Below are 121,896 nucleotides of genomic sequence, written 5' to 3' on the forward strand. Positions count from 1 at the left end.
AACTCCATGTTCCTGTAGATTGGAGGATGAATCCTTTTCATCCAGCCTATTGGCATCAGGCTGATGGGTTATCCCTGGCACCCATCATGTCCTGTGGGTGAGGTATACGAATATATATTTGAGATATATAAGTATATATAGGAGAATCTATTGAGTCTGCTTCCTGCTCGTCTTACTCCCTGGAAGAGTGGTGGTGCTGCCCCCTCTTACTTGCTAGCGTGGGAGCCACTCAACGTTATTTTTGCCCGGTACTGAGGTACCTGTAGGCAATGTTAAGATTCTTCGGGTATTCCATCCTCCATCGCATGTGTCGGATGGTCAAGGTCGTAGCCTTTGAGGTTCCTACATTAGGCCTTGGGCTGAGAGGAGTCAGTCCATCTAGTTATGCATCAAGGGTTAGGAGCTATTCCCTTTATTAAGAGTACAGTTGGTTATCTAAAACCACTTATATTTGAAGTACAAGGTGCGCTTTTGCCTTCACCTCTCATCTAATATTTTCTACGGTCTGGGGCTCCCATCCATGAGGTCAGTCGAGCCTCCGGCTCCAGACCTCCCCTTCTTGCACCAAATCTTATGACAAGCTAGTTTGGATCTGCCCTCTACTCATTCTATCGTCCGTGAGTGTGCCAGATGCTTTACACCAGGGCGTTTTCTCTCAGTGTGGCGGCGTGGGTATTCGTTCCCCAAAGTATCGAGTATCGATGCAGCGGGAGTTCCCTTTACGAAAGGGAACGTCTCGGGTTACGTATGTAACCCTCGTTCCCTGAGTAGGGAACGAGACGCTGCATCCCTCGGCCACACTTTTCGCGCCCCTGAGAACGACTTGCTTTGACCAATTAGAAGCTAACATTTCCTGGTTCCTGTGACCCTTTTGTAGCTTCCGGATCACCGTCACATGCGACGTCACGGGTGACGTTGCACCAATCAAGATTGGAATAGTTCCATAGTTGACTTCAGACGCTTCATGCCGAAGGCATTCCCCAAAGTATCGAGTATCGATGCAGCGTCTCGTTCCCTACTCAGGGAACGAGGGTTACATACGTAACCCGAGACGTTTTTTAGTTTAAGAGCAAAAGAGGTTTAAATGACAGGATGCGCTGTCGGGACGGTTGAAACAGTGTTTCAACCGTCCCGCCCGCGCGTCCTGCCCGTTAAACCTGGTCATAGCCTATACTGTTCATAGATTCATATACTGTTTCTAGACTTGTGTTTCTTTTAATGTAAATTAATTTTCAATTACGCAACACATGCTATCTCTGTAATAATCATCAATTGTCCAATCTTCAATATTCAATAAATTTCATTTATCGTCGTCTGGTTGACCTCGTTTTCTTCATAATAACAGGCTATTCAACTAGCAAACACTCAATATGACTCAAGGAAGAAATGTAAGAAAATTAATTGTAAACTGATTTGTCTGTCTTCGTCAAAATAGCCTGTTAGAAAGATTACAAAATGCGCATAGGCTTATTGCTTATTGTTTATTGGGCGACAGAACAAAAATGGTTAATATGAACCTTGAAAATGAAAATAAATGACAAAATATGTTTCTAACAATATGTACATAAGTTACTTGTCAGGTGTTGTTCACAAAAAAAAGCATTAGATGAATAGTTGCCATTTAAACTGTCATGTTTCATCCGTCCCACCCCTGTGTTTCAACCGTCCCGCACAGGCGGGACGATTGAAACAAAGCACAACTCCCGTTCAAAGTCATATTTTACTTAAATCATTCTATATTTGTACCGAATAACACATGATACTAAAAGAACACATATGTGAGTTGTTAATCACAAAAAAATAAAAAAATCTATCTGTAACCTTATTTTAGAAAACGACATTTATCTGAAAAGTGTTTCAACTGTCCCGGCTCTCCCCTACTGTTAAATGGATTAAAAATGCATTATAGTATATTTGTATTGTACCAAAAACATCAACAATAGTATGTCTTTTTCATTGGGCAAAATGCTTTGCGTCCCAAGCTCCCATTTGCTGCCCTCTCCAATAATTCAGATTGAAGTTTTAGGTAGGGTTAAATGCTTCCCCTTAGAAGCTTCGTCTAGTATGATCTGTGCAGGGGCGGATCTAGAAAAATATTTATGGGATGGCGAGAGGGGGGCAGGAATTTTTGAGGGGTGGCAACATATGGCAGACGTATATATACTGAATTTAATCACAGTTAAATTGGCCATAACTTTTAATTCGTTGCTGCCAATAGGGATGGGTATCGTTAAGGTTTTAATGGTATTACTACTCTTACGATACTCCTTATCGATCCGGTACTTTAACGGTATTCTTATCGGTTCTTTTTGTTATATTAAAAAAAGGGAAAAAAAATATTTAGAACACAATTAATATTGCTTTATATTTTGAAATGTAAAATAAATAACTATAGCAAAAGAAAAAGCAATGCTTTAACTAAACAAATAAAACATGTATGTTATGCAGAAGGGTGCAGGCTTTTGTGTTTTATATTCAGAAGACATAGGACACCAAAAACAAAGTACAAACACATGGTCAAACAAAAGAAGTATACAATTAAACAAATATACAAATTATATACCCAGTGCTTTAATTTCAGTAATGTCTACTGACATTACTGTTCAGGAGTAACATGGGCTAAAAAGACATCTAATAAAGTCAGATGTAAAATAACACTTCATAGTTTATCATAGATAGATTAAAGCTTATATCATTCAAGAGCTGCGACTGATTTTCTCTTTGCCTTTTGTTGTTTGATTCACATTAATGGAGCAATCGTCAGCAGGTTTATTAGACTGCTACCTCTTTAAGTCCAAATGCAGATCTAATCATTATTACGCATCATATTTTCTCCCAACTATTAACGCCCATTTAAGACATAAACTGTATTTAAGTGAATAAACTGTTTAAGTGAATCTCCAAGACAGCCATTTTGACATATTTGATCGTTTAGATGCGCACACGAAGCCCAAAATATACGTTGCTTGTCTCGTTGCGGTGTGTTTCGGAGCGTGCGCCGCATTTGGAACAGCGTCTATTGCGCCAATTTTGGTACTTTTAATAGCCTTTTATTATCAAACGCGTCCCGCAGTTTAGCAACATTATAGACTACATTTTACAACAATCACCGATCGTGCAGATTCTGACGTTATGTTTGGGTTTTAGGGAGAAATGACAGCGCACCGCTGTGAAGGGAAGGAAGTTGCGCTAGACAGAATGCAGCTTTAGTTTTTAATGGTTATACCTCAAATATCTTCTTTTTATAATCATTGGAAGCCAAAATCTAAATCTAAAATAAAAGTAGTTTAATATCAAAGATCTAAAGTGTAACCGTTTGAATGTTTAGTTCTGTCCTCATCATCACTCATTAAGCAGGGCTGTTGTGTTGTGCGCGCTGTGGCTCCGCATGAAATATCTCTCTCTCTCTCTCTCACATACACACTCTCTCTCTTTAGCAAAAATGCATCACAGACAAATGGTTGAATATTATTATATGGCTGGCGAGATTAAATTCGCAAGATAATTTCTTAATAGCAATAATAAATAGCTTGTGTATAGGCCTACTTTCTTAATTTCTCCAGAAGCGACAGCAGAACCGATAACGTCCGAACTGTATCGATCCAGCGGTCTTTCATAATTCAGCACCAGGGACCGTTTAATACCGGGTTTCGGTACCCATCCCTAGCTGCCAACTGGGGTGGCAGCAGGGGTGGCAAGGCTTTCTTTTAAGGTGGCATTTGCCACCCTATGCCACCCCGGTAGATCCGCCCCTGGATCTGTGTATAGTAGGGATGACCGTAGAGGTAGATCACTTGAAATGCGTTGCCTCTTATTTGTTGCCCACTTAGGCGCAGTGCTGGAGGTCACTGGAGAGTTCCTTTTTTATATTTAGGATAGAACCGGATAAATGGGAACGAACATAGTGTCCCATTCTTATTCCACCCTCTCCAACAACTTAATGGGGTTTTAAATAGGGATTAATCTCCCCTCTGATTCCCTTAGTGTATAGAGGCTTTCGGGGCAGGTTGAAAAAAAAATCGATATGCCCCATTTCTCTCGTTTGTCTCCCTCCCTTTATCAATCTATTCATGAGGGACATTGTTCCCCTTTGGGTTATGGTATTCTGGAGTTTGTAGCCTGCCCTTCTTACTAACTACTGAACTACTCCCAATGACCCTCTCAGGCCAGAATATGTTCTTCTTGGGACACTGGCTTTAGGGAAGAAAGCCACTGTTCAAGTCACATAGGATGTGCTTGGGTGTTGACACTTTTTGATTCTGGCAAGTTCTGCAGTCACTCAATGTGATGCTTTCTCGGTTTGTGCACATTTACCTACCTAGTGGGTGTGCATAATCTCAGCATGGCGTAGTGGGAATTGTGATCCCCACAGCATCAATACCAAGTTGCATCGAAAGGGAACGTCTTAGGTTGCGTATGCAACCAGGTTCCCAGAGAAGGGGAGCGACTTCAGACCATACTTTAGAGCATGCCTGCAGGGCAAATCTCCTTCAGACAAAATAGTTGATAATGTGTAACTTAGGCACCCTTTTATGTGCAAGGGCGCTCCAAGTGTGACATCATAGGCCCTGGTTGCAGCAGAGAAGAAACAGGATCTACATGCAGCAGTCTTTATTAATCACAAACTCAAACTAACAGAAATACTCTTTGGAATTCTAATACACAGAACAGTACAACCAAGCTTACAACAACATCGACAGACAACTAGACAGAATTAAACTCAGGCTTAAATACACAGGTAAACAAGCGTTATTAATGAGCCTGATTAACAAGACACACCTGAACTCAACTAACACAATCAGTAACCATAGAAACAAACAGGGAGAGAACAAGGAGAACTGGAGTAATTAACAGTTTAGAAGACTAACTAGGAAACAAACAGAGATTTGACAAAGAAAACTCAAACAGGGGTCCGTTCTTCGTACGTTGCTTAAAACATCCGAGATCAAATGAGACATCCAAGATGATATCATCGGCCTAATCCTGATCTGTCTAATTAGGTTCTTCGAACACACCTGCCGGTTATGATTAGTATAGCTGGATTGAGTTATCTGAGATAATTGCGCCTTCATGCGCTGGTTTAAAATGGGATATGTATCGATAGTAGAAACATTGTTTAGCAATGCTGCTATTGGCTGCTCACCATGGCCAAAGAGCGCGCTCAGTTTTTCTCTGCAGCAGAGCAAGAGTTATTGCTTGAAGGTTATGCTGAATTTGAAAGCTTAATTAAAACACCAGGGAACACCTCAAAGTGTGCGAAAGCCAGGAGCTGGCAAAAATTAAATTAAATGGCAAATTAAATGCGTAAGTGCTCACCATGTTATGGTTCTATCACTTATTACAGTATATATTCTTATATTTTAATAATTTCATAATTGCTTAATGTCAGAGCCACCTCAAGACCCACTAGAACATGGGAACAAGTAAAAGTGAAGTACAAGAGTATTCTTCAAAATGGTAATCTTTTCTACTTCTACTGTTCTTAGTCTCTTTTACAAAAAAAACACGGTTAAATTATGTGTTTGTCTGTTTATAACAGCAGCCAAGAAAAAGGCTGAGCAGAAAAAAACAGGTGGTGGTCCTGCACCCCCACATTATACCCCAGCAGAAGAGCTGGCCCTTGGGTTAAATGTGAACTGACCCATTGTGGAGGGCATCCCTGGGGGCAGCTCTTCCTTCGACCAAAAGCCAGGGACCAGTAGCAGCAACTCCTTCATTACTGGTAAATGAGTTTTAAATTCTCTTGCTACACTGTAAAATAATGTGTTGCTGCATTAAATTAAGTAGGCCTATAATCCAAATGGCTGGTATAGTAATTTCAACTGTTAAATATTGAGTAGTGATCAATTGCTTTGACTTGTGAAGGTGAAAACTGCTGAACTTAATGTAAAAATATTTTGCCATGAGTTATTGATCACATTGGTTTCCTACTGTAGTTCATTGTAATGCCATTGTGTTTTCCTCTTTTGTGCAGTTTTACATGATACACCAACACTTTTACCTGTTCCCAAGAAAGTGGTGGCTGAAATATGTGCAGTAAGTGGACTTTTTCTAACTTTACATCAAAAGGGAATAAAGTGCAACACTTTGTAATACCCATTTGTTTCCATTGCACATGACAGTGAAGAAAACCTCTCAGATTACTGTCCTTTGGAGGAAGTACTTATAAGTGCATAAATAACTTTAATTAACTTATAGCTATGTACATTCATATTTCTGACTGCAATATGAGTTGCAGGAGGAAAGGCCTACTGCATAGAGTGATACAGTGGTGGGCAGTGTAGTACTTTTTATCCAAAAATTGCACAGGGTGATATCCGTACCCTATATAAACTACAACAGACAATTTTGTATTTTAACCTGAAAAAACTAAAATTAAGGGGAGAAATAGAACTTGACACCTTAAAGAAGAGAAAACTGGCTCTAGAGATTGAGTTGCTTCAGAAGGAACTTCAGAGTAAGTGCAAATACGTTATTTCACACAGAGTACTATTGCTGACCTTGCATAACTATCTCTTATTGCAGGCAAAAGATAACAATCACTGGCTTTTCTTGACAAAATAAAACTCAAGGAACTAAGCATATTGTCTTGTCTTTTATTATTAATTTAATGGTCACCTGTCACCAAGCCGGATCCTGTCGTAAGAACCTGTATAATGGAAAAATGCAGTTTTGTTATGCTCAGAATAAATTTATGTAATACAGTGAGCTTGATATTAAATCTTTTCCCTTACCACGTTCAAATAATGTGCATAAATGTGACTCTCTGAAAATTCTGGAGTCATGCACAGATCCAGGCCATTTTGCTTCCACATTTGTAATATAGGACATGGAGTCACAAACCAGCTAAGATATTTTTAGTCAGTCAACTGTTTTTTTTTTTTTTTTTTGGGTGATAGATTACTAATCTGGAATATTAAGAATCTTAATCGTAATTTACCTGCACATTTACACTGTGAAATCCCTTTTGGTTCACAAAATCCCCTTCATTGGTGCCTGGTGGGACCTTGATAGGTATGTGTGTGCAGTCTACGGCACCAATGATCTTCATTAACAATTATAATGTACCTGCAATGGCAAAAAAAAAATCTGCTTCACAACCTGGGGTTAAGTGGCTTGGAAATACCACACAACTCCCTAAAAACCGCTTGAATGCCAGGTAAACTTTGCGGATGGCACGACAGACAGCACTTTTCCCCAAGTTTTCCACATCTCCAATAGAGTAAAGGAAAGAGCCACTCGCAAAGAATCTCAATGCAATGCAAACAGTTTGTGCCGTTGTTAAAGCCCGACTCCGAGTCGAACATTAACATGTGGTTCCAACAAATTAATAATGTATATGACACCCTCACGAGAAAAACGATTTCTCTCAATAAGTAGAATACCGCGCTACGCTAAAGGATCCTGTCTATCTCGCAATACGTGATTAATTCGAAAAGCTCTGCGAATTATTCTTGCACCTTCAGCAACAGGTGTCGTAACAGCAACAAACTGTCGTGAAAACAGACAAGACATCGCTGCGAAAGACTTCCCGTATCACCTCCGCTTATAAAGCCGCAATCTAATCCTGTTAACATGAAATAAGCCTGCTCGCGAGCAGGTTTAAGCTTACGGACCTGTTGCTATGACAGCAAGTCCAGAATGAGCATCGAAGAACCAAACAATCCAAGATCATGCCAAATCGCCAACAATCAAATCCAGCTAAGTGAGTTAGCGACGTACGAAGAACGGACCCCAGGACCGAACAGAAAAACAGGTTAAAAACAAACTCTAAACATGAACAAATAAACTCAAATCCTGACAGGACTACAGTCTGCCAATATATATATATTTTACACGTGCTCAGTAGGGGTTGCACACATGCTAATTAATGCTCTACCATGATGCTTTAAGCTTGATGTTGACTAGTCATTGATCATGTTAATCATGTTGATCAGCGACTAAGAACAGCGCCACATAAAAAACAACAACAAACAGCCACGTGTGCACAACTCAAGCACATTCGGCGGCAAGCGGATCAAAACAGATGCAATACCGCCCAACCACACCAGCTTTAGCATGAGAGAAAACAAAACAAAATAATAAAATTAAAAACTTCAAAACAGCAGTGACGTCCTAATAGCGTTTATGCAAGAAGTGATCACCCCCAACAGCACCATAGAGACAGAACGTCCACAAATAAATCAGTTAAAGGTCCTAAAACCCAACTCACATGTTACTTTATATTATTATATATTACTATTAAAAAGAATATGCATTCCAGAGAATGGTCACTGAGACACATGGGTCATGCTGTTGCTCACAGCACAGTTTGCAGCAGCTTATACACAAATATGTGAATGGTACAAAACTAGAATTTACTAATGCATGTGCACTGACAGCAACATTAGCCATGTGGCATAACAGCAGCAGGGATTGAGTGCTGATATGCTGTCACTCCTGAGAATCATTCAGTGACCACAAATAGGGAGGGAACTTATCTACCCTGTGTAAGGGTGGATTTCCTGCAGGGGTTCAGACTGCCGAATGACTAAAGAAACGTTATTAGCAAGATAGTAGAAAACTGTACATTTCTTGTCTCTTACCACCCACTGCTACTTATACAAACGATGGAAATAAGCACAGTTACAATAGCTTAATATGTGGGAGAGCGTTGCTATAGAGAGTGACAATATTTTATTGCAATAGGTTGCAATTCAAAGTCAATATCAAATCAAAACTAGTTAGCACATCCTTTGTAATTGAAAAGGTTTAATGACAAAATATGGTTATGGTTACACCCCCAAAGTACACACATCTTGGCCTACAGGCCTTGATCACTATCAGCACCTCAGTGCCTTTAGGGACTCCAAATGGTCATTGGGGAAAGAGGAGGTGGAAAACAGTAAAACAAATGTCTTTGTTCATTTCAAATATCTTGGCTTATTTTCAATCCAACAAATTCCCCTCTTGGCACCGTTGGCCACACACATGGAGTCCAAAGGTGACACCGTCCATAAAGACATGCTGTCTGTCATCTTCAGACTTTTCGCCCAGGCTTGTTGCAATAGCAGTTGGTCAGTCTTCAGTCTTTGTTCTCCTTTCAGCCCTGCATGTTTTGCACCGATCATAGATATTTACATTTATGCATTTGGCAGACGCTTTTATCCAAAGCGACTTACATTGCATTTCAAGGTACACATTTTACATCCTTATCAGTTCTTGCTTTCCCAGGGAATCAAACCCATGACCTTGGCGTTGCAAGCGCCAACGCTCTACTATTTGAGCTACAGGAAAGCAAGATATGCAAATCATCTATCGAATACTTCACACCTCCACAAGAACAGGCACTGAATCTGGGAGCAAATGAGTGGGACAGTGAGACAGCAATCTGGGAGCTGTCTCTATCTGAGATAGGACACTGGATACTGTATGAACTTAGGTAGCAGGGCTCCTGTGATTTAAAAGAGCATAACAACAAACAGAAAAAGCATACATGTGGCATTTGTCATTGGTCAGAGGATTGATATGATCAGATAAAAAATTGTCTCTGGCAAAAAGCCCTTAAATTGATGTAAAAATATGGTCAAGGGAGAATAAAAGAAGATCTTACAAGCTCTTACACTGTTTCTGGATACATTTAAGTAAATTGCATTACAACAAAACAACAAACGCTGGTTTAAAACTCATGAAGAGTATCAGCAAAATATTCCATGTAACCAAACACAGAGATTCAATTGAATTAATGTCCAATCGACAAAATACAAATAAGCAGAAACCAAATAAGTTTCAGAAATGTTTCAAATGCATTAATGATAACACATTTTAGGACTTAGGTAAAAGTGATAAATACTGACATACATTTTAAAATTTAACTTGGTGAGACAAATGATAACTTAAGTGATTAAGTAAATCCAAAGAAAAACAAAACAAACAACTACTGGATGAAATTTACAGTTATAATTCAGTCTAGATGTAAAGACTTAATATTGTATGCATTCATTTTGTGAGGCAGAATCAGATAGATGCAGATTTGACTTTGTGTGAAGATCAAATGATGTGGCTGCATTTAGCTATGGCTATGTGTAAATGCTTTCATGCCCTAACCAAAGGTGAGGAGGTTTTACAATTTTGATGCAAATTTGGTCCTGTTTTTGTAACAGGGAGCCAGCATGAGAATGTGAGTACGAGGTGTGATCTGGCTCAAAATCTTTCCACACCAATGTTTCAGTTAAGGAGCATGATAAAAGTGCAAGTACAGCTTTACTAAATCCTGTTGTGAGGAAAGCATTTTCATGGTTAATGCAATTGTGAATCACATTGTAGCCACATGGCAATTCTATGCTCCTGTACATGGTTTTACTGCAGCTATATGGAAAATAGCAGAGTTTTAAAGAATAAACTTAATTAGCCTATGTGCACATGTAGCAGCCCAAACAACTATAAAGTGTGTTCTATGAGCCCAACATATAACACACAATTACAAATTTGAAATTTCAAACAGGATCATTGCAATTTTGATAATAAACTTGTTGCTATTGGGCTAGTAACCCACTAGCAAGTGAAGTTAATAGCTGAAGGCCTTGCATGAACAAAGCAGTTAACTCACTAAGAGTTTTACCTGTATGTGCAGATCGCTGATTTTTGCTCTTAGAAAGTGGTTTGCTGGGTATTTTTCTGAAAATAAGGAGGAGGTCTACCCCTACTTAGTGACCAGCATTTCCCCTCTTTAAGGGTTGATTGCTACGTTCTCCTGGAGTTTGAGGATTTTCTCGACTCTCTAATGCTTGTACACTGTGCGTTCTGGCACATGACTCTTTGCTATTACGGTGTTGCAGCACCTTAAGAACTGAAATAGACACACTTTCTTGGACAGTTGAACATGCATTTTCTGAACTAAACGTTTCAGATTCATTAGAGCAAGTCACCTCCTATAAGAAGTGAACATGCTTTTTAGTCCCATCGCTGTTAAGCATTTTGGGTGACATGGACTTTTTAGCATTCAGCTTAGCCTTGAGATCTGCAATGGTCTCTTTGTGATTTTTACACTTTTCAGTCAGGGTTAACTGCTCAGCTAGTAATTTATCTAGCTGTGTTTGAAGATCTTGAATCTTTGCCTCAGACTTTTGTGCCGCTGGATTTTTAGATTGCACTTCTTTACATTTAGCATCTATACTTGAAGATAGACACATAGTTAACTCACGTAGCCGTGTACAACTTATGAAGTTTAAAGCCTCAATCATTTCACCATGGTTTGATTTCTTTTGATGTTTGCCAATTATGTCCCACCATTGGAGCATTTTCTCTTCTGGACATTTAATTCCAATGTACTCTTTCTTGAGTTTACACAAGGTAGGCTCAACTTTTTTTGCTCCATAAAGCAAACAATACGTCACTGTTATCAGAATTTTTCCCTTCCATCCCTGAGGAGATCTGAATATTCACAGATTGTACAGTAATGAAACTATTGAAGCTATTTATAACCTTTTAAATTCTGTTTCATTCAATTCATGCAAATGGAGACTATCATTTCCTATCATACCATTAAACGATGAAAACAGACTTACTCATTTCTTGGTCAGAAGGTCAGCTTTAATCCATTCACAAAATCAACTGGGAAAAAATTCCAGTGTTTGATCAGGGTTGGAGCTAAACTGTGCAGGACAGTGGCCCTCCAGGACCGAGTTTGAGAAACCCTGCTTTAGGGACTCCAAATGGTCATTGGCAAAAGAGGGGGTGGAAAACAGTAAAGCAAATGTTTTTGTTCATTTAAAATATCTTGGATTATTTTCAATCCTACACCTGCCACACTTGGTTACTCATTAGTCACACCTGTGTCTCAGTTAGTTCCCTGTGTATATATATATCCTGTTTCGTTCTGTTATTTTTTCAGTTATTATCGTTGATTTGCTGTTTGATGTAGATATTTCTCCCGCATGATTTCTTAATTAAAGACGTTGTGCGTCTTGCTTACGACAATAGATCCCAGCAAGCAATTTTGCATTTAAAAGACGTCTAATAGCCGTCCAAACACAGCCCAGATGTCTAGGCTAAAACAAGGCAAAATTTTGGCTGTCAGTGAAAATTTTATGGACGTCTAAACCATAGCCCAAGAATAGTCATCAATTAGATAACAAAGAAATGAAATGAGTGAAGAAATGAACCCAAACACCTTGTAATCACTGTTTACTTTGCTTACATGATGGAATATACATTGCGCCAGATATTTTGGCAAAAACAACACGTAAACAAATTCAAGGTTATTTTGGCTAGAAGTGGGTTACTCATATAGCCGGACTATATTGGGTTTATAGTTATGAAATGGCGGCTATTGCTTGCTGGGATGTGACAACATTTTGGTTTTATGCAGTATGCAAAAAAAAAAAACCTTTCTTGGTATCACTTACACTTTCTTCAATGAATACAGTATACTGTTGTTTATTATTTATAGACTGCAGAAAATGTACTATCTATTGTTAAAATATAACCACTACATCTTCACTGAGTACTGATTGAAGTTTAATGATGCCAGTCTATTGCACGCAGAATTGAACACCAAAATAAACATTTGATTAAACATTCAGGGACACGCACTCTGTGTAATTAAACTGTATTAGGTTAATTACCTCTCCCTCGACAGTCTAATTAAGTAGACCGAGCTTGACATCCCTTCAGGTGTGGGTTACAAAATGAGGTGTTCTCAATTACAATTATGGCAAGTACAGAGGTGAGTCGTAAAGACTATAATCCTCTGAAAATGACCTAGGGGGGGACATTTTCCAGAACCTTCCTCCAGTCGCAGGACGTCCTCATAGAGACACTCACTGCAAGCAATTTCTAATAACGTCCCCTTTTCAACACAGTTGTCTATCATCTGATGGCTGATCTGAAGGTTATTTCACAATGAGCACTAAACTAACTGTCTTTGTATGTTTTTTTGTCAGTGGTGTTTAATTTGAGGTTCTAGTGCACGTTGGATTTTTTTTTCGCCTCAACCCTACTTATAGAAGTGGAAGAAGTATAAAGCACTAGAAACTGAGACTTCTGACACCCATTGCAACTGGAGGATAAGATCAAACAGGCCAGAAACAGGTATCATTACATGTGCTGTAAAACGGCCATTGATACGTGTCTGTAACCATGAGCAGCCTGCTTGCGCACTTAATCAATATTAATGAGGTAAACATTCAGCTGATTCATTTTAAATTTATTAATGAGATAAGTATTCTGGTGATTTATTTTAAATTGCTTTACTCATTCTTGAAATTCACTAGGCTACAAGGTATCATCAAAGTTTAATGATGCTTGTTTCAAACAAAGTTATCTGAAAAGACTTGATTGTTAAAGGTGAAGTGTGCATTTTTTTTCTACATTAAAATACTTTCTCCTGTTCTGCACTGTGCAAAGACAAACATTATACAGCTCAAAAGTTTAGGGTTAAGAAGATTTTTTTTCTTGAACTGTTTTCAGTTAGTTACCTTGGTTAATCATTGTTTGATTATCGTTTGCACCTGATGTTTATTTGGTTAATTAGTTCTGTGTATTTAACCTCTGTGTTCCTTTCAGTTAAATAAGCCTTCAAAACGCTGCGATTCAGCACTCATCTTTATTGCAATCAGCTTGCTTATTCGAATTAGTAAAACTGGCATTACTTTCACGTTTTTTGTTTAATAAAAAATGTAAAAAATATTACTTTTATACAAACGCAACTGGTGGCCTTTTGTTATGGATTGTAGTGTAAATGACCTCAAATTATGTTTTTAATAATAATATTAACACAAATATTTTAGTATTTAAATATTATTAGTACTGTAATATTGTTGCAGTGTTGCTAGGCTGCTAGTTTTATATGTTGTAATGGACTACTTTGATAGGCTTTAAGGAATATACAGATACAATTATAAATTTAATTCTCATGTAAACGTATTTATTTATTTATTTAGTCACTAGCTGTGTATTAAGCAGGATAATGTACAATCATCCAGTCATTATTACAAAATAAATCCCTTCAGTGTGATACAAGACGGGGTCATTTTCCCTGAACATTATCCTTTACATATCCTTTTATTTGAAGCAATTAAAGCCCTTAGGTATGACGCAATGCTAATTTTGAGCTAGAAACCAGAAACTGACTGCACTATACCACTTTAGAATGAACTGTCAGACCTACACAAACCATTTTCACTCCTCATCACCATCAGATTCAGTCACAATGAGTTTATCAGTAAACAATTGTATCAAACTTGAGGTCTTTACAAAATTAGATAAGATTAGATGCACTTATTCTCTCACCCATTTGTAGCTTAAAAAGCTCTTGTCAACCACAGTAATGGCACAAACAAGACTCTCTGCCTGACCTTTTCCCAGATACCATGGGGCACAGCCATGGCTGTCTGTACAAATGAAGACTGTCAGCAAAGTGCCACAGAGGGATGGCAGAATGTCAGGAAGTTCTCTATAATTGCGATATGACACCGATCTACTGGCAAACCGTAAATAACGACCCCCTCGAAACCAGGCTGCTGACGTTTTGTTGCCCAGTCAAGACTGACCTAAGCAGATACAGTAGGTGAGTTCAAAAGAAACTGGACCCTGATTCGTTTACAGTCAAGTGGAAGTTAAGATTTTTATGGTCTGAGGTTTTGATGAGTACAGAGAAATTTCTGAAGCATAGCAGAGACTGAATACATGAATACATAAACTTGGATTCATCCAAGCATTCAAACAAGCGCAAACTATTACATAATACATAGCACAGGGACCCAAGGGAAACAGGTTATAAATCTATATAGTTTCTAAATATAAATCTATATAGTTATAAATCTAAAACTATAACTGTGCTTTCAGAGTAACATGTGATCATGACCTGCAAGTAAATACCAAATAATCATCTAAAAAATTATAGAATCAACATAAACTTCTCTTTTTCTCCTTCTCTCATGAACTTTTCAATAGACACTTGAGATGTTAAAGTCATCATGAAACGGAAGTAGGCTAGTGATAGTCTTTTCTATTGTGATTTATTGTCACAATTGTCAATTTTGATTTCATGGTGACTTTAAGCACGGTGTACTGTATTCTACCTGGAACACCATTCATAAAAATATAGTCTTTTATTTATTAATTAGATTTTACTCTTTTAATATCAAGATTTTAAAAAGTGTTTTTTGATACAAAGTCTTAGAAAATATGAAAAAGCTCTGTGTCTTTTGTTTAATGTTTTAGCTCATAAAAATGACCTCTAAAATGTCCGACTCATTCTGCACTTCACATCCAGATATTACAAGTCCAGAAATTAACTATATAATTAAAATTCACGTTTGGGCTGCAGTTAATTTCCTTTCTCTTTTATATTTAGCCTTCAGCCTTTTTCATGTACAGTTTCAGAAATAATCCCATTATTACACAACCTTAATTCTCTAATTAACTCTAATTAGGGGAGTCTAATTTCTTTATAATATAAAGAAATATGCTGATTTAAAAAAAATAGCGCTTTCTGTTTATAGAATAATTAAAGTCATTAATTGATGTGCAACTGAGAAGGTAACAGTTCAACACAAGAGGGAGAATACAGTGGATCATGGTGAACGTGATTTCACCAAGTACCACATGTTCCTTGATCAACATCTTTGTTGATCCTGGAACAACTTTCCAATCAACCAATCAGATTTCAGGGACAATTTTACAGTTAATGTCAAGTTTAGGCTTAGAACCAGGGTGAGGTGCTTCAACATCAGAGTTATTCACCTATCATTTCCCTCTAGGGAAAAGTTATGGGTCGGGTTAGCTTTAGGGGAAGGTATAGAGTAAGGACTATGGACAGGAGTGTTATTCCAGGACAAACATAATATATTGATCCAGGAATGTCTTACTTGGCAAAATCACAGTGACCGTGGATCATATATTTCAGGAGTGAGTGATGTTAGTATTCAAAGAAAGTTTGTGTGGGCACATCCATGTGAGAGTCTATCTCTGTGTGGGCCTCTCTTTGTGTGTGTGTGTGTGTGTGTGTGTGTGTGTGTGTGTGTGTGTGTGTGTGTGTGTGTGTGTGTGTGTGTGTGTGTGATTGTTAAGGACTCTTGAGAAAGAGAGGAAGATAGAGAGTGATAGCGCTACATGTGGCCTTGTTACTACAAACGTGAAACGTTTGAGAATATGCTAGTTGAGCGCACCTGTCTCATTCAGCGTTTGACAAATCACCTCTATAAGTTTGTTGCTATAGTAATTATAATGTGAAGCAGGCCCATATTGCCCATCGATTTGAGTTGCTATCAACGTCTGTTACATAACATCTGTGCAGATACACATAAGCAGGGTCCAAAATTAACACCCGCCAAGTGCCAGTAAAGTAAATAAAAGTTACTTCCCAATTGACCAGTAGAATTTTTTTTATTTAATTTATTAACGTTTTATTAAACATAGCATGTGGTTTAAATCACACTTTATAAAAGTTTCAGTCCTAGTTTTTGTTTTCGCAGTGCATAGTCCTCAGACATAACCTTTGAAAATCCACCATAAAAATATGAATTATTATGTTTAACACTAATCAGCTAAAGAAATGGTGAAATAAACATAAACCATTAAAAATATAGGTAACACTTTACAATAAGGTTTCATTTGTTAACATTAGTTAATGTGTTAACTAACATTAGCTAACTATGATCAATACAATTGTTACAGTATTTCTTAATCTTTGTAAACGCTAGTTAATAAAAATACAGCTGTTCATTGTTTATGTTGGTTCACAGTGCATTAACTAATGTTACCTGTGGCAAGCAGAGCGGGGCCGAGAGCCGTGAGAGAATGGCGCAAGGCCGGTGGCGTGACTGATGATGAGCGCCCCCTGAGCGCTACACCGGTCTTGTATCTCTCACAGAGGAGCTTCGGAAGCATAAATGGAGGAGCAGCTACAGTCAAGGACGAGAGAGGACCAGGCATGGACATTTACGTTATGGTTTGGGTTACATGTGTGTGGCTGTCATCCGTGAGAGGCGACTTGTAGGCTAGCTCTGTTGAGTCCACTATCTAATGGGACAGTCTATGCTTCATAGCTGGCAGCACGTTAGAGCGGCCTCTGAAGCACACAAATAGCTGCCCCAATTGCCTGAATTGGCTGGAGCGCTCAATGTACACCTTAAGGGCCCGGACCAGGCACAGTGGGTGTGGTGCAGTGGAGGGGAGAGCAGGGTTTGTTTGGGTTTAAGCACCACCTTACTGTCGTTAGGTCCAAACTCAAGGCAGGAAGAGTCCACTGAGAGAGCCTGCAGATCACCAATCCACTTGAACAATGCCAGAACCAAGCAGGACAGAGGTCTTTAGCGAAAGAGGTCGAAGGTCAGCTGTCGAGACGGGCTCAAATGGGGGGCCTATGAGTGTCCTTAGAACAATGGACAGGTCCCAGGAAGGGACTGTGTTGGGGCGAGGCGGGTTAACCCTCCTGGCCCCTCTTGAGAAATCTGACCATCAGGTCGTGTTTCCCCATTGGCCAGCTATAGGGGCGTGGTGAGCCGCGATAGCTGCCGTGGATACTTTGAGTGGATACAATGGAGTACGTCCGTCGTCCAATAGCTCCCGGAGAAAAGAGAGAATGGTGTCGATCTTGCAGGCCATGGGGTCTATAAGCCGGATAGCCCACTTTTGACTATAGAGGCGCCTGGTAGAAGGTGCCCTCACCTCAGAGATCGTGTTCATAACCCACGAGGAAGGCTTAAAGGCTCCGTTCAAGAGGCCATAGGTGGAGGCTCCACAGCTTGGGTTGGGGATGCCTGATCGACCCTTTCATTTGGGAAAGGAGGTCCCTTCTCAGAGGGATCGGCCACGGCTGGTTCTGCCAGAGTAGTGCCACGAGTAAGACTGAGCATTTTTCCTCCCTGATTAAGCTGATGACCTGAGGGAGCAGTGCTGCCGGCAGGAAGGCATAGAGGCACAAAGGAGGCCAACTGTGAATATGGTAGAGAATATGGTATTCTCTTCTGATGCGAAGAGATCCACTTCTGCCTGTCCGAAAATACTCCAAATCATGCGGACCGTCAGGGGGTGGAGTCTCCATTCCCCTGGAGGTGGTCTGTTCCGGGACAGAATATCTGCTCCCTTGCACATGCAGAGCTAAAATCGAGCAAAGATTGTCCTGAGCCCAAAGGAGGAGGCAGCGTACCAGTCTGTTCAGAAAACAGGACCTGAGACTTCAGACTACAGGTCCTTCAGATCCACCGATGTAAACCAATCCCCTGGGAATATCTGCGAGAGGATTTGCTTCAAGGTGAGCATCCTGAACGGCTGTCTTATTAGAGCGCGGTTCAGAGATCTCAAATCAAGGATGGGCCTGAGGCCACCATCCTTTTTGGGGACCAGGAAATCGCGTCTGTAAAAGCCTGACTCGCTGTGGGTTACGGGAACCTTTTCCATCACACCTTTTTCTAGCAGAACCTGTATTTCGGCACGGGGGACCTAAGAGTTGGTGTCTGAGACCGAAGAGCGAGTAACCCCATTTTATTGTCTCACATAGGTGTTGTGGACCCGCCTATAGGCGCACATTACTAACGCGCTCTTAATAACCCAAAGAAATATTGCAGTCTATTTCTGTTGCCTCAAAATAGCAATGTGCCAACAATGCGCCAGAACACACCTCGTTTTCAGACCAGCACGCCCATGGGCGCACAAATGGGTGCAAATGCATTTGCTATTTAAACAACGTAGCGCAGGACGTGAAAATGATAACTGCGTCGGACTGAAACAAGCAAAAAACACTTGCATCGCGCTTGGCGATTGTGTCGAGTGTAAGATAGGGCCCAATGTCCTTCACCACAGTGGCTTCAGAGCCTAAAAATATCCCAGAAAACAAATGGATGGGAGCCATTGTTTTTTTTCCCTGTTGACATCAACCATCTCCTCGTCATCCTGGCCTGACCATGGCTGCTAGTCCAATGGCTGCTTCATTAATGCGTTTCTTCGCCTTGCGCTTCAGAAATCCATTAATCATTAGGATTGAAAAATACATCACTCCAGGTCTCTCACTTAATTTGTAATGTCGTCTGACAGAAGGCTGTTCGGTTGACACCAGAAAACTGTGACAGAATTTCCTACCTCAGCCATTCTGTGTACTAGTTTCCAATAGGGTGTCAATTGTTCTTATTTTTATCATCACTTGTGTGACATCACTAAGAATAAAATGAGGGTTTACACAGGTTCCATTGTGTGTACATCATTGACCCTATATTAGCCCACTTCTTTTATGGACACACACACAATTCAATCCAGAGCTGCTTCTATTTTTAGCAAGGGGTCCTGCATCGATTGAGAGCTTATTATTATAATTTAACTGAGAGGTCCCTCCCACCTCTTCTTCCTGCAGACGTTCACTTAAATTATAGCCGTCCGTCTCATCCCCCCCACCCCTTTCCCTCCCTTCTCAGCCCTTTGAAAACTTAATGCCATGCACATAAACAGAGTAAATAAACAGAGCAGCTCACTAGCATCAATTGTCTTGCAAACTCACAAGCTAGCAGCACTGAAATGCTTCAACCACGTTTATATGGAACCATTAGCCTTTCTGTGTATATGTTATGCTGTTTATTTTGTTTCATAGAAACGGAGCATCCGGCACTGTGTATATTTGGAGGGGTCAGAGGGCCTTTACAACAAATGGGAAGGAACAACTGGGTACCGGTGTGGGCAACTACCTGTTAGATGGTTAAGCTGAAAGTATTTCTTAAATCCCACCATAAACACTTCCACTATAAACACCCACGAACACACAAGCATGCACATACCAACATTGTCATGCACACATGACACATGCATGGGCTGCATATGCTCGCATATTTTCTTTCATTAGCACATTCACTTTTAAAGGTCCTCATGTTTGCTTTATGTACAAAATCAATCAGATATATTGATAGCATCATGCAATTCTAGCTCTGAGGCATAACCCTTTTGCTGTGCCAAAATGTTACTTGTGCATGATGCTAGGATTGCCGTTTCTATGGTAACTGCCTACACACACATGCCCACATGATACTGAGAATTAAACATGCATTACATTCCCAAAATGTTTTGTAGTCTTGGTAACATGGAGTGCTTTGACACAATGTTGGCATAAAGTTTAAAATTAAAAATGCAGAAGCTCAGTATCATTTAATCATCATTCACATGGGGCCCAGAGTGCTTCTAGACAGCAGAAATTCAGCCTTATTTACACTGGTAATACCGATGTCAACATTCACCATATAGTATACACTGAACTGCATGACTTTCAGATGGACTAATATCTTAAACAATTATAATTGTGGGTTGCACTTTATTTTACAGTATGTGCACTTATGTGTATAGTGTACTTACCTAAGAAAGTACTGGGTGATATAAAGGAACTACATGGGTTAAGATTAGGTTTAGAAGTATGGGTTAGTACCAAGTTATTCCCAGTTATTGTAATTACTATAATAAGTACGGTCATACTTTAGTTTTATTTTCAACAGTTACGGCTTGTTAGAAATAGTTTTCTGCCCACTTTGAATCAGACACAGAGATAAAGTAGAGCGTATAATTTATTTGAATGAATGAATTATACCATTTATTTGAATTAATTATGGAAAGAGAGAGATAAGAGATGCGTGTGTGAATTACCTGCGTCTGTTCAGCGTCTCTATCTATTATCAACGAAGCTGTAAGTTTAATATCTTCAAAACCAGCGACATTACCCCCGCGTTGCTGAGAAAAATAATGTAGCGATTCAGTAGCGAAGCTATTTCTTTTTTTATAAAAGTCATGGGGCAGCATTGATATGTTTCTGTGCTCCTGAATGTTTGTGTGTGCGCAGCGTGATCTCTGCTTTCTGTGTGCGAGTGACGTATGTGTGCGCGAGCTTCAATGAAAACAGTGCATTAGTATAGAACGGTGATTAAACTAACTTGGAACTTTATTGCACACCTTCCAGCCAATCAGAATCAAGTATCAAGTCAGAAAGACCATGGTATAATTAGAACAGGATTTGATTTAAATACAAATTTAAAGTTATGAAACTTAACTTTGTTCTTAGCCAAATCGATTTGCATTGGAAAAAGTAATTAATTAATAAAAACCAAAGACTGTCCATTTTTGATATACGTTAAACAAATTATATCTCTTGTTTAACTATCATCATAAAAGCCAGCGACAAATTCCCGAAGGACTGTCCGGAAAAAAGCTGTTCTCGGCGGGTACATGTTGTCTAAACAAATTGTCAAATCGGTGATATGTTTATATATAAATCACATATTTGAGGTCTAAACAACTACATTCTCGCCTAAACAAAACTCACGAAAAAGTATGTGGGTTTGCTTGACCTCTGAAAGACCTCTCAGCCAAACAGATTCGAGGACCAGAAATAACTGTTATAAAAAATATAATAAAAATAAAAAATGATTTTGACTTTAAGCAATGTATTAAACAATTCCAAATTGTGTATATTTATATATGTGTGTGTGTTAAAATGTATGAGAAGTTTTGAAATTAATACATTGCTTAAAGCCAAAATAATAATAATAATAATTATTAATATTATTATTGATGAGAAATGCAAACAGAAACCCATGAAGTTTATCATGAAAAATGTTAAATCATTAAATAATTATAATGCCATTTACATACTTGTATATACAGTACTGTGTGTATATATAATCATGTTTAATAAGGAAGCCAATAGGAATTTTTGGATTGATGAGAAATACAAACTATAAACAGGAACCTGTGTGAACTGGTCCTAGCTGGACAGGCATATAGCAGCAAGATGTTTATTTGTTAGGGTGCACTGATATAGGCGGACAACTAGCATATTTCTATTGAACAGCAGTGGCAGTTGATTACGACTCCTTAGTAAATTGTGTCTAGTCCTTTGTCACTATTTCATCTCTTTTTTCCAATTGTCCTTCACCCTCACATTGTGGCTCATAGCAGACTACGCACAGGAGTCAGAAAAATCAATGGAAATGTATTGATCACCCATCATTTGAGGCTAGAACATCAATCACACACACCGTGCTGTTTGGTTTCACAAAAATGCCGTGGTCAGAGGAAAATTTCAAGTGACAGAAAACATTTGGGTGAACGGCATTTCTCTAAAATACTGAAACACAACACAGTGTGTGAATCAGATTTGTTCATTGTTATTAGTCGTACTAGTCATCTGAAAATTAACGTAGATGTAAATGTCACCCTTTATTCCTTTTCAAGTATCATTCATGGATCAATGCCACTGAGCCACAGTAATGTATTGAAATCAAACTACAGCCCCTTTGATAAGCATAGGATATATTTATAGCACGCACCATTTGTTCCTCAACCACTGTGTCTCCTGTAGTCCTGTGACATCTCGTGCGTATAGATGGACGGTCTCCAAACTATTGTTTCTTTTCATCTTTTTCACTTGGCCCTGTTTGAAAGACAAAGCAGACAGTTTTAGAGGCTTAATTACTGTTATGGAGGGAACTTTAACAGCACAGACCCAGGCATGCAAGTCATTCAACACCAACTGAAACTCAATACAGCTGCTTCATAACTAATAATTGCTGTGACTACATATCCTCACGTAGTGTTATACATTTTAAATCACACTTCATACCGTACACATGGCTCCCCAAGCCAATGTAATAAAAACAAGGACCCGCTGCTGTCACAGCATGGAAGAGTGCTAAGGAATTTTACGGTTTCTTATACCCTGTAAAATATTTGCTAGTAATGCAGTACGCATACAGCTTAGTGCCAAGTCACATAAACTGTATCATGTATTGACTGCTGCCAGTCATAAAAAAAAGTCAATATATACAGGATCTTGTTGACACTGGCTCCAGTACAGCTGACACTGTTGGTGTCCACTCAAGCCTTTTTTACGACACTGAGGTTTCAAGTCACACCTTTACTTGGTTATTATTAGTATAGATTTATTCATTATGATCTGTCTTAATCTGTCCTGGGTACAGCAATTTATGTTTGCCTACATACTGTAAACTTAAGACTATTTACTGTAGCATTCTTTATTATGCTGAGGCCGCAAGGGTTTTATGTTTTATTATAAAAAAATTGTGAATTTTAATGGGGAAAGAATACAGTAAAATACAGCACAACAATACAAATGGTTAAATGGTTAACTGTAAGTCACGTCATACAGCACAAAAAAATTAGATATTTAAAACATGCAGATTTACTGTAAAATATTTTTGAAATAAAAGTATGGATTGCCTTATGTACAGAGAAAGATATTCTATGTAAACAGAATAGTATATACTGTGTGTGTGTGTGTGTGTGTGTGTATATATGTAAATATATAAGGTGGTTAATATAGGCTATATTTATTGTCTATAGCTACTCATAAACGTACGGAACATAAACTTGATAGAGAGAGAGTTCCTGCTGAAGTTGATCTGCTGCTGCCCTTGCTGATGTACAGACCAATCCAATTAGGTTTCACCTCTAGGCTGTGATGCAGTTCGTGCTTCAGACGATCCATTCCGTTCACACACACAGACACACACGCGCGCTCAGTGTCACTCTGCAGCTTCACACACAGTGCGCGCGCCCTCAGCTTTTACGCGTCCGACATCTGCAGACATCCCGACTTACCGTATCATGCCATCGATGGAGGTAGCACTCTTAGCGAGACAAGGGGAGCTCTTTCAGTGACAGAAATGTCCCGGTGTACTGTGAGATCTGAACAAAATGTGGAACACATGTCCGGTCCTAACTGAAGCCTCCGTTGAGAGCTGGGAATCTTAAAGGAAACCCGCAGACGTATTTTCTCTCGTTTGCGCACACAGCGGTTTGTATATGCAAACGGTGGTTCACTTCAGGAAGGTAAGAAATATAGTTGCATTGGCAGAAACATTGTAATGGCAAGTCGTGATGCCTGGACGTTACTTGTTTGAGTGGAAGAGCTGAGATGAAGTGAAAGGAGATTTGCTTTTCAGCACAGGTTCATTCTTTTTAAATAGCAAGGCTGCAAAGTTAAAGGCATCGCATGGCAAAGCATAGAACGGTTTTATTAGACACTGATGTCTCTCTTAATGTGACAAACAGTGGAACAGATGGACACACAAGTTGTAAACGTAGATATGTTGCTTATATACCTATATTACTTTATTGCCTTGGTATATTAACTTTTAAAATAAAATCTGAAATGGTAAGATTACTGGAGTGAAAGAGTCTGAGTTTGCAGTTTTTGTCTTGTGTGTATGTATGATTTGTAACCTTGTAAACTAAAATATTTATAAATGATTTCGTTTCATTAGAGTCAAAAATCATTTTTAATATGACAGAATAAACTTCACTAACATTACACAACACCAAATATTGCTTTTTTTAAAAAATTTTTGGTCCTATAAATATCAGTGAATGCAATTAAATTATTTCAGTTTGTGCAAAAAGTAAAATAAAGAGGTTCAGAAGCAGCTGAATATTAGTAGTGTACAATAAAACAATGGTTTTTGATTTTATGTTTAAGAAAGAATAAACAGAACTGCATGTTCCGCTCACATATCAGCTTACATTAGACTCCTTGAAATGATAGAAGGCCAATGATTAAATATTGAATGTGGCAACATGATAATGCTTGTGTTAAGTACTAATTCTCCTTAGTTTAAACAAGATGTGCCACGATTCTCTCAGCTTAGGCTTTGGTGAAATACACCAGAGCTTACGTTTCTTCTTTACATACAGGGCACGCTTGGCTGGTGATATGTAAATGGGATCTAATGCTTCCAAATGTACTTTGCAAAACATATACAGTACAATCTAACATATTCCTAATGGATCTCAGAGGAAGGGCATTTCCTAAACAATTATGAGCTGGAATATTGTGCACTGCATGGAAAAATGTAATTTCACACAACGTGCAAGGTGGAAACAACAGGTGTCTGTGCATGATCAGAACATTTACTTCAGATATTCCAGCATCCTTTCTCTTGTGTCTGTCTTCGCAGCCATGGAGGGACTCGTCTAAGGAGGACCCAACATAATTGTCTTTTTCCAGTTGTCTTCTGGTTGATTTTCATCCTTCCACCTCTTCCTGGCGAGAGTCGCCTGTCTCCACACGCACAATGGCAGAGAAGACTGGACTGGAGGTTCCGAAACCTGGAGGCAGATCCGCGACTTCGCTTCCACCTGAGCCTATCGAGATCATCCGGACCAAGGCCCGCTCCAGGAGGGTCCGCATCAACGTTGGGGGTCTCAACCACGAGGTCTTATGGAGGACCTTGGACCGGCTTCCCAGAACCAGATTAGGCAAGCTCAGAGACTGTAACACCCATGAGTCACTAATGGAGGTCTGCGACGACTACTGCCTGAATGAGAACGAATTCTTCTTCGACAGACACCCCGGCGCGTTCACGTCCATCTTGAACTTTTACAGAACTGGAAAGCTGCACATGATGGAGGAAATGTGCGCTCTGTCTTTCGGGCAAGAGCTCGATTACTGGGGCATCGATGAGATCTACCTGGAGTCGTGCTGCCAGGCTCGCTACCATCAGAAGAAAGAGCAGATGAACGAGGAGCTGAGGAGAGAGGCAGAGACTCTGAGAGAAAGGGAGGGAGAGGGGGAATTTGATAACACCTGCTGCTCAGACAAGAGGAAGAAACTTTGGGACCTTTTGGAGAAGCCGGGTTCCTCAGTTGCTGCTAAGGTAAGGTGTTGCGGTACACCTTGCGGTACAGTTTGGGCCTCCTGGGGCGTTTGACAGCTCCCAAATAACCATTTTAAGGCAAAAACACAAGCCCGTCTTTCACTATTAATGATGAAGTGCAGGTCAACTTCAGTGTGTGCTCTGTTTTGTCAGTACATTTGGTTGATTCAGAGTAGCTCTGTTCCAGAAACGAGTGAAGTACAGGTTCCTCGCATGTAAGACAGTATTCTAATCAATGAAACCTCATAAATGACTACTTTGGAGCAATCTACATTGGCTGTGCACAGGGAATTCAACTAAAGAGTTTGATGTTAGCATGTTGCTAAGCTAACAGCACAATACTTTAATAGGCATAAATGCTGCCTTCTGTTTTGTTCTGTTCCAAAACTTAGTGGCTACTTCCGATTTCCGATAAGTGAGGGATTTGGAACACTCTTCATGAGCAGCTCTGTACGGGAGACAGTAGCTGCGTCTCATTTCGAAGGCTGCGTCCTTCGGAGGTCGCATTTGTCATTTGCATATGTCATCTCTTTTCAGAAAATTAACCATTATAAAGTTGAGCGTTATTCCTTGTGAAGTACTTAATTGTAATTTCTTGATGACTTTGTAATGTAATGGTTATTTTACTGAAACGAGGCAGCCTCATTTCGAAACAAAACACAGCTTATTTTGAAGTTAGATTGTTGACGTTAGCATGTTGCTAAGCTAAAGCACAATGAAGGTGCAGTCACATTTACTGCTGTTCAGCGAATTTCCACGGGCAAAATCCAGTCATGCAATAGGAATCAACACGATTTGGAATTTTTGAGTGAGGGCGAAAGGTTTTTCATGCAGATTTTGCAATGGGTTCAAGTTGGTCGTGTAAATTCACTGCATTGACCAACAAAAAGCTGTTTGGTTTGACAGTGACTTCTGTGTGAACTGTGCTTCATGCATCACTACACTATTTACAATGGACAATGGACAGCACCTTAATAAGCATAAAACATAATTCACACAAATATTGTGTAACCTCTGGGAAGTCTTTGATTGTAAAAAAGAGTTTAGCTAAATCTGTGCACCAACAGTGTTTTAAAATGGTCTCATTAAGTTTTGGAACAGAGCATTTGTGTCTGGATATTACACTGCTTCCATGGTAACAGACTTTTTAATTGATTATATTAATGCCTACTGGAAAAAAATGCTGTGCAAACATATTTGGCAAACTGAGTGTAATGCTAGCTTCAATAGGAAGGATAGAACATATTTTTTTGGCCAGAATACAAAGTGTAACAAGTAAAGCATGATTAGAGTGGATGCAAAAATGTGCTTTTTTTTTATGCTGCAAAGGTTTTTGTCAGTTGGCACCGGTTGGCAGTTAGCTGTTGAATGCAATGTGTGCAAGAGCAGCTCTGCTTGTTGTGTCAGAATGACCATATATCTCGCATTAAAACTTATAAATATATCCTGCATAATTTTAGATGATATTTAGTGCTTGCTGAATTGTTTAAAATGTGATGTTATTGTTTGAATAAATCATGAAGGCCATTTCCATTTCCAAATGGTTCATCTTGCACAATGCTACATCTATCCGATTACATCCATTTGATCTTTCATTGTACTTGCTCACAATGCAGAGAGAACGAATGGTTTTATGTCCTGTGTAGCTTCTAATGTGTGCCTGTATCTATGGGCGTACAGTGTGCTCTAAGTCATCCATTGGCTGGGGGGAACGCTGATGAAATTCAATCACTGATCATTTACGAGGAGTATCCAGCAAAGAGCTCAGCGCAGAGAAGGATCGTATTTCACGTCTGAGATAGCTTATCATAAAAACATCCCCTTAAAGTATGATAAAAGTACACCGCCATGTGAGACATAATGAAAAAACACAGTTGTTAACATAACCGCTTCGGACGTCCTGCAGTGCGTGTTGTTTTTACCACAAATGCAGTGTCATCCGTTTTGTTGGACATTTCCTCCACCTATATGGGAATAATGGCTGATTCAATTTCAGCCTGCCTCCACCCACTTAATTTATGATACAGGCTCATGATGGAAAGAGCAGGAAGATTGTGGTAATATAGAAGAGGCATTGGCTGTTTCCTGCACTGGGTGTGGATTATAAGAGCTCTGACACTCACTGTGGTCTGGGAAAACTGTGGTACTGCCTTGATTTTACCTCACAGGCAAGTGAGGGAGAGTCATTTGTGTTTGTCAGTGCTCTGTTAAGGCTTTCTAAACAGCATGCAAAGGCACAAAGAGAGGAAATTACATGCTTGACGTGAATAGAGTGCGCATGTGTGTTCTCAAATGTACGAACAACAGCTTGCTCATAGATCTTTGCCTTAGAGCTTCATGCAGTTTGAATGAGGGAAGCCTCTTTATATTCACAGGAAATCCCTCATATTTGTGCATGATGAAGAGAAACCAATTTAAAGCTGGAGTGTGTCAAAACATGGACAAATTGTATTTCATTTGTTTTTCTTTCTTTCTTTTCAATGTAGTTTAGTTTTATTATATTTTAGTTTTATACCATGTATCAAAAACTAAACTCAAATTAACTATTATTTTTTTCCCAGTTATGCTCTGTTATTATTTTTTATGTATAGTTTTAAGTTTTATTTCAGTTACTTATACATTTTTAAAGACAGACCTGCTGTGAGCTACGAGGTTGTTAATCGATAGTATATGCTTTTGTAGAAGAAGCATCTGCTCCCACATTATTGAAAAAAAAAGAATATTATTTTTTTTGCAAAGAAATCTGCAGCAATCAGAGAATTACAACAAACAAATCATGCCAAAAGCATTACAAATGACATGATAGAGCAGTCTCAAGAGTCAAACTTTATTTTAATTTAAAAATAAATGTACTAACTTGTATTTGAAACACATTAAGTTTATGCTAAGTGTACTACAAATACATTTATGTACTTAATATAAATACCCTGCATTTGTACTTTTGCTATACTAAACTGATATACTTAAAGTCTGCTAAATTGGAACAACTCATTTTGTACTAAATGTACTTTAGGTTTCCGGAAATAGTGCTGAGGTATAATTAAAGATATACTTAAATATAATTTGCTAAAGTGGAACTATTGCAAGTATACTTTAGATTCACTTTAAATATCTTGCATTTAAAGACTGATATTATACAGAGATCACACTATCCTTCCTAATAGTAATTTTAAAACACATATTAACACAATATTAAGACATGTGCATTGTGCAAAAAAAAATAAGTACTCCAAATAAAGTTAAATTCTAATATTTACTATAAAAGTCTCAAGTGATATGTCATGTTAATGGATTTGTATGAAATAAATGTATTTTAAATACATTTTGGTATAGGTTTTTTTTTTTCTTCACAAGGGCTTATTGTGCACTGCATACTGTTTCTATATACATAAACAACATCTTTAGATCAATAGTTTTATATTTGTTCCTTCATTTTTAATTCAGTTGGGGATTGTAGTTCTTCCCCTCATTAAAGCTGATGCACACGTCATGTTCCTTTGTCTTTTTGTCTGATTTTCAAAATTTGTAATGTGATTAACCTCGTAGCTGGTTGCTTTGATTAATGGTTTATGTTAAAACTCTTTAATGAAGACTTTCTGAAATCCCTGTGTGAAAAATGAATGGAAAAAAAATTGGCCGCTGAAAAAGTGGATGCGCACTGTTGCACTGTCAGGTTTCCAGAACATTTCCCTGCCTACCAATGGTTAGACAAACAGACAGTCCCACCTCCAAACTCTCTGAACTAATGTTGGTCACGCCCCTTGTCTGCAGTCGGTTGGACAGATAGCCCCTCCCAAGACTCGGGAAAACTCATTTTTATTTAAGGTAGCTCTCTTATTTTGGGATTGTTTTGTCGGACCAAATTACTTTTCCAAATTACAGTTCAACAAAGTTTGTTGGAAATATATAGTATTTATAAAGTATCCCTAATATAACCAATATCAAGTGAAATGGCTTCTGGAATGAGAAATAAAAATAGGGCGGGACTTGATTTCATCCTCAGGAATTGATTGGATCGTAGGAATTTGGGCGTGGCCAACTAAATGACCTCAGATCTGAATGCCAGTTTGCTACATTTTGTGGAGGATATAGTCAAACCCTCTGCTGAGACATTCGTCATGAAGAGAACAGATGTCGTTTGGAGGGGGAGGGGATGTTAGCGTTTTTTGATTAAAGATTACAAGGGCATGTGAATTAAAAATGTGCATGGATAAATCATTTATAATAAAATGCAAGATTCTGTAAAAAAATAAAAAGATTTGTAAATTTTGATTTCATAGTGACTTTAAGCTACAGAACATTTACAGAGAGAGAGAGAGAGAGAGAGAGAGAAAGAACAGAAAAAAATTATAAAAATGCTCTATTAGGAAATGATCTGTTCTTTCCCTGGTCAGTAAAGCACCATTACATGCACGAATCCCCCTCCCACCACTGCGACACTGCTCGCACACATGCAGAGATCTTATTACATCTCCTCAGAGGAATCTCCACTAATGTATCCAAACATTACAACACCGAGCAATCATTTACCACACTTCCTTTGCAGTGAACAGGTTAAAAATAGAAAGAAGATGATTGACACGTTGTTTAGGGGGTCCGATCAAAGGTAGAGTTGCATGAGTCCAGTACAGCATGTTTTTTGAGAAACTGATAGACTAGAGAGAGAGAAAGAGAGAGAAACTGGTAATCTAAGTGAAACCACAGCATGCGTCTTCTTCTGAATCAGTACTCTTCAAACATTCACCATGAATAATAAATGTGTTGGTCAGTTCACACTCATGCACAGATTCACATTCACACAAACATGCAGCGGTCCTGGCTTACAGCAGTAACATTTGCAGAGGAGAGAGAATCATGGGAGAGTTGCACCTTGACGCTATACACCTATAAATAGGCAGCTGGCGAATGCAACAGTAGCCTTAGGTGAGGGTACAACGTTTTCACTCGCCAGGGGGATTGCACCAAAGGACGGGAGATGTAGGAAGTCCTTCACGGGACAAACTGAGAAGGACTGGTAAAAACAAAACAAGATGCATCATAATGAATTTCTCATTCAAAGATTAAATATAGAACTTAGATGATGCTAGTCTACATCAATAAATCAAGGTGGAGATGACAGAAATGCAATCTCATGTACTGTAGTGGAGTGTTTGTGTGGCTTTATATAGGGTCATGCATCATACATTAAACCATATGTTTGTCCACATCTGCGAAATTTTCCTCCAGGAACTAAACCACATTGGGTAAGAGCATATGTCCTCCATTTTATTATAATCAGAGTAGTAAATAAACAAAGTAACTGTAAATACAACATTTTAAGTAGTAATGGTCGGCCACGTTAGCAGATGCATTGCTTCTGGTGATCTTAGTGAATGTTTCAAAGAATAATTTAATTTGACATATAATTGTCTTTTGAGGCATTTCCTGCAAATCTTATTTTCAGTGCCATTTTCCTATGAGATTTCATTACTATTCGTAGTAAAAAAAAAAAAAAAAAAAAGATAGACAATGATATATACCTTATGCTAAAACGTTCTAAACTTCGAAAGAGTTAAATTAATTTTAATGCATCAAATGTATAGTATTAATGTAATTAATTTAATTTATTACAGTTAAATTTAGATTAAATTAATTAATTCCATAAAATGTATATTGTACGATATAGGGAGAAATTACAATTCTGGCCAAAACCCTTAAACTGATAATTATGTTTATGACTGATATTATTATGTTATTAAAATTCTGTACTTCTATATTATATTTTTGACTAAATAAATTACAAAAAATTACAAAACTGAAATCTAAAATCAATGGTTTTGAATGCTATAAGTGAATTTAGGCATCACAATATTATTATATACAGTATGAAAATGGATATTTATTTTTGAGAAATGCTAAAGATTACATTTAACATTGTTATTATTAATGTTTAACTTTATGTGTGCATTAGATGATGGCAAGAATAATTAAGATGTAAAAATAGGGGAATTGAGCTTGTAAAATTAAATATACCGTACAATATCGACCAATACCATTTAATGTCCTTCTCTACTGTCACAGACGGTTGCAATAACAATGAGAAAACTCGAATCGCAGCAGTAGTGATGTTTATAACATAGAACTCAAAACAAAATACTCTTGACTTGAACAGAATGTGAAGAGAACAGACAACTAATTGAAAGAAACAGAGCTTAAATTCACAAACAAACCAATCAACGAAATGAATAACAGGTGCACATGATAATCAAATCAATGAGAAACCAAGGAATCAAATACAAACCAAGGAAACAGAACAAGAACATGTGCAAAACAAACACATGTGACAAAACCAAATAAAAACTCAGATATCCCTTACAAAAATCACCCAATGTATCATGCCTCTTTAATCTATGAGCATAAACAGAGGATTTGTAAAGATTTGTACATCTAAAAAGTTGTTTTAGAAGCTGTCCATATTGGTATTGTACGTATAAATGTCTATCTAAAGGTGAAAAAATGGGCTAGAACTACACGGTCATGTACTTCACCACTTGATAATATGAATAATAATGAAATCGCATTCCACAATTAGCCTAAGACTGCCTTGCTTCTTCAAAATAAATAGAAATGCACAGTGAGGCCTTGAAGCTCACAAAAGTTTTGGTTCATAATATGTGATTTATTTATAGTCGCATATGTCTCACATACTCCGCAGTGCCAGTGTATCTTTGTTATTGCAGAGTAACAGCTGTGCCCTGTAGGTTTAAGTGACTGTCGCAGAATTGTCGAGCTCACTCAAACTTAAGTTAATAACCTTACTGAGGATTCATGCTAGAAGTGTCGTTTTTACATATGCACCTAATGCACTTCTCGCCTTGTATTTATGCCCACGTTTCAAACAGAATTATGGGGCTAAAATATGCCACAAATCTCCACCACACTGGAGCGGGCACTCGCAGTCTGATTTAAATGAACTGGTTTGATTTAAAAGAGGGGTACATATCCGCTTAATGCCAGGTCTTCGAAAGCAACAGTATATTTGCCACCGCCTCAAATGCAGAGGAAGTCTCGTCATGATAGAGTGGGAATGGATTTAGATTTGGTGGGTCTACTTCGGGATTATTATAGATTTGAAATTTAAAGTCAAGGTTGTATGGTCAAAGTTGATGTTGTGGCTTTATATATTGTGTCATTATATTATTATGTTATTGTATTATTAACATTTTATGAAAATCAAGCTCAAATGGAAGTACGAGGTTTCTGACCAGCGAATTTCGGACATCCGTGTTTTGTCTGTCATTAGAACGGACAGAACAATCTGAGACAGTAAGAGCATCGCATTAAATTTTCATCAACTTACAGGTTATAAAGTTTATTGTAGCTGTGTGTTTTTTCTTCTTCTTCTGCCAAGATATCGTGTTATAAAAGATGAAGTGCAACACCAGGCTATTTAAGACCGTATTGGCTATAACTCGACAACAAATGTTAGACTAAGACACTCTTCTCTGCTCCTCAAATACATAAAACATTAGTGTTTCTAGAAGAGTAAAGAAAACACTGTACTTATTTAAAGAACCAGTTCTTATTTACTCTCATTCACAATAGAGAGTTATGAGGTTTTACCGACACTTTGAAGATCCAATGGAGTTGCAAAGTTTAGTCACAAGCTCTTTTTAATGCTTTTCATTGGTTATATTTTTGCACAACCAACAGAAACAAGTAAAGGGTTACCGATAGGAATGATTTATGAAAAAAAAAAAAAAAAAAAATGGAGATACTAAATATGAAGATACAAGGTTTCCGCCCAACAGCGATGATATTTTGTTTTAGTACAGTATTTTTGTGCTGCCAAAGTTAGAATGTTAAATGATCATTTAAATAGCAACATACATTTCTCAGGGCTTTCTAGTGATCCCACTACCGTGGCATTTTCATGTTTAATGAGTGTGGATTAGAAAATTCTAAATTCTAAAAAAAACGTTTTCAGTCCATGGATCTTTTCTGATGATTCTTCCTGCTTTTGTGGAAGCTTTAATTGTCGAAGTTGGACTTTGAGGTTGTGTTTTGCCCAAATCATTAATTATATCAAGACAGAATACTTAATGTATAATTTACCACTTTGCTTGTTTGCTCTGTGGCTGTTTCATCCCACCAAATGTTCAAAGAGCATTATAATAACACCAAACTCGCTTTCAACGGCATGCGGTCCTTAAATTAGAGGACCCCTCGGATCTAGCTGTCATTTACAGAGCAAAGGCACCCTCTTCTAAACTGTGCTAGTGTAGTTACATAATACTTTCCAGAGAGATCTAATCAGCATAGGCTAACATTTAGGTACCACGTCCTAAATCCTCTTTATGCATTCATAATCAGATAAGAACTCTTTGGATTATGGGTAACAACGGTTCCTCTGGCTTTGTATTGGTTGCAGAGAATCATGATTGAAAGGGAAGTTTCCAGACTTTGCCCTTTGCTTAAAATGTGATCAAAAAAAGCTTTGATTTCATAGTGCTCTTTGAATTGCTTTTGAATGCTTGAGCATTTACATGAACATTCAGCTTATTGATATACAGTAATCCAATTTATGTGGTGCTCACATATCCATTTAATTCGATTATAGTCATACAACCTTTATTTTGTCATTATTTACTCATGTTATTTGAAATCCGACTATCTTTCTTCTGTGGAACTCAAAAGAAGATGTTTAGCAGAATGTCCAAGCTGCCCTTTTTCTTTCTTTTTTATACAATAGAAGTGAATGGTGACCACGTATTTTAGTGAACAACTTTGGTCTGTTCTTCGCACAAAGCTGTCATATCTTTTCAGAAGGCTTGAAATATAGTGCACAAGTTGAATTAACCACTATTATGATGCTTTTATGCAGATTTTTTTTTTATGTTTTGGAGCTTCACTTTTATTGTATGAAAAGGAGCTGCGGCATAAATATTCTTCAAAACTTCTAGTTTTGTGTTCAATAGAAGGAAGAAAGTCATACAGTCTCTTACAGTGACTTTATTCATACAGTAATATTTCGGTTAGCTGTCCCTTTAAATGCTGAAGCAAAATCACAGATCTTTTTGAATAAATTTATGGACAATCCACTTGCTTCCAAAAAATCTGAATGGCAGACTGTACAACCATGTGGCCATTTTTCATTTTGTAAAATAAACCCAGCACAGAAAAATCGGAGAACAAGTGATGGAAATGGCAGAATAATTATGAAATGGTCCCGAGATAACACTTACCACAACAAAGAGCATGAACACCAGAGACAAACAAATCAGTGTAAATGACATGGGGATATGATTCAGGAGGCTCAGATTATCTAAGGAGCTTAAGGCATCTGAAGTGATCCCATTTGGCCCTGGACGTGTATTTAAGGACACAGCGGTGAATAAGGAGCGCAAATGTATTTTTACCTGAAGAGCAGGAGTTACTAAACTAGAGAAAGAGAGGAAATGTCACTGGGTAAGAGAAGCTAGCACTTGCCTCTTCCTGTTGACTTCATTCATTGATCTGCACCAATGAAATCCTTGGCATTTCTGATTTGCAGTTTTAATTATTTCACACATAACCCAGAAATCAATGGCCCCAGTAATTACAAAAGCATGGAAGTGTAAAAAATCAGAAACAAGACTTTTCACACCAAGCTCAAGACAAATATGCTTCACGCTTAGTGCTTTGTTTTAATGGCCCGGCAAGAGAGCTTGCTGGCGGGAGACATCAGAAATGTTAGCCAGGGGTCATAACATCTCCCGTGAGATGCCATGGCATTGCATAGCATGCCTTAATTTTATGTGCTGCTGTGGCTGAAGACAACACAGAGACAAGCATGCGGTGAAAACAACATTTACGTCTAATGTTGATGAAAGACGGTAATTTGATGATTCGGATGCCAAAAATAACTGCGAAGAAATCATTTATTAAGCGGTATGTGTAGAGCTCACATCTGTAAAAACATAAATCAAAGTCATGTTCAAGAGGGAGGAAAACTTTTAATTAATGGAAAAGTTGACAAAAAAGACTGCCATTGCGTTTTGAAGTATTTGAGAAACAGAATGAAGATGTCTGGCTCTTCTAAATGAGGTCATGGTCTAGTAGCTCTATCGACGACCTGAAGAGACCTGGTTTCTGAATTCACAGAATCCCTCTGGAGAATTTTGATCTCGGATAAGAAAAAAAAAAAAAAAAACGTTAAAAAAAAACTAGTGCTGTAGAAGTGCTTTAAAAAAAAAAAAGGTTTGACAGCATCTTTGAAAAACGTTCGTTGAAAGCGGTTGTTGTGAAAGAATACTTTGACCTGACATACTCTACAACTCTCAACATCTTCATCCTTAAGAGACACACAGGTTAAGTTCACGGCAGAATACACTGGTCAGTCTTGTTTAAGAGTGGCAAATGTGGTTGTTTATGCATATTTTGGTTCTAAACAGAGATATACATTAAGTTATGGTTCCAGACAGACAGATTGCCAGTCTGTATAGGCCCTGTTTACACCTGGTATTTAGATGCGTTTTGGTCGATCGGATCACAAGTGGACGACGTTAAATACAGGTGTAAACGGGAATTGGGCAACTCGTAAAATACTTACAATTGAGCAAAAATCAGACGAATTCGTATGAGTAAGGTTGTAAGAATTTGTGCGAATTAGCCTACTCGTAAAATACGTACGAATTGCGGTGAGATCGGGTTGGACAATTCAAGAGTCCCACCTGTTAAGGCCACTGCACCAACAGACACCGAACAACATTTGTTAGATCAGGGTTTTGTTTGTCGTCGGGTTTTGTCGTATCAGTGTGTTACACCTGTCGGCATCTGTTGGCATTGGTCGGTGCTTGTTTTTGCCGATTGAACATGTTCGGTCGCTGTTTGACGGGTCGTGGAGTGATGTCCTGTGATTGTCTGCATTGTACGGCATCTGTCAGTACAGTGTGAATTGGCCTTTAGTAAAAAAAAAAAAAACGGTTGTCAATACCAAACATTAAGTGTATGAACATTGTCAAAACACATAGAATGAGATCCTGTCAGACAAACTTTTGTCCTTTTTTTTATTTTGTATGATCTAACACATCACGACCAAATGTCAGTCTGTAACTCCGCCCTTGAGCTGTATCTTTCTCGAGGTGTGGGAAGACGTGAAATCTTGTGTGTCCTGTTATCTTTCAGGGAAAGGAAGACACTCTGGCATTGGCACCTAATGCAACACTTCTATATTTGGCTGGTAGTCAATCATGTTTGCGATGCTGTATGTGTTCCTCCAGGTGTCCCTGCCATGATGGGCCACCTGCTGCTGGTCATTGTCAGGGGGCAGAAGGTGCGTCGTGACTACATCCTTCACAAACACTCACATTGGGAGTGGTACAGATGATTGATGAACTAATTGACTTGGTAAAAAAAATCACTTTAGATGTCAGCAACTGCCTCTCTGGTTGTTTCTGTCCTTGCTGGCTGAAGAAAATAGTCGAAACAGCTGAAACGGAAGTGAGAGGGTAGGAAAAGTAGGAATAATAATTAACTACATTTGTTCACCCCTCTCTGTGAAGAAAGCCCAGTGTTTGCAGTGTTGCCATGGAGATCTGGAAGGGTTTGGTGTACGGGTGTGAGTCTGACTGCTATCTTAAACTAATGACTGAGCACAATCCCACTTAGCTTGCATGCATTTAGACCAATAATGTGCGTAAAACAAAAAGGAAGAGGGGGAATTTGACTGCAATTAGACTTTCATCATTATACCTTTTTTATTTAAGCAAGGGAGTTTCTTTGTTATTGTTAATAGTGCTAGTTTCATTTTTATGCTGGCATAAGCCTCGATTACTGAGCCAACAAAACAGTACTTGAACAGCTTCTGCAGCCTGCTTGTAAAAAAATATATAAAAAGAGGATTTTAGAAAGCTTAGGTGTGGATGCAAGGAGATTTTGATATGCAGTACATTTAGGTATTTTTAAACCACAGATTTGATCTGAAATGAGGGAAATGTGTATACTGCAAAAAATGTTACCTTTACATAAAAAACGGGCAGCTTTGGTAACCATAACTTCCATAAATTGACCATTAGACTATATTTTACAGTTAATAACTTATTTTTTAACAATAATTTTAGTTCATTTTAATTGATTTGCTCAACAACATTTTACATTAAAATTGTCTTCGTCTTGAATTGTCTAAAATTGTATTGTCTTGTGTACATATGTACTGTATGCCCAGATTTACTAAACAGGGTAAATTGGTGTGAGAGCGCAATAAAAAAAAAAAGCACCTATTGGGAGTGTAAAGTTGCGCGTGATCTACTGAAATGATAGTACACGGACACAGCCATCATCATCATCATCATTTCCATAATGACCAATGCAATCTACCAAGAGCAACGCAAATCAGGGTCTGGTTTAAAACATGCTTTTTTGGGGGGCGGTAAATAATGGCGCAAATACCAGTAAAATGACTAGCGCAAACCTTAGTAAATCACCTTGCATGATTCATTTAAACATTCTCCCCCCATAAATTTAGCATCTGAAAGGGAAACTCCTACAAATGCATATTCATAAAGTCAGCCGCAAAAATACTGTCACTGCGTGTGTCTTTTATGTTACATCAAGTGGCACAAGCCACCGCGGGCCAATGCCAATTATGTCTCCACACAGTTTATTTAGTGTGTGCCTGTAGACAGCGCTGTTACTCTCCTGGGTCTTCACTCCTGCTGTGCCCTCAAAGACCTATGCCCTGATCCGGTCCATGATGCGTTTGGCTCTTAATGAGCTTAAAGTCCAGGGTCATGGTCTTGGACCTGACAGAGTCATTCCCAGTGGCCTGTTGTGGTCAGAATACCATAACCCCTGTTTAACCAACCTTATAATGCATTTCCAGTGCCTTGAGGGTCATTGCAAATGTCAAGTAAATAGCACGAGGAAGCAGTATCTTTGTGCTGGAGACGTTTGATGAGCAAAGGCAAATGACTGCTCTTTCTCTGTCCTTCCTGTTTGTCTTGGTAAGTTTCCTCCCACACGCTCGGAGCTGCAGGTGCTATTTTTCCACACATGATTTGGCACAGTAGTAGGCTATTTGTCTAAATTCAGTGACTGCTGGAATATTGCCTTCCTTATTTTTTTTGACATTGTGATAAAGCATGGCTGGATCAGCAAAGAGAATAGGGCTCAAATAGACCCCAGACCACTCAATGGCAAAAACGCTATTGCTTTGACAAGAATTACAGTCATGTAGATAATGTTACTCTCAAAAGCTGTCTCATATTATCGTCTGTGCAGTGAATTAAACTGGTGAATGCCAAAGGATTTTATGTAATGTTTCCCTATTTGATACTGTAAAACATCTTAATTCAAGGTTTGTTTGTTTTTCTCTATAAAATTTTTACTGAGGATTTTCCAAGAACAACAGTTCAAATCTTTGTCCGAGATTAATTCTGAGTTTTGATTTCCACATATTTATGTACCACATTTGATTTCCACATATTTATGTATTGTCAATGTCCAGTGGGATAATACAGATTATAGAAGGCTTAAATGCGGAAGTCAAAAACAATCTCTCATAGTCTGTGACTGTCATTATTTCAGTATTTGTTTATTCACATTTACATGAGTCAGTTTCAAATGGCATTTTCTTTCATTCTGGGCTGCAAACCAGCATGAACAGTTGGCATGTTCTGAAAATGACCTCGATATACACTTTCTCCTTGTCAGTCAGACAGATATTAGTTGCTAAGATAAATTGCTAAGATAATTTCACATTTACAATACACTAATATGTTATGTTAAAGAAGAAAGGTCATTTTCATTTATTCGTATTGTGTTATATATAAGGACTAAGTGGTGAATAAATACTATTATTAATGCAGGATTTCAACCATATATATATAACTGTTCAAACTCTCTGGGTTAGTAAGAAATTAATACTTTTATTCAGCTGGGACACATTAAATTGATCAAAGGTGACAGTAAAGACATTTATAATATAATAAAAACTTTCTATTTCAAATAAATGTTTTTGACCTTTCTGTACAATTCTAGAAAATATGTAGCATGGTTTCTACAAAAATGTTAAGCAGTGTAAATATGAACTGTTTTTAACATTGATAATAATGAAACGTTTCTTCAGCATATTGGAATGATTTCCAGAGGATTATGTGACACTGAAGACTAAAGACTGAAGTTTAAATTGTAATAATATTTCACAATATTACGTGTTTTTTTTTTTTTTTTTTTTTTTTTACTGTATTAAAAGGATATACTTCTTTAATAAAAGCATTTACTGAATCATATGAGTGGAGATATTGGGGTCGAGATTGAGCTGTTTTTTGTGGGTGGAGACCCCATCAGTACTCACTAATCCTCTTTTGCAGTATTAACAAGTCTTAGTGCAAATAATTCTGCTGTACTTTGGGGTCAATGGTACAGGGTTTATCCTGGTCTGGTCTGTCAGAGTGTCTTTCACAGAGATCATGAGTTGATGGTGGCAGTTAATCAATTACTGGGTTTCATGCAGCTAATTAAATATGTGAGACTTGGCTTGTCCATGTCTCAAGCAAAACCCTAATGAAACTGAATTACCGTGAGACTGCATGTTGCCCGAGTTGGCCCATGTGTCTAAAGGATAAGCTCCATAGGGAACATGGAGTCTTGAGCACAGCTGAGTTTGTAAGGTTTTAAATGAAGATAAAGGCTCAGTCCTAAAACATAGCTGAGCTGCCTACATAAACAGCATTTTAAACATACAGTAGTAGCAGAAGTAGTTACTTTTTTTTTTTAAACAGACAAAAGTCCAACTAAAACATTTAATTATAATAATATTACAGAAAAAAAAAAAAAAAAAACATTTTTGTTCATAACTTTGAGAGAACCTTGCCAGAACATTGGCTAAAGTTTCCTGATAGCTGTGCTAGATAAAACAATCCCACAATGCACTCTAAGTGGGGATGTTGCTTGTTTCTGTACATTTTCACATGTACAATCTATATGAATGTGATCTAGGAGACAGAAAACACTTACATTTTAGTTTAGCCTATCCGACAAACTGTAAATATTTACAAATTTGGACGGAGCTAATAGAAACATACATGTTTACTCATGTTCAAAAGTGATTAGAAAATAGGCCCATTTTTTAAGGGTCACAGATTTCATCCAGTGTTTATGAGCGCTGCAAATTCATTTACTTATTGGTGTATTGACTTTGTAACTTTGCTTGTTTCATGCTAATGTAAGAGTTAGCTGTGTGCATTATCTCTCTGCAGGGACGTTAATTGCGAGAGTGCCTGCTAACAAAGTTGCCTATGAAAGTGTCTCAAATCAGGTGCTAATGTTCCATTTAGGTAAGTTTAATGTATATGTAGAAAGCTGTCTATATAGGAAGTAGACACCAAGTGGGCTCATAGGGGTTTTAGACAGAGCCACTATAACTATATGGGGTTTCTAAATGGTTTGGAGTGCAAGAAAAGCCTTGTGGTTGTAAATGTAAAGTCATTGTCAAAGAGAGAAAAAGTTACTTGCTTGTGTTGTGTTGTGTTGTGTGCTCGTTTTTGAGGTATGGTAAATAACTTTTTTTTATTATCATTTATCTTTAGTTTAAGTAATTTTCATTAAACAATGCTTTATATTAACTTTCATTATATTTTTCAGAACAGTTGTGACAAGAGGGGGTGTCCAAAGAGGGTGGTGCCTTGCAGGACCTTAATGCATCCTTTATTTTGATACTCGATTATTTGGATACTCAATTAATATGTCGATTTTTATTTTTTTATTATTAATCGGACAAACAAAAACGTAATTTAAAAATAATACATTTACTATTACTTTTTGTTTTAATTATAAAACTAAATTAATTTTAATAATTATTTACAAGATTGTTATTCCATATCCTGCCCAATGTTTTCCTCCAAATAATGTGCAATTTAAAGGCAATGAAAACAAATGTTGGCTGCGTCCGAAAATGTAGGCAGCTGACTTGTTACCTCGCTGCCTTATCAGGTGAAGGTACCTCACAAAACTGATTTCGGACCAACTTCTGAGGCAGCGTAATGGATTAATGATGTACAGCACAATAAAGCAAGCTTTGGGAATAACTAAGCAAACATTTAATTACTACAATAGTACTTTCTCACTAGAAATGACATTGGAAGTGGAAAATGTTGGTTCAAAACTTACATTTACACACAAACTGACCAGCAACCGCAACTTTCAGACGCCATCTTTATTTTTCAAGCTTAACTGTCACCCGAATGGGACGCATAGGATTGTGGGATATCAAAGGTAACGGAGGATGCATCTATGCTGGATTCAAAAATCGATCAGATGAAGGTATCTCAGGAGACAGGAAGTGAAGCTAACATTGGATTCGGAAGTGCATTGATGCCGTCCTACCTTGGAAGGCAGCTTTTGGACGCAGCCCACATGAACGTATCTATGTGCAAAAAAGAGGTTAAAATGTAGTAGATTATGGACCAGATTGTGCCAGCGCAAACCCTCTTTTTGGCATTAAACAACAACTGTCAGGATTTACTTTACTAAAAAAATTGCGCTGAAAAGGCATGGACACGTTTGACCTTATTACATATGCATTTGTAGGAGTTTTCCGCTAGTCAATTTACTTGTATTTATGCTATTATTTAACACTATATATATAATTACTTCTATTTCATGTTTTTATACATTAATTTTAAACTTACATTTACATGTCTAACAAGAAATATTTTGTGCAGTGTAAACAGTAAACAGCACATGCATTCATAAAGCACGTGACAGCAAGCCGTGTTAAACAATAGGCTTTAGTTTGAAGCCCTTAATATGACATAAAATTACATGACTTGGGGATGTTTTCTGTGTGAAGTCGCAATAAATTGATAATCCAATTCGCTGTCAAGTATTTCTATTATCAGTCGATTTTTTTTAACAATTACCCTGTAGGTGTTGCAGCCCTACTTTCTTGTGTTTGATATTTTACCCTTTACTCTCATTTTTTATTTAAATCAGTAGGTTGAAGAACAATGATTGAAAGTCAAACATAAGAGCTTGTCGTTTTTCTTTCCTAACGTTATTTGTTTAGTCCAGCGAAGCCATCGGTGTGGATCTGTCAGCATTTGTATGTTCCACTGAAAGCATCTGAGCACTTTAGACTGAAATATTGATGGGAACGACATTCACTACAAAGCAACAGAGCGCTGCAAGACACAAATTGAAGTTTATGAACAAAAAATGGAAAAAAGAGAATATGGAACTAAAAGCGGAGGAGTACTTTCAAAGAGAAATGTTCAGAGCACAATGACACTGGTTGGTTATAAATGACTCCAGTGGTCAGTCTGTTGGGTTGCTTTCAAGACATGTTAAATCCCTGTAAGCCCATGTTTAACCCCCTGAGGGATTCCTGTTATGGGTAATTGGTCACAATAGACGTAGATTGCTATCTTTTCTCTCTACTGGGATAAAAAAAAAAAAAAGCCAGCCAGTGTTGTATGGATGTGATCCAAGATTTGTCAGAGGTTTATCTCGACTGCAATCAATGGTATTATGGGAAGTTAAAAGCCTCCCAGACCGTGCCGGGTAAGTTTAAGCACCTTTGGATTTGAAGGTCATGGTTTTGATCCCTGTGCCTGACTGACTCAGATCTAAGCCTGCCATGAGAGGCCAGGACGACCGAAAACCTTCTGCTGACTGAGCAAAAATGCTCTTCCTCTCAAAGATCATTTTAAAGCAAGATGATGTTTCATCTGTCTCGGTTATTGGTCGATTTTAGAGGGGGGTTTTTTATCTTAAAAGTTAACTGATATTAAAGGGGTTTTTTAGACTTTGAAAAACTCTGTATTGGTTGATATTGCATATTTAATTGTGAATGCTCTACTTTACATGTAGATTACCTTTGCCTAGTGTTATTTTAGTTTTATTTATAGGTAACACTTTAGTTTATCAGTTCTCACTATTAACTAGTTTCTTATTAGCATGCATATTACTAGATTATTGGCTGTTTATTAGTACTTAAAAAGCACATATTAATGCCTTATTCTGCATGACCATATTCTACATCCTTAATCCTACCCAATACCTAAACTTAAACTACCTTACTATAAATAAGCAGTAATTGGGAGTTTATTGAGGCAAAGGTTGTAGTTAATAGTTAGTTAATAGTGAGAAATAGATCCTAATCTAAATCGTGAACTATTTATATAATAGTATGGTATTTATTCATATTTTTTATTAGCTTTTATTTCTATGTTTTTAATGTTTTCATTTAAAATTTTTTATTAATCATACATTTCTATTTGTTTTTAGTTTAGATTTGAGTCATTTTAGTACTTCATCTTAAATTTATTTCAGTTAGTTGCCATGGCAACATTTCTCAGATTTTCAACTAATGTAAAGCTTTTTTTAATTAACAAAAATGATTTTAATAGTTTTAGTTTACAATGTGCTGTCATCTAACGCTCAATAAAAATGAATAAAAAAAAAACGAATAATTTGATAACACTGTTGAATCGCAAAATGAATATCCATTACTATACATTATAATGTTGTGATGTTTAAATTAACTTACATTTATTTAGTGTTACATTTATTTAGTGTTAAATTCTTTTAGACAAAATAGGATGGATGGATGGCTGACGGACGGACGGACGGACACAGACAGACAGACAGATAGACAGATAGATAGATAGATAGATAGATAGATAGATAGATAGATAGATAGATAGATAGATAGATAGATAGATAGATAGATAATTGATAAGAATGTGAATGTTTATCTTGAAATTCAATATAAGCTGCTTTGGTCGCTTTGGATCGCTTCGGATAAAAGCGTCTGCCAAATGCATAAATGTAAAATGTAAAATAATACTGCCTTATTGGTATCAGCCAATATGCATTGATGCATTCTAAGTTGCTTTAACTTTGGCACCAAAAATAGTCTTGGCTCTGTTTTTAGTTGTCCAAATCTGGCTCCTAAAGCAAAACCACTTGAGTAACTCTGTTCTAATGCTTCAGTGTTATCCAGCCTTTATTTACGTAAGAGGGGCATGACACACTCACAATATAATTTTCAAATATTGATGTATCTATCATCTACATATTACCTGTCTTTCCGTGTCAGTTCTAAAGATTAATTTCCGTCACCTTTGCCTCTCATTTAGTGCTTCTCCGTTTTTAAATCTGCCTGCTTGAGGTTATTCTTGCCATGCGTCTCTCTGCCATGTCTCCTGTCCTCTTTCCACCCACGCACACACATCTCCTACAGTATATCCCACAAAGCACTGCAGCGCTGCCCTCTGAAGTAATGTGGTGACAAGCCCAAGCCTCTCCAAGGAGCACTGACACGCTGCTGAATATCGCATGGTGTCATGTTGTCAAACTTTCACAAAAGAAATATGCGAGATGAAACGATTGTGGGTGATGCCTCTATGCTGTGTTAGCTGTTTCAGGTAAACCGGCTGTCCTATCATCTCAGTGAATCTGCTGCCTGCCTTGGCCTTCAACAACTTCTAGGGAAAAGAATAATCCACACACTCGTGTTTTCAGCAAAACGAGTTTTCGTTTTGTGAAATGGTGCGCGTGTTTGGTGGTTGGGTACCTTAGATGTCTTTCTTCACCTCACTGAACCCTTACTGACAGACTTCCTTCTCACGAGTGCAAGTCACTCGACTCCATCTGACACCACCCTTTAAGACGTCTTAAGCAAATGAGGCAATGAGTGGCGTGCCGGCGGTAATCCTTCTATTTTAAGTTCAGTTTCTACTGCAATAAGTCAGAATTAGACGGCTGTAGTAGATGCATTAGATCATTTCTGTTTATCATTTAGTACGGAAGAACGCATATAATTAAATTGAAGATCGCATAGATGGAGTGTAGAGCTGACTGGAAGAAATTTTTATACTGTATGCAGAATGAAGTACTCGAAAAGTAGTCATTTATATCCACACATGGATATAATAATATGGAATGGAAGAGAAAATGTCGGCCGTCATAGTGAGTTTAATCCATACATTGATACAGTGAGCAGTTTAGCACTGCTGCAGCTCATATTACAGTTTCCCCTGCATTGTTGGTTATTGGGGACAAGAAAATGGATTATTTGTCAAATTCGAATGACATTTTAGTAATATTTGACTGTATGGGTGAGTTTAATTCATGATTGTTAATCTGGTTAATGATTTAATGCACTGAGCATGGCTGTAGGTTACATCACAGCACTCTCCAAAAGCAGAATGCTACTTTTAATTCTTCGTAATTCCTAGTCAAATTAGAGTGATATTGTAGTTTTATATATCATTTGTGATTGCATTTTCTAAAGACATGGCCACACTAAAGATCAATAACGCGCACAAAGCATCTTTATAGTACAGAGACTATAGTACTGTGAACAGGGCTTAATATGGACAAAGACATCCAGCTATTGCTGTAGCTTAGAGACATTTTGACTGATTAGGTAGTTGTGGCCGAATGGTCAGAGAGTCAAACTGGTAACCCGAAGGTTGCGGGTTCGATTCTCAATACTGGCAGGAAATCCCCCTAGTATTGTACCAAAGACAGAATTTTAGTATCGATCCAGTCCTACACTAGAATCTTCCTGTTTTTTCTAGATTACTTCCAGTAAGCTCTGTGTTAAATTGATAAAGAAGCCAAAGTGACTGCGAGCCATAATGTAAACCCTCTCCTAGCCTTCAACACAGTGAGCAATGTGTGTGTCATCTTTTAAGACGTTTATCACTGCATATCTCAAAATGCTCCATTCTCAGCGGAAATGAACACTAGGCAGTTACAGCAGGGCTTTTCCTGCCGAGTCTCACTCCATAGCCGGCGCAGATGATGTCTAATGTGTTCTTCACGGTGCAGTACCATGCGGAAAGAGTCCATTAGCTGGGCACCGCACTGAAATGTCCTTGCCATGTCAGCTTGACAGGGAGGGCAGGGTGCTTCTAATGCAAACCAATCTGAAAGGCGTTAATCATGATCCCTGTGCCACCACAAAAGGAGTGAGGCCCGTACGGTAAATCTGCTCAATGGAATTAGACTACAGAAGTAATTGGCGCCAAACAGAGCCACGTTTAATAGCAGTTGCCTTTTCGAGCACGTTCTGGACTAGCCGACCCCTTACACGCACAAATGTAATTAAAGGGCTGATCTGAGATCAGTATGAAAGGTAAGCTGAGCCACTCCAGGCATCCTGATGCGTGTGCGTCAGCTGAATCATCACCTGCTCTTCGCTGTTCACAAAGGGCTTACAAGCAGAAAATAGCAGATAGGTCATCAGACAGGAAGGATTTTAATAGCAATGTGTTGCTTAATCAGATATGATCGGCTCTCCTCTGTCACTAGAGACTATTGTTACACTCTGTAGTAGTAAGAGAAATTATTGCAGGACAACAAAGGCTAACAACAAGAGTTATATTTAATACAATAACAAAACAAACTGTACTATTGAGAAGAACAGAAATGACTGTCAGTTTGCTTGTTCACTGTCAGAATTGTTCCCATTTTTTACAAAAAAAAAAAAAAAAAAATCCTTGTTTAAGAGGTGTAAGTCATGAACCAAATCAACCAGCTATGAGATTTAAAGCCAAAGATACAAGACTATGTACTTTAGCATTGCAAAGTACACCTTTTTCCAAAAGGTACATCTTGAAAAAGGGGGAAAACTTGAAAAACTGAATAGCTTATCTTCAGTACAATATGGTACTTGTTCAAAATAATCACTTTAGCAAAGTTTGTACTATTTTTGTTTTATTTTGATAAAAAAAACACACAGTTTTGTTCAATAAATAAACTGCCAATTAAATATCTTCATTTTAAAAACTTCTAAATCTAAATTATTTAAAAAAGTAAAGATTCTGAAAGCCTTAAATGAGATCCCATAATAATTTTATAAAGCTTTACAGTAGCAACAACTAAATATATTTTATTATTATGATTAATATCATCATTTCAAATGTGATGGTTTCATTATAAATATGGTGATTATCTCTAAGGTGACACCCAATTTAATATGATGTTTACCATCTGAACTAACCATGTCATGTCAACAAATGGGAAAGTCAGGCAGCTGTGTATTATCATGTTAATTACTGTGCCTTTAGCCCTGACAGCATTTTATCCCAAATACCATACTTTTACATATTCTTCCGTTATTGGAAAACTGTTGCTTTATTTACCTTGAACAAAACTGAAGATCATTAACAAGACAATCATTTGCTACATAAATCTACAACATTTTAAAAAACAATAAATATTAGATCAAATTAGCGACGAATCAACTTTGCGTTGCTGTCCGCGATCGTGTCAAGGATCAGCCAAATTTCCACGTGCATCATCAAAATCGTTTAATGGGAAAAGTGCTTTAATTTTTGTAATCAAATGTGCCTTTTACCCTGGTGCGCCTTTAGCCCCGTTGTACCCTAAGCAGAAATGTTGGGGAAAATATGTTTATTATTGTTTTTCAGTATTTAAAAAAACTGTAATGAGAAATCATAATCTAAAAGTGGCATTTCTCTACCCTAGTCAGATTTTTTCCTTCACTGAGCTCCTCACAGTGCATTCTGGGATTGCCTTCTCTGTAAAGCCTATATGTGATACTGCTTTAGGATAATAAATAATGCATAACAAACTTGTCTACCTTTTGAGATAAGCCTTGGAGCACATCAACATTGCCGTAAAATGTTTCCTCAGTAGGCAGCTGTCTAGGTTTTGGGACAGAGCAAATGTTTATGTACAGCTTGTTTACAATACCTAGCTTGTCGTAGAAGTGTTTAAACGGCATCTGTACGGCGCCGGGGGCTCCAAAAAGAACATTTTCTAACATTTGGAAAGCTCATATTTGGTTCAGCTGGGAATTTTCCATTCCGTCCCCACCGGTTGTGCTTGTTCTATTCTGTAAATTATCAGGAGAGCGTTTAATATTTTTTAAAACAAAACCATTGCTGGTGATGTAATGATTTACTTCTTCTGCAGAACACAGTGCGGCCGTCCTCCTCGTCGAGAGCTGGACATTATTTTTAGACATTCTGTAAAGTAAAAAAAAAAAAAAAGAAGTAACCAAGACAACCGTGAATTCCATCCACAGGCAGAAGTATGCAGTTGGCAGTGTGATCACCTTCAAGTCATTTTTGCAGGGAGTGAAACATCTTTTTTATTACATCACATTGTACAATGCAGTAGGGCTGTTGTTGAAATTCATGGGATGGAACACAAAAGTTTAATGGTGCTTCTACAGAGCCCAGTATTTCTAGTAGTCCTTTAGAAAAATGATTGTGTTATAAGTAATTACATCGATTGTGAATCCAGTAATGAACATGTATTGCGCTCTCTCTCTCTCTCTCTCTCTCTCTCGTGATATTTGACCAAATGAGGTGGAACCTCCCTCTGCACACTGCATATCTGGCTAATAAGCTTGCGACACTGGACTCTGCATATTTGTTTGTCTCTTGATCATAGATGAGGGATGAAGGAGACATGGCTAATGGACAGTGAAAAAGGGCAGAAAAATATGATTCGGGCCATTGGTTCGCTGATTAGAAGACTGTTTTAGAAAGAGTGATTAAGCTCAGAGTACACGGTTAATTAAAATGAACTTGGCAGAACGTTGGTGTCATGGAGAGGACGGGATGTAAAGTTCTTGAAGAGTTAAGTACACAGGGCTGTGTACCAAGGTTTATGCCTCTGGCCTTTCGTAGAGCTCCCTGATCAATGCCAAATCCCCTGATTAGGTGGGACACCTGGCATCTCTTAACGTAAATTGATTTCCACCTGTTGTTATCGCATTTCAGTGGATTTAACAACCTCTGACCAAAATATCTACTGAGTGTTGCTCACAGTGGTTGTGCTTTCATTCTTGATCCTCTAGGTCATGTTCAGACTACCAGCAAAAATCTTTTTTCGCATATTAAGATTTTATCCAGATGGGTTCCTGAAAGTCTGGACAGCCAAAAAACACAAAAACACATGAAATCAGATTTTTTAAAATCTGATTCGAATGGAGGGAGTTTGAAATGCTATTCCAATCAGATTTCTCAGTCTGAACGCTCTGCTCTGGCTGCTCAAATCGGATTTCAAACTGTGTGTCTTAACGCGACACACAACGATAATGTCAAAACTGCTGATGGAAATGCCGTAAGTATTCATGCGGTGTTCAAATTTTATGTCCAAAGTTTTCGGCATTTTCTTGTGCGCTGGAAGAGTTCACCCCGCAACTCAACAGTGCGCTTATTTGGAGAGCGAGATGATGCACCTCCATTTTTCCTGCATCTGTTTTGAAAGCCTCGTCACATACGTATGCCTACGTCTTTACCAAAGCAACCTATGCAGATAGATTGGTTATGTCTGAATACACAAAATCTTATTTCAAATCAGACAGTCTTCCTGAAAAGATCTGATTTGAGAAAAAAATGATTTGCCTACAGTCTGAACATAGCTTTGAATGCATCACAGTGCTCTCTTGCATTGAATATGACATACTGAATAGCTGTCTTTTTAGTCATTTTGAATCAATTATTAAATAAATATATTTTTAAAAAATGATTAAACTAAATATACATTATTTGGAGATAATGACAATGATAGAAAAGTGGTCGAGGTGTTTTAAATGTACACATTGAAATAAATGAACAGTCAAGATCTTAGCATTTATTTTATTTTTTAATATTTATATTCACACAATATATATTGAATTTGTTTATTTAGTGCATTGTTTAAAACACTGTTGTTTTAAATGTAATAATTCTTATTATGAATTTGCATATTTTATTATTGAAAGGTTAGGGTTAGGTCGAAACAATTAAACCTAATACATAAAAGGTATTTAACAGATGAAATATAAAATAATAAATTATTACACTACTGTTCAAAAGTGTAGGGTAAGATTTTTTTAATGTTTTTGAAAGAAGTCTTCTATTCTCACCAATTTGATCAAAAATACAGTAATATTGTAAAATATTACAATTTAACAGTTTTCTATTTTAAGATATTTTAAAATGTAAGTTATTCCTTTGATGGCAAAGCTGAATTTTCAGCATCATTACTCCAGCTTCAATGTCACATGATCCTTCAAAAAGTCATTATAATATGCTGATTTGGTGCTTAAAAACATTTATTATTATTATTATCAATGTTGAAAACAGTTGTGCTGCTTACTATTTTAGTAAGCATTGTTGAAATTGTCTTTGATCAATAGATCGTTTAAAAACATTTATTTTAGAAAACTTTTAAAACATTATAAATGTCTTTACTGTAACTTTTGATCAATTAAAAAAAGGTAATTCTTTCTTAAAAAAAAAAATAATAATAATAATTTTTCCTGACCTCAAACTTTTGAAGTGTAAATTTTGTAAAAATCAAGCATTGGATTTTAGAAGTTCCCAAAGTTGAAGATGCATCACATATCCTATGTAATAATTATTATAATTAATGAGGATCCGACTTTTAGCTCTTTGTTGGTTATGAACACAATCCTACTAGCACTTTCTCACTCAAACATTTTCCTGGCACCTGAAGAATATCTGATTGTGTTTAAGATTCAGTTGACCTTTTTGATGTGGTTCGACTTGTTCTTGTCCTTGTCCTCATGAACGTATCCATTAAAACATGTCGTCCTGCATATAGATCTGTGTAACCTTACCGCAGGGGCTTGTCCTGTTTAACATTTCAATTCACAGATGTGTCATTATACCCATCTGAGTCAAACGGGTGAGAAGGGCCATCCTGCCGGTCTCAAAAACCACATCTTCCACATGACCTTTGCAAATAAGCTCAATGTACACAGTGACGTTTGACAATCACTACAAAGGCAACATCATAATTAACTTAAAGTTTATAGTTATAATTAGTTAAAGTTTCTGAAGAGGTGAAATAAAAGGCATTGGTTGTTAAAACCAGCTCCTGCTGTGAGGATTCAGCCCGTCTTGGATATTTAAGTTCATCTGCATTTCCCTTATTTTACAAAGTCTTGAGGGAGAATTTTTTGGTGAGCAGATTTTGTTCCCGCCCTTGGCCCATCGCAGTTGATCCCCAGTCTGCGCTTGAACTGGACAGCGCAAAGAGCAATTGCTCAATGGCTGTTGATTCTTTATCAAAGATGTCATTTGCTGAGGGCCTATCACAGTGAGTTTTGAGTTCTGTCTATCCTAGCGGCTTATTAAAAGGAGAAAATTGTCGAAGTTAAGCAGAAAAGTGATTTACATCATTTTGACAGCTCAGCACACTTTCTGCTGACGGAAATCTGCCAAATACCAAATGTGCTTGAACGACCTTGTTTGAGGCAAGAACTGCCTATATTTTACTCGCTTGACCTGTGTGGTAGTCTTTGAAGAAAATGTGTTGACAGCATTAGTACTGTTAAAATGTTTTTTGTCAGTTACGACAACATATGTTTTGACATTGCTTGAAATCATCGAAATAAGTTATACAAGATTCAACTCATTTTTTAAGGCAAGATGCCCCTGGGTGAATAGGGTAAAAAAAAGAAAAAAAATAGATATCACCATACTTCACCAGTTGATTGATTAAATGAATAATTGCAAACATTTTTTGTATAACAAGTTTTCTAAAATGTTATGTTTAAAAATGAAAATGAGGCTTTCTAATTATGCAGTAATTTGCATTCATTTCTATAATTTAGGTATATTAGAGTATATTGGATTTTGGATATCTCTATTTATCACTCCACAAATCAGAAAAAAACTGCCAAAAATAAATACATTTTCACAATTATTTTAGGAATAAAATTATATATGAACAAACCCTTCTGTAAAACCTTCAGAATATATATAAGAATAAAACTGCAAAGTTTGGTGTATGTTAAGTGCTACTGAAATGGAGATGTCTGGCTCAATGTTGGAGGAAAAACTCATTTTGAGAAAATGGCATTTGAAGACATATACTGTAATAGAAATCTACAGACGCAAATAGATAAAGTGCTCTAAAAGATACAGTTAAAAGTCTATTTTGGATGTTTTCTTTCCACTAGTCTGAAAAAACACTTTAAGCCCAAAATCTCAAAATTGATTTTGCCTGTAGTGTCTCGCCTTAAGTCAGTTTAATGTAATTTAAGTTAAAATGACTTAAACATCCAATTTGATTTTACTTAAATATTTAAGTCAGCAACTTTTATTGATCAAAACTAACCTAATAGGACTAAATAATGAATTGGACTAATGCAGTCCAATTCACAAACTAATAACTCTTACACCGTGTCTACACCGGAAGCTGCTTGACCAAGGGAGGCTTCCTGGTTAAGCAAGTTATGAAGCTGGATGGGAACACCACGTTCAGCACACCAACATCCAAAATACAAATATGCTGTTGACCAGCAGTGCTGGCATTTTCAGCAGGGATTCTGTGCCAAGACATCTCTGGCAGAAAATGTTTGCTTACACTAATTGAATACAGTTTGTACAGTAGTTAGTGTAGGCACACTAGATACAAACCACATCACTATTGTTTAATTGCACTTTATTTGATTGACCTTCTTAATGTGTGTGTATTATTTCAGCATGTAGTTCCAGGACCACCGCTTTACATAAATACAGCTGACTTTGTAAAGCCCATCACGGATCTCACAAATATTCCAGATATTTCCATCTGTCCCATGCAGACCTCCCCGTGGGTGTTCTGGAACTGTGTTTATGCCGTCGGTCTGCTTTAGCGCGCTGTGTTTTGGAGATGTGAGCAGACTGCGTGATACTTCAAACGCCACTCTAGTATTTCACTCGCTCTTTCTATATTCTCTCTCTTCTTTCTTTTTTCTCTACCTTTTTTTAAACCCATCTCCCTTCCCTCCTCTGACCTAACCTTGACTCATCCCTCCCCGCCCAGATCCCGTAGTACTTTTATCTTTCACTTCCCAATTCCGTGGCATTTCCAACCAAAGTCTTTGTATTGCACTGAATGTCAAGGTAATATGAATACAGCGGGACATAGTGTACCCACATTGTGATGTCATCACTGCGGTCCACACCTTCTCCGAGACTCAGACCGTACGCAAGGTTTTACTTTAGAGTCAGCCTTCCCGACATCAGACGTGCCGCCGGCGTCAATAATGAACAAACATGGAGTTCAGCTGATAAAGCGGTGCATCAGATGCGCAGAATACAAATGATCACCAAGGACATGCAGAATCAAACTTCAGATCTTGTCGCCCGACTTGGCTGTGCCCTGCGGATGTATATCGCAGAATGATTTAACACAGGTCCTGGTTATTGCGGCCCAGGTCGTAAAGGGCAATTGACTGTGGCTCCGCCACGTCCCAAAATAAAACCACCCGCACACCTTTTTTTCCCTCGTCATACAGGACTATTCTTTATAAAGCACTGAATGCTGGCGGAGAGTCTCAGCTAGATGGATTACAACAGCCTTTAATGAAACGAGATAAAGGGTTTTTACGATAATGACATTATGCTGTATATTCACGCAAAGGTGAGTTGTAAGTTTCGAGAATAATTGTCGGGCACGATTCCTTGTAATCAATAACCTGCGGCGATTAGGTCCGCTGGAGTAAAATCAATGTGGCATGAAATGTAGGGAAGGGTGTGCCGATGGACGTCCGTCAGCTGAGTCACATGCTATTTAATAAGGTAGTCCATTAAGAACGTCCGGGATGATGAGCTAAGGAGGAGATTAGAAGCGCAGGTCCACTTTTTTCGTGCCTAATATTACTTTGACATCATAGTCACGGGGCGGGAGAGTAACTCACACTGACGTGTCTTCTTTTTGCAGTAACCATCATTTTCCAGGTCCATTTGTCAAGCGAGGCACGGTGGACAGCTTGTGATTAATGGACGTTTTATATGAGCGAACACGTGTTCAGTTCCTTTCTCCCTCTCCCTCACCGCGCTCTCGCTCCTCGTGCTGGCATTTGACAGAGACACCTGTGTCCGCTGTGAGTTATGTATTTTTACCTCTTTCCCAATGACACATAATACCCAGAGCTTCTTTTGATTTATGCCGTTGATTGTGGCGCTTCTGTCGCATTGGCTGACAGATGTTTGAATTCTGACTGAGGGATTACGAGACTTGATGCGCCCATGATACAGTGTTAATTGATTTTCCTCGAAAAAAAAAACTGAGCTAAAAAAGGAAAAGCTTGGCTTCTGATGAGATGAGATACCACATGCCTTCCTATCTTTTCCAAAACAAGACCAGAGAGGCTGCGAGCCGCCCAGGAGACCATGTCTCTCTGTTTCATCGCTTACTGTACTGTATGTTCCCGCTTGACTCTCTCAGGCTTTTAAGCACTTGTTCACCACACCCTTTGACATATGTGTGGTGTAACCGCAGAAGAGATTATGGCAGCAATTATGAGAAACCGAAAAAGGCCAGTGGAGTAAGTGCAACTGGGTTTATAATGCTGATGAAGAGACTAACATGATGGGGTAAGGTTGGCAAAACGAGGAACACCAGAAGTGCGTTATTTAAAAAAATATTCCTATTTTGTAAATATTACAGCAAAAAATAAATTAATGTTTTAATGATTCCAGTATTTTTATTTATGTATAGTCTATAAATCACACAAATTTCCCTGTAGTTCAATTCATTCTAGTGGATCAGTTTGTCCAAATGGTCACCTCTCATATGTAGGTTTAGAAAACTGAATGAATGTATTTAAGTGAATTGGTTCATACTGTTCTGTCTCTCATATGTACCTTTGAAAAGTTAATTTCATTGAAGTGGATCAGTTTGTCCTAAATGGTCCTCTCTCATTTGGAAAATTGTATTCATTTCAGTCAATCTGGTCATACACTTTTGCTCTCTCTCATATCTTTGGAAGATAAACATTCCAAAAATGTTGTTCTAAGGACATTTTCTGTCAACATTATGAGAACATTCATCAAGTACAAATGACATCATACTGATGTTTCGAAAATGTTGTTCTCGGAATGTTTTCTCTCAGAATGTTATTTAAAGAATGTTTTATCTTAACATTTACATAATCTTTACAAAACAAATAGTTGTGGGAATGTTCCCTGTTAGCTGGGACTGATCCATTTTAAATGATTCATTCCTGCTCTCAAATGTCCCATTCCAGTCAATCAGATTCAGTTCTGATTCTCATATGTAGCATTGGAAATTTTGGTTAATTCTATTGAATCAGTTTGTCCCTGCACTGATTTTATGGAATATTTAGTGAAATGCTTCTGTTCATCCAACCTGATCTCACGGCAATTCGTACGAATTTTACAAGGTGGTTAATTCGTACGAATTCATACAACCTCACTCGTACGATTTTTGCTAAATCGTACATATTTTACGAGTTGCCCAATTCGTATGAATTCATACGAATGACCTACCCCTGACCCCGACCCTAAACCTAACTGTCACTGGGGTTTAAACAAATCGTACGAACTCTTACTTATCAGCCACATTTTACTCACTCGTACGAATTGGTCGTGAGATAGCGTTGGTTCATCGCTATGTTTTTGTGCTGTTTAACACTAGAGTACGTGCTCCATTATATATATATATATATATATATATATATATATATATATATATATATATATATGCTTCCCCAATTCCTGGAACAACATGGGAAATTCATGCTGGTCTTTTCAGCAAACAAACACAAATCTCTGACAGTCTTCTGTTAGTGGAGTGTGGTTGTTGTTTGTACAGGGTAAGCTATGAGTATACACACATCTTCTCAGTATTTACTGTGCTATTGAGCAGTGCAGATGGCCGCACTTGGACTTCACCGTGTGTGTTTACCATTAAGCCTTGCTCTGTGAACAATCTCATTATCTCCTGCCGTACTGCTATCGGAACACAGCGAACTTGAGAATGCAATAAATGATGTAGGCTACACCAGAGTCCGCGTCTTATGCACTAATGGAGGAGGACGGGCTGCCCAGCGGAGCCGTTTGCTGTAAAGCGAAACTCCAAATGCATCTGAAACCCGCTGCAAAGTGAGAGACGCTATCCGTTCAGGTCTGCAGAGCTTTCTGTTACATGCTGGTGTTCTTCTGCAGACCAGTTAAACCTTGTATCATTGAAGCACATGAACAGTATTGAGTTATATATATGCATATATTCCATAAGGAGGCATTCTCTACATGCCTTCCACCTCCTCAAACATGATTCATGGGTTTCATTCACCATCTTTCCACCTTGCACGAGCCGAACTCAGACTCCATGTTTTAGATGATAAATCACTTCCCCAAAGACATGTTCACTTTAATTCAGTTCGATGGCCATGCTAGGTCTATTTATTAATCAACTATTTGCATCGCTGTAACTTAAAAGTGCTCGAGCAAACGAAACTGCTGAGTATTTAGAGTTTGAAAGTATGTCTAATATTATGCAATATTAGCATCATAGCTCATGAATGATTAATTCAGTTATTAAATATATAAGAAGCTCCTGCAGTTCTAATAAGAAAATTCTGTTCAATCAGCTTCATCAGGAACCCACTGCATATAACCACTAAAAACATCTCCATAGTATGAATCAATGTCTCACAGATGCCATTAGCAACATTATGATTAGTGGATCTGTTTCATGGGGATCTTACTGACCGTCAATAAGGGATGAGGTCACGTAATGTGAACTGTTTGTACTTCTAATATCTATATAATATGTAGGTTTGAATATGTTTATATTGTAGCAATTGGATGGATGGATGGATCAGATAGGTCAGATGTTCTCTGGAACATTCTCTAATCATGAAATGGAAATTGTACAGTAGAAACTTTTAATTGTTACTCTGATAATATAATGAATATAATCAATGAATGAAACATTTTGGGAAATGGGAGCCTTTTGGACCTAATGTGTTTTATTGAGTAATCATTTCTGTCTGTTTTAAAGACAAAATGTACTGTTTGTGAGTTAAACCACTTCCAAGTTCATCATAGTGTTTTATGTGGGCTGTACGAGGTGCCCGCTCAAGAAATTAAACAATGACAGTCTTATTAAGAGACTCTAGTCTTATGGCGCTGGTCCCTTCTTTCAATTTGGGAAGAATTAAACTGATATTAAAAGAGCTTCTGTTCCTCAAAGAAGACAAAAAAGGTAGAGAGGAAGGAAAACTCATATTAATCAGTTGGCGTTTCTGTATCTCTCCCACCTCACTTCCTCCATCTCCTTCCCTCCTGCGGCCCATACATAATTCATACGGTCATTACATGAACTGTACAGTGTCCTCCTCCCTTGATGCGCTGATTAGGCCCCGTGTCAATCCGGGTCCCTGAGTTGGCCGCGCCACATGCCCCCGTGTACGGCCCAGTCGCAGCTGCACGGGTAGCGGAGTAGAGTCTAGATTGCGCTGCAGAAAGAGCTATTAAATATGGATGAACCTGTTTTTTATTTGCCTGTGATTCAGCGTAAATTGATACGTTTTTGTTACTTACTTTAAAGGGATACCTTTAAATAAGTACCTTATTGCTTTTATAAAACTCTTACCATACAATACATATATTAAAGCCATGTCGGGGTTTCTGTGGGTCATAAAAAGGTCTTAAAGTCCCTCTGTGGTGAAAATCAAGCTTTTAATGTTGTTTATATGTCTTTTAAGTATTATAAAATATAAATATAAGCATAAAACATTCATATGCTTTAAGACAAACCATGTGCAAATTCATAAGTCAACACCATTGCTGAGTATTTTCTCCTTAAAACTGCAGTGAACCAAAAACAAACGCGTCAACAAGTGGATCTCTGAGCTGTTGTGAGTGTAGACGGGGCTAATTTGCATATTCAAAGAATTGCGTATACTAAATGAGGCAAGGGTGTAGAGTTACATCCAAGCTATTTTAGGGCATGACGTTTTTTTTTCAAGGAAAAAACATTTAAATATGTAATTTTGGCGATCAAAGATGAGTTTTAATGTATACAATTATTGACTACAGGGGGACTTTAAGTCAGAGAGCACAAAGGCTTAGTATTTGTGACTTTTTTTTCCAGTACAAATATCTAAACATCCTTAAATCAAGATACATTTACTTGACAAGCAAAATAAAGATAAATTAAAACCAAAAACAGCCCAGTGGCAGATATTTGTTCTTGTTTTAATCATAAACTCACTTGATTTTGATAAATTTCAGAGAAAACAAGACAACTTCTTATCTTATAACAATTCTTCTAGTAAATGTATCTTGATTTAAGAATATTTAGATATTTGCACTGGAAAACGACAAAAATACTAAGAACACCAAGAGCATCACTATTTTGCTGTATAATCAGAAGGTACAGTTAAAGTTATGTATTCAGGTATTCAAGCCTTAAGCTATTTTTGTGTAAAATGAATTAAAAAGTAATGGATATCTGTTGCTTGGTTGATATCTAAAGTTGTTTCTCCTTATACATTTAGAGAACATACTGACATGTTCTGCTCCCTTGACTTTATTCCTTCAATTTTCTTTACTTGACCTTAGAAAGGTCTTTAAAAAGTCTTAAATCTACCTTTGTAAAACCTGCAGAAACCCTGCATGTCACTTCTTTTTTTAACACAATATAAGATATTTTCTCATAGACACACATACATATGATTATCGCTCAGCATGAGAAAATGTTCGACGCATCCACACACACGACAACATCAACATATCTCCCGCATGAGAAGATTGAAAACTAAAGGTGAATGACGCAGATATAACGATAGCAGGGATCACTCAGTTCATTAGTTCAGAGTTACTTTTGCTGAAATACACACACGGAACAGTTTTGACAGTATATTGATGTTTATGTTAATGTTGCTTAGAGTGGTTGCGCAGTTATATACATATCTGTTCGGTGAAGTGATCATAGAACACGGCGACAGACCAATCAGCATCAAGGACTGGAACTATATCCATTTTATAACAATAATTCACACTGTACATCTGTGCAGTGCCGACAATGCGTGTGCGTTCAACGTGGGCCCTTAATGAGGATTAACACAGGAAATAGGCATGGAGAAACGGTTTTCATATCATCTTTCAAGAGGATCCAGCTTCTGTGTGTTTGGGCTTGGCTTTCTGTAAAAGCCATAATCTTGTGTTCCATTGGGGATTATTGAAAATGCTCACGAATGTTTACCCTCCGAGCACGTCCAATAATGACACCATGTGGGCTGAAATTATGACTTCTACATGAATCTGACATTTCTTTTTGTTATTCATATAAAAATGTTGTCTCATTTATCCAGAGCTATCAAACATCCGGAATGTGATTGCAGCTGTCACTGTTTTATGACCGAAAGGCTTCCAGATTTAAAATCACCTCATAAATAAACAAATGAAATGTGTTCAGCTTTATGTAACTCTATTAAGTTGAGACGGTATTATCTATAGGATACTGACAAAGGAGTCAATCAATATGATACTCGTAGTAATCCACCTTTTCAATAAAAGGCTGTCAGGAAATAGTGTCGTCAGTCAATTTAACTGAATTAACTTCATATTAATTGTATATATCGATATTTTATGAGAAAAGACCTCTAAATAAAGGTAATTCAGGGACATTATACCACTTAAAAGTTTGGGGTCACATTTTATTTAAAGAAATAAAAGCGCTTATTCAGCAAGGATGCATTAATTTGATCAAAAATGACAGTAAATACTAATAATGTTACAAAAGATTTCAAACAAATGCAAATTCTTTTAAACTTTCTATTCATCAGAGAATCCTGAAAAAAATGTCAGTTTCCACAAAAATAGTAAGCAACACTAATGTTTTCAACTTTGATAATAATAAAAAATGTTTCTTGAGCAACAAATCAGCATATTGGAATGATTTTTGAAAGATCATTGTTTTGGACCCCATTGAGTTTCATTAGCCCCTTTCACATTTAGGTGTAAGCGTGTGCACAACGCACATACACTTTGCTTCTCTCATCTACACACATATGCAGCAGTTGCCATTTTTGCAAACCATACATAATTACAAGGAAAAATATTCCACATGAGGGAATTCATTGTGGTGTCCATGAAGATGTGAAAAAATAGGCATAAATCTAGCTTACACATTTACCAAAATTATTATACTCCTTTTTAACCGAAGCTAATTTGGGTGTGTTTCTCCCATCCCCATACAATGTCACTTTTCTGTCTTTTACGGCCCTGACGAGAACGTCTGTCTCCTTGGCTGTGGACCGCTCCTGGCGTGCGCCTGGCAAATCCGCCGCTATAATAGCAATCCGGCATGGAACAAACGCGCCTGCTCTTAAAGGGAATGTGAGATGATGCTCTGATTGGTTTATTTCACGTTACGCCCAAACCACACCTATGAGTAATGTAGCTACTTCAGACCAACCCATTTTAGATTTGTGTCAGGCACAAGAGTCATTTATCCCGCCGGTATAATAGCAACAGCGCCCGAGATCCGCCCACAAAGTTCCTTGCGTTTTGCGTTTGATACTTGCGTTTCAGATCGTTTAAATAGGGCCCATACAGTCTTTACCTGTAAATTACCGGTAAATTACCGGTAACAGATCATGTGTGAACAGAAGCCAAGTTGTAACATTACCAGTAAATTACCCATATATGCGCTGTGTGAACGCGGAATGAAGATTACCGGTATTTTGCACGTACGGGGTCAGAACGCAAGAAGTGATTTGGGCCAATCAGAAGCCGATGAAAGAGCAACGGCTCTGGGTCATTCATAAAATTATGACTCGTTTACTCAGCACTGTTTACAAATGTCTTCAAATTGGAGTGATACCGAAACTAAAGCGTTTCTCCTTATCCAGGCGGATGAAGAGATTTGTCAACAACAGTTAGCGATACTGACACGTATGATAAAATAATTCGCCTTTTTCAGGAACAAGGCATAAACTTCCGGTTAATGGCATCATCACAGAGTTTACCGGTATTTTGGAACTGATGTGTGAATGTCTGTCACCGGTAAAAAGCCAGAACGCTGTTGCTTGTGTGAAAAGCACATTTTTTTATTTACTGGTAAAGTCATTCTGCCAATTTTACGGTAATTTACTGAGTGAAAGGGATTATTGTTTGGTGAAAAGAATCTACAGACTTTTACATTAGTACATTTAGAATTTTCATTTTCTGGGAAACTATAACAGTAGTTGAACTTTAAAATGTGTCTCAAAACCATTTTTTGATCTCCATCAAAATATTTTAAATAATAATGTCATAAGTAAGGGATAATGTAGAGCGAGGCGGTTGTTATAGCAAATACAACCCCAACAGCCTGAAGGGGTTGTATTCGCTATAACAACCGCCTCGCTCTACATTATCCCACGTATTACATGGCTACCTACCAAATAAATCAATAATTTGACACAAAATATTGATTTAAAAAGGAGTTAATTGATTTAAAAACGATTGTTTTGTTTCCGCTAAAGAAAATAGTCTGTTCCGTCTCTACGGTTAGAATCCTGCGTCCATAGCAACGCTTTGTTTTTCATGGCAACGGTGTGTTATACTTAGCAGCGGTCTGTTATCAAGAAATAACAGACCGCATTCTACATTAGAATTCAACCAAGCCATGTAATAATCACACTTAATTAACATGTTAAATTGAAAACCCTACAGACAAGTAATGCCTGTAGTCACATGCCAGCCTCTCTTTCTGATCGTTCAGGTAATGAAAATCTTGGGCAATCTTGGACAGAGCTGCTGATCAGCACAAGTGCCTGTGAGAGACAGAACGCTCACTTCATTAAGTACTAGTGATTTCCTTGTAATGCAGTCAAATCAATTGCATCTGGTACGCTGTGCCCTGCTATTGTTATGTGATGAGATAATATTGCGATCAATCGCTTTAATGCAGGTCAATTCAGACTGAAGAAGTGAGGTTAAGTGACAGAAGCTGAGGCCAATGTGGCCGGTTACCATGACGATCCATGTCATAGACAAATCACTCTGCATATGTGGTAAATATGAAAATGCAGTCAGACCCACAGGGTACACACAGTACATGTCTCAGAGCTTGACCGCAGTGCATTGTGGGAAATATGGTATTACCCATGTTTTGTTTTATATGTTGTTCACTCTTATCCATCGTCTCGCAGTTGACAGGTATGACCAAAGTGGAAATGGGATTGTGTTTTTGGATTTATTTTAGTTTAATTTTGTTATCTTTCTGAAGCTGCACGTCTATGGTTACATAACCCAGGGTTTTACAGAATGAATATTTAATTTGTGGCCCTGTGAAGCATTCACACATGAGAGCATGCAAATGAAGAGGAGAAAGTGGGCGTGGGTCGACGTGTTCCTCTGCCAAGTCCCTTCTCTGCTCCCCTTCAATGCAGGATGAGTAACGCCATTCACTAAACAATATAGAAATATTTACCGATGGCTTTCACGTTATCTGTTAAAACAACATAATGCAATACAATTATGATTTCAAAGAGTATTGTTTTATTTTGTAAACTATATCCAAAGACACACACAATACTCAAATATATATCTCAAACTGGCTGTCAAAGTGCAAAATTGCTAAAAAATGTAACATCAGTGCAAGAACAAAATATATGCAACTTAAATTGGATTCACAGAAGTCATCAAAAATGCATGTGAAAACAGCACATGCAGTGATGAAGCTCATTTACTGTGAACGGAGCCGCTCTGAGACGCGAATCATGAGCTGCTTGCGTAAAACATAGTGCGCTTTGTTCTGAAATTATTTATTTATTCATCGCAATTTATTTTATTAGATCCAGAGCCGGTCAGCCAAATACGCACACTACAGAAGTTGCGTAGGGCCCCGCAAATTACTCAAGGCCTCGTGTTAAAGCGTGTCAATCAAAGTTTACAACATCAATGAGAAAATTAAGCGGAACTATCCTTCTGGTCACGAAAAGAGATGGGGGAAAAAACACCATGAGAGTGAATTGCGGGAACAGCAATCAGGTCGACTTGTGTTCTCTCCTCTCCAAGTTTGATGTCAGCAGAGAACAGTAAAGTTAAAGGGATACTCCACTTTTTTTGGAAATAGGCTCATTTTACAACTCCCCCAGAGTTAAACAGTTGAGTTTTACCGTTTTCGAATCCATTCAGCCGGTACCACTTTTAGCATAGCTTAGCATAGATCATTGAATCGGACAAGACCATTAGCATCTCTCTCAAAAAAATGACCAAAGAGTTTCGATATTTTTCCTATTTAAAACTTGACTCTTCTGTAGTTACATCGTTTACTAAGGAACTATTCTCTCATTCCTGCGTAATAATCAAGAAACTTTGCTTGTCCAGCAGGCGTAATGATATGATGCAGCGCCTGAAAATTGGTCTAATAGGTTAAACAAACTTAGTCCCGGTCACGTTGGAAGTTACAGAGCTGGGGACTATTTTCAGGCGCTGCGTCATATCATTACGCCTGCTGACTCATGGTACGGCAGCAAAGTTTCTTGATTATTACGCAGGAATGAGAGTATAGTTCCTAGCCATATCAGCCTAGAAAATCGCAACTTTACATTTTCCGTCGGTCTTAGTACACGATGTAACTACAGAAGAGTCAAGTTTTAAATAGGAAAAATATCGAAACTCTTTGGTCATTTTTTTGAGAGAGATGCTAATGGTCTTGTCCGATTCAATGATCTATGCTAAGCTATGCTAAAAGTGGTACCGCCAGACCCGGAAAAAAAGGGCCGACCCTGTCTTGTTAACCTAGCTGGGCAGTGCATATTTTGGTCTTTCTGTGTCTTGCTTGCTAATGACTTTGTGCCTGACAAAAAAAAGTGAGCGTGAAATACAACTATTTATTACGTTTGATAAACGACAAAGGGCAACGGTGTTTGTTTAAACTGCAGCTCGGAAAAGATAACAGAGTTGCGCGTTAACATGCGTTCATATGCGTGTGCACGAAATGAAACGCGCACTTTCCAGCAAAACATCTGTGGGGACCAGTACAATGGGCGTGATGCCTCTCCTCATTATAGGCGCACATACTTTTAAAACAAGACAATGATTATCTAGTCTCCAAGTCAGTTTAGTTACAACTCTGCAATAAAGCAAGATGGAAAGCAATGTATTGACATTGACTATTGATTTATAGGCTATATTGCATTTAAAATGTTAATTGGCTGGACATACTGGTCAATATGGATGCACATCCCTCAGTAAATAATAACCATCAAGTATTGCTTTTATCATTTAAAACCCAGTGACACGCTATGGCAAGCCATTTTAGCTTTAATTCATTCACAGGATGCATTTTTGATATCAATAATTAATATATTAAGAATGTACTGAATGTTCAGGAATTACATTTTCATTAGTACTAGTTAAAGGAGGATTATAGTGGGAGCACTGGGGAGTCAGGTGTGACTGTGTGGCAATGGCAAATGGTTTACATGGCTCATGGGTCAGGTATAAGGGCCCCTTAACAGAATTTTGCTTAGGGCTCCGATTGGCTCTGATTAGATCACAGCCTTTGCCGCATGAAAAGAGCACTAAGCTACAGTATACCGCGATTTAGTTTTCTGTTCGATTGACAGATGCTTTGCCAAAGCAATGACGCAAAACACAATGTTAGTGATCTTTAAGGTTCATTATTACTGTGGCGGGACAGATTAAACTATCATAAAATCAGAAATAGACATTTGATATACAGTGCAATAAAGCAGGACAACAATAAATTTAAAAAGGCTATTATTCACCTGTGTCCGCTTGAAGTCTTCAGCACAGTGTTATAATATTTGATCTGCATAAATTACATAGCCTGCAAAAGTGTAGCCTTTACTGTACGTCCTGTACATAATCATCAGACCATCTCTTCTCAGTGAACTGTAAAGTAGTTACACTCCCCTATTTTTGGATCTCTTTTTTTTTATGATAACATTTGAGTAATTTTGGTATGTGCATTGTTATTTGTATTAGTTTTTTTTATATTTCTATTTAGCTTTAAAGTCATAGTATGTAATTTTAGACCAAATAGAGGTAAATGTAGATAGGAGCAGGCTTCACTCGAGTATACTTGTCAGCTTTAAGAGTGCTGGCCTAGATAATTATAATCATGAAATGGGAGAAAGGCCGCACTATGCTTAAATATATTTTATTTTTATTTGCACAGACGCGTAGACCAAATAGAGGTTGCATATTCAAAACGACAAAGGCATATAGCCTGATGATGCTGTGAAGGAGTGTGGAATGATGGGAGTTGTCGTCTTCACCTCAATCATCAATCCGACTGGACTCACAAATCATGTTCATGTACTGTATGAGGTGATAATTAAATAAAGTTTTGTAACCTTTACATTTGATTTTATCTTAATCATTTTATGAGCCGTTTATATTCATTTAATGATTTTTTCATTTTAATCTAATGAATTAGCCACAAGTAACGTAATGTTTAATGCTAAATTACTACTAATACATGTCACTTTATTTTTCGATTTAAAGGTGAACTAAGTTACTTTTTTACCTTAACTGAACAGCTTCGGAGTCATTGGAATGGTTATATTACTTATTTCAGGTTGAATGGTGGTCGTTTCGCACCCCCCTGGTGCCCGTGAGCAGAAAATTCGCACTTGCAACTTTGAGCCGGCGGGCCGCCGGCCGCCGCGTCAGGAAGAATCGCGTGATATCAGGTCTCGCGATGTAAACAATTGCTTTACGGCCAAAAGAAATCTGCTAAAATGCTGTCATTATTGCGCTCACTCACGCTGTTCGAACCCGAATGAAGAAGACGTTTTAAAGAATGTCCCATCTGCTTTGATGTCGTTGATCTACTAGCCTCTGGTGTCTGAGAATCGCCAACGAGTTTTTACAACAGTGTTGTCAAATATCTATTCCGAAGCTGTGGGGGGAGCTCTAGAGAGAAACCTGTGAGCAAAAAGCCAGAATACAGCGAAGAAATCCCGAAACTACTGAGCCCTGCTTTATGGTATGGTAACACAGCGTAGTTTTCAAAACAATCGTACTAAAATGTACATTTGAACATACCCACAGCATTTGCAAAAAACAATACATACTGCATTTAATTACACTGCCATAAACTTGCTAATCAAGACTTGTTAAACAGTGTTAGGATATTCCATACCGATAATGATCCTCGTCTTATTTCTCCTCTTGTCCAAAACTCTTCTTGGGTCATTTGATTCACACGTACGTTTACGTTTCTAGGAGTTATCTTTGGCGGCAGAACCTGCTGCAAACGATAACGAATAATTGTGGTCCATGACGACTGTGCGAAACAACAACAGAGTGGCTAGATAGACGATACAACTGCTACTTTTGCATTTTTTCTTGAGACTCATTGTTACCATGGTTTCTACAGCAGTAAAAACAGAAACCGAGGATAACACAGACATGACGCCATTGACAGGTGACGCAATGAGGAGGGACGTTACACTGGTTAAAATTGCGAATTTCTCTGGATTTAAACATTGTTGGAAACATTTGGGATAATGTAAGTACACAAGTGAACAAAATATATAACAGTGCCAGTGGTTTTTGGACTTTCAATGCAAAAATCTTACATATTATGCCTTTAATTTATTTCTATTTTTGTTTTAGCAATTTTAGTTAGCTGCCAAGGGAACATTTTTCATTTAGTTTTTCATCTAACGTTTATATTTTATTTCAGCATTCATTCATTTAACAAAACTAAAATACTATTAAAATAAAAACAAAACTATAATAACCTTGCTCTGGCATTCGTTCTACTAAGGCGACATCCGCAAAAAGTGCTGTGAGGCTGCTAAGTTGGGAACGGCTCAGTGGAACATGCCACACAGCTGTCTGGGGACAGATGAAGTATAGGCTCACAATGCCTCCTTGCGTAAACAATACGAGGTGATGTATGACCGGGAGCTAGCCTCTCAAATCCTAGATAAACAGATCTGAAACAAAGAGCGTCTGTAACGAAATCGTCAGCTAATATTAAACAAGGCTGTATTTGCATATTTAGCCATTAATAAAAGTGACAAACAGCTTGTTTTGGTCTTTGGCCTGATCTGTTGATCTTGGGTTGATTATAGGCAAGATGAGTGAACAGGTACCCAAGTACTGAAGTACTCAGAAGTGATCAATCATATATCAAAAAAAAAAAAAAAAAAATAGTTGTATGACTTATTTCAACTTCAAAACATTTTTGACAGTACCTTGCAGTCTGATTTATGAGACAGCAATTTCCGTCAACACCGCTCACGGTCACTTTCTGTCCCGGGCCACGCTCGGCACTCTGGAGAGGATTGGGGGTGTTCGCACAGGACACGTTATTGCTTTCTAACAGCTAGAAGAGCGCAATTGAATGGAACAGGGTGTAGGGGGTGTTTTGAGAGCTTTTTTTTGGGGGGGGGGGAGGATTTATATAAAAGGACTATTTTTTGCATGAAATGTGGCAAAAGATAAAGCTAAGAAACAGCAAGAAGCAATATGACGGCCAATTAATTTATCTGTTGAGTACCACATACAAAATGACTAAAACACCCATTCCTAACAAGATGTGATGCTATTAAAAGTTTCACAGAGGTGTTTCTGATCCCATTATAGATTGGTCTGAGGAAAATACCAAAAGCTCTGGAAAACTGTCACCTACTTTTAATGATCTATTCATAGACTACCCTATTTATTTATTTAATTATTTTTTGAAAAAGTAAAACAGCAAAGCCCACTGAGATCAAAATGAACTACTTTCATCCTAAATAATAAAACAGCTTAGTCAATAAGTATTCACTCAGGATCATGCAAGCTTTCCCCCTAGCACAGGTTTTTGTTCACTTCTAAATATAGTCGGCATTCAGCTGTAACTTATGGTCTTTGACAGTTTCAATGGTCTGTAACTGGACTTTCTGTTGATGCTTATAAAACAACAGAACACGAAGTTGGATACAGCCTTTCAAGTTAATGATCTTGCTGTTCAACTCTAGATTTATAGCCTAAAACAAAAGCAAACACAAAAATCACTTAAATTATGGCTATGAAGAACAAAAGCTCAAACCTAAACCGACATCATTATATTGTTTTCGAGGTCCGGCGTATAGAAATTATGGTAGTATTTTTTATTTACTTAAAGAGCGCGTTAGTAATGTGTGCCTATAGGCGGGTCCACAACGCGTGTATACTGCTTATTACACAAAAATTAGCACACAAATATTAAAAATAAAAGGATTACAATGTAAAAGATTATTATTGTGTACATAATATGGATATGGTGGAATCCAGCTTGTCCGTCTCTTTAAAGTCCAACTGAAATCAAAATTGACCCTATTTACTTTGTTAGCACATATAACGAGTCTTGATGTGAACAATTAATCCGTGCAAGTTAATACACAGAAAAAAATAGTTTGCCATCGTAATCTTTAATCAAAGTTTGAAAAGTTACTTCTGGTCTGGAATGGCGTTCCTTCTCTGATGACGTAGGTTTGACGGCTTGGTTTGGGAAACGCTTAACCACTCCCCTCAAATCGTTAGTCTGTAATGAGCGAGAGATGGAGAGGAGGAGCGCTAGAGTAAAACCCTGCCCTCTGTTCAATATTCCTTTTCACTGGGAAATACGTCACAACACTGGAGAAAAGTCGTTTGCAACTTCCGGTTCACGCGGACTTTAACCTCGCGCACAAGCAGATCCGTTTCCTCGCTAGAGAAGCGTTCAGTTTTTCCGCCAATAGCGAATCCACCATGGCGCGAGCGCAACTGGCTTTTGAAGGGAATGGGAGATGAGACTCTGATTGGTTTATTGCATGTTACGTCCAAAACACACCCATTACTCATTAAGAGAATAAAGATAACCCTTTTAGACCATGCGCCGGGTGCGTCGACCATTTTTCCTGTCGTTAAATTAGCAAAAGTGGATTCGGATACACCCTAAGTGCACTTGCGCCGTGCGCTTTAGACCATGCGCTTAGATAGTTCAAATAGGGCCCTAATTAAGTTGTGATGCAAGTTTTGGAAAGAGTGAGCGGTGCTAGGGAATTACAGGAGTAAGGAAAACACCCTGTTGTCTTTGAGTGGCGTGACATCGAGGTTGAAGGGTCACGGTTCTAAACTAATACACCTTTAATTGCCAGCTCCCAGGTGAGAGTGTTCTGCGGCAAAGACACAAAGCTATTGATAGCAGCACAGGTGCCCTGGGTCACCCTGCTCGACCGGACCCGCTGTGTGAAAGATGAGGTAGTTAAATCAGAAGGGGGATTCAAAGGCATCACTGCACTGCGGTTCAAAAGCACCCCAGTGAACAGAACGAGGCCCACCGCTGTGGCGGATGTGAGGTTTGCACCATTAGATCTTCAACTACTGAATGACACAATAAAGTTAAATGTGAGAGAGGATGCGGTAAGGATCATAAAACCTTGAATTTACATTGAACTTTAACTGCAGCACTGCAGAATGTGTTTTGGGAGTCTCCACTAGACCTCTGCAGCTCAGCATTCGATTACCGACTTCATAAAGTCTTCACAGTATATAAGAGATAGTGGTTTTTGATGGTTCTGAAACCAAAGTATGGGTATTCTGTGTTTTATTATATGGCAAATCCAAATGAACTTTTTCAAGAGAATGCTTTCAAAGCATCTTCAAGCCAGTACTTGAAGAATTTGCAATAGGCATAAATGTTTCTAGCTAAAAAAAAAAAATGTCTGAAGTTGCATTCGGAAATGTGTCACATAATGTACCACAAATATGCATTTTCAAATGAAGAAATGTTTCATTTGATCGTTTTTAGTTTTTGTAATATCATTTGATAATGTAACCTTAACGTTATAAGTTAGACTTTAATTAGCATTTTCTTGATTAAAAGGTTAGTTCACCCAAAAACTTTAATTCTGTCAGCATTTACTCACACTCATGTCATTCCAAAACCATACGACTTTCGTTCATCTTTGAAATACAAATGAAGATATTTTCTAATGAAACCTGAGAGATGAAAGTTCAGGTAACCAAAACCAAAAAGTTCATAAAGACACTGCAAAAGAAAGAAGAGACACGATCACTTAATATAATGAACAGATTTAATTTAGGCTTTTACTTACATTTAAACATTGATCAATACATAGAGCACATCAATTATCGTAAACAGAAGCTCAAATGGACACACTTTGATTAAAGCTTTATATTTATGTTTATAGCTATCTATGAGAACATAATGATTTAATGGCACTGACATTTGAAGGTAACTCTTATCGCCCCTCTGAGGTTTGTTACCACCAGAGCACACGTTAATTATGTTCAATGGGGCTGCATACTTCCAGTGCATGGTCTAATTCAGGGGCCATTTACACAACACCGATATCAATTAAAAATGGAAAACTTTTTATGCATTTTGGACATTCATTTACATGACAACGGCGTTTTCGGGGCCTGAAAAATGACATTGCCAACTACTGGCTTGACATGCATAAAACAGGGCTTTTAATAATTTTGCGGATCCGTGTGAACAGGGATCGTTTAGACAACGTTGTTGTCTGCACATGAAAAACGTTTTTAGTACATCATTGTAGTGTAAATGTACCCTAAACTAAAGTTTCTAGCATAAGCTGAAGAAGTAACTGTTAGGATGCAGGGAAGTAAGGAAACATTGGCAAGATCTGAACTCTGTCCCCACCATTGACAGAAATTTCACTGTTTTCACTGTTATACGGTAGGGGGCACTATTACACACCTTCTGAAAGAGTACTGAGTCTCCTGATCAAAACACAGGCGAAGAAGAAGCAGGAACAAGTGATAACATACACTGTAAAAAATTTGCTGTAGTTATGCAGCTGTTTGCCAGTAACTTACTGTAGATTTAAATTTATGCTATTTACTGGCAACAGTTTGTTCAAAGTTAAATGAACATTAAACATTAACAAGTCTTTGTCTTTACAGAATAAAACTATAAAATAACAATCTAATGCAAAGCATTCTGGGAACCAGAAATCTTCATCAACCTTTTTCAGTTTTTTTTCCTTCAGATTTTGGTTCCCAGAATGCTTTGCATGAGGCTGTTATTTTAGTTTTATTCTGTAAAGATAAAGTTTAATGTTCATTTAATTTTGAACAAATTGTTGCCAGTAAATAACATCAATTTAAATCTACAGTAAGTTACTGGCAAGTAGCTGCCAGTAATACTGTAATTTCTACAGATTTTTCTAACAGTGTATGTAAACATAAATGCATTCAATCATCAACATTAAACAGCATATAAATTAAAACTGTCTAATGTTACTGAATAAAATGTTGACCCAGGACGAGTTATTGGACTGTGCAAGCTTAGTGGGTGTAGATGGACTCGATCTACTCCATCTATGTTTTGATCATCGTTCTGAATCCGATCTGGATGTAGTTTTTCTTCAGCTTTTTGCTCAAAATGTTGCTTTTTTATGAAACTTACCGTAATTCAAGTGTTGATAAAAAAGAATGCATTAAGCTCTGTTCTTTATTTTGATATATTGCATGTTCAGATATTCATACGACACAATATATTGGGGGCCATGAAATATTTGTCAAAATCCCCAAAAATCTGGCGGTGGCTGGCAACTTTTGCAAGAGCAGTCTCTTTCTTCTTATTTGCTTTTTAGCACATGCTGTTATTCAAATAACGCTGCACGTTAATTAAATATCACCTCATTTTACTTGTAATGTGACATGAGCAGTGGTTAATTCATCATAATTGTGTTATTAATTCCTTCATAAAATAATCATTATGTATATTGCGGGGGTTTCATTTAATTTGATACAATCCCTGTCTGAGGAAATTCATTAATAAAGTTGCAAAGGTTCTTGTGAATGATTTGCTGTGGCCCTTGCTCCAAACTGAGTTATTCTTAGGCCTTGTAGCTCCAGGCAACTGTTGCCATGCATACATTACCATAGATACGCTCTCGAGGCACAGTATTGTTGGTCCAAACGCAATAAAATTAAACTTTAATGCAATGTTTTTCAGGTGAATGTTTTAAATCGAATGATTGAACTTGATGACTTCCAATCTGACTTCCACTATAAACCTAATTCAAGATTTCATATGTTTAAATGCATCACAGCGCCATGAGCATTGTCTCTTTGTCCCTTCATGCGTATTATACGTTTACGTGTGTGGGCTTATTTGTGCATGCTTCCATATTGCAACCAGTGTTGCACCAGATGTGCCAGAGAGAAATTGCGGATGAAGAAGATTTTTAAAGGACGCATTGAAACAATACTTTAAGCTTCTTAAAGCCCTGGTCATATACACAAGATCATATTCTTCCTTTCTTCTAAGAAGCCACACCAAATGATAAGAAACTACAGATAAAGACTTTGCAACCTACCTGTGTATAAAATATGCTGGCTTAAACTAAAACATTTTAATCACAGATCACAGATCCTTGTTCTGTAACAGACAAACTGAACAAGATCTTCTTAGTCACATAAGACCAGGCAGTGTAAGGTATCCTGAATTTGATCTTTCGTTGGATCAAGATATCCAAATGATCCAGGCAACTTCTTATGATCTCAAACCCAAGATAGGCTATCAACTCACATTATAGTATACTGTATATCTGGCAATATAAGATATAGTTAATTGCTCATTACCCTGTTTTTATTTTTATTTTTACATTTGCCATCATCTAATGCGATAATTTCATCGTTTTTTATTTAATAGATAATTAATATATTTATAAAATAATTGTATTTAATTGCTGTGACACATTTATTTGAGATGCATACTGACTTATTCTTTGTTTTCAGAATATATAAGAATTTAAATGTTTTTTTTTGCACACAGATTTAATTCACAAAAACCTAGAACAAACCACGTCAGCCATATGGACTAGGACTATTTTTATGGTGTTCTGGTGACAGTTATTTTATGGAAAACAAACTGTTCCTCCTTTTATTTTCCACAGAATAAAGAAAGTCATACTGGTTTGGAATGACATAAGGTGAAATAATTATGACAGTATCTTAATTGTTTTGGATGAACTATCCCTTTAAATCAATGAAAGGAATCCCTTTAAGTCAAATGAAGATGTTGAGTCCGTGTGTTGAATGTATAATGAGACGTCTCAATCACAGATGCAGATCCCTCAATAAAACCCTACCGCACTCTAGCAAATGCATATTGATTTGCCTTTGTTGGCTTCTGACATGCGTAACCACAAGCAGTCACTTCTTCAAACAACCTAAACTGCATTTGAACCCTGCGATGAGTGATTTGGAGGCTTTTCATGTTTCACGTTGACACCCTGACATCGAGATATATATACAGGTCAAGCACTTGTGCTGAGATAGGTGATATTGCAGAAGCAAAGGTTACGTCAACAGATGGATCTTCCCCTGTGTAACTCGCTCTCCCTCCCAGACATATCGTCCTCGCTCTTCCCTGCCTTGCATTCTGGTCTCACTTCAAATTTCTGGCCCGCGTTTGCTCTTACAGCTTCAGTGTCAAGTAGCAGGAACAAAGTTTGATGGAAACAGTGTGGCCAGCGAGGCTGGGGAAACTTCTGCTGTCAGCCAAGTTTCTAATTCAACTGCCTATCGATCGGCCCTCATCGATTTCATTATTTATTTTCATGTCGCTAAGAGAGGCTCTAGCCATGCCAGAACATCACGGTGCCCTCCATAAAAACAACAGCAAATAGCAGCAATACTATGTTTTGTTTAACAATTCCAGTTCATTTGATCAATCTGAGTGGGAAGAAATGTAGCGATTACTGTATGTTCAACATAAAATTAAAACAATAAGCAATGAGAGGACATTACCGTGGTTTTACCCTGGTTAAAGTGATAGTTCACCCAAAAATAAAAATTCTGTCAGTAATCACTCACCCTCATGTTGTTCCAACCCCGTAAGACTTTCATTCATCTTCAGAACACAAATCAAGATATTTTTGATTAAATCTGAGGGCTGGCTCACTCCTCCATTGGCTTCTATGGGATCGAAACTTGCCGGCCCAGAAAAGTTAGTAAAGACATCGTTAAAATAGTCCAAGTGACTAATTTGTGTTCCGAAGATGAACGAAAATCTTACGGGGTTGGAACAACATGAGGGTGAATTTCAGAATTTTCATTTTTGGGTGAACTAACCGTTTAAGGGGAGTTGACGTGGATGGTGGTTGTTTTTTACAAATGCTAAGCAAAGTAGCAATTCATATAATAATAAATATTAATAATTTGTTACATTTTCTCTGCACTCAAAGTGCTTTACATAGAAGGGGGAATCTCCTCAACAACCACCAATGAGCTACCCTGGTAATCCAGAGTTCTCGCGAGAGCACAAGTTGAATTTGCTCAGCGAGTTACTCTGGTGTCGAGTAATGATGCTCATTAAATATGCCCCTCGATCTGAGCTGCAGCAATCACATCGGGTTATCTGATATAGGCGGGCCAGAGGCGAGCTAAACAGATGACGACAGCGCTGTGACGTCGAAGTCATTAGTAAACATTGCAAGATGGCTATGGATGAATACCAGATGTTTGAAACGGCTTTGGCCGCTACAATGAACGAGTTAGACTTGGCTTTTTATCTAAAACAGGAACAGAAGACGCCGCTCGAATCGTTCCTTTGCAAGAAGGACGTTTTTGCTGTTTTGCCAACCGGATGCGGTAAGAGTATAATCTACCAGTTAACTCCGCTGGTAGCTAAGCGTATGGGGTTTATTGTTGTGATTGCTCGTAGTGTTATCCAATTGCGTGCAGTGAGATTTTCAAATGCATGCTTGGTGCCGCCCCTCGAGCTGGGCGATTTTCATTAGTCGACGCCAGACCACTTAGATTTAGGTCTGGATTTCCAGGCTACCAATGAGCAGCATCCACCTGGATAAAGCGACGGCAGCCATATTGTGCCAGAACGCCCAGCACACACCAGCTTATTGGTGGAGAGGAGACAGAGTGATCAAGCCTAACAGTATATGGGGATGATTAGGAGGCCATTATGGACAGAGGCCAATGGGCAAATTTGGCCAGGATGCCGGGGTTACACCCCTACTCTTTCGAATTTTTAATAGATTTTTTTTAATGACCACAGAGAGTCAGGATCTCGGTTTAACGTCTCATCCAAAGGACGGTGCTTGTTACACACAGACCTCACAAACAGCTCTTCCAACAGCAACCTAGTTTTCCAAGGAGGTCTCCCATCCAGGTACTAACCAGGCTCAGCCCTGCTTAGCTTCAGTGGGCAACCAGTCTTGGGCTACAGGGTGATATGGCTGCTGGCATATCATATTATATACATATAACACAGTGTCTACACCGTTCATGACCATTGACGTGTCGCATCACGCCGCAACAGCTAGTAGCTGTCTACACTGGAGTCGACTGTTGCAAATCCATTTGTCCTTCCTATGAGAAGTATCACGAGTGCTTGGAGTATACGTCATAAATATAACGAGCCATCAGTTTACTGTCAGGGATTTGTTGTGTCATGTCACATCGCGCTGCATTGAGTGTAGACAACATCACTGATTATAATGGGTTCTATTGTCTTTTAGACTTTTATTTAGTCTTTTATTGTCTTTTAGACAATAGAACAGTGTAGACACAGTGTAATTCAATTAGCATGCGGTCACATGTATGCACGCAATATATGCTAATGCATTCAAACATGGCTCAACATGGATTCAAGCTGATTGGCTTTATCCAATCAGATAAATATGAACAATATTTCTGGCGAACACAGTTGTGTGCGTGATTGCAATATAAGTATTGAATGTCATGTTTCTTCCACATAATAAAAGTACTTTGTTTCCCTTTTAAAAGCAAATGTTTGGTTTTCTATTGTCAAAAGTGTATTGATTTATGAAACACAATTCACACAGAGGTCACTTTCAAACACCTTTCTGTTGGTCAGTGCAGCAAATCTGAACCTAAGCAACTGTATATCTTTTCTTTTTATAATTTGTTTGTCTCGTGACATCATTAGGGGAGCAAAATCGAAACAGCTTGTTAGAATAACATGGTAAAATGTTGATTTCAGCAAAATGCAGATATACATTTCAGTTTCTCAGCTGTTAGATACAAACTGGCAAGAAAAATCTTTAACAAGCCTAGATAAATTAGAAAATTGGGAATTCCTGTGTGCATGTGCGTAGTGAATGATTCGAAAATGTCCCTACCAACTTTTCACTCTTGATTAGATGTGTTTTGTGGCTTAACTCAAGCAGTGGAGCAGAGAACAGGAAAGGGCCCGCGGCTATTGGAAAAGTCCCACATGGGAGCCGGTGAACAGTCCCGAGGCCTGAGGACTCCTCAAAATAACCCGCTGTGCTCTGAAGCCTGTTTTTTTTTAATGATAACGGCTTAATTTTGTTACATAAAGCTCCAATACGACCATTTATTCACCAAAGCAAGGGTAAGTCTTTTACAAAACAGATTTAAAAAAAAAATATTCTTAAAGAAATATTTACCTAAAAATTAAAAGGTTCTAGTAAAGGTTCTAGTTCTTTTGGTCCAGACCAAAAAAAGAAATGATGAAATGAAGAAAATGATTCGGTGTCATTTTTAACACTGAACCTTAAGATTAAAAAAAAAAAAAAAACCCGGCTTTTATGACGTATATTTTGCAAAAGGAACTCACCGATCATCCAAAACAATGCTGTGTGCTGGCTAAACATGCTCGTCGTATGTGTACATATAATGGTATTTTTACCAACTGAGAACTCACAAAGAGCTTGTAAAATGTGTAAAGGAGTCAAAACAGAGCCAGGAAATGAAGATCTGCTTCAAGGACGGTGGTTCTGATGCCTGTACCGAACTGTAATGGGCAAACGTAGCTCCTATATGATAAGAAAAACCAGGTATGCTTGAGCGTTGTCCTTTTTAGGGTCACATATTGTGACATCACATCCTGGTTTTGGTTAGTTTAGATGTCTATTTTGGAAGCCGTTTGGTGCGCACCAGGATTCGGATGTCAGCGTTCACACTTATTCAAACAAACTGCACTAACAGAGCAAAAAAAAAAAAAAACTTCCAAGACTGAACACACACTTAAAGCAGCCTGGTTTGTTCTGATATAGTATATATTTTCTCTGGCCAATAGTGCCGTCATTCCAATGCTGTACGCCACCCCTGCAGCTCCCACGGTGGAGGCTGAATCTAGGTGTATTACGGAGGATAAGATCAAGTACTGCTGGGAGGTTATTCACAGATTTCTCCCATCTCTATTTCTCTCCTTCGCCATCTGCTCTATCTCTTTTTCTCACTTCTCTTGGTGGAGGTGGACGTGCAGCAGGCGCTCATTAAGATGATTGTCCTCTTCCCCAAGGGAGAGTTCAGGGTTACGGTCTACAGAAATATACATTCATTACAACCACTGGCCTTCGATTGTTAGTCACGTTTAAAACAAGGCACAAGGAAACCAGGGCTTGACAAGATGGTTGTTGTTTTATTTAGTTCTCTATTCCCAAGTCGGGCGTTTATTTTTTAACTCTCCTTTATGGTGACAGACGAGGGTTGAATACCCGCGTGTTATTTAGCGCTGTCTGGGTCAAAACGCTAAGATGTTCAACAGCAACGGGTGTCAGAGATGTCACCATGTCGTGTGTTTTGTACAAAGGTGGGGTATAGGATTTCAACACTGTGGATCAATTAACACATGGCTATCCCAAGAGGAACATTTTCTTGGAATGTCATGATAATCATCCTTTGTTTAAAACTTCAAAGACCATTTCCTTGTGCTTTAATCCTTTTATGTTAGAGGTGAATTTTTGGCTCTTCATCTTCAAATCTTAGGCTCAATATAATTCAATTTTGGACAATGGAAAATGCGTTTACCATTTTTATAATTTGAGTTAAAAACACATAAAATTACCTTTCATTGAACATTTACTCTAATCCCCCACCTAGTTTCAGCTAATGCTAACAAAAATTATATTCATGTTGTCTCAACCAGAAATCATTTTTTTTCCATTAGGCGCTAATATTTGCTCCTTGAAATTGAAATTTTATCTTTTTGCGGGCACATGTTTTAATCATATAAAATAAATGTAATGTATTCTTTTATGTCGGATACTAGAATACAATCCATTAATTAACACAAATGCTTAATGATTAGATTAGAAATGTGTTACCATTTACCCCAAAAATTAAATGAACAAAAACAAAGGAACTCATTTAATTCATTATTTTTGGTTGCATATTTTCCTCAGACACCCCTTAATTCCTGACACAAATTAATTAAACTCCTTTAAAAATGTAAAAGCATGAGTTCATTTAACTCATTCAGCAACTAAGTTCATTTAAAATGTTAAGAACGCTTTGTGAACGCCATGTGTACAGTAAGTCTGTCATGTGACGTCGCATTTGTGTTATTTCTTGACAGAAAGTGTTTACAAATTAGTTTTTTCAATACGTTAAAGTATCACAATTTATTAGAATGTATGTGCTAAAGTTAGATGAAAAAATACATTTTATCAATAATTAGCATTTCCATCAGGTATGTCAGTACATTTTTTGATGCACTAAACCTTTTTTCACAAAACAAATCTTTGGATGGAAACTTGACTACTTTGTTCTAACCATGCATGATATGCTAAGTTTCTAGTGACAAGTGAAGTTATTTCTGTCATGACAACCATGGAAATGGATATGGCAATGTTGATATGTTTGGTCTTGGCAGAATAGATCTGCTATACTGCTGCTGCTTCTGCTGTAGGTTATTGCTGCTGCTGCTGCAGAGCAAGTACTGGACTTGCTACTGCCAATACATACACGACACACTGCTGTGAACAAGTAAGACATGCTGCTGCTGTACAATATAGCATACATGAATTACCCGTAGCAGATCTATACAGGTGGAGCTGGGGAAGGTGAAGGGTTTCTGAAAGCACACTGCACTGCTACAGCAAATGCTGACCGAGTTCATTGGCTACTGATATAGCAGGAACCAATCAACTGTGCCCTATAGAGAATGATGTTATTGCAAGCAGATTGAGTTAAGGGCCTATCAGCCTGTGCCATCTACAGTTTCATGACAGAACTTTGTATTTATCTCGTTTGATAAATCCTAGTAACTTAGTAACTTTAGTCTTCTGAATCCGTTAAAAAAGAAAAAGATATGTTCAAATTAATTCACTGATTCAGTAAATATTTCTTCAGATTGAAAGATTGATCCAAAAACAAAACAATACTGCATATACCATCACACCAGTCAGCCCAACATGGGAGAAAGTACACTCAATGTTACGCTTTTGATCACTTAAACAAGATCCACACGGTTTTAAATGTTATCTAGAAAGGCAGTGAGATATTTTATATATACCATATTAAATATCTCAAATTTTATCTGGTGTATTTAAACTTCCTAAACTGCATTTGAGAATTAAACTCAATGGGGCAGTGGCAATTTTCCTCACATGCAGTTTTATAAGAAGAGGAGGCCACACAGCAGTTGTGTTCCTCTGCCCTGGCAGTTCTACAATTCATTATTTCCAGCTTTATTGGCAGCCGAACAAGTGTGTCATAGCCAGAGGAATGGACACGGTCGCAGGGACTTCATGATTCTGTGACTGAGCAGGAAAATTACAGTGATTTCCCCTTGCACCCTGGAATTAGAGTCATGTGCCCTGAGACCAAATCCGGTCGGTCATATATCTCTCTGGACAGCACAGCGAACTGCGACAATGGACAGTGAGGTAGGCAGACTGACATCATAATCTGTGGATTCTGTGCCGTCTTGGAGGCTATGGATTGTATAAGATTTGGAAAGAACCAAAAGGTTCACACAGATGGGTACAGAGCAAGGACAAACATTTCTCCCCTCATTAGCCACGAGCTCCCTCGTCTGCTGTCTCTTCCTGCTCTACAGCCCCAGGGAGCGCCTGAACCCACAACAAAGGCACAACGCTCTTTTTAACAGTTTTCCCTCCAGCATTGTGTCAAATTACTTGGGACTGTTAGTGTCATGCACCTTTTTTCTTTTTTGAGGGGCACCAGTGGCAGTGTTGGCTTACAATATGATGTAATAATACGTGACCAATTACCTTAATTCTTTTTTTACTTTATGTACAAGTGTAAGAGGGAATAGTTGTGTGCTTCAATTTTGGAAGACATTGGTTCAATATCCCAACTTGATTTTATTATATATGATGAATTAAACTAAATAAAAAGTTAAATTCATATTTATCTGTCCATCTCTCTCTCTCTCACACACACATTTCCCATGTGCTGTCCTCAAAGTGTGGATGTTCACCACATGGCGCACTTGCTTACGCCAAAGGTACAAATCACTGCAATTATGACACACCTGAGTTCACAATTGTAGCTATGTGCCTTAAACATCCATGGCATTTTTATTTTTGTTCATACTTTTTTTCCCTGGCTTCAGAGAAACCAGCTGATGCCTCGTCCAATTGAAGGTTTCTAGCTACATTTACTTTTTGATGAAGTTTCCTTTTATATAATATGTCATTGCTCTAAGAGAAAGCGGCAGTATTGATCAACGCATTTCTTTTCTGCGGGTGGTGCTCCTCCAGTGCCAAGTGTCCTAAAATAAATTGGCCGTTGTTTCCCTAGTATGCTTCTTTAATTATGAACACAACCCAGGCCAGGCAGGGGAGTGTGTTTTCGGGTCTAATTGGCTGTCATCTTATTTACCTAGCGGTATATGACAGAGTGATCAAGCTTTTGCTGAACAGATGGACAACATAATCTTAAGTCACCTGAAAGGGAAGATCCGCCACACAGGATCACCTATTGTGAGGAGAACACGGTACAGGAACCTCTTTGTACACTTCTGGGCGTTGAGCGGCCTCGCTGACAGCGACACACGGCGCACACAGACCTGCAAGCACAGCATACAGTATGTGCATATGTTACCAGACAGACTGTTAGTAGTTTATCTAATCTTACAGGAGAATAGTTTCAAACAGTCATGCATCGCACAATACTTGCAACATATATTTATCCATCATTTATTTTATACACTACCATTCAAAAGTTTGGGGTTGATAAAAATACAGTAATAACAGTATAATATTATATATTTTCAAAAACCATACTGGAATTTAGTTACCCAGAGCCTTGATCAAGGGTATGATGGCGATAGACGATCTTGTCAACCTTACCTGCAACTTTAATGTTACCAGCTCAGATCCTTAACCAGACATCTAACTTGTGTGGGTATAATTACACTAACAGAATGTTAAGGAACATATGGATGTTAACAAGGCCTTGTTAATTAAAACTATTAAAAAAACAAAACAAGGATAAACAGCAAATTCTGTGAGGAGAAAAGCAGGTTTTGCTCTTGGCCATGCAGTGTCAGAGAGCATTACGATAATAGTTTCTATGCATCACTTCATATTCAGACCTGGACTCTGTTGTTCCAGTAATGAGATGTCCTGAATAAAACTGAGCATCCATGTAGACCTGACTGCTCTACTCACTGTTTCTCTGTCTGTATCGTTCAGTGCCTGTTGACCTCAGAGTCGACACAGAAGTTCTTCCACTTTCTTGACAGTAAGATTTGTCATAATGTACTTAAAGGGATAGCAGTAACGTATATTTCTGCTTTGTTTACAGGTTTGGTATTGGTTAACACTTTATTGTAAGGTCATGTAGTTACATTGTATTTACTCAAATAAGTACTGAGTAATGTCAATTAACTACATGTACATACTATAGAGTTACGGACCGTTATGGTTTGGTTTAGGGTTAGTTATTTGTAGTTAAGCATAATTTACTGTTATTACTATGGCAAGTAGTAACGTGTAACTACAGTACATCACCTTAAATTAAAGAGTTAACTTGGTTTTTCCTGACTTTGGAATAAGAGCACATTTCAGCTTATTCCAGCCATGAGTCGCCCACTTAGACAGGAAGAGATTGTTTCATTGACAGGTTAAAGCAAGCAGATGATTCATTTACATCTCTCAGCTAAGAAAAAATAGTAAGTAAGAATGATGTTATTTCTTAAAACCAAGACTGTTTAGTTTGTGGTTTGATAAAACAGTCATACAAAAAAAATCGTAAAACATAATTCCAGTGCGTTTTACATTTTCTGCCTTAAAATAAACTTGCTTTTTGGCCCATCAGTTAAATCTTTGGTTCACTACAAATTCTTAAAGTCCCCCTGTAGTCAATAATTGTATCCCTTAAAACTCATCTTTGATCAACAAAATGACATATTTAAACGTTTTTTTTTCCTTGAAAACCCATTTCTTCATGCCTTAAAATAGCTTGAATATAACTCTACACCCTTGTATTATTTAGAATACGTGGTTCTATGAATATGCAAATTAGCCCTGCCTCCACCCACTCACATCAGCTCGTTGACGATCGCACGTTGACGTGATTGGTTACAAGGTAGTTTGTGACGTCAAAAACACCAGCGGTTTCAAACCGCGGTTTTGGTTCATTGCAGTTTTAAAGAGAAAATACTCAGCAATGGTGTTGACCTATGAATTTGTACATGGTTTGTCTTAAAGCATATTAAAAACAACATTCAAAACTTGATTTTCACCACAGGGGGGTTTAAAGGTGCGTTCACATTAACAGAATTTCAGTGAATTAGAATTAAAAGTATTAAAGGTCCATTGTCTATTGTCAATAGTGTGGTGATGTATGAAGCAGAGCTCCACAGTTTTCACTTTCAAACCAACCAGCTTTCTGTTGGTCAAATCTTTCACCCTCACACGAAATTCCCAATTGTGTGGATTTCTATTGAAATGACTGGATTTTGAATGTGAAAATTCCCAAAACAACAGTAAATGGAAACCGCACCTTTACCAACTCACTCGTTGGACCTTGACTCATTACGAATCTCCAAAAGTGACAGTTCTCGGTTGAATGAGTCAGTGAGACGTTGACTCGAGAACCACCCAGACTGATGCAGCCCAATTCATGAACAATTCATTCAGGCCATTTTTGTGAGCTAATTCATTCAACAACAACAACAACAAAAACTCAAGAGAACAATTCACTTACAAATAGAGTAAAGCATCCTGAGTACATCTTCTAAGCAAACATTTTGTTTAATTGTTTGCTTCTTTCACATTGCAAGCAGATTTGATCTAGACAGCTACAGACACTCCAGTTTATTTCCTTCCCAAGTTATTTCTGAGACTAGAAGAAACATTTAATTGTATTTTATCCCTGTGTTTTCTCCTTAAAACTGCAGTGAACCAAAGACAGTCTCAAAAACACGGTTTGAAATCGCTGGTGTTTCTGACGACACAAACTACCGTTGATCGTCAACGAGTGGATCTCTGAGCTGGTGTGAGTGAGTGGAGGCGGGGCTCATTTGCATATATTTATAGAACCAGACAAACTAAATGAGGCAAGGGCGTAGAGTTATATTCAAGCTATTTTAAGGCATGAAGAAATCTGCTAGCCAATGCTTGTGTTGACAATTGTTTCGAAGGAACAATAGGCCTATGTGTTTTTATCTAGCTCTGCACAATTAAATAATAGCTATGTGTTCAAAGTAACTCTTATCTCTCCGCCAAACCAGCTAAATGTATCCGGCCTGAAGGGAAATGCCATAAATCCGAAGTGACCTTAGTCGTCCCGTGAACCTGATAAGCAATAATGTGTTTATGTGATTTCTAAGCACTCCATAGAGCTCAAAGCAGCTTACTTGTAATCAATACAATCGATCAGATGGCCTGTGTGTTTGTCTGTCAGTCAGGATGGCATACGCAGTGCCCTGTAAACACACTCTATATGGGGCTCCAATGCTGAGTCTCTTCCCATTAATGTTTGTGCATTTCACACTTCAAGAGGTAAAATTAGTTTTGTACATTGATTGAAGCAAAATTCAATCTACATAGAGCACTATTCCAGAAAAAAAGAGTATAGATTGTTTTTGGGGCTTTTGTGTATTCAAAGCACTTGCGAGACATCAAAGGCCACCTTGAAAGATCACCTTTATTGTGAGGTTCTCACCATCATCGCCTCTCATTACTGCGGCATGGGTTTGCCCTCAGGTCTCCCTGCTGGAAAACACACTCCCTCTCCATCAAATACAAATCAATGCTTCACAGACCATGGATGAAATCTATAAACCTGAAGTTCTCAAAGGCAAAATGCAAACAGAGATCAAGCCTAAAGAAGTTATGACATATTGTCTTAGAGGAGGTTGTTGGCTTTGTGTTAATAATTTAATATAATTTAATGAAATTGTGTTGCAGGTTTTCCCTCTTTTGCAAATGACCTAAGGCTTGACTAGCTTTCATTGTCTTTGTGCTGATCACTGAACTTTATTTGTGGGGTCTGTGGCTTTGTTTGGCTTATGCAGGGTGCCATACTGTATTTACAATGGTATGTAGTTTTTCTCTGAGCGCGGAGGGTAAATATTGTGTAACGGAGGGTAAAAAATAAGTCTGAGGCTTGGTCTTGAATAAATAGTTTACCCAAATGTGAAAAGTTCTATCTTTATTTACAATTATAGTCATTTGGAGCAATAGCTGTTGCATTTCGCTGACAAAATTTGTATGGATTATAAAAAATGAAGTAAGATTTGACATCAATAAGGCCATTGCATATATTAAGAGTATTAGGCGTATTCCATCATTGAATAAATTGCACACTTCAGTGGCTACAGTTAAAAAAAAAAAAAAAAGGACAGATTTGTTTTTTAAGTAACACTGCAAGATGTTAAGACATAATATCAATATTTTCCATTTTCAACATATTAAAGGTATTTTGTCTTACTGCACCGGCAGATTTTTACAATTTATTTATATAAAACCTGCCAGTTCAGGTTTTAAGGATTTTTGGATATTTAAAAAAAAAAAAAAATGCCTATTAAGAATAGGATTTGTGTGTGTGTGTGTGTGTGTGTGTGTGTGTGTGTGTGTGTGTGTGTGTGCTCTCATGATGTGTGTTTCCTTAATCTTTTGAGAAGAGCAGGAGGAACCTAGTCAATTCTAGGCTAAATGAGTAACCAATCTTTCAATCTCTCTTGCAGCCAGATGTCTGAAAACTGCATTGCGACATAGGTCACAGACGGACACATCTGTCATTTGCCATGCGATCTTTCTTCGTCTTTCTTTTACTCTAGTTGTTCTTATTCAGTGAACAATGACCGTCTGTGGCATAACATGCTGTGAAGGATTTCTGAAAATGCAAAAATCGATTTTTAGTCACTCATTTCTGAAAGAAAGCATTATCCTAATAATATTTCAGCAAAACACTGAAGTTGACTGCAGTGATTTATCAGTGTAATTTGATGTCAGAGTGCTTTGTCAATCAATCAGTGTTATAGTGCACAAGGCAAGATAGGACGTCACTCTTGTGGCATTCTGGCCAAGCACGCCGTCGTAAGCTGTCCATACATTTGGGAAAGACTTTTGTGTCTGAGAGAGATCATCTGGTTTTATTGTAATCCATTGTCAGCATTCTGTTACCCAAGAATAGAAATTGCTCTGTTGTATTAATCTGAGATGACGTCCAGTGCAATCTGATGAATTGCTTTTGAGTTTTATTTCAGGTGAACAGTGATGACATGGACTCTGCTGTTCAAGTCTGATAAAGTCAACCATAAAACAGTCATCTATTGTTCGGATAGATATACTATTATGAATACGTTTTAGAATAAAAAGTTTGGTGTTTTAAAAAGAGATTTTAAAAACTGTTTTAGTGTTTTTACTGTATTTTCAATTTTACAGTATACATACATACTATTTTAAACACAGTATATAATTACTATTTGTATTATATATAATAGATTTATAATAATTTACTTTTTTTACCATTTTAAACAAAGTAAATTACAATTTGTATTATATATAATAGATTTATAATAATTTACATAATTTTAAATACTTTTTTTACCATTTTAAACATTCAGTATATAATTACTATTTGTATTATATATAATAGATTTATAATAATTTACATAATTTTAAATAACATTTTTTTACCATTTTAAACATATAGTATATAATTACTATTTGTATTATATATAATAGATTTATAATAATTTACTTTTTTTACCATTTTAAACAAAGTAAATTACAATTTGTATTATATATAATAGATTTATAATAATTTACATAATTTTAAATACTTTTTTTACCATTTTAAACATACAGTATATAATTACTATTTGTATTATATATAATAGATTTATAATAATTTACATAATTTTAAATAAAACATTTTTACCATTTTAAACATATAGTATATAATTACTATTTGTATTAATTTCATTTTTAATCATTTTGTATATAACATGTTTAGTTTTGTTTTACCTATTTTTCACTCAAAATGTATTGAGGTCTATGATTAAATACATATCTAATGCAAATGACAAAATTGTATTAATAAATTATTAATAATACATGTAATTTAAATATTTTTCTTGGAAAACAAGACCAAAATACTGATGAAGAAAAAGTTATGTTTTTTTGCAGCGGAGGCCGTACCAAGCACTAGAAAAAAGCCTGTCATAACTTCTCACTTCAAAATGTTTCATCTCATATCTGGATCTGTATTTACAGTCGAACGAGAGTTTATTTCGACGCAGATGTGTGCCCTAAGGAAGCTGCGTGCTTTGAGTACATCCACAAGACCAGTGTTTACTGCTTTGATGCGGGTGTTGACTTACTGTGAGTTTATTGCTTCTCTGAATGCATTTAGAAAGAGACTACGGGTGTGCCTTTCTTCCATAAAATAACTTAATGTGACTAAGGCTTGTGGTATGATTAACAGTCATCTTGAACAGCGAGATAATTCAATGGCTTACACTTTCTTAGCTGCCAATGGCATAGTAATCCCTTCCCACAATTCAGCTGGTAAATTCCATCTTTGTTGCCAAGAAGGAATGTCTTCCACGAGACACAGAAAAGAAGAGCGTCTTTAAAAAAATGACATGATTGGGGTTTTATTCTCTTTGAGGCTCTGAAAATGAGGAGTGAACAAACACGGAATGAGAATGCTTGCTATGGGAAATTGAATATATGTATTCAGCTGAAGGATTCGAATAGGTTGCAGATCCCTCTTGCTGGCTGCGCGTGCCTTGTGCTAAAATAAAAATGCCTTACCTCACACACACACTATTATATGTGCACAACCTGAACTCTAATAGAACCTTTTAAGACCTCATAAACTTAAATAATGAGCATTACCATGTATTTTCAGTTGATTCTGTGTTAGTGCAAAAGCTTGATAGAACAGTACAATATTTATTCAGGATGATTCATCCCTGTATTAGAGATTGTTTACACTGGTGTCTATGCAGCTGTTCTGTTGGTGGTGGCGATAAGACTTCTCTTGGCTTCCTGCCTGATTTACTGTGAAGGAAAAGGCAGAGACGTCCCATCAAAGAGGTTGTAAGAGGAGCGTTGACGGCCGGAGAATAGATGGAGTGTATCTCCGCTATCCAAACCATTCTGCAAGGGGGCAACTTTCTTCTTTTTTTTTTCTTTACCCATGCTGTCGCCTTAGCCTGTAGGCTCATTAACAACAACAAATTTGTTCTTGACACTAATTACTGCTTCCCAGGAAACTGTGAAGCAAGGCGAAGAAAGGCGGCGATCTACTCATCGTTGAGGCATTACATAATTTAACGTTTTTGTGCGGCTCGTCGAAGAGATGGAGGTCGGGTTAGGTCTCATTTGTCTTTATTGGCGTGAAAGACAAGGGATCCAGGAGGTACAAGCCTCGCTCTTTCCCAATACAATCTCATTTGCATTGCTTTTTATAGCAGCTAGGCCACCCTGAGGTATTTGGCATTATGTTTGTGTGTGGTTTGACATTGCATGGTGATCGGCATGCACAGATTTGTTTAGCGAAGTGCAGGCAATCTGCCGCACGCTGCTGAACAGGCCATTGGGCCGAACATGTGACGGCAGAGGAGGATGTTATAACGGATTTGCTTACAGGCTGAAGGAAGAGTTGGAGATAAAGGAAGAGAGTGGGTGGACGGGCAATACTCCTCCCTCTGCACCAGATGTCAAGTGTTAGTGTATTATCAGAGGACAACAGCGCAGCCGGTTCTCCCTTCAGGCAAACGCAATGAGTTAGTAGCACTCATTGAGTATCATTACCGAACGTGAGGTTTGTTTTTCCGACAGACTGGCTTCCGTGAAGATTTCCGTGTCTATGATTTGTCCTGAACACCCAAAGGAGTCGAAATGTCTGCTGCAATGAATTATGAATGCAAGATGACAATAATCGTAACGCATTTCGCTGCCAGGCTGGGCTGTGTGGAAAACTGCATTTGAATGTTGAAAATATGCCACCGCAGTATGGCGTTTGTTGTTCACTGATCAATATGCAGTCCAGAGCTTTGTGTGACTGCTTTTATTAAACAAATAAATTGACATTTAATTGTGGTGGAGACAGTGTTAGTGAAGCTACTGAAACTAGCTCCCGAGCTGCAAACTACAACTACCGTCAAGCTTTTTTTTTTAAATAGTTTGCTGCACTACAAGCTGCTAACAAGCTATGCTAACTGGAAGGATGCTACTTATAGTGGCAAGATCTTTTTAAATATACACAACCGTTCAAAAGCTCGGCGTCGGGAAGATTTTTTTAATGTTTAAATGACTTATTCTCACTAAGGCTGCATTTATTTGTTATAAAAACGACATTAAAAACAGTAATATTGAAAAAAAAAAAAGTATTACAATTTTAAAATAACAGTTTTCTATTTTTATATATTTAAAAAAGTAATCAGTCTAATTTGCTGATTTGGGGCTCAAGCAACATTTCTTATATTAACAATGTTGAAAACGGTTGAACTGCTTATATATTTTTTTTTCATACAACCAATAATTTTTTTCAGGATACATTTATTTGAAATCTTTTGTAACATTATAAATGTCTTTACTTATAAATGTCACTTTTGATCAATTTAAAGGTATAGCAAAGGATCTTTCCGAATTTTAGATAAGACCCGCCCTCTCCACTTTTTGAAAAGTTTGATTGATTCACCAGAATGATTGACAATTAGGAGGACCAATAGTATAGGTGATCCACCCGGAAGTAAAAAAAATCCTCCGCTATACCTTTAATGTATCATTGCTGAATAAAAGTAATTAAAGCCTTATTTTTCAGGCACAAAAACAATGAGGTTTTTGTTGACCCATTTTTTATAGAGGTTTCACCACATACAGTATCTTACTTTGTATTATTTACCCGAGGTTCTTCATTTGAGCGGTGTGCGTGACAGACAGTTAAAGACAGTGATTCCTTAAGTTCATAATGTAGTCTGTTTGACTTCCTGGTTGGATTCCAGCACTTTTTCTGACTTCACAGGTTCCAGATCAGTGTTTTTAAAAGGGCTGTGAAAGTCAGTCTGCAAGAAAACCCCACTCATGTAACCACATTTGTAGAGATCTGAAGATAAGATGGAAACCCAATCTCTAAATGCATGCATGCAGCTTCTCGCTCAGTGTAAATGGATGGGCTTCATATTTGCCAGGAAACAGCACTGGATGGGCAAAACATTGACATTTCACCCTTTCAGAGTAGCCTAACTAAAAGCATTAGCCAGACACTGGTTGCTGTGGACTAGGACACCTAAGAGCATTCATTATATATAGATGAAGCAGTGGGAAATGTTCTCCAAGTCCTGTGACTTGAAACAGGCCTGCTATATGTCTTTTTGAGAGAGACAGCTGAATACGAAGTAAACACACAGGTTTATTTTGAGAACTTGACGTGATGAAGGGCATGACCAAAATCTAATATCACTGGATGAGTATTTGTAATGGTATTTTTAATTTAATGGCATTTTTAATAACATATATTTTGATATTCTTGTTTTTAATGGAAAATTAACCCCAAAATATTGTAATACAGCATATATTAACCATGTGACAATGGACCAATTTTATAATTAAATTTTAGACCAGTTACCAATATTACATTTTTATGTTTTTTTTTAATAAAAAATAAAAATGGAAATAAAAATCTAAAGTGTTTTAAATGCTAGAAGTGAATTTAGGCATCACAGCATAATATTGTACAGCATAATCATTTTAAGAGTTGCTAAACATTACATTTAGCAGCGTTATTAAATTATTAGTATGTTTTAAAATGAACTTAAAGTAAAAAAAATAGCCAGGGGAAATAAAATCGATTAAATATCTAATTTCTAAAGAAAACAATCTCTGTAATTAACATAGTAACGATATACTGTGCATAATGCCTATTTTAATGAAGTACATGTGAAAGGTACTTTATCAGTTGATTATTTGCTTTTTTTATTTAGAACTTAATGGATGCAAACCAAAAGATAAGACTGTTGATGAATCAAAAGACTGCATGGCATTAGTGCAAAAGAAACATTAAACAACACTTGAGAAACTCAAAACAGCAGTACATTATGAATATGATTGGTTGAGCCATGTTTGAACCATTGTAAAATAGCCAATATACAAACACCAAACAGTGTGAGTAAATCTAAATGAGAACGCCAGGCTTTCCCACGGGAGTGCAGGGAAAAGCCTGCAGGAGTGCTGGAAAAGACCTAATATGCTCGTTGTCAGAATCACAGACTCACACTCACACCTGTGAGTGATAGAGAGGAGAGAACAAAGAAAACGACTTCACTCATTAGAACGAGAAGACAGATTTCTACCGTATGTTTGGACTTGGCTTGTGTTGATATGCTGATAAAGAACAGTTCTGCTTCTTGGCCTGGTGCAATGCCTTTATTCAGACAGACTTTTTAAACTTTATTCTTCCGGATGTCTGCCAATGTCTTACAGTAGAGGCTGAGACTGTAAATGGAGGAGGAGGAGGAGGCAGATCACTCTTAGAAAAATGAATAGGAAGAATCATAACACTCATGCTGTCTTCAGGTCCTCCTGGGAAGTTCCCAATTGCGAGTTTGGAAATCTGAAAATATGACACTTGGCAATGTTATGTTCTATTTCACTTACTGACAAAGACAGGAAGCTTTTTTAGGCCTAATGGAACAAAATGAAGTGCATTAGAGCATCTACTAGAGGTGTAAATCTGTTGATTTCAATCGCAAGGAGGAAGAATGCAAGAGTTTGAAAAACATGATGCAAAATAGGGAGCTAAAATAAAGTTTTACCATCAAGCAAAGTTGAAAATTTTGCTGCAATGCACTCTGATTATTGCATCCGTTGACTGATGAGAATTTCAGGGCAGGTCCTGTTTTGCTTCTCGCTTTCTTTCAAACTGATATGATTCTTTCCACACCCTCAAAACGTGTCTTACACAAACCATTTCACACATCGAGAGGCATAGTGGCTCTGGTGGCGAAAGTGAAGAATAAATTCTTCTTTTGTCAGCTAAATAAGACACATTTTATGTCACTATTCATCAAAAGTGCATAAAATGTGCCCAGATTCATTTAGTCAAAGTTATATAGTCAAGTTAGGGCTACCTAAACTCTAGAATGGTAGAAGATTCAATTCAATTCGCATTTATTTGTATGGCGCTTTTTTACAATATAATTATAAAAGAATGAACTACTACCATTTCAAGTATAGAATTATCATTAGTTTATATCAGGGTTTCTCAAACTCGGTCCTGGAGGGCCACTGTCCTGCACAGTTTAGCTCCAACCCTGATCAAACACACCTAGCTGTGAGTTTCTAGTGATCCTGAAGACATTGATTAGCTTGCTCAGGTGTGTTTGATCAGGGTTGGAGCTAAACTCTGCAGGACAGTGAGGGACCGAGTTTGAGAAACCCTGGTTAATATGATATACACTGCCTTACAGAGGTTTTCTTTTCATCAAGAATGCATTAAATAAAAGGTAAATTATGTTTTTAAGAACTTTCTGTTCATCAAAGAATCTTGAAAAAAATGTATCATGGTTTTCACGAAAATCTTAAGCAGCACAACAGTTTTCAACATTGATAATAAGAAATGATTTCTGAAGGATTATGTGACACTGAAGACTGGAGCAAAAATCAAATATGGATCAGCCTATAATTTGTATGTACTGCTATATTAGTACAATTCTCAATACATATGTTAAATACAAATATCTAGAAAAGTTATTTATTAAATTGTAATAATAATTACTTAATTTACTGTATTTTGATCAAATATTTTTTAAATTAATATGATCAGACTTCTTTCAAAAACAAAACAAAAATCTCACTGACCCAAGACTTTTGAACGGTATAAATATCTAAAACTGTTGAAAATATGTGCAAAAGTCTCATGTTAGAGTTCAATGGAAACTGACTCATAAGGGAGAAAAAGTTGCCGTCAACCTGACAAAATCGATTTATCACTGTTTAGTCAAACACAACATCTGATCTTGTAATAATTTTGACCTCCCTGCTTATTATTGTAATATTTTAAGAGCTTGATGTTGGTGAAGTGTTGTTTTGCGGTTAAACGTTTTAGTTGGGAATATTTACATTGCTAACATCCTGTATAAAACTGCTTTGTAGTATGTTTACTCTTTTGGCACCGGTTTATATTCGTGTACGTGTGTATGAGTGTGAGAGGGTTGCCCTGCCGGCAACACAGCGATCCAAATATGGCCGTTCACTAGCTCACTCCGTTTCACCAAACTAGGCTGTCACATGCTCATATAAACATGTGAAAAGCAGAGTGTTTATGTACCTCAAATAGAGGTACATGCTTCATATGAGCCATGTCTCCACTCTGCTTATTTATGTGTGTCCATTTTCCTACTGGACTGAGATCTGTTCTGCAACGACATCTAATAGGGTTGCCAAGGTTAAATATCTGCCGTTCTTGTGACAATTGTTGTCGGACCACTGATGTCAACACGCTCTCCGCAAGCATCCGGGGATCTCGTTGTGCCTGAGTGTCTGTGAGTGGAGGCATGTTCGATCACATCGTCCTGTTGCAGGTAATGCCACTGTAAGACATTACACCGCTGCAGTCTCTCCCAGCATGCAGCAGGCTTTTTTTTATTATTGATGTGTTTGCGAGAATGAAGGGCACTGGATGGATTTCCCAACCGCAGTTGCGTTGCGTTCCTGCATTCCCGGGACAATCCCCATTGCATGCGATGTGATTATGCCATTGCTATTTGTGTTTCAATGGTGTCATCTTATTACTGGGAAGAAGGAATGGAGGGATGACACTGTGATTTGTGGAGGTCACATTTGAAACCAATCTCCTACAATGCGGTTGTGGAAGACAATTTTTTAGTATTAGGTACATACATCAAATTTAAGTAGTCAAGTGACATTTTTAAGCTTAGTAATTAGTACCATATTAAAGGTACATGGAAATCAATTATCTTTAATGATTGTAGATTTGATTTCTTTAGAGCACAGCTCCATTATATTTAATGGTAACATAAATTGCAGTTGATGAATTATCCAATAGTGTCTAGAAAGCCTCTGAAGTACAAGCTCGCTAATGTTGTTCATTATTAGATACATCACATAATGGCTCTGATCTAAAAGATCTGTGGTTTTTATTGACCAATCTCTGTCACAGCTCAGTTGTCATGTTTTGTGTCCCAACAGAAAGACATAATGGGAGAAAATGACACACAATGCTAAAAGAATAATGCTCATTTAGAAGTACGAAGCTGTTTCTTTACTTTAATAGCTTTCGTATTTTACTTTTATATGAGTTTTATCTAATTCAGTGGCTCTCAGTAATGTTCTATTTAATAACAAAGACAGTTTTATTGAAGAAAAAAAAAACAGGGGAATCAAATGTTCTTTCAGATTCAAATTTACACTGTCAGTAGGACTAAATTATGATTATTTTCTGTATACTTTGTGTTGCAGTGAAATACATTAAAAAATCATTAAATAATCAACTTATCTGTAATTGTGAACAATCAATGTAATTCACAAAATCATCAAAATTTTCATTTATTTTAAATTATGAACAAGACCTAGTCAAAAGTGGCCTTTTAGGGATAGTTCACCCAAAAATGAAAATTCTGTCATCATTTACTCACCATCAAATTGTTCCAAACCAGTATGAGCTTCTTTCTTCTGCTGAACGCAAAAGAACTTTGAAGAATGACTTTCATAGTATTTTGTTCCAAGAAATTCATACAGGTTTAGAACAACTTAAGGGTGAGTAAATGATGACAGAATTGTCATTTTTGGGTGAAATATCCCTTTAAAATTTAAGCCAAAATGTTTATTAATATTGCTAGAAATTGATTAACTAAGTGACCTACAGTAATTCTAATTTGTTCAACTGTGTAAAAATGTCATGAAACAAAGACACTCCCAAGGTTTTTTTTTTTTCTCCATTAGGTCACCTGATGGAGTTTTAGGACACCATTAGGTCACTTGATGGAGTTTTTCGGTTCCTTGCCACTGTTGCCTTTGGCTTGCTCAGTTGGGGATATTCTGGGGATATTTAATTTGATTTTATCAATAAATTCCACTAGAAACAAACCTTGTTGTATTATTTTAATTTAATACTGTGAAGCTGCTTTGATGCGATCTGTATTGTGAAAAGCGCTATACAAATATACTTGACTTGACTTGACTTGACTTTGAGAACCACTCATGTTATTGCAACATGACATTTTAAGTGACTAATAAAAAAATTCTAATTTGTTTCAGAGTAACAAAAAATTTAAATTGTAGCCGACCGTGTGTCTCTTAACTGCTCTTTTAAGATGGCACTTCCTTTCCTACGGCTGCCATATTGAGTGTTGCGATGCGTCTATCAAAAAGGCGATTGGTTCTTTTAACTGTAAGGCGGGACTACAGCCACTCTATATGTATGAGTGGTTCATCTCTGTTTCTGATATAAGACCTATTCATAGATATTCTGCTCAGAATGGAAGAATACTGGCAGAGCTCTATGACTGCTGTGGCCTGTTTGGAATTTGCGTCAGCAACCCCTTTAAGATCCGTATAAACAGTGTCAATGCTCAGAGCTGCAGGAGAACAAATGACGTCTGAAATCTTGATTGACTGCAACCTTTTATCTTCAGACATGCAACGGGTGCCATCTTCTTGAAGCGACAATAAATACAGAATGCAGCACACTTCACAGAATCTGCAGTCTGCCAATACGTCGTGTTCATGTTTTTCAATTTCCTGCTGAAGTTTTATGATGGATTTACACTAAGACGAGCCTAATTTCCCCTCAGTGTTCTCTGACATCTCTAAAACAAACACTATCTCTGCAACACTAATGGGAAATTAACTAGGGGTGTGTTTCCCAAAAGCATCGTTAACAAACTGGTCGCTAGATACATATTTGAATGATTTGGCATTTCCCGAAACCATAGTCCCAACAAACATTGGCAAACAGCGCCGTAAACTAAAGCTCTCGAGCTGTGGTTAGAAGCATAGTTTCTATTTACAATGACGTGGACTTATATAGATCAGGCTCTGGGCACAATAAGCAAGCTTACATTCAGTACATTCTATATCTTTCATCACATAAATCCATACATTTTAGCGTGTCATCAATCAGCACTGTTTTTGAGGTGTGCATAAATGCGTATGACGTATGAGGGAAGCCTCGATGAATCAAACATCAAAAACAGCGAAATGTTTGTTACAGCAGCATATCAGAAAAACTGCTGGCTGAATGAACCGCATTTATATGAGTAAAGTGTACGCCAAATATTGCATGTTAATATGATAAAAAAATGGATTCTACATCGATGTAGAGTATACTGTTGTGGTTAAACATGAGTTACGTCGTTGTACGATAATCAATATCAATATCTTGTTTTGGCCGCTACTGCTAACAGATGGTTTTATGTTTTGCACTTTAACCCTTTTAATCTGACATAATATAGAAGTCATGTAAAAACTTAAAATCCGGAAACTTAACCAAAAACTTATAAATACTTTTTTATTTACTTTGTTTTATTTTTATACTGAAAAGTTAGAAGCATTGAATTTGATCATTTTTTTATATATGATCATAAGAATTCAATTTTATTGTATGGTATTATACAAAAAATGCTCACCAAAATAATTTATCAGCAGTAATTCCACTATTGATATCAGTAATAATTTTTCCCAATTATCCACAAATAATATCACCACTGGATGTGCTTATTTAGTGAGAATAGACTTTGAAGAAAGCGAAAAGGAAGCCTGGCACTAAGGAAATTAATGAGACAGCATGAGGTCTCAAATTTTAAAAAGCATATTAAAGACTCCAGGCTATTTCAGTAGCAGTGTTAAAGCTCCAAACACAGCGTCCAAATTAAAAATACGCTGTTTAGCATTTAATGGCTCCTATTTATTATTTGCATACTAGACAAATTATTAAATGATCACGCAGGAAATGTTTAAAGAGGCATGCGTCATTTTGTCTGTGGGTTTTATGAGCTAGAATTAAAGTTAAAGGAAAGTGTCATTAAGATGGAGCAGTTAAGACACTAAAACGCCTTATGAAGCAAACTTATCCTTGTTATAGGTTTTTTTATACAAGCACACAAAACTCACAAACCAAACGTCCCTGTGGAGGCACTGGTTTTCTATTAATAATGAATCCTTCTCCTTTATATTTTTTATGTTTCTTTCTTCCTAAAACGGAATTTTTGAGTTCTTTGAGATTGTTGGATCATTATATGAGCATTTTAGTCAGTGAGTCAGTGGGAAAAAATGTAAGATAAGCGCTGTGTTTTTAAAGCGTTGTGTCATGCAAAAGACGCAAGACGTGAGTGCAACTCACATGTTTGCACAGAAAAACAATGAAAAGGAGTGCTATAATGCAAAAACGCATGTTTTTTTTTCCAAAGTCTATGGTCCTACATCTATGGTTATCCACAATAAAGTTAAAGCGATAGTTCTGTCATGAGGAACACAAAATAAGATATTATGAAGAATGTTTTAATCCATATAGTGAAAGTCAATGGGGTCCAAAACAACACTGGTCCCCACTGACTTTCAAAAAAAGAAAATCTAAATATCCTCGAATATTTTCTATCTAAGGGGGCATTCTTATTAAAGAAAACGACTTGTATCTTGAGTTCTGAAGTTTGCAAGTCTGCAAAACTCAGTTGAGACTGTGCTGATGTCAGTAAAATAAAAGAGGAACTCTTTTCTCTATAACTCTAACAAGCCTTGTTGTGAAGGACACAGATAAATGGTCCCGCTGCAACCTCCTGCTTTTCAGTGGTTGTTAATTTGCTCTCAAGCAATGCTTAAATCCCTAGATGTGGTTGCACTGCTCCTTGACGCCGACACAGAGGTCTGCTTGGCACTAGCCATCCGTCGTAATAGTGGTTAAGAAGTTAGACTTATGTAATTTGTGAATGACTCTGACTCTCTCTCTCACTCTCTTTATCTCTCTGACACAGTCGCTATCATGACAGAAGCATACATACAGTTAACGTTCTGTGTGAGGACGTTTTGGGATAACTGTAATAGGATTTCTATTCTATCTTTAGTAAGGATATAAGAGGTTATATACGGTTACTAATTCTTTCCCTACAAGAAGAGTTGTCAAATAATCTGATACTTCTTCACCTGCTAGTGGCACAGCATGGAAACTTTTGAGTTTGTCTGATGTCACTCACTATACCGCTCAGTGCTCAGGAAATACGAGCACTAAAATGACTCTGCATGGGTTTTTAATGCAGAAGATTGTGTGGCTGAAATCTGACAGCGCTCCATTATAAAGATCTCCCTCCTAAATGTCCAAATTATTCTGTGTGCTCGCACTCATTTGAATGAATTAAAGTAAATCTTCCGTGAAGAGAGAGGGCATAGCATCCAGCTTCCCTCAAGCCCAGCCGTCCCATCAGCATCTCATAAAGCTACAGAGAGCGCCCAGCAGCTCTCTTTATTTCTGGCCATTTCTCAAATTTTGGTTAATAATTAATTACAGTTGTCTTTTGAAATTTTTGAAAAAACTGCTGTTTTACTTTTTGAATTAAAAGAGAAGTTTCATATCTATCCTATTATTGTTCAACTGGTTGAGGTTGATATGGGATTTAGAAAGTGATTAGTAATAAGTAACGCAATACTTTTTAGAGAGAGTGATTACAATTGCAACGCAGGGTGAACTTAAAAAGAAAGGGAGAGCTGGATCCAAACGCAAAATAGTTTAATAATAAATTAAACTCAACAAAACCAGGGAACCGATAACAGAATGAGTAGCACCAAACGTATACATCCATATAGGACAAGACCTGACAAAGAAAACAAGAAACACGGGGGTTTAAATACACAGGGGCAAACAAGCTTAACAAGACACATCTGGGCAAGACTAATCAACAGAGAAAACTACAAAACTACAGACATGGCCACAGGAACAGGACACAGGAAACAATGAGAACGGTCAACTTAAAAGTCCTTAAAGGTATTGCGGAGGATTTTCTTTTTCCGGGTGGATCATCAAGACTATTGGTCCTCCTAGTTGTCAATCATTCTGGTGATATGTTTACGTAAGGCTGTCGTACGTGCTCGTCCCTAGGTAGTTTTCGCTTTCGGGTGTATGTGTGTGGTGAGCTAACGTTACGGTTTCAGCCATTCATTGAAGCTCGCCGTTCTCACCGGGTTTTTTCAAAATGTCTGAGGGTCGCAAGAGAAAAAGTGTCTACGAATTGTATGACAAGAAGACAAAGGCCTCTGAAGAAAGAAACAAGACCAGAGTGTTTTTGGGAGAATATTTCACACGCTGGCGTGCGCTAAAAGCACAGGTTGGGCTTCCCACTGATGCCTCAGTCGCGAAGTTTCTACTCGACAGGTAAAGGAAAGTAGGCTTGTATGAACCATGCCGACAGCAACTTGTAAACAGAGCGTGCACGAGGAGAACTAGGCTCGTGCATGCTCTCTCGTGCACACGTTTAATAGGCGTTCCCTCTCGGGAGCAGGTAGAGTGTTGCGCATGTGCATTTTTTCAAAAAGTGGAGAATGGGCGGTTCTTTTCTAAAATTCGGGAAAATCCTCCGCTATACCTTTAAGACTGGGTTACGCAAGACAGGAATCATGACAATAGTAATCTAATTACACTGTTGAATATGTAATTATAAAAAAAATGTTTTAGACACTAGTGTGAAGTACAATGAAATACAATAGTATTATAAAAAAGACTATTGTGTATATACTGTATACATACATATATATATATATATATATATATATATACATTCCATGGCATTTGATACTTCGAAGAACACCATATTCTTTTCTATAATACTATAGTATTGTATAAATATATATCAAGTATATATCAAACCACCATGTTTGTAAGGGACGTGTAATAATAATATGACTGATTTACTTTATGTAATTTTGTAATATCTACTAATTATTTACTGGCTGTAATTACATTTTTGCTAACACTTTACAATAAGTTTCATTTGTTCACTTTACTTAACTACATTTGTTGACATGAACTAATAAAACACATTTAATAATCTTAAATACTGTTATTCTCAGCAATTACTAAAACATTTTTAAGATCAAAAGTCGTATCCGTTAACATTAGTTAATGCGCTGGAAACTAACATGAACATGACCATTTGTATTAACTAACATTAATAAAGGTTAATAAATGAAAAAAAAATAAAAAAATTGCTTATTGTTAGTTCATGTATCAACATTAATGTTAACAAATGGAACATTATTGTAAAGTGTTATAACATTTTATAATGTTTTAAAGGCATGCATGCATGTTTAATGTAATTTCAGGGAAATATTATCAGTAAATAACTGCATAAATTTCAGTCTGTTCCAGCATATTTTGCATTGAGAAGGTAAGCTATTTCCTATGAATGCGCAAGACTTCTGCTTCATTCGCTGACATAGAAAAATAACTGGAAGAACAACAAGAAGTTAAATGGTCAAACTATTTCAGTAAACGGCAAAACTATTTGCAGTGCAAAGTGTGTTTATGATTACTGTAATATATAAAAAATATATATTTTACACACTTAGTAGATAGATAGAAGATCTGGAAATATAGTGCACAAATTATACGGGCTAAATTTTTATTTATCTATTTTCTTTAGCCTATATATTTTAATTTTGTTTTCAAAGTTTCCATTTTAGTATTCCATAGAAAAAATTAGCAGCGTACAGGTTTAAATGCAAATTAAGATTATTTCAATTTTTAGGAGAACTATTGCTTTAAGCAAGAACAGTCATGTCACATTGGTTTTGCTGCAAAGTAAACACCCCCTCAGAACAGACCATTGATCTCGCTGAAATAAACATGCGTCTTTTCTATGCAGATCTCTGCCTGTTTCCCTCACAATCCCATCCATGAATGGGAGATCCATTTATCCGTTGTCATGGCGATGGCATACACCATCATCACCACAATGCCGGGGCACCTTTGTCTCAAGAATTCATGTCATTATCTGGCCGTCGGGCTAATGCAAACCAAGAGCTTTTCATTATACGCACGCTTCTACAAGTGGCGTTCATAACCCGTTTCAAGTGAAAATGACCCTCGCCCTCTAATGTCCTCTAGAATGTTGCAGAGTCTCTGCAAGCTTCATTTAAATCTGTTACAGCTAACTAAGACAGAGGCACTCAAGCGAGCGTGTGAATTGTACTGCCAGATAAGAATCAGCTTGTTTTTCCCGCGTATGTTAATTAATTTGGGACTGACTGCTGAGTTCACAGCTTAATAAATTTATTCATGAGAACATCATTTAAACAGATCCTATTTAAACCTGATTAAAAGTGGCTATACAACTGCTCTTTTCTATTCCCAGTGGACATACAATATTCACCGGCTCAGTAAAATAATGCTTACGGTGTGTCATCCCGGGAAACTCATTTAAAGATAAAAGGAAGTTCACTAAGGCTTTGCTCTGATCATATAGGCATACAGTAGTTCAGGCATTTTAGGGGGATGTGCTCTACAAGTAAATATATAATCATGTGTTGAGTTAGCATGCATCTATTTTGTACACTTATTATTTTATAAGTACAATTGCAAGAACTTTACAGCAAGTATATGGATGAATATGAGTGGCACTAAAAAATTTAAATAAATGGTTACACTTTATTTTGAAGGTCCACTTTAGACATTCTACTAGAGCTGGGTGGTATGGCCAAAAATAAAAATAAAAAAAATTGTCAAATGTCAAATCTTGTCAAATCAAATGTTTCTTTCAAGTTTAAAGGCAGATTTTTGCAAGTGCAAGTTGAAGAAACCAGACCGTTAATTGTGCTTTTAACCTACTCTTTATTGTCAGAATATGACACTGTTTTGGAATTCTTTTCCAGTCATTTTACCGTAACAAAATAAATATCTTTATAGAAAAATGTATTTCTTAGATTCTGCATGTTCTAACGGTTACAAACACAGGTTTGTGTTTCCTGCCTTTAATGCGTATCTTCAGCACAGTTTGCAGTGCAGGCTGCAATATTGATAATTTGACAAAATTGACATTTAAGTAGTAGTAGCTTACTACTAAGATGCAGATAGATAACAAAAATAGTAACATCTGTAAAAATGTTAACCTTATTTTTAAAATGGTCAAATTGAAATATTCGGACTGTTTGAGCTTTATTAAAATTAACCATTGATTTTCCATAGTAGCATACATTTAGATCATGATAACCACAGTTAAAACCACGCATATAGCACCTCACTACCATGGTCAAATTTAACCATATGGATTCTATGGTATTTGTATGAAAAACATTAGCCTAAATACATATAAACGCACAAATGCTATAGCTTAATCACAAAAAAAATACTGTATTTGTATTACTCCTTTAATACTGTAACACTCAATCAAGGGAAGAGGAGGCAGAAACGCAAGCAGAAATTTTATAAAACCAGATATTCTAAACATGAACAAGAAATCACACATAGGAGCACAAGGCAAAACATACTACATCCTCACAAAGACAACATCTGACTAAAGCCCTATTCGGATGGGACTAGTTTTCCAAACGACGTTTGAGTTACAATTCTTATCAACCTACGTCTGTGATTTCATGTACGGATTCGGACGGGACTAACATCTCCGTGTTTATTACCGAGGTAGCAGTGTCTGTGTTTTACATGTGGGCATTGCAGAAGATCACGTGTTCAGAATGAATTGATCAAATGTATTTTGAAATTAAGTACTTTTAAAATTAAGCACTTTGAAATATAAAGTAAAACATCCTAACGTAGCCTATTTAGTGTTTTGTAAACATTTTATAAAAATTGTAGTATAAAAAAACTAAACATACATTTATCATCATGATTTTATAGAACTGGGTTCTTATAATAAACCCACTGGAATAAAAAGTTTTAACTTATATTTTACACGTTATGTAATTAAGTGCAGAAATGAAAGTAATCTTACCTGAAACTGATATTACAGTAGCCAGTCTTAACAGTTTACGTGATTTGGCTCTTCTTGTTGATTTCATTTTTTTTATTTCTTCGCAGTGTACCGAACACATCTACATCCATTATCGGTGCGCAAAAAGCAGAAACTTGAATACCAGCGCGATAGCGAGAGATTGTACGGTAGTTCACGTTGACCAAAACACACAAGAAAAAGCGTTTTGAAAAAAAAAACATTTTCGGCAATCACAGACATTCGCATTCGGACGGGATTCAATTTCTCTAACGTCCTCCTGTGAAACTAGTCCCGTCCGAATAGGGCTAAAGACTGACTTTTATAGGTCGGGTTAACAAGGTAATGATGCACAGGTGGATGTAATCATATCTGAATCCAGGCAAAGGTTTATGGGAAACGTAGTTCTAGATACAATGGTATAGGACTAGGGAGAAGTGCCCTCTGGTGGAGATTAAGGACACTCCAGCTGCTGGAGAATACATGTTTACATTAACGTAATAAAAATATATATGAATATCCCACATTTCTTCCACAATACCATGGTGCAGCTATAGTGTTAAATCCATGGTAGATGATGGCAATTTGTAGATTGAAAAGCCTTCTGACTGATTGTTGGGCAGTGTTTCTCCGGTTTCATCTGGCTTTAAAATCGAGCGCAGTGTTAGTTCAGACAGGCCAAGTAGGCCAAGACGCGGTCAGCGGTCAAATCGCTCCAACCACTACCATTCTCCTATTATACCGGGAGGATATATATATATATATACAGTATATACGTGGCATTACTGCTCGGTAAGCATGATCAAACTGCTCGCAACCCTCCCGCCCTCACCACTATAAGTATCAAGCATACTTCTGTGCACCTTCTGGCTTTCGTCTTCTTTGTTTCAGATTACCAAGGCTTCCAAGTCCTAGCTGTCATGGACATCATCGCCGAGAGACACTCATCCTCATAGCCAAGCTACAGTATAAACTGTTTTGCTTTAAAGACATTACTAAACTGTCTTAATCATTTGTATATCACTCAAGCTGATGGTTCCATTGGGGGGTTAATGCTAAAGCTCTGTATGTCATTAATTATGGAGCAAAAAACCCCATAAGGAACCATACCGCCAAAGATAAATTGCGTTCAATAAACCCAAGTAACTTGCCAAAGTGGTCTCGTCTGAACTAGTTTAAATAACAGAGACATTTGCGTTCTTCACTAAATGCAAGCGCTTCTCACTGGATCTCACAGTAGTCACATGACTGAGACCAATCAGCGAGTAAACGCTGCGCTGCTATTTGAGATGAGAGGATAAATGTTGCGCTGTTAAAATGAGTAGCGCTGTTTCATTCTGCTTTTGGTACATAAACATTATATCGAACTCTTGTTATCGTTTATATTGTGATAATTATCGTTACCGTTTATCGCCGAGCCCTGCTACAAACTATAAGCAACATGTCAACTATCTCTCATTAATTTGCAACTACATGTCAACTAACTCTCAGAGTATTAGTTGATTGTTAGGTTCGGGTTAGTAGAATAAGTTGACGTACTTGCAAAGGTACATAGCCAGTAGAATGTCTGTTGGGGACCATTAAAAATAAAACGTTAGCAGATATTAAGCAGTCTACTAATACTGTAATGACTGGTAGTTAACATGTAGGTGCAAAATTACTTACAGCAGGCATCCGAAACGCAAGACGACATGACAATTATTGCGTTTGTCTGCGCGCTCTGAGGCGCAAGTCATTTATGATTATTAAAAAAGAGCCACAGTGGCTGACCCGATTGCAGCAGCGAACATTTTTACTACAGGTATTTTGCACCAATTTCCCAGGAAGTGACAATTTTGTTCTCTTGAACACCTGGGATGGAAATGTATTCGCAAATGTTTTATGTGATATTCCAATTTTGTGCATAAGTTAAATACATCTGCATGTTGTGAAAGTGAACAGCCTTTAAAAGCCCACTGGCGTACGTAACTCCCCCTTGTAACAACAAGTGTGACATTACAGTCATTTTGATAGTATGTGGAGTCACATAAACCATTGGCTTGTTTTTGTGTTTTTTCACACTTATGGATCGAACTGGAAGGTATTCCCAAAGTCAGACAGCTCGCTTAAGGCATTACAACTGTGGCCGCCTCTAACTTGAGGAAGTGCACGAGTACATGAGTTTTCAAATGGCATACTACCTCAATTTGACAACTGACTGACTCACTCAAGTCTGAAATAACCTGCATAATCCTTGAGGTATGATATGAAAGATGTCAACCTACTGACATTCAATGTTTGCTCTCAGGGAGACTGCTGTGAATGGCGCTACTATTATGCCTAAAACAACTTAAATAGAAAATGATGAGACAAGTCGTTCTTCCGTGCAGTGTATTCTCAAAGGGCAAACAATCTTCTGCATGCATAATTCAGCTTGAAGGACAGCTACTCATAGAGTGTCATACTGAGAAAGGATAGAGTCAAAGCAAGAACTTAGCTCTTTATCAGAAGGTGCTTTCATTAAACTACCTATTAAGTGGATGAGAGCTTTCTTTTACACACCGGCAGCAAGAGACAAAAGAGTCTGCTAATTCAGTTGTTTGGGACAGCTGGGTTTTGAGCTTGTTCTATTGTTCATCTGCATCTTTCTTTTGTCCTTATTTATTTCCAATTTTCCCTTATACTCTGGAAAGGGAATGAGATTCTAAATCCTCTTGACATTAAATGTCTGGATCTGGTATTTGGATATGGAATATCAATAGGAACTTTAGACTAATTTCTATATTAGCTGCAACAACGACAGATAAAATGAAATCACATTTCACAATCAATGCAGCCAGCGATCGGAGAATGTGCCCGGCTGGGTAGATGCATCCATAAATCTTAGTGCTTAAAATATATGACTGTATTATTTATTTATTTTTTTGGTATCCAATTACATTTTATATTCCTCAGTGTCTATTCTTCCATGTTCACTGTGCAAAGCACATCTGATCAAATTGAGGTCACACTTGTTTGATGGGAAAGAGAGTGAGTAGCCTATAACAATATATATATATATATTGTTGTTATTGTTTACTTTTTTTTTTTTATGGTAATTATTGATATATATATAGGCTATATATACACTACCGGTCAAAAGTTTTAGATCGGTAAGATTTTTAATGTTTTTAAAAGAAGTATCTTCTGCTCACCAAGGCTGCATTTATTTGATTAAAAATACAAACACAAACAGTCATATTGTGAAATATTATTACAATTTAAAACAGCTGTTTTCTATGTGAATTATAGTTAAGTGTAATTTATTCCTGTGATCAAAGCTGAATTTTCAGCATCATTACTCCAGTCTTCAGTGTCACATGATCCTTCAGAAATCATTCTAATATGATGATTTGATGCTCAAGAAACATTTATGATTATTATCAATGTTGAAAACAGTTTTTTACATTTTTATTTCATGATGCTATGATGAATAGAAAGTTCAAAAGAACAGCATTTATCTGAAATGGAAAGCTTTTGTAACATTAAACACAATGTTTAGTTAAACTTCAAAAGTTTGGGGTCAAGAAATAAAATAAATCAATACTTTTATTCATCAAGGATGAGTTAAACTGATCAAAAGTTACAGTAAAGACATTTATAATGTTAGAAAATATTCTATTTTAAATAAATGCTGTTCTTTTGAACTTTCTATTCATCAAAGAATTGTGGAAAAAATATTTTCAACATTGAAAATAATAATGAATGTTTTTTGAGCATAAAATCTGCATATTAGAATGATTTCTGAAGGATCATGTGACACTGAAGATGCAAAAAAAGGGCCGTACACAAGTGAAAGTGAGAGGACAATTTAAACGAGACACGGTTTAATCATTGTTCATATAAAGACCTGCAAGCTCCCGGTATTCACCGGCACATCTGTCATAAATGTCACGAGGACTTTTTGCAACAGTAATCCCACAATGATGCGGGGCAGAATTGAGAGAGGAAATAAACAGAGCCGGATTCCATTACGGATAATCATGTCATTCCCAGAACTGTCAAACATCTTAATCGCACATCTCCCTTGATGCATTTGGGCACTGATGACATACAGTATCAACCCACTCCGATTCACACTGAAGTTCAAATCTATACTAACTCAGTTTTCTTGTTTTTGCTGCTATTCTTGTGCTGTCATCATAGAGGTGTGGTTTCTGGGGCAGCAGATATATTACACAGAATAAGGTTTCTATTTCAGTCTAACTTAAAGCTCTATACATGCCTAAACTATTAATGAAATGATGTTATTACATTTACACACTATACAAAAGTTTGGGGTCGGTAATTATTTAGTGAGCATAAGAAGTCCCTTATGCTCTTATGCTGTAAGACATGTTTATTTAATATATTTTAAAACGTAATTTAGTAATGTGATGACAAAGCTGAATTTTCAGCATCATTACTCCAGTCTTCAGTCACATGATCCATCAGAAATCATTCTAATATGCGGATTTGCTGCTCAAGAAATATTTCTTATTAATATACATTTTGAAAACAGCTGTACTGCAAATATTTTTGTGGAAACTGTTACATCTATAATAGAAGTGTTTTATATATATTATATACTTTATTTTTATTACTTGCAAGTGCAAAGCAATGAAAGCCCGAGTAAGTTAATAATTATAATTCGATTTAACATTTAACCATGACATTATACATTTTTTCAGGATTCTTTGATGAATAAAAAGTGCAAAAGAACAGCGTTTATTTGAAATACAAAACTTTCGTAACATTATAAATGTCTTTGTCACTTTTCATCAATTTAATGTGTCCTTCTTATTATTTTCTTTAAAAAAATCTTACTGACCCCACACTGCTTTTTACGCCAGTGAGTTAAATAATACATTTAATTAATAATTATTTCTCCCTTATTATTATTTTAAATATTTTATTATACTAAATATTATTCTCTATTAGTAAGCCCAACATAAATTGTTCTGATTACTGAATTATTTTGATTACTGTATGTATCACAAATTTTACAGTAATACTGTATTTCCCTAATTAGTTTTCCGGTCAATAGTCTCCCTCTATCTGTTTTGTTAGCCTTGTGTATTAGTACATACACTAGAATGAGCATGCTTGCTGTAGGTGACATGGTGCTTGCAAGTCATGAGGAAATTAGAAAAATACAAAAATCAGCAACAGACCTTGAATACTGTATGTTCAGAGACCAGATGGCAGACAAGATATGGTATTTAAGAGGCTATCATTACTTGGAAATGCACCAGAGAAGAGTGTGTGGAATGTGAGAGAGGGAAAACTCAAGTCATCCATCTCTGAAAATGTTTTGCAGTGAATAGAAACACCAATTAGTTAAAGTTACACGGGCATCTCTCCCCACAATGCAGTAGCTCACAGCTCTAAGCTGCACAACTCTCAGTTTCTGAAATGCTGATAGCCTGCAAAACATTCCAAAGAAAGAAAGAAAGAAAGAAAGAAAGAAAGAAAGAAAGAAAGAAAGAAAGAAAGAAAGAAAGAAAGAAAGAAAGAAAGAAAGAAAGAAAGAAAGAAAGAAAGAAAGAAAGAAAGAAAGGATGACCAGTGAGTGAGTGGGTGTGAATCTGTTATTCATTACGGTTCCTTTCATGTCCTATCAGCCCACACAGCTGGAGATGCTGCTCATGAACTGAGCTTCACATTTTAAGGTATAGATTGACTGAACCCCGAGAGTGCCGTTGCATAGTTACAAGACAAAAAAAGTCTCCAAAATGCTGAGTGCCCTCCTTTGAAGAAAACTGGGTATGTTTAAATTACTGCAAGTAGTAATGGGAGCACGGCATGCGTGTTTAAGAGGAAGGATGCTCCGGCCTGTTGTGTGTTTCCAGTTTCTTCGAGGTGGCTGTGCTTCTGGGCATTGATAGCCATAGGGCAGCTCATTCCCACAATGTTTACTGGATCATGAGCATAGCTGTCCTGCCTCAAGGTGTCCTGAAGACATCGTAAATACAAAAACACTTCTCCTTTTGAGTGACAATGCATATGGATTCTAGATAAGCAGAGTATCCAATGGGTTCTTTGGATGATTCATGAAGAATGCAATTAGGACTGGGCGATAATTACGGAATATTCAAAATATATTTCACTGCTGTATAAAATTAAGCAAAAATTAATATTGAGAATATTTGGAGCTAACTCGCATATATGAGTGCTTTAATAGCATCTCTGATAAAAGACAAAAATTACAATAGAGTTGGTTAGTACTAATTATTAATTGTTCAGGGATGTCTCCATGCTGCAAAAATATTAAAATGATTCAATTATTTTGTGCCTTGTATTCAGTGGAAAATTTGCCTTGAACATTGTAACTGGATATTTACTGTATTTTGCATCAGTGTTGTTTTGGGATTATTTATATACTATTATTTAATAATATTTTATATGCAGTTTTAATTTAATTTCATTTTGTATTTTTTATTTTATATCTATGGCTTAATTTTTATTCAGTTTTAGTTTTAGTTTTAATAATTTTTGTACTTCAGTTCTGTTAGGCAACATTATTCATCTTTTTAAGTTTATCATCTAATATTTACATTTAATTTTCTTTCAGCTTTATTTCATTTACCAAAATGATTTTAATAGTTTTAGTGAATAACAACACTGTTTTGCATTTAACACTTTCAATCTACTTGTCTACTGCAATGGCTATTTGGTTAAAATGATATTCCTCTGGGGAAAAAATATATCTATAAGCCATTTTAGAGAGATACTGTATATCAAGTATATCAGTATACATAATGCTGAACTTTAATTATAATAAAATAATACAATTATAATTGTTTAGGCTATATAACCCAGCCATATTTGCACTAAATTATTCTTATATATATATTGATTGGATCAAATGGATTGGCAGGTACATTGTGGGAAACTGCTGCTCTATTGCTCCAAACCTGGCTCAGCTTTCAGAGTATGACAGAGAGTGTTTTCTTCCACTCCCCCACACCCATCAATCCGTCACAGAACCTGTACAACATTTACAAGGGTATTTACTGGTGCATTCAAAGAATTGTCTCGTATTGAAGCTTAAGGCTAGATTGTTCTCTCTGAGCCTTTGACGAACGGTTTAAGAGAAGCCGTGTCAATAATATTGGCATCTGTCAAAGAGAGAAGGACAGACTTTGAAGAGAAGATGTCACGCGTGAAGATACAGACTCGAGGTTTAGAACGAGACAATGCCAGCGGCGCTATGAATGGCTAGGTGAGTCAATGAGAGCTAATACAAGCACTTTCAGCCTGATTAGATTTACCTATTGGAAAGTCATTACACTAGAAGCCGTGGCTCCAGGGTTTCCCCTCAACCTTTTACAAGAGTGCATCAATTATGCATGGCAGTCATTTGTCAAATTGATTTTAAAAATGGGATGTTTTGTTTGCACTTCTGTCTTTTCCTCATGTCTCAAAAGCGATAAGTGATGTCTGTATTAGTGAATTTTAGATTAAGGGCCTCATTAAGAGGAACATTCTGAGTGGTGATGAAATATTCACTAAAGCATGTCGAGACACATTATTGATCATATTAGGAATGGTTAAAGGAAGATGAAGAGGCTGGTTGTCGTTATTAGCATCATTAATTGAAAACAGCCAGAGCATGACACACAAAGGACTGAATTTAATCAAGCACATCAATGGATTCCTCTTTTATATTCAGGTACTCCACAGTGGGGTTGTTCGAATCTTGAAGAAGTGGTGTAATTTGTAGACCAAAAATTCAGTGAAGCATATCTCCGCATCATGAAATATCATCTGTGGGCCACTTGACACTCCTGACGTTATTTTTCTGTGTTTTTTTTTCTCTGCTTTATGGATCAGCGGTCATTTCTCTTGAAGCTGAGATTGGCTTAGCTCCCAAAGCCCTTAAAACCTTGGAGCTTGTACAACCGAAATTTTTCATAGCCCAGTCAATAAAGTCTCCGGGGTCTCAACGCTGTGAAGATGAGCCTGGGACCGACCTGAGCAAAGCTGTCTGTAGCCAGTGCCAATCACATCACTCGTATTTGCCATGGCAGTCAAACACGTACTGACCTCCTGAAGCTCAGCAACATTAACATTTGTTTGATTTTATTCGCCGCATTTTAAACAGCCAAGATTCGTCGCGATAAATCAATGCTTATAAACTATAGTAACTTCAAAGGTTTGGAGCTGGTATATCATGACTAGCATGATAACTGAGAAATAAACTGCGTAAACAGAAAACGCTGGCCACAAAAACACCAAGCATGTATGGAAGTATGGAAACTAATTCAATAATAATTCAAATTATTAAAAAATACATTTCAATGCGTTTGCTTTCTCTCGCAAAACTTTTGCATTCCCAAGAAGCTTTGCATTTGTTCACAAAATGTTGTACGAGAACATGCAAAGTTTCTTGGGAGAATGCAATACTTTTGCGAGAGAATGTAAAAGCATTCAAATATAATATCATATCATGCATATCAATTTGATTTTGTTGTCTCATCCTACAAATGCTAAAGTTTCATACATTTGATGAGCAATATCACACCAGATGTTCCCAAAGTATCATCATGTTAATATTGAGTAACTTACATATTAGAGACAATATTGTCAGTTACTTTGTCTATTTTTGATCCAACAATGAAAACAGTTCTGAATGAACCAACAGCAGAGTAATTATTGCTTATCTATGACTCTGAGCAACTCAGTAGTGGCATTTCTAAATGAATCAGTGTTTAGAACGAATCAGTTGAGTGAATGTTTCACTGAAAAATAAAGTTATCCATTTGGAACAATACTATAGTAAATTCCAAATGTAGCAAGTCACTTGTTTTGTTCCTGAATTAATCAGCGTTTTGGACCAAGCGAATAAATGATTCAATGAATCATAATACAGTCACTTAGCACGACCTACTGGTGTATTGTTGCAAATTAAAAAGTCTTACCATTAAAGGGTTAGTTCACCCAAAAATTTAAATTGTGTCAGTAATTTCTCACCCTCATGTTGTTCCAACCCCGTAAGACCTTTGTTCATCTTCGGAACACAAATTAAGATATTTTTGATTAAATCTGAGAGCTGGCTCACTTCTCCATAGGCTGGCCCAGAAAATGTATTAAAGACATCGTTAATATAGTCCAAGTGACTCCAGTGGCTCAATCTTAAGTTTATAAAGCGACGAGAATACTTTTTGTGCGCAAAAACAAACAAAAATAACGACTTTATTCCACTTTTCATTTCCTTCTCTCTGGGCCTCGAGTCTTTTCACGTAGTGTTTAAGCGTAACGCGTCTGTGTTGCACGTCACACGCATCACACACATGACCAGCGTCGGCCAATAGTGAGCCTACGTGTGACGTACAACACAGACACGCTATGCTTAAACACTACGTGAAAGTATTTGCGTCGCTTTATAAACTTAAGATTGAGCCACTGGAGTCACTTGGACTATATTAACGATGTCTTTAATACATTTTCTGGGCCAGCAAGTTATAGTGTCTTAGAAGCCTATGGAGGAGTGAGCCAGCTCTCAGATTTAATCAAAAATATCTTAATTTGTGTTCTGAAGATGAACGAAGGTCTTACGGGCTTGGAACGACATGAGGGTGGGTAATTACTGACACAATTTTCATTTTTGGGTGAACTAACCCTTTAACCCCTTCCCCATCACCCCCAATTTTGGCTAGTGCTGCATACATGAAATGCCCAAAATAAAAAGGTTACTGCTCATAAGTAATTCTGAATAGAAACATAACACACATACATTTAGAAAGCCAACACTTGAGAGTTTATAGTTCAAGACTCAAAATTAACCAGACTGTTATTAATATTGAGATATATAAGCTCAAACATATTTTGAACTAAAATAATCTGGAAATAATCTGCGTTTTTTGTGTATAGACGACAACATTGTCAAAACGATCCCCATTCACACGAATCTGCGAAAACGATTAAAAAGCTGTATTATGCATATCAGGCTAGTAGTTGGCGATGTCACTTTGTAAAGAAAAACTACGAGCCTATAGACTGAAGATGTAACACGCATGTGCACGATGCCATGAATTCATGTTTTTACAGTTTACACAGAGACGATAATGGTATCGGTTTCAAATACATGCACTTTGAAACCCGTTTCAAATTCCCCCAAAATGTCGTTGTCGTGTAAGCGAATGGGCAAAACGCATTAAGAAAAAATCTGTTTTTGGTTTAAAATGGTGTCGTATAAATAAACATTTACTGATGCAATGTAACATTTCACAACTGGCACTCAACCTGAACACTGTATATCTTTTTCTCTGTTCATCTTTTGTCTCTAAGAAGGAAGCTCCACAATGAGAGTGTATTTCACCTTTCCTCCCTGTTGGAACAGCAAGCACCATGTACCATATATTTCTCTGACTCTCTTAATAACAATATTTGAGTATCACATTGGGTGATCCTTCAGCATTTCCCCAGTCATAACGACAGGAATTGATCCCATATTTAAGAAATAACCCCATCTGTGCACTAGTATTGATGACGTGGGGCAGCAAACTGTCCCACTTCAAGGTGCATCAAGCACGATTATGTACAAAGTGGCCGATCGATATGGCTTGGCAGAGCTTGCTCTTTGCAGTGTCCATAATGTGATGTGTACTCAATCAATAACCTCTCTAGGTTGACAGAAAGACTGGTGTGGCCCAGGGCATTTCTCTTGCATGCCGTGTAGGTAAGAGCCAACCAGGCCGAGGCAGGAAATTACACGGCTGTCCACCGTGACAGTTGGAAGATCGGAAGTTAGTGTCCCAGTGGAAGAACATATCCATAGGTCTGGATGGAAGAGGTGACAGGTGACTAAAACCTTGGGACCATAAAGCAAGAAGATCTTGCATACTTTAGTGGGTTTGGCCAGATTTAAGTCTTTCATTATTGAACATCTTTAAATGAAAAGATATGGAATGAGGAACGATGTTTAAAGATGCTTGCTCAACTCTCTTGGTTTGGCTGGATGTGGCAAGACCAAAGGCTCTTGAGCTTGTCTGAGCAGTCAGTGAGACTTATGTCCACATAAGCAGAAGTTGAAGTGGAATTTCTTTTATTTATTTGCTCTCCTCATTCACATTCCGATGACACAAAGCGGTCTGAGAAACATCGGCCAGCCTGGGAATACGTCCATAGCCCTTTGATTATTTGCTGCAGTCTTGGAAAAGTCTTGGAGTCATTTTGTCTAGCATACTGTGTTTAATATATATATATATATTCCATATTGATTTGTCACAGTTTTACCCATATTTTGGATTACGCTTTGCATTGTGTTGTGTTTCAGGGTCCTGGCAGAAAATTAAAAGTACCTTTTCAGTTTTTCTATGAATTTTTTCTTACAATACAGTGATAGCTTTTGTCCTTTGACCAATTTTTTCTTTCAATTTTGTAAATATTTCATCATGCCATTTTTGTGCATTTTAGTTTTAGTTAATTTTACTAAGACTAAAATTGTAAATATTAAAATAGTATAGTTTAATTTTGCACTTGCCAATTAAAATGCTACTTGACTTTAAAAATGACTTTAAATTAATATGGAAAATGTTTGAATATGTAAAATGCCAGGTCTTTTTAGAAATTTTTCACCACATGCTGGACAAAACATTTAATCTCAAAACTCATGTAATACATTTTATAGATTTATTGGAAGCTGCTGGATGAGCTTTTGTTACAGTCAAAACAACCACATGCGATGACGTAAACGGACAAGCAGAAGCGACCTTGCAGACTTGTTCCTGGGTCAAAATGAGAGGGCCTTGGGTCCTTCCAAAAGGATTATCCCAATAAACCCATGAAGCCGACATGGATGCACATCGGAATTTATCTCTTTAACAACTCCCACTTCATTTAAGTTAATGCTGCACTATAGTATTCACTGAAATAAGGTCAGACACTTTGGTCCGTATTCATTTGACCCCACTCTCTGTAATGTTGCCTGTGGGTATGTGATTTTCAAAGCTGTTTGGAAAGTGCAAGCATGTGACCGATTGATAGAAAGTGCTGAGGTGGGAGGATAAATAAAATGTATGACTTATAGTACCTAAATGAATTTCACAACACATTGTGTACAGACAAGTAGCTCCTGCACATGCAGTACAGACAAAGGAAACATTGCTATTGCTGTAATCCGGAACGGGATTGAAGTTGCTCAGGAGAGTAGAAGTGAGACGGCATTTCGTGTCCTTAGAACACCATGACTTCACAGTTCTTCAGTAAATCCATGCTTGACTGATGGGACATGCTGCTAATAGGTTTCCACCGAGTGCTCATTATAATACTTCCTGAACCACAAGCGCTATTGCTTTACAAAATGTAGAGCAGCGGGAGCTTTGTGGACTGAGATAAAAGGCATTAGCTCATTTCATGGCCAGTTCTTTGGTCTTGAGCATTCCTTATATTATGGTTTAACCTTGTATGTGGTCGGCTTGTAATAGTGGACCGATTCAGAGGTTTTAAAAGAGAACTGAAGCCGCTCCCTTTATGACATCATAAACATTTTATTCACCACTGCAGACATGCAGTATAATTTGCATTAACGGTGCAAAAACAATACAGTAGAAATCAACGCAGAAATGACAAATGGAATGATGAGCCCCGTTTGTGGGACCAAAGCAAATTATTAAAATATTTGGTTACACTTTATTTTAAGGTGTCATTGTTACAGTGTAATTCTATATTTAAGTACTGAGTCATATTAAGCAACTACTGTACATGTACTTACTATAGGGTTAGGGTATAGGATTTGGTTGAGGGTTAGTTGCATGCAATTAGGCATAATTTACTGTTATTACTAAGTACATGTAACATATGTAACAAGGACACTGTAAAATAAAGTGTTAACAAATGTTTTATACACTACTGTTCAAAAGTTTGGGGTCGGTAAGAATTTTTAAATGTTTTTTTTAAATAAGTCTCTTATGCTTAGTTATCAAGGCTGCATTTATTTGATCAAAAATACAGTAAAAACATACAGTCATATTGTGAAGTAGTATTACAATTTCAAACCGTTTTTTTTTTACGTTACTATATATTTTAAAATGTAATTTATTCCTGTGATATTTTTCAGCAGCCATTACTTCAGAAATGTCTTTCTTTATTGTCACTTTTGATCAATTGAATGTGTCTTTGCTGAATAAAAGTATAAATGTATTATTCCTACTGATCCCAAATGTTTGAATGATAGTGTGGAAACTATTTATTTTGAATTAAATGGATAGTTCACCCAAAATTTTTAATTCTGTCATTAATTACTCACCCTCATGTAGTTCCAAACCCGTAAGACTTTCGTTCATCTTTGAAAATATTTTACATGAAATCTGAGAGATCCTCCACTTCAAAAAAATGCATATAGAGATTGTAAAACGAATCCATATGAATTGAGCATTAAGTCCAAATTTTCTGAAGAGACACAATCACTTTATATGATGAACAGATTGAATTTAGGCTTTTATTCACATATCAACCTCACACATCATCAACACACATCAGATTTTGGTATTAAAGCTCACAATGGAACCAATGAGGTTTGTTCTTGCACATACAGCATGCACGGCATCTGTTTATGTTTGCTGATCAATGTTTATTTGTGAATAAAAGCCTAAATTCAACCTGCTGATCATATAAAGCGATTCAGAGTTTTTTGACTAAACTGCTCAATTCATATGGATTAGTTTTGCAATCTCTTTATGAACTTTTTGAAGCTTCAAAATGGTAGTTGTGTGGACTGTCAATGGAGGGAGAGAAATCTCTCAAAATTAATTTAAAATATATATAAAAAAATTGTTTCTAAGATGAAGATAAATGAAAGATTAATTTATTCAAAATTTTACAGGTATCCCCCAAAAATATTTAAATATTTTACATTTGCTTTCGCTTTAGTACAGTGATTATTTTAAAGTCAATTATTTAATGTTGAAAACAACATGTTGTACATGTTCTCATTTTAATGGGTCTTTATAGATACATTTAAGCAATGACTATGTTTATAGACATCTTCATATCAATTTACTACTGTAAAATTAAGTTGAAATACCTAAATGAAAACTTGCTATTGATTGCATTAGTGGCACGGTGGGCACAATTTCAGTGTATAATCCAGACAGAATTCTTCAAAAGAAAGGAGATTGTTCACTCCTCTAACACGTCAAGGTCAGAGAAAGCTATGTGGCCTTCAGAATCACGCGAACTGCGCTAGAGATGATTGAGAGAACTCTCTCGTAATAAATATCAATCCTGCTCTCATTTATAAAAGGTTCTAAGCCTGCCATGGAAGATTTGATTCATTAGCCCTGATACTCCTGGAGACCTTCTCTCGACCGCCATCAGAATAATAGTCACCTTTCATCTGCTACAACAAAAAAAGGGTTTAACAAAAAAATTTAATTAATTTATATTTAACAAATATTATTTATTAGAATGTATATTTAAACAAAAAAAAATTTATATTACAATTTGATACTTATGAAAATATGCAAAAATATATTTATTAGTCCATATTAATGCCTCATTAATACCAGAGCCAGTAATTGTTACTTGTGCATAAAACTGTCTTCTGCAGTTTCAAAGCTGTTCACTGCATTGGCTTATGTAATAGAGTCATGGTTCACCACAGGAAATGGAGCATTAGCATGTGGTTTTACATGGGCCAGAAATCAATATTTGTAAAGGAAGATAAATTACATAAATAACTGATTTAGAATTATGCAAAAACGGACCAGAAATTCTAGATGTTTAATTATAAATTATGTCATTTTAATATGCTGCTTGCTCTGAAGCTGAGCCCTGAGTTTATTTTGTTTGCGTATAATCGCAATCTTGTGAAACATCTGAAGATGCAGGAGATTACAAAGGAATACAAGATAAAGAACATTATCACAATGCGTCAGGTTGTGAGTCCATGTGACGAGTTACATATGACTAAATCCCTCTTTCACTGGATTGCCAGACTTTAAAGGAGAATAAAAAAAGCAATCATTGAGAGAACAAAGAATTGCCAGGACTGTCTTTAAAAAAGGCAAAAAGCGATACTTTTGTTTACTAGAGTAGCATGGTAAGGCCATGATTTAACAAAGTTTGAGGACGGGTGACAAATGGGTCATGTTGAATGAACTACTCTCAGCAGATAGGGTGCAGTGAGAGATACGTGGGTGAAGGGACGGCTGTTGTCTTCGACCTGCTCTTACTGGAAAAGCTCAGCCTGCAGTTGGTCAATACGGGCAGGAAGGTCTTCTCACGCTTGATCCTCCCACTCATTCATTTACTGAAGCCATTTACGGGCAGAGAGCTGTGTCACTTCATTCATGCCCATGTTTGTTATTCATAGCATATGCTCGCTCATTCATTGAGGTCCATTTTAACACAGGTAATCAAAGAAAATGGGATGCTATTTTTGTCCCGGTTTTATTTATAACCTTATTTTTCCAGTTTCCGGTCCCACCTACGGCACACAAACAGAACAAGCATGGAGACTGACTCCTCTTATTATAGCAAAATGGTTTTTATGTTATTAATTTTTTCAGAGCTGTTCTAGGAACAGGGAAATTGGTCTTGATGCTTGAGATGCATAAAGCACACAAGAACAGGCATGCAAAAGAAAGTTTGGTGATTACTTTTGAGGATGTAAAGGATGAATTCAAGACAAATCATGTCACTATTTTTTAAACTTTAATTGGATTATTGGTGCCAACAATATTTAATTGAAGAGCAAATGCATCCTTAAATAAAAACAAAAAAGATTTTAGTGGAAAATTAAATAGTATATTGTAAATAATATACATTATATTAAATTGTCCTCTAAAAATGGATTTGTTATTATTTAAGGATTTAAATTAAGTGAACCCTTAGAGAGAGAGAGAGAGAGAGAGAAGGGCTTTGTGCTTTTATGCCTCTGTCGGTTGCATAAGCGAGTACACAATTTAACTAAACATATTTTTGCAACTTTAACTTCAGCAACTCAACAAAATATTTTGCTCTAAAGATTCATTGTACATTTTGCATAATGATCCAAGAATGTCAAAAAAAAAAAAAAAAATCATAATAACTTAAGCTTCTTTTTTTCTTTCTCTTGCAGATATTGGCCATCATATCCATTCTGTTCATCATTCTTTCAACAGTTGCACTGTCCCTGAACACCTTGCCTGAACTCCAAGTGATCGACGAATTTGGCCAAGCCAATGACAATCCTCAACTCGCTCACGTTGAAGCCGTGTGTATCGCATGGTTTACAATGGAGTATCTCCTGCGCTTCCTGTCATCACCAAACAAGTGGAAATTCTTCAAAGGGCCACTAAATGTCATTGACTTGTTAGCTATATTACCCTACTATGTCACTATTTTTCTGACCGAGTCGAACAAAAGTGTGCTGCAGTTCCAGAACGTGAGGAGGGTGGTGCAGATATTCCGCATCATGAGAATATTGAGGATTCTGAAGTTGGCGAGACATTCGACAGGACTGCAGTCTCTTGGATTCACCCTCAGGCGCAGCTACAATGAGCTCGGCTTACTCATATTGTTCTTAGCCATGGGAATCATGATATTCTCAAGTTTGGTCTTCTTTGCAGAGAAGGATGAGGATGCAACCAAATTTACCAGCATCCCAGCTTCGTTTTGGTGGGCTACAATCACCATGACGACAGTGGGCTACGGAGATATTTACCCACAGACTCTGCTTGGCAAAATAGTCGGTGGACTTTGCTGCATCGCTGGAGTGCTGGTCATTGCCTTACCCATCCCTATTATTGTGAATAACTTCTCCGAGTTCTACAAGGAGCAGAAACGACAGGAGAAAGCCATCAAGAGAAGAGAGGCCTTAGAACGAGCCAAGAGGAACGGAAGCATCGTCTCAATGAACCTGAAAGATGCCTTCGCACGAAGCATGGAGTTAATGGACGTTGCCGTGGACAAAAATGACGATAAACAGCCAATGGACAACCACCTTTCTCCGAGCCGGTGGGGTATTCCACAGCGCACATCCTCGGATACCAGCCTCAGATCCTTTGACAAGAAGTTTCCCGACAGCGGCCAACACGGGTCACGGGAATTCGTCAGAGCGCCTAGTCCACAGCATCTGAACGTTGAGAAACTGGAGGAAATGTATAACCAGATGACAAAGACACAGTCCTTCTCGGATCTCAGCACAACCAACAGCACACAACCTGTGGCCGTGTCAAAACATGAGGTAGAGTTGGAGATGAAGGAAGTCCCGACTGCCAATGAGGGGCAACCCAAGGAAAGAGCCATCACAGAGGTCAGAAGCATATCGAGCGTTGACAGCTTTGCAAGCTGCACTGCTGAATTTGGACAGGGTGAGAAGGCATCCACCCCTTCATATACAGCAGAGCAGATTCAGCAAAGGCAACCGAAAGTACCTCTGAATATTCAACTCGGCCAGCTGACCCCCTCTGAAACAAGTCCCGTGGAGAACTCTGGGACTGTCAACCGAGACGCTGACCTGCAACCAGATGGTGAGAACTTCAACGAGGTTGTAGAGAACATCAGAAGCTCTATTCGTGGCACGAATCCAATGAAGACAAAGAGCCTCAAAGTCAACTTCATTGAAACGCCAGAGGATGCTCCTCTGACACCGCCTAACACTTCTTCTCCACAGGATGTCAACAACAGTCTTATGGAAGATGACTCCCCGGAGGGAGAGTGCTCTCCTCTCTGTTCGGATTCAGAGACGCTGGGTAGTATCCCAATAAAAGGCTTGATTCTTTCTCCGAAGATGCTGGCCGGCAGATACCATCCTGGTGAGACGGCGCTGCTTCTGGGGAACCTGGAGGAACAGGAGTACCATGAGGAACAGAACCAAATGGAAGTGGCTTCTGCAGCCATCTCCTCGCCCAAACGAGCAGCACAGAACTGCACTGTCGGTGTAGTCAGTGGTAATGAGGAGGAAAAGCCAGACTCCAACCAAACTGAACACAAGATGGAGAACCACATGTTTACGCCGGAGATCCATCTAATGCCAGGGGATGGCAATCACTCGCCATCTTGCGAAACCGGGATGTGACTGTGGCCTGACATTTGGACAGAATGGAGCGCACTGGGGGAGAAAAGGCACGCAGATGTGGTCTGAAAGATATTTTTGCATGGCATGAAAAGTCCCTTGTAATTGTGTTATTGTCAATAGCGCAAACGAGACTGCAGTTCTTGCAGACGAGACCTGGAGAATGCGGGTGCAAACTTAGAGGCTTGTTTAGAATGTATTTACCAAACAATGAGGACATCGTTGACCTACCTGTACATTTTACCTTTTCACTTGTTTTATCATTTTATAGAGACAGTCAGAACATGAGCATGCATATTAACAAAGCTGTTTTACGGTGCTTAGTTTGCTGAGAGCACTCCACGGTAAATATAGAGACTACAGCAATGAAAATGCACAGAGGGCAAAGTAGATATCAAAAGGGTTTTTTGTTAGCCTTTTTTCTGTTTTAAAGAGGGAATTTTTCATCAAAGACTGTGAAAAGTGAGCTGCAAAGTAGCGACGTATTGAAACATATCATGACTTTCTTTAGAAAAGCAATGTGTACCTAATGCAGATGTGTTTTGTGTTACGATTTAGGAATGGTCTATAATATCACATATTTATTTGGGGATTTTATTTGATTCATTTTATTATTTTTGGTTTGGTACTCAAATTAGCAGCATCAAAATCTTGATTTAATGACCAGATGGATTGCTCCACCTTTTTTTCTTCTTGATATTAAAGTTGCATATAAACCTATAGTTGCCAAATGAGACTAGCAATCAGATAATATAAAGTAGATGAAAATGCTAATTATTTATTGACATTTATGTATCACGATAGCTTCTCAAAAAAAAAAAAACAAGCTTAATAACCTGCTTTTAAGTTCAAACATGCATCGCACAAACACATGGTTACAGCAGGTATGTATGTCTTAACTTATCTTTAAATAATCAAATATACCATAGCACAGCAAACAGTTGAATTTTGTACAATTAGTCAATGATCAAATCATTAAAACCTCTGGTCATTCTGGTCATTAAAACCTACAAATATTGTTCACACATTTCCCTTTTAAAACTAAAAACCTCAATCCTCTTGGTTTATCAAAAGGACCAAAACCCAAACTATGTTTTGATTTACACAGACATCAAAGTTATGACAAGAGTACAGTAGTGTAAATGGCACTACAGTTAAGTCGTTTCATTATTATTCATATTTCACCACATCTGTATCATTCAGATGCCTAACCTTTGAGTAATTTCTTAACAGAAACTCACATTTGTCCAGTTTTACTGAGTATTGAAGAATATTTATTTCTCTTTTGAGTTATATATTATCATCTGGCCGAGTTTTTTAAATTTGTATTCCTGTCACCTGAGAAAATATTCATTTTATGTTGCCTTTATTTCAAGATTGCTGGAAGTATATGTATATTACTTGCTTTGGCATGGCGGTTGG

General features: G+C 37.3%; 1 protein-coding gene across 1 annotated transcript; it reads left to right on the forward strand.

Annotated features, from left to right (window-relative positions):
• Positions 1–23,473: 23,473 nt before the first annotated feature.
• On the forward strand, positions 23,474–121,284 carry kcnb2b (potassium voltage-gated channel subfamily B member 2b). The gene is made up of 3 exons (XM_084399252.1): positions 23,474–23,802; positions 24,927–25,625; positions 118,537–121,284. The coding sequence occupies exons 2-3, from the start codon at positions 25,044–25,046 to the stop codon at positions 120,475–120,477; spliced, it is 2,523 nt and encodes an 840-aa protein (XP_084255378.1). The 5' UTR covers positions 23,474–23,802; positions 24,927–25,043; the 3' UTR covers positions 120,478–121,284.
• Positions 121,285–121,896: the final 612 nt, after the last annotated feature.

Source organism: Rutilus rutilus, assembly GCF_951802725.1.
Source record: "Rutilus rutilus genome assembly, chromosome: 24".
In the NCBI taxonomy this organism is placed as follows: Eukaryota; Metazoa; Chordata; class Actinopteri; order Cypriniformes; family Leuciscidae; genus Rutilus; species Rutilus rutilus.

Excerpts from the sequence above, each read along its gene's own strand:
- kcnb2b (XM_084399252.1), top strand. The coding sequence starts at position 25,044 with ATGGCAGAGAAGACTGGACTGGAGGTTCCGAAACCTGGAGGCAGATCC. Across the intron at positions 25,626-118,536 it reads GTTCCTCAGTTGCTGCTAAG|ATATTGGCCATCATATCCAT; the intron begins GTAAGGTGTTGC and ends TTTCTCTTGCAG.